Source organism: Rutilus rutilus, assembly GCF_951802725.1.
Source record: "Rutilus rutilus genome assembly, chromosome: 25".
Taxonomy (NCBI): domain Eukaryota; kingdom Metazoa; phylum Chordata; class Actinopteri; order Cypriniformes; family Leuciscidae; genus Rutilus; species Rutilus rutilus.
In genome coordinates, this window is record NC_140229.1 from 9,553,579 (window position 1) to 9,661,187 (window position 107,609).

Genomic DNA, 107,609 nt, shown 5'->3' on the forward strand with positions numbered 1-107,609 from the left:
CTGTGGAGAAGTTCAGCTTGAATTAGTAATCTTAAGTAGAGTTGTCTTTCACATGGCAAGAGACACAAGCAAACTGTGTTCTCGTGACAGAGGTGATGTATTGAGCTGTTTATGCATTGTGAATCTTCCAGAACTCAACTCTGGACTGAACTTCACACATTTGTGATAAACATCTCTGGAATTCATGTATTGTAATTAGGGCTGCCATTGATTAAAAATATCAAACTTCTTTAACACGTTAACACATTCAGCTTGTTGAAACTAAATAGGCATGTGTGTAATTATCTCACCCACACAATAAAACAGCAGATTCTATATATTTTTGAAAATGTATTTATATTTTATAAAGATTTGGATAAAAATCCGGCTTCACCATTGTCTCGATCTCCTCCGACTGTCATCTCATTAAAATCCACTGTTGCGACTAAGCCTATATTTCTTGTGACACAGTAGTCTAATTCTCGCCAGGTATTTTTAGTGAATCAAAATATATAGCTCAACCAGTGTAGTCCAATCTCTAATGAATGAGTCTAATGAGCCAGTTACTCAAGAGTTAGTTGACATGTACTGTAGGTACAGCGTTACTTATAGTCAACAGAATGTCTAAAGAGCCGAACACTGACCTCAGCCGAACAACAGCCAAAATGCATCATTTTCCTGTTATCACTGTAGAGCTGCTTTGAAACAATTCTATATTGTATAATGCGCTATATAAATAAAGGTGACTTGACTTAAAGTTGTAACATGAAACAAAAATTACCCAGTTTTAATTATAAACTTAATAAAACAGAATCATGAGATTCCCCAATGGCTTTTGTCGATATGTTCAAGTCAATATGTACAAGTTCATAGTTTAATTAAGAAATTAGTTTAATCGATCACGCCAACCTCTACAATCTCCATACTGACTGTCAAAGCAGAATTTTGAAATCTCTTACTCTCTTTCTCAACCATTTTAGAAAAGTTAAGAAGTTTCTTTTGGCACGCTGAGCTTAAGAACAGAGGAAGTAGATATACTGTAGATTCTTCCTATATTCTTCAAAATGTCTTTGGTTTGGATCAAATTGAGTGATTCAACTTTGGTAAATGTTGATAGAATTTTCATTTTTGGGTAAACTATCCCTTTAAATAAATTTGCATTTATTTAAAAAACTTATATTTCATACTTGTTGAGCTTTGAAGGTGACTATCGCTTTGTATGGAATCACCATACAACAAAATATTTTACATTTGTTAAAGTGTCACAACGCTGTGTTGCAAACACACACAAACACGATTAAGGGAAACAGGCAGTCTTTAATAAATCCACAAGTGTATCCACAAACTGAGACCAGTGCTGCGTTCCAGTCCAAAACTGTCATGCCCCTCACTCGCAAACTTCCCTCCGTCTCGTTCACTCGGATGTACGTCATTGCGAGTGCCCACTACTGGCGGAAACTGCAATGGGCTGAACTGGAACGTCCTAAGCCCTTGATCACTTGGAATCAGCTGTGGAGTTGATTTATTATTTACATTTTTTTTTTCCTTTAAGAATTTATTTAATGCAGCATCCAAATGTTTATGTGTGTTTGGGTTGTTTTAAACAAAAAATATATATAATTAATATATCATAGAGTTGTCTGTTGTGGTGGTGATTAGATGAGATCTGTGGTGACGTCACAATCGTACTGCATTGTGGGACATATAGGTGCCTGAAGTGTACATTTGAAGCAGACTCGCTCCCTCGGTCAAAATCGAGGGAACGAGGGTCTGTCCATATAAACTTCCCTCGTCCACTTCACGAAGTGGAACGCACTTCAAAATGGCGGCAGGGATTCCCCCAAGGGGAAGTGCTTAGGGAAGTTCGCAAGTGCGTGTCTAAAAGTGGACTGGAACGCAGCACAGCAATCCAATCCAACACAACGTAACCATGGTTGAGACCCGCCAGCAATGAACAGAAACAAAGGAACTTAAGTACACCGGCAAACAAGGATAATTAACACAAACAACTAACAAACTCAGCTCAGTACAGTGCAAACTGAAAAACAAAGTCCAAATGGTGTGTGACTGTGACATAAAGTATTTTTATCATGTACTGATAAACAGTTGCTCCGCTAGGGCATTTTGTGTGCATGCGAGGCAAATGCGCTGAACATCTTCTGCTGTTCACACAAAACCAAATGAATCAACGTCAAATTAACAGTAAAAAAAACCTGCAGCATTAAACATTTTTAATTAATTGCGTGATAAAGCGTTAACTTTGACGCACATATTTTAAATGCTGATTTTATTACTATTCTTGTTTATTCCTAAGTGTAGCATCTGTCTTGTCACACCTTTAGTTCTTGTTAACACGCCAGCTACACTCCACATAAACATACAGCAGAGCAGATGGTACAGCAAATTACATTCTCTACTTCCTCTGTTCTTAAGCGCAGCGTGCCAAAAGAAACTTCTGGATCAATTTCACGCATTCTAAAATGGGAGAGAAAGAGAGTAAGAGATTTAAAAATTCCGCTTTGAGAGTCAGCGTGGAGATTTTAGAGGTTGGCGAGATTGATTATGCAAATACAAACTCATTTCTTAAATAAAATGTGAACTTGCACATATTGACTCGAACATATCGACAAAAGCCATTGGGGAATCTCATGATTCTGCCTCTGTTTAAAACTGGGTCATTTTTGTTCCATGTTACCACTGCTTTCACTTTATTTTTAATATAGTATATAGTCCCCAATAGACATTCTGTTAACTACATATCAACTAACTCTCATTAGAGTATTAGTAGACTGGTAGGGTTAGGGTTAGAATAAGTTGACATGCACAAAGTTACTTATAGAATGTATTTTGGGGATACCATCACAATAAAGAATTAGCAGATATTCAGTCTAATACTCTACTGAGAGTTATAGTCAACAGAATATCTAAAGGGGACCATCAAAAAAATGTAATGATCAATTTGATCTTTCCTTCCTTCTACAAAGAAAATAAGAGTGAAATGAAGAGCAGACATATGCACTCAACTCCCATTCCTCACCATTGACAGAGATATCAATAATACAAGCGTATTGATTACAGGCCAGTGGAGATTATTAACTATGTCCCCTATTATAGCTTGTGAGGTGATGATGATTCTCTGTGGGTGGGCTACCAAGCAAAATGTAGCAGAAATGGAGACTAAACTATCGCCTTTTGGTGGACACTTGTATACCACAAGGTATACATTAACAACTTTTTTTTGCCTGCTGTATTCCATCACTCCATGTCTGCCTGTTCATTAATCTGTCTTTTACCCCGTCGAACTACATATAGGCCAATTTCTCATTTGTTACATCTCACAACCCAGTTTCTCTTTCTCCCTCACTTTTATTTTCTTTCTGCCATTCTCACATGCCTCTGATTATTCCCTCTTTTCCAATCCGTCTCTCTTTGTGTTGTCCGGCATGAGATGAATGCAGTCGCAGCAGAGGAGGAGAGTCGATTAAGGATAGGTTTATACTTTACTCTGTCTTATGAGAGAAAATAAACCAAGATAAAAGCATTCATTACTCCTCTGATTGCTCTTTCAAACTCTCTCTCTTTTTTTGTATATTAACAACTGCACTGTCAATAATAAAACCTCTCTCACTCCCTCCTTTCTCTCTCTCCTTTACTTCTCCTTGCTTGTGTGCACTATATACAATAATATATTAATGAAGATTCCACTTGCTTAAATAATTCAAGTGTTTGGATCAGTGAGTACCAGCTGTAATCATTCTCCTGATTCAAAATTTTTTTTTTTTTTTTTTTTTTTTTTGCTCAGCTAAGTGCTTGTGAATTAGTTATGCACCCCTAGTCATCCTCTTAAACGTCTATATTTCAGAAGTCTGGGATCTCAGAAACTCTCTGACATATGCTAGGCATATTTCTGTTCATTTAAGGCTCATGCATTGGAGCTTATTTGTAATCTTAGCTGCGCTTTGGAAATATAAATCTATTCTTTTGATCTGTCATTTTAATTAATATTTAAAGTTCTATTTGTTTATTTTGTCTAAATAAATTTCAAATAAAATACTAAAAACTAAAGTTTTACACATTTTACACATTACATTTATATTCAATTTGAGATTTGATGAAGATTACAGTTAACAGTGTCATTAAACGATTGTTTTTTTTTTATCTTTTGTGGTAGATGATGCTAAAAATAATCTAAATGTAAAAATAGTGGTTTGTAAGATGTTTTAATGCCTCTTATTCTCACCAAGACTGGGCTTTGATCAAAAATACTGTAAAAATAGCACTGAAATATTGTTACAATTTTAAATAACTGTTTCTATTTTAATATATTTTAAATAGCAATTTATTCTCCAAACTGCAGTGTCACATGATCCTTCAGAAATCATTCTAATATGCTGACTTGTTTAAAACAGATATATATACTGTATATTTGTGAAAACCGTGATTCAGGATTCTTTGATTAAAGTATAAAGCAGCATTCATTTGAGATGAAAACATATTTTGTAATATTATAAATGCCTTTTCTTTCATTTTTGATTAATTGAATGATTTATTGATAAATAAATAAATCAATTTCTTGAAAAATATCTTACTGAACAGTAGTGTAACCAATATAAAATTACATTTAATTATTTAGCATTACTATGTAAATGTATGATAATTTATATAAATGTATTAATTTATAATAATTTATTGGTAGTAGTTATAAGTTTAATTATTTTAATTATAAATAAATAAAACAATTATTGTCCGATAACCAATATCAAGTAGCAGAAGTTAGTAAAAACAATTGAAATTGCTTACTACACGTCCTGTGTGTGTCCATAAATTATAAAACATTAGGTTCATTCCAGTCCAAGAGGCTGTTTCAGTGAGTTTTCATAAAGGGACATATTAATATTAAGGTTGTGAGTTTTCAGCCAGAGGTGCAGCGAGTTCTTATTATGGCCAGGTGTGAACGGAAATAGAGTCTAGACTCAGAGAGGGAGAGATGATCCTAATGGGAAGTGACATTTAGTTCTGACTGCCTGTATGCATGTATGCAGATGAAGTTGATGAGTGTGTGTGAAATGTGTGCGTAAGTGGCATGCTCATGGAGCAGCGGTAGGAAAGAACCGGAATTGGAATGCGAGTTTAACGTCTCCTCGTCGCAGAATATTTCACATCTATTGACCTTCTGAAATCTGGCACCTGCTCACTCTCTCCAGACTAAACATCTTCTCAGCAATGGGCAGCTGATCTCACTTCCTCCATAAACAACCAACAGACATGGGCAGTACTTATATCATGTCTCAGAAGATACGAGTCAGATTTGGCTCATTTGTGACTTCTTTCCTGTCTTTTTGGCTCTAATCTCTGCATGTCTTGGTTTCAGTCCTCTGTGCACGTGAATCAATAATCAATGTTAGAGCATGTGATACTTTGTTTTCTGTGACTGTGCATTCCTGTGCAAATACATTTCTGTGTGTATACTGGTCACTTTGCTGCATCTAGTAAAAAGGAAAGTTGATCCATAATATAGTTTTGGCTTTTCGACTGATGTCATCCCCTTTTTTTTAACTAGTGATTCATTTATATATAAGTGTATATATATATATATATAGTCGCGATTAATCGCATCTAACATAAAACTTTTTCTTTATATATGTGTGTAGGCTATTACACACACAGATTATATAACAAAAACTTTTATGTTAGATGTGATAATCGCTACTAATTGATTTGACAGCACTAATATACAGTATATAGGTGTATATTTATATGTAGGCTATATACACTGTAAAACAATAATCATAAATTTAGTCTTTATTAAATCTTAAATTGAAAGTCCATTTTTCATACTGTAGCCTATCAGGGGTGCCCAATCCTGCTCCTGGCGATCGACTGTCCAGGGGTGCGTTTCCCGTACAACTATATAGCTCGCTGCTTAACTTACCATAGTACGATGCATCGTTGGAGAAATCAACTAGCTAGTCACGACTGTTTCCCGTAGGCTATGTCGCAAAGTATCGTTAAACCACGTTGGTTTATGACGTCTCGCACGTGGTGGACTAATAACTTATTTTAATTCATCTGTTTGAGATCGAATTAACGCTAGATTTTGTCATATAAGTTACAGACACAAACATTTTCTCAGTTATTTTGCTTTATTACCAGACTCAATATTTGGCTCGTTCTTGCATAGTAGAGCACGTTCGCACATGCGCAGTCTTCAAAAACTGTGCTTTAAATCTCTTGACAAACTAAAAGACGTAAATTACATTTTGTATGTATTCTAAATAAATAACACGGGTTGTACTGAATGTCAGCTTGCTTATTTAGCTAAAGATAAGGATTTATTCAGTCTACATCTCATGTAAACTAGAAACTATGCTTCTAACCACAGCTCGAGAGCTGTCGGTCCAACCACACAAGTTTACGATGCTGTTTGCGAACGTTCGTTGGAACGATGGTTTCGGGAAACACCAAATCGTTGAACTATGCTGATAACGACGGAACTTGCGACCATAGTTGGCTAACGATGCTTTCGGGAAACGCACCCCTGCACAGTTCATCTCCAACCCTAATCAAACACACCTGAAGCAACCAATTAAGGTCTTCAGGATCACTTGAAAATTAAAGGCAGGTGTGTTTGATTAGGGTTGGAGATGAACTGTGCAGGACAGTCGATCGGCAGGAGCAGGATTGGACACCCCTGCTGTACATGATGCCCACATTCACTTGTAGCATTTCAAATAGCTGATTTTAGGTTTTAGTGTTATGTTTTTTTTATTAATTTAGACAAAAATGCCTTGCATTTATTGGTTACTGATCATAATATGAAAATAATTATCAGCTTGACCTCAAAAGTCTCTAGGATGTTTGTACTCCAAAATTGGTCTTTGCTAAATATGATATTGGCAAGGTCCTTATTCAGGTAAGGACCCGAGCCGAGATGAAAGACAAAATTTAAGCCACTGAATCAATTTCTAGTTAGTCTACCTAATTGACTAAATTGATCTTGGATGAAGCCAAGCTCATTTCTGCTTTTCTGTTCACACATGTCTGAACATTCAATCAGCTCTATGATTTTGTCCTTTACTGTCTCTCACATCACAATTTCACAGCGGCATAACATTCTGGAACATAACCGAAGCTCACAAAGAGAAACCTCAGATAAAATTACTTGTGAAATTGATCATTTATCCATTCTGACCCATCTTTGCCCTCCCTAGATTGCACCGTCATAAAAGCAAAAAATATTGCATTCATTTAACCTTTTCACCTTTCTTCTTTACCTCCAGTTTCACTGCCATTCTTATTTGAACAGACCCTATTACACTATAAATAGCCATGTTATAGTTAGCGTTAAAAGCCGTGTCCTCCGGGAAGACATTAAAAATGGTCCTAATTATCACTCTAACGCACTTACCATGTATTCAGACAAGATTCTTTACAGCAGAGTCACACCATTCAGATGCTCAAGCAATGAGTTATATTTCTGCATCAGTTCTGCTGCAGTCTTATAGGTTATTTTAAACCAAATATTTTCAACGAATCAATTGATCTATTTAAAAAATAAATAAAAAAACAGCCGCTACATCTGAAATCAAATGCTTCCCTACTATATAGTATGCAATGGATAGTATGCCAAAAAAGTAGAATGTCCGAATACATATTCGACAAAACTGTAGGCGAAGAAGTACCCGGATGACAAACTTCCACCGAGATTTTGAAGTGTGCATTCGATGGACACTTTACTATCCCATGAGGTCACAGGAGAGGATTTATGAATGGCAGTGAAGCGACGCATTTGACTCTTGACAGTTACAACATGGCAGATATAGTACATCTGAATTTCATTCATACTTCCCAGTTTTATACTATATAGAACATTCTTTTTTAAGCAATCACAAAGTAAATTCAAATTCAAATGTATAACTTCAGACAGTAGCTATGCGATTTTGGATGTCTGATTGGATATCTGTGAATCAATGAATGAATTCAGAAATGATTTGGTCAAAATGTTTTATTCATTACAAGTACAATTGCGTAATTAATTTTTCCTTTTGTGTTTCACAGAAGAAAGAAAGCCATACAGGTTTGTAAGGACACAAGAGTGAGTAAATGATGATGCATTTGTTTTTATTTTTGTGTGAACTGTTATTTTAAGTTTAAAATAATCCACAATAATCTTTTAGCTAAATGATGTTTCATTAACAAAGTTCGGGAGGAGCACGTTCAAATAATCAATCAATCAACTGGTCATCAAACAATTACCATGTCTACCTTATCAGCATGAGAGGTATATGTTCACTCTGTCAACTGACCTAACATTCCTTGACAGTTTTCAGCATCCCTCCACCACCCCGACTCCTCACTCTTGGCTTGTTCTTTCACAGCCAGGAATACGGGGGGAGTACTCTGGGTTTGGGCCGAATACCGAGCCCGGAGCCCTCTCCTCGGACAGCACACCAAATACGCATTTATTCTATCTGACTTATTTGTAAGTGTGAACTCGTGAATTAAATGTAGCATAGGCAATTTTCGGAGTGGATAGCAATAGCGAGCTAGTTTTGAAAGCATGAGATCCCACCCTCCCTTCAGAGCGTCTCCAAAGCCATGCCTCCTTCAAAACACATGAACGCATACAGCAGAGTCTGAGATGGTGTACCTCATGTCTCAAAGCACATAACATTACAATAATAAAGAACATAAACAACTTAAAGAGCACTAACCTGTACCACCTGACTGCTGAAGATTAATTTTGGCGTTGATAGTGTTGCCACTGAAACGCCCACATTTCAGTCACGAACTGCTCCGAGTATAACGGCACAGGTTTCCATCTCTTCCAAATTACAGTAGTAATGGCGTAAACGCAGCGTAAGCTCATTGTTTTGGTTCAGGAGGAACTGTAAAAGGTGGTTGAGGTGCTCGGTGACTGACGTCTGTCTAACTCTGTATAGCATGAAACAATGACGTTGTGAGATGTTGAGAGGCAGGTAGGACATCTATTCATCGCATTCGTACCAAATGATTGGATGAACATTTTATGGTCCTACGCCTTCCATAGACAATTTATATACAAATACATTTAGACCACTTAACTTAGTTAGAGACTTTCAGCTATCATAACAAAAAAACAAAAACAAATCTATAAGTAATATAACTTAATTTTCAGGAGAATTGTTCCTTCAAGGTCGATGGGCATTTGTTGCATGCTGTCGATTATTACGGACAATAAAACAGGAAACACATTTATGGTAATGCACTTATACAGAAATCCACACTGCTTTTATTATGTTTATCGATGGTCTGTGGCACAGAATTTTATTGTGTGAAACTGCTGATAAACTGTCCTAAAGCTTTCTGAACTGAGCCGGTGTGAAGCAAACACAGAGGTCACTCAGCAGAGGCATAAATATTTTGTCAGAATAGCTGCAGGTAATGGGAATACGCACATCCCACCCACAATGATGGCTACATGGTACAATGAAAAGAAGCAAGAAGCAAAAGTAAATCCCAGCTTTTTGTGAGCAGAGTATTACAGGTAGCATGCTGCGATATCTCTCTTACACTGTTAAACCTTCACTGTTGCTGCTGTGTGTGTGTGTGAGAAAGAGATTGCATCCAGGGTTTAAAGCTCAGAGATGATATGACTTTGGTTTATGATAAAGAAGCTTTGTGATTGCAGTGTGCGCTTACCAAGTTACAACAACATTCAAATGACAGATTCGCTGGTTATGATCTATCGCAATGGTGAAATAACAATTCCACAGCCAATATTCAACTGGAACTTGGATATTATTATTTTACAATCTATTTTTATACTTTCTTTGATTGCATTCAATTCCATAATGCCTTTCATAATTCTATAGTGCCTTTATCTCTATTGACAGATTACCTGATATATGATATTCCTACATTTCTTATAAAGCACTTTAACTGCATTAATGCGTCAATATTGTAAGGGAATGGACAGTTTCTAACTTGATATGTGTGGAGTGTCATGATATCTGATATTCAAAGCTACTGGCACGTGTGTGTCAGTTAGTCATGTGCTACTGGATTTTTTGCCCAAGTATTTTCTATGTATTGTTGGTTCTTTCTGTGAATAGGGGATACATTTGTCATTTCTTTTTCTTTTTTTAACTTTAAAGCCATAAAGGACCAAATAACCTGTTCTTTATAGAGTGAGCTTTATATTATATAAGACTTAAAGCTACAATATGCAAGAATTTTTTGCCGCTAGAGGGCGCTACATTCCAAACAACAACAACGGCGTAGCTTGATGACGATATGAAGGAGCGTGGAATGATGGGAACTGACGTTTTAAACTCCACCGTGGATGTAAATCAGTCAGACGGGAATCGAAAAATCATGTTCATGGATGAGGCTAAGTTCTTTTTTTATAATGACATGCTTTTATAAATGCAAGTAGGTCAAGTGCAAATGACGAACACCTGTGTCTTATTGCTGTGATCCGCGTGGAGAGACCGCTTATAAGCCGCGTGCTGGAACGAGAGAGAGACTGAAGAGAAAATTGGACGCAGAGAAAGAAAACCGGTGGATCCGAGCTCTCATTTTTGAACTGTTTTGTGCCGTCGCGGTTGCCACGGTGAATGCGCGTTGTGCGCGACTTTTGTTTGTTTTGCTTTATTTTAATAAAGTACGAGTCCCAGTCACGCCGACCCCTGTCTTCTTCCTTCCTGACTCTTGAACCTCATCACACTTTTATTTCATTAAAATGAATTAACCGCAAGAAAAGTAAGGTTTAATACTAAATTGGTTCTCATAGATGTTACTGTATGTCTAATTCATTGTTGTGATAACGCGGCGCAGTTTTACGTGTTCTAAACAATTGTTGTAAAAGTACATTCGAACATACCCACATCATTTGCCAAAATACTGATTAATCTTTATGTATAACACATGCTATATTTATTTACATGGTCATAAACACCAGACGTGATAAACAATGTCAATAAACTAAACACAAATCTAAAGCAATAATACTTCCCTTACATAAACATAACTATTACCGAATGCTACATTTGGAAAATATAAAATTAAGCATGCTTTGTCGACAGAACCAGGGGGGTATTCCAGAAAGCTTGGTTAACTTACCATTTGGTAAATCATAACCTCTGGGTTGATTTACCCCAAACCCGCATACCATGAGTATGTCGGTTCCAAAACACCTGAGAAGAGTTAGTTTAATCAACCTCCTATTGGTAACCCAGAGTTAATGCGCGCACACCGCGAGTACATAAAGACATTTTCAATGGATCACCGATTTCAGGAGTCACCATGGAGACCCAGGGAGAAAAAAAGCGAGCTACATATTTCGGTGAAACTGAGTTGGAGGTTTTAATGCTTGCTTGTGAAGACTATAAGCACATTATAACAAAAAAAAAAAAAAAAAAAAAAAAACCAATACTTCTGCATCAGCAAAAGAAAGAGAGTTGGTTTGGCAAAAAATAACGGACTGAGTAAATGCGTGAGTTTATAAAATTATAAATGGCCTATTTCCCCCTTTCATTGTGACGCAAAAATTCTTTGGGGCATGTAGTAAAAATAGACAAGTATTTACTTGTTGGCCTCCATACATTTCTTAATATTACAGTAGTAATGCACATAATTGGCTAGTATGTTGGCTTCTTGTTTTATCAGGTGTAATCCTTCTGGAGCCAGAAGAAGTGTGAGCTAAGTCAAAATGAAACACAAAAACATTCTCCAGCAATGTAATTTAGTATTTAATGTAGCCTAATTTAGTTTTCTATGTAGCCAATAGAAAGAAGGCTGAGGCCCGTAAAACAGGTGGGGGTCCATCTCCACCTTCCCTCACCCCAGCTGCCCAGGAGCTGGCACTGTCCCTTAATAAAGGGCGACCTGTGGTCGATGGGATTCCAGGGGCAGTTCATCGGACTCAGCTACCAAGACAAGTGGCTTAGTAAAATGTAGGTGTACCATATTAATACTTATGATTTATTGATGTTTTCACTGTTTTTGTCAGTGTTTTAATAAAGAAAATCATCAACATTGTCACCATTTTAAATAGGCATTTTGAATGCACTTTACAGTCATTGATTCACTTGTGCAGTATGCATGCTGCTTTGACTGCATATGCTGTGTACTGTAATCGTATTACTAGTACTCTTAGATGTTCCTAATGTCCTTCTTTATTAGTTGTATTTGTTTAAGAATATACATTGAGTATTGAATATGCATGATTATATTATTGGTTTAATTATCTTGCAGTTGCTGATGGCCACATTGTATTATTGGATCCTCCTGCAACACCACACTCTGTCACAGTTGTATTGTCTTTAGGTTTCTGTTTGCTAGACCAAGCATTCCTTATTTTCACTGTAGGCTGACGATGAAGAGACCACTTCTGCTGTGACAGAACCAGAAAATGTGGGGAGGCCCATAGAGGTATGATGCATAGAATGCATTCCCCCTTTTTTGCATAAGAGAATAAATAAATTGTCATTGTCATTTTACAGAATATGGCAGGAGATTTTAATACAGATGAGGGTCAATCTACCTCCACACAAAATCTTAGCAGTGTAAGAAATGTTCCTTCCTCATTTAAATATTTGGTCTGTGTTTGTATTACAGACTTTCAGTCATGTTTAATTATTCTGTCTTTCTAGTTGCCTGCCAAAGAGCTGTATAAGGTCCACCTTCAAAAGCAAATCAGAAAAAGTGACATGGAGATGGACCTTATACAGCTTCAAATGGAGGAGAAAAGGCTTAACCTAAAAAAGGCCAGACTTGAATTGCTGGAGCACCAGCTTAAGGTGGGAAACAGTATGTGAACATTAATCTGTCATTTGTTGTTGAATGAAATCTAAAGAAATAAATACAAATGTATTTTGTTACAGGTAATAAAGAAACAATGAACAACACTTGACTGTTAACTGGTTTTAATTAAAGTGATTTTGGCAAATCATGTCTCGTACCACCCTGCATCTCTTTGGTCTACTGGGTTCACTGGGGGTTCCTCTTGGCCATCTTCAAGAGAAGGGGGAGCCCTCTCACCTCTCAGTGTGGCAATGTTGTGAAGAACAACACAAGCAGCTGTGATGTCACATGCCCTTTCTGGGCTGACCCTGAGCCGACGCAGGCACTGAAACCTTGCCTTCAGGATGCCTATGGTCATTTCCACCTTGACCCGTGTTCTGCTGTGGGCCAGGTTGAATTGTGCCTGTGGTCCAGGCTCAGGTTCAGGGTAGGGTGTCATCATATAGGGCAGACAAGGGTACCCTCTGTCCCCCAGCAAGTAACCATTGAAGTGTCCTATAAAGGTAGTTAAAGTGTATAATTGCATTAAAAAAAAAAACATTGTGTAAGGCAAAACATACCCTGTTGAAATTTGTGGCACAATGATGACTCCCTAAACATTCTGGCATCATGCACAGACCCTGGCCATTTGGCTTCAACATTAGGGGTTGCATCACATATTATCTAGTTAGTGGGGACCAGTAATGAGGGTGATTTAATGGTTTAAACACCCAAACATTTAGCACCCAAAAAATCTATTGTCACCTGCACATTGATGCTATGGATTGACTTCCTATTACCTAGTCTCCTTCATTGACTGAAGGAGCTTTAATGGGAATGTGGGTTCCATCAATGCACCCAATCACATTTGGGAACCCTGAAATTGAAAGTTATATAATTAGAAACATTTAAAATTATTGTGACTGTATACAGTATGAATAGATTAAGTAGTGCTATGTAACTAAAATGGTCTTTCATAGAATATCATAGAATGGACAAACCCGCCACTCTGTGGAATTCCTCTTTAATGACCCTCAGTGGTTTATGGCCAGGGAACTGCACAAAAGTTTGTAGGAACCGTTTGAGTGCAATGCATACTGTACGAACAGCCCTACACACAGTTGCCTTTCCCACATGCTCTGCATCGCCTATTGTATACAAAAAACTCCCCGTCGCAAAAAAAGTTAAATAAATGGAGTTAAATATTTAACTCCATTATCTTTGTTTAATAAATTAACGATTCTTTTGAAAAACGGTAAATATTCATTTGGATACGAAAACACATCGATACGTGGTCGTATCACCCTCACGGCGGAAAAGATTTCGTATTATCTGTGCTTCCACATCCACTGGATCGTCTTCAAAAGGGCACGCCATGCTCCGTCACCTCTCTGAAACAAACTAACCCTGGAACATAACCTGCTGCCGAGCAGGTTATCTTCAGAGAGTAAGTTCCTATGGTTACATACATACCCAGAAAGTTACCTCCGTTTTTGGAACCGAAAGTTGAGGTTATCCACTAACTTACTCTTAAACTTACCCGGGTATGTCACATAACCTGCTTTCTGGAATACCCCCCAGCTGCAATCGGTAAAGAATAATTGTGTTCCATAACGACTGCACGAAACAAGCTAACGTTTGTTGCTTGATAGACGCTACAACTACAACTTCCGCATTTGTCCAGGACTCCACGCAGTACGAGCGGAAACCGAGGGTAACGTGGATATGACGCCATTGACTGGCGACTCCCAGCTCCCCCCTGCTCTAACGCCCCGTTTCCTTGGTTAAAATCGCAATTTTCTCACGATTTAAAAATAGTTGGAAACATTTGGGATATTGTAAGTAATCAACTTAACAAAATATATAACACTGGCCTTGAGATTATGGGATATTTTAATGCAAAATTCTTGCATATTGTACCTTTAACAACATAAGTCTTTTTGGCTAAATCTTCAACCTTCCTGGCTAACAAAAAATGCGTTCTAAGAACATTTTGACAACATTAAAAACAATAAAAGAACATTATAACAATACAAATGAACAGTACAACAATAAAAATTAGGCACCTCTTTTCCCTGACACTCATTTTTTTAAGTTTCAACTTCAATTTTGCACACTATTTCTGTAAAGTGCCTGTTGTTGTTTGTTTACCAGATTTTATATGTGCTGCTGACATGGTTACTCAACCCAATACTGATGCAATCCGTGTCATTCTGATCCAGCGGTCCACTTGTTAAGTGACCGTGGGTGAATGTGCTTTCACTCCAGTTTCATGTGTGTTTCTGTGGATATATCCTACATCTCATCTGTATTCCGCAGTGGCGTTCCTGCAGGGGTTACTTCCTGCTGCAAAGGGTGAGAATGAAGCACCCTCACCTGCCTCTAACAAGCTGCATTTGAGAATAAATCACTTAAACAGCACTGAAAAGAAGGTTGGCCTTAGGGCCTGTTTTATTTATTTGGTCTCATTTGTGACTCATCTCTCTGGTTGATCACGGTGAATATTAAAGAGAGCAGCAGTTCAGGCAGAGGACAGGGAAAACGAAGAGGTAATGAACGGGTGATGAACTGGTTGATAGGAAGACCCTTGAAGGGGCACACCGAAGCATTTAATGTGTGATAAAATGCTTTGCACTGGCAAAATAGCTTTGGATGTGTTTAAGTAAATCTGTTAATGCAGGGAACGAGGTATAGGGTGTATAGGGAATGCATATGCATGCACAGACACAACATTCCATTAGAGAAAGAGACTCTGATTAATTACACCTCTTTTTCTTTTACAGAGATTCATTTAAGTTAACATGGTGGATTGCCACAAAACCTCCCTTATTTAATGTTTTAAACATATGCTTAGTGCTGGTTTCTACTGGCACATCACTGGGCATCTATCTATCTATCTATCTATCTATCTGTTTCAGTAGAACTGGTCTCGGATCAGCATTATTATATGGATAAACTCTATGTTGTGTAAGAGTAGAAGTATTAGAGGCATCAGACCTCCAGGGTTCCTGCTCATTTTTAGATTAATTGTCAAGTGCTCAGGAGGCACAATCATCCAGAAAACTCACCAAGATCAACAGAGAGAAATAATCATCTACCCAAATTAAGAACTTCCCCTCTAGGATTGCATGAAATATTGAATGCATACAGATTTATGTTATTATGTAACATTTTTTTCTGTGTGTGTGCAGTTATTTACATTCTTTAAAAGCTCGGAGGCATGATTTTTCTTCTTATACAAACAGTTGGAAATATGGGAGACACTGAATCCCTAAATCATTATGCATAATTGCAAAAATGCATAGAAATTATGTTTTGTCTCTTTCGTTGTTTTAACTTTTTAGCAAATGATCTATCATTTGCATTCATACAGCATATGTTTTTTTCTTTGCATTCTCTCTATTTAACTGCAGTGAAACTTTCCTCTTTGGACATAAATTTAGATTTAAAAACATGCACTTATTTTGTCACTGTTATTGTCACTATTCTATTGAGGGAAAAAACTGCTTTTGTCAGTAGGCTATGTCTGCTGTCAGTGGGCTTCTATTAGACCTTTCGGTGTTCTCTTTCAGTGCAAAGAGAACTATAGCCCTTCTTAAGCCTGTGGGCTATTTATTGAGAATTAAATTAAATGAGTAAAACATTTCCATTCGTTGCAATCCTTTTCAATTTGCATATGAGAGGCTAACGTATCTATGAGCCACTAGACTACTTAGAGAGAACACCCTACACATTCTTTAGGGAACGCTTGCCCCCTGGCGTTTAAATTCGGAACTATATTTCTGTTTCTATTTGTGGAAAACAATTATGTACAATTTATGGAAAGCACACTTGAAGAAAAAAAACATAAAAACGCATTTTATGAAATAGTTGTAGTGCTAACTTGTAATCTGGGACTTTTGTAAACAAGTTGCGGATAATATTTCCCTAAGCGGAACTCTTGATTCGTTCTGTTTCCACACGACCATGAATCAGTCGCAGAATAGGGAAACATGTGAAGACTTTCTGATGTTATTTTACAACAATATAACTCAGTAGTGAGGTTCTGACTAGCTTATAAGTCAGCTTGTCCCTGTTTGTTTGTTTGTTTGGGTGTGTGTAATTTAGCAGCAGTGCATTGTTTCGAGTTTAGAGAATAGCTAGAAAATCCCAAAAAGCTTTGACTGATTATTAATAATGTCTAAATCTGCGGTTCCTCTCCGAATTCTCTGTATTCATGGTTATCGACAGAATGCAAACTCCTTTAGAGAGAAGACAGGGGCTTTACGGAAACTATTAAAGAAACAAGTGGAGCTCGTGTATGTTAGTGCACCACACCAAGTTCCTGCTATTCAAAACGAAAGTGAGTATAAAACTGATAATCTGCCTAGCATTACACTACCGGTTAAACGTTTGGAATAATTAATATTTTTTGAAAGAAGTCATGCTTACTAAGGCTGCGTTTATTTGATCAAAAATACAGTAAAACAGTAGTATTGTGAAATAGGCTATTATTGCAAGTTAAAATAACTGTTTTCTATTTTATATCTTAAACTGTAATTTATTCCTGTGATGGCAAAGCTGAATTTTCAGCATCTCCAGTTTTCAGTGTCACATGATCCTTCAGAAATCATTCTAATATACTGATTTGGTGCTCAAGAAACATACCTTAAGCTATTATAATCAATGTTGAAAACAGTTGCGTTGCTTAATATTTTTGTGGAAACTTTGACACATTTCCAATCAAAAGTTTGAGTTAAGAAAGTTTTTATTGATTTTATTTTTAATTTATTAACACGTTACACCGTAAACACTTTTATTCAGCAAAGATGCATTAAATTAACAATGTTACAAAGCGATTTCTATTTCAAATAAATGCTGTTCTTTTGAGCTTTCTATTCATCATAGAATCCTGACATTCTGAATGGTTTATGCAAAAACTGATCTATTTCCTACATAAGTGTCGTTGTTGAATCTTTCTATCTTATCTTACTTCTGCAAACAGCCAATCAGGAGCCAGAGAAGATGGCCAGCAGTGGTGAAGAAGACCAGAGGGGCTGGTGGTTCTCTGATGTCCAGGCACGAGGTTTCAATGCTAAGCAGGAGTGTGAGAGCAGCCTGGGTCTGGAAGAGAGTATAGAGGCTGTGAAAACTGCAGTGAAGGATCTCGGACCTTTCGATGGCATCCTGGGCTTTAGTCAAGGTGCCGCCCTGGTGGCCATGCTGTGTGCCCTGCAAGAACAGAAAGTACAGCCTGATTTCAATTTCCGCTTTGCCATCGTGGTCGCAGGATTCCGCAGTGCCTGTTCCCAGCATCAGCGGTTCTACAAAGGACCGGTGCTAACAATCCCCTCTCTGCATGTGTTTGGACAGGATGACCGTGTAATTCCTGAGGAGATGAGCCGAGATCTGCTGCCAGCGTTTGATGGAGCTCAAATCCTCCTTCATCCTGGTGGACATTTTGTTCCGGCGAAATCCTCACACAGGCAGACATACCAAGACTTCCTTAAGAAGTTTCAGTGAGAAGATTACAGAATATGTGAGGGTTCCTGGAATAAATCAGGTCTAAATAAAATGTACTAAGTGAATTATAGCTACATTATAAAAAAGCCTTGCTCAAGGTCAGGTTTATTTATATACCCTTGAAAGCAACATGAGTGCTGCACTTAAAATGACACATCACTCTAAAATAGAAAGCATTAAGAAATGTACAATTTAGAATAATTGTAACTACAATTATAAAAGAAAAAAAGGAGAGAAAAACTAAACATCAGACAAGTATAAAACATAATGTACTTATACTAAAGGCATAATCAAGTTACGCATGAGCCAGAGAAAATAGATATTTTGGAAATTGAAAGGTTAATAAAAGAATGTTTTACACTGTTCTCAGGGAAATGGTTACTTGAATAAAGACTTTCAGAAGTATGCAGTGCTGTTTCATTTCCGTGACAGTGTCTGTTTAAAGGCTATTTTGGGGTTCAAATCAAGTTAGGCTCTGTGGCATGGTGTTTGCCACAGAAAAAAAAATTATGTAATATATATTTAATATAATGTATTTTTATTTGGAGTTTGTAAAAAATAAACAATATTGTACAGAAATGCATGTAAAATGGAAATCTATGCTGCAACTCCCTGGGGTGGTTTAACCCTGTAAAGCCTAACATATGAAATAGTCATAAAAATGGAACAGTTTATAGAATCTATGGACAAAGTATATACACACACACATACATATATATACACACACATAGTGTGATATAGGAAAATGTGTAGCTCATACTTGAGGAGAAAACACCTGTTTTATTCAGAGCCCTGAGCAAAAATGTGCCATTTGGTGCAGTTGCTGATATTTAAATGTAATTTTAATCAGTGAGATCTTTATAACAGTATAGCAGACTACTTACATAAATGCATATAAATATCAGTTGTCACTATATCTCCCAATAAAATGTTTTAGTAAGATGATATTCAAGTGCTTAGTTTTATGATCAATTCTCTGTAGATTTTATTGTGGGGAGTAAAACATAATGCAATGCAATAAAATTATGATTGAGAGATAAACAAATAAATGGTCATCAAAAGTCTGATTTTTCTTTCTTTTTTTAAAGTCATTTTTATAGGATTTTTCTAAAAATTAAAAGAAGAAGAAGTGATGTATGGATAATTAAGTTCCTTCAATCCTGTTTGGATTCAATATAAAATTTTACTAACAGTATAAAAGATATTCTTACATTTACTTCACAAAAAAATCAGAAAAGATTTCACAGCACAGTACTACAACCTGAAGGGGGATATTTTAAAATTATTAAAAATTTAAAATTATACTAAAAGGCCTTTTACTTGCTAAAAAAGAATACACAACAATCATATGACATGTAGTACATTGTTTACAACAATTTTTTTCAGCAAAGTTTTGATCATATTGATAATTCAGAGTCTTTGGAAATTTTCTTACAAAATTTGATGCAGTATAGGCTTTAGGTTTATTTTATTAGGTTTATGTGCTTTATAAATTATTCAATAGAAAAATGTGTGGTATTGGAGCTGTAAAGTCCTATTGGTAGTGGGAAAATATCTAGGTTACGACTGTAACCTCTGTTCCCTGAGAACAGGGAACTCGCACTGCGTCAACGACGTCATTGGGGAACACCCTCCACGTGAACCGGTGTCTGAAAAACTATCCAATCACAGCAATCTAATTTGACCGGCGACAGCCTATGACGTCACTACTAGTGCGACCCGGAAGTATAAAAGGGGCGCCTAGAGAACGTGTCATCCACTTTCGCCTGAAGGGACTGTTCAGCAGGCATCTCCAAGGCATGGGCCATGGCTAACGATGCAGAGGCTCATGACAAAACGTAAGAACTGGCAGTTTCAACCTGAAATGCCAAGAACACACTCCCCCTTCGGGTCACATACAGGCTGTCAGTGACATTATTCCCTACGGTCACTGCCCAAGCTATAAGCCTCAAAGAGGCCTCCAAACACGGAAAAGCCTACCAAGGCCGCTCAAGGGCTTGAAACCAACAGCTTCCATGGAAGGGGTTCCTTTAAGGGAATATGGCCGGGGCATCCGAAAGGAGTCCCATCCAGTCACTTTCCGAGGGGGACATTGAGTCAACCCTACATGCCACCAGGGAGGCTGACCTGATCAAGTCTACTGACCTAGTCTTTCCAACAACCTGTCTGTTTTCCTAAACAGAGTTTCTCACAAAAACCAATAGTTTCTTATGAAACCGGAACATAGAGACGGGCATCCTGTAGAGTAGAACTCAGCATAGCACTCTATAACCCTTGCAAACGAGGGGAGTAACTCTTCTCAATCCTGGATCTACATAGTGCTATGAAACATTGTGGAGGCTGGGCACTCTAACAAGGGACCCTAGCCTCCAGCTCTAGGGCTAATATAACATGGAGTTCTCATGAGAGTCCTTCAACCTTATAATCAGACTTAGGGTAGCTAGGAAAAAAAAAATATATATATATATTTGACCAGGCTCTGGGCTAGAATCAGGGAGCCTCAACGGGAGCCTACAACATGATGAATATTGCTAAAATCCACAAATAGTGAAGCCACCTTCAAGGAGGCCTGTGAAGGCCTTCTACTTGATAGCGATACTTGTTAGCAGAACTAGCCTCAGATATAATAGGTGTACTCACAGAAATACTGTGGGCCTGGCTTTTCCTACTTTACATTGCCAATGGAGAGTGTACTCAGCTAGAGCGCTATCGACCCTTTAAACAAGGGGAGTACAATCTTACGCTACCTGACTATCGAGGAGGCCTATAGAAAGGCCTACAGCTTCAATTATCAACAGCGTCAGCCCATGGCATGCTCAGGCTCTAAGGGAGTGTACTCAAACCCGTCCCAATGTCAAGTCGCCTTTATTTATATAGCGCTTTTTACAATACAGATTGTATCAAAGCAGCTTCACAGTAATAACATGAAAATAATACAACAAAGTTTGTTTCTAGAAGAAAATTGCGTCATCGTCCACCCTAAGTAAGGTAGATCAATAATATTGTTGAATATTAAATGTCCCCAACTAAGCAAGCCAAATGGGAGGGAGTACTAAAGTGAGCCCCAGTGGTGTAGGGCGAATAAACTAAAAAAGCTTCTAGCAGATCATCTCCAACAAACTCCTAGTACACATGCCTAAACCAGATTAGGCAGCCCTCGTGGGGATGGCACTTGAAGTTCCTATGTCTGAAGTTCCAAGCTAAAGTCTCAAACCAACTCTCAGAAGTGAGAGGAGACCTGCTTTACAAATACAAAGTGGCTATCTAGGTGGCCCGATGCGGGCCAACACTTGGTTGGTCTATCTGGAGCTTTATACAAAGCGGTGGCCTCAGGAGAAAAAAACCCAAATGGGAGGAAGCCATCTCACGCTAAACAGAATCAGTTTGAAGCTCTCATGCACGATGGCCTCACTAGAGATATCTCTATGTGATTAAGCCAACCTGTACCGCACTGGGTGACCAAGATTAGCATCCCCTACTACATAAACCTGATTACTCTAACACAAGAGGAGACCTATGAAAAGGTATACAAGCCTACCTATAAAAAAAAAGGAACTTCAGGGCCCTAATTCCTAATTCTAATATTTTCCTATTCTTTCAAACATACCACTTAAAACTTTCTAAACACTTTCTATAACAACCTTATATAAAGACCTACCAAGATCATCCTGCTGCTCATTCTAAATTCTATTCTTTGAACGAAAATAGGGGGGAGAGGAAGAAGAGAGTAGAGGGTGGATGTTATTCACCCTCAGAGGAAGGGGATCCCTCACTGACGCTGGGAGCGCCTGTGTTGGATCACCCCCCTCAGATCCCTCTTCTTCCTTGAGTCGCACCTTCTCTGCGACCTACTCCTTGTTGGAGGAGGAGCGCGAGAGGCGACGCTGAACCTCTGGCCCTGTCTCCGATCCTCGAACCGGGATGGGCCAGGCCCCCCTGGCTGTCTGGGTGTGGATTCGGATCGCAGCGGAATGCATGATTTAAATGCAGAAACCGGGGCATCGAGGAGAAAACCGACTCTCCGATGTCAGCCAGGTTCAGCTACAGATGTCTCTCCGCGGCCACCATCGCTGCCATCGACCTTCCAATCGAGGCAGCGGTTTGTCTGGTGACCCGAAGAGCCAGATCTATGGTGCGGCGCAGCTCGTCCACTGCGTCAGGGGAGAGACCCTGCCCTTTATCCAAATACTTCAGCAGGTTGGCTTGGTATGCCTGTAACACAGACATCGTGTGTGAGGCAGCCCCAGCCTGACCTGCTGCCACGTATGCCCTGCCATTCAAGCGAGATGTCATCTTGAGTGGCTTGGAAGGCAGGGACGGAGCTTTTAGTGCCGATGCCTCTCCAGCAGCGAGATCAATTGGGGGCATCGACACATACCCATGTTCACGCATCCCCTCAACATCAGTGTAGTTTGCCCGCTGCTGATGATGGATGCGTGCAGAATATGGGTTCTTCCATGCCTTCTTGATCTCAGTATGCAGATCAGGAAGGAATGGAGGGCTCACGGGAGCTGGGGAGTTATGGTCAGAAAGGAACCGCTCATCCAACCTGCCGTGAACAGGTCCTTCCTTCACGCTCCATCCAACAGCTCATCATACACGGGGCAGGAAGACTGTGAGGGTTCAGGTTGTACCTCTTCTTCACCCTCATCAGTCCTCTCCTGCTCTCTCGGGCTAGGTGCCAGCAGAGCACTTGCTGCTGGATCAGAGGATGTAAAAGATAACACATCCTCATCCAGCAGCTCACCCTCGCGAGCTTCTGACGGGCGTGAGAGAAAAACGCCTCTCTCAAACTCATCAGCGAGCTCCATCTGGGAACCCCATGATCCGAGACTCCGCAGTGCCTCAACACGAGCGGGACCCGAACCACTGGACCCAGATGCCTGTCCCTCTTCCCTCGAGAAGAGGGCCAGACGAGAGCAGAGTTTTCTAAGCGGAAAACTCTCACATTCTGCACAATCAGATCCCTCAAGAGCTGATCGTGCGTGCTCTTCGCCCAAACAGTAAACGCAAGTCGTGTGTGTCATCTGGTGTCAGAAACCTGAGACACGGATCCACACACTTCTTGAAACGCTTGTTTTCACTTGCCGTAATTCTTACCATTTTCAGGTGATTGAAAATCAGACAAAACTGTCCCTGAAGACGAAAAGAGGATGACATGTTCTCTAGGCGCCCCTTTTATACTTCCGGGTCGCACTAGTAGTGACGTCATAGGCTATCGCCGGTCAAATTCGATTGCCGTGATTGGATAGTTTTTCAGACATCAGTTCACGTGGAGGGCGTTCCCCAATAGCGTCATCGACGCAGTGCGAGTTCCCTTTCAAAAGGGAACTGTTCTGGGTGATGAACTTGAATCTTCAGTATATTCAATTGGCAGGTGCAGTAGCTCCAGTTTCCAGTGAGTGTGTGTGTGTGTGTTTCACCCTGCAGCTGTTTATTATTTTGATTCCTCTGTCAGTGTCTGTGTGTGTGTTTGTGCGCTCTCGCAATTAGATTGGGAACTCTGTGTTCTCATGTAGCTTTAAGGAAGTTTGGCGGCCCAGGATTGCATTCATGATGATTTCCAGATGTTTGTGGAAGGCACTCCTCTCTTCTCTCTCACTCTTTCCAATGTATCCAGAGCGCCTCCACACCTTCCTTGACCCGATCTCTCGCGTTTCCTTTACTTTTTTCTCACTCTCCCTGTCTCCATCCCTCTCTTATTCTTGTAAATGGCAATAAAACAGCTACACATTAGGTTGATTTGTTGTTTTAAACAGTTCACACTGCATCTACAGTACACTAGAAAAATTAAAGCCTTTTTTCAAGATTTACGCATTTCAATTAGCCTAGGCTACACTGTAAAAATAAATGCTGTTTTCAAATTTTAAGGACAATCAACTTGGATGTTTAAGTCATTTCAACTTAAATTACATTAAACTGACTTAAAAATTAGTTGAATCTTGTATAACATAAAAAAAAAAAGTTGAAAATTGCTTAACTTGTTTTAATGAGTTAACAAAATGTAAAAACAAAGAGGTTTATGGAGCCCTTAAAGGGTTGTGATGGGGGGGGGGATGAAATGTAAGGAAAACTCCAATTTCTTCCATTCATTTTTATATGATTATTTTATAATTGTTATAGTATATAGAAATATTTATATAATTTTGTTAACACATCTTTCTACCAATACCACGCCAAAATGATCATATTTTAAAGCCTTTTTATTTTATTTTTCCTCTTCATTTGTTTTTCCCCTCTTTCTGTCAGTCCCTCCCACATAATTCGTCCTTTTTTTCTGTTCTCTCCTTCTCAGTGCCACGTGTCTCTTTCTCCACTCAAACACATGGTTTTGATAAATGGAAGACAAGAGAAGAGGAGAAACACAAACTCCCTCTTGCCAGTAAGTTTTACAACAGCTCCGTGACTCCCGGCCTCAGGAATCCTGGACTTGCGCAACAGTCGTGGCCAGGGGTGAGAAAGGGAGAGTTGTGTAAGAAATGTCTGGAAAAGAAGGGTGTGAGAGGTGCATCGGGCTATATCTTGACTCTGGTGGGCTATAGTAGCAGGCAAAGGGATGCCAGCAACCTGTGTTAAAAGTAACAGGAGGTCTTCTTTTTTTTATTCTTTTTTTTTTTTTATCTGAGGAATGAGGAAGGCGTGGTTTTGAGAATGTAGGCGGAGCTACAGCGTGTTTTTATAAGAGTAGAAGGACTCATCCTGCTCCGTTAAACTATCTTTTGCGTTCTCTCATCCTGAAACCTGACTATATGGACTATATCACACTGTCTCTGAACTTTTACCTTTATTTTTCTGGAAATCTACATCTTCATGGGAGATTTTGAGGAGTGATGCGTTTGGACAAGTGGTGATTTTGGGTTTCTACTAATCACACATGTTGGAGTCATGTATGTATTGTGCTGTACAGTCACGCATGATCTCATTTCAAAGATGTTTTGTGGTAAAATGAAGCTAAAGAGTGTAATCATATTAGAAAGGTTTATGTAGCCTACAGTATGAATACATACCCGTATATGATGTATTTATGTATTTGTATATGCATATACCTATGTTTATTCATACTGTAGGTGAAATGTTGCTTTGGAGTGAATCAAAACCATTATATGTAACTTTATATAATATTTGAAGAAGACGGAAAGATACGTATGAGGTTTCCCAGAAGAGCAGAAGAAGTTAAATTCCAGGAAATGTGTTATGGTGAAGAGGTCACTGAGAAGACCCTGCTTTGCTGGTGTGGCCGGACCGACCAATCAGATCTCAGCAGTGACAGAGAGTGTGGAGGGAGTTTCCCAAGGAATGGATTATTTAACCTAAAGAACAGCTATGATGTCACTGTTATGAAGCACATGGTGCATATTTACAAGCAAAGAGCAAGACAGGATGTGTTTTTTTTCTTCTGAAAATTAAGTTTAGGGGTTGCTGTGGTTTTGTTTTGTAACTAGGATTCTTTTTTTTCTTAGCGAGTCAGGCAGTGTCTTATAACCAGGAATTCAGGAATTCATCCAGCTGAGTGTGGTTTGAGTTACTTATTTATTTTCAGCCTGATCTAAACACGGTCCTGCTGCTTCTTGGTTTTCCTGTTTATGTGGACGGTGCACACCATAAGCCAGAGGGTTGCACTTTATTTTACAGTACGTGCACTTTCAATATACTTACAGTGTACTTACCCAAGAAAGTACGGAGTAATATAAGGTAACTACATGGGTTGAAGTTAGGTTTAGGGGTAGGTTCAGGACTAGTACCTAGACTTTCACCCAGTTATTATAATTACTACAGTAAATATATGTACATGCGAAACAGGACTGTAAAATAAAGTTCTTTCTTTCTTTCTTCTGAACTTGCAGGAACTCTGTGCTATCATTGGTAAGAACTACAAGGTTTTGGTGAAGAGGATCTGAACATAACCCTTCAAATTCTTGAGGTTTGGCTGTTCCTTCTTGTGAATCTAGTTGTTACAGGGGCAAATTTGGGTCAAGTGGAGGTGGAGATGAATTAACACCTATACTTTCCATTTCTAATCATTGCTTTTAATGCATATGGCCAATTAGTGTTTGTGTTTTTAAAATGGATAGAATTTATTGTTCTTTGCTGATGATCTCTTGCAGTATTTTCTCTGTATTTCTGCTTAAATGCCTGACAGTGGCAGGATTGTCTTCTCTTAGAGGCTGAATAATTGATCATTCTTAGTGTGTGTGTGTGTGTGTGTGTGTGTGTGTGTGTGTGTGTGTACGATGCCCTTAGCCCTGAACAGTAAGAGTTTATGTGCTGAGGTTCCAATATCAGCACATGGTCTCTTACTTGTAGGGAAAAGAGTCTCTATCGACTTCTCATCACATTGTTTCAAAGTAGGTATTCGCTTTATTTTGGCAAATCAACATTTACATTTAATCTTTGAGAAACAAATGAGGAATGTCACAATATGATCATACAAGAGGCAACAATATTTAGAAATTTCAAGAGAAAGCTTGTAATACAGAAGCTAGAACAAGAACGTATGTTTTGGAAATACTTTTATTTATTGTCGCCTGGTTAATGATGAAATGTAATGATCAACCATATATATAGATATATATATAGATATATATATGGCTTAAAAAGTTGGACAACTCTGGCCAAGATTTGCATCCAGCCCAAGAACAAAATATTTAATTTAATGAACACAAAGTGGCATCATTTAAAATATTAGAAACCAAAACATGGGACATTGTCTTTGGATGCCGAGATTATATGTAATTTAATTTTCATATAAACATTTCTGAATATAATTTCTTTCTATTACTTGCATGACAATTGTTTGTTTTGTGCAACTACAGACTCTCTCCTCCAGAGGGCGACATGTGAGTTCTATTTCTTTAGCATTTGGGCCATATTCTATTGCACACCACTAAAAATTTCTGCAGATCAAAATTCATTTTGACAAGACATCCCTGTTAATTTATTATTTGTCAATTACTCACTAAATTCACCAAAACACCTGTCCTGCTGTCCCAGATGGCACTGGAACCGGTAAAAAAAAATAATGTATGGCTTTCATCAATTACACATTCAACATATTCTGTCACTCTATCCTAATTAAAACTGCTTCTCCCTGTTCCACAGGAAATTGTCTGGAAAAAAAGGAGCAATCATTGGCACTTCACATTAGAATGAATCACTTGGCCATCAGGAAACGAAGTGAATCATCAGGAAAACATTTTATATTCTGGTACAGTACATGAATCAATTACCACAGAAAACAAATCCGTTTGTATCGAAGTGTTTAATGTATGTTGTTTTCTGTCAGAAATCAAACTGTATCACATGTACAGATTTGATGCTTTTCAGCAGGCAAAGATAGAGAAAAACAGTCTTTCAATAGAGTTTCAGAAGGAGGGAAAGATATAAATAAATAAAGTGAGACTTTGACCTACTTTCCAAAATCAAATCATTCTGTAAGTTCTTCCTAGCAAATCCCTCACCATGTTACAGTTCCATGTGCGTTCTGGTCACGCACATGAAACATAATGAAGCCTGCTAGTCACAGTTATGCTTCCAGTTGTCGCTATAACACCTGCCCCTTGGCGACCATGGCTGTAGACTGTTACCACGTGCCATCGCTACAGTAACAATCTAAAGCCACGGTCACCATGGAGACAGCAGAGGGGGTGTTGGCATGGTAACTGGAAATAGTGCTCTCCTATTGGCTTGTTAGATGAAACGACAAGCCTCCATAGCACAGGACTCCCCCAATACAGGCTCAGATATACGCAACTGTTTGCCGTCACAGCCGAGTATTTCTGATGTATGTGTGCGTGCACATTTTCACAGCCTTTCCTATGAAATCCAACGGAAGTTATCCAGATGATAGGCTAAATCGGGCTAGGTCTGGTATTCAAATGCGTATTTGTGATGCTGGAGCCAGACTTCAGTAGCCATGACTGTAGACTGTTACTGTACTGTTGGACTCCATAAGCAGTAAGCAGTCTAGAGCCAAGGTCATGAAGTGCTGGCATACTGGCAAAGACTCTCATTACAGCCATGCTGGGCAAGACCTGGAAGAATTCGGCTCACTGAGGGAGAGATAGAACAGCTACTGCAAGTAAAAAGAAGTGTTACAAAAACAGGATTTATTAAACACCTAGAATATGTATAAGGTGTATAGATAAATAAAATAAAATTTACTTTTAATATCATAACTATTCTTGATGCCCATGAATGATGCATAACACGGTTTATTTCATTAGAAGGGCCATGGTTTGCCCAAGCAGAAAATTCTCGGGAACATTGATTCCCATGAGCACCGCTGCTGGGACAGTGAGGTAGATGCTGGCTTGAACCCCTTTGAAAGTCATTTTCAAATTATATTTTATTATGCATACAACACCTTATACTCGTTTATTTTAGTGCCTGCCCAATGTTAGACGGCTTAATTGTGTTCAGTTTTGAGAAAGGAGGAAGCAGCATTGACAAAACACTAACCGCTGTCCGTGGTGCTGAAACACATGTTTACTCTGCTTTATTCCATTGAACCCATTTAATATAGCAGTCCTAGGTAACAGATAAATACATGACTGATTAAGTTATTAATCCTAGATTCATTTAAAAATAAATATTTTCCATTGCACTAAACTTCAAACTATACAGTTCACCCTAAAATGAAACCTGACAACCTCAGTCACCATTCACTTTCATAGCATATTTGTACATACAAATACAGTGAACGCTGAATGATATTGTACCAAACATCTCCTTTTGAGTTCCACGTGAAAAAATAAATCAAAATAAGGGTGAGTGATTTTTCACACATAATTATCATTTTTGTATGCACTGTTCCTTTAAGAGTTCAAATACATTTTGTGTAGCCTACTTGTTTCAGCTACTCAAAATATTAGTCATTAGTGTCGTTGGCTGTGCTAATTCAATTGTTCAGTCATTAATTTACAAAGAATGAATGAGGTGTCTTCACTGAATGAAAACGGATGCCCACTCTCTACTTTAACACCCCCGCGAAAAATAAAAGGTTTGTGCTGCAGTCGTTTGTGTGTGTGTGTTTGTATCTGAGCGCGCGCTGTCTCTTTAAAGGGTTACAGTAGGTGACTACGAATCATCTGCAAAGTGCGCAAGAGTGACGCAGACCTGACTTCAACGCCTGAATACACGTCACAGAATCTGTGTAGAAAAAAAGGTGAGCGGAAACATTAGGTAGGAAGGAAATTCATAGCATTCAGTAAAGAGGGGAGGGAGGAGGGAGGTAAAAAAAAAAAAACGACTGTTGAATAGAAAAGCAAAAAATAAAAACGATGGTTAGTGGAGGTACTAGGGCATCAACCGAAGAGAAAGGGGAAGGTAGTGTTGCCACGTCCAGCTATTATACGCGACTTTGTGCTTGTTTTTTTTTTAAGGTTTAGAATGGGGTGCAATCGCGAATTTGAGCTTGACTGCTTCGTCGTTACAGTGTAAAGTGTGTCTCCATCTCTGTAAATGACGAGGCTGTTCAGATAAACGGCAGGAGAAATAGTTCCTATCCTACAAAAGTGCGTTTTTATCCAGACGTTTATTATACGGAATAATTGCCATGCTATTTAAAAGGTTTTTTTTATAAAAAAAAATTTTTTTACTAAGATCTGGCAACGCTGCGCGAGACGACAACATGCAGTTCATCTCTACCGGAAATCTCCCGGTGTCACACATTCACGAGAGAGTTTACAGCGAAGATTCGGGTGGTATTGTACATTTAGATGACTTACAGCGACATTCAGTTATAGACTTGTTCCACTAAATATACATATTAATTCCATAAATGTACATAGCATTTTTAACCTATTGTCATTCCCGAATAGTCAATATGCTAATTAAGCTCATTAATAATAAATCACGACTTCGCAAATTCATCTTCAACGATAAAAAGTTAATAATTAAAAAAAAAAACATGATTTAATTTAACTTGTGAACGCAACCTTTTCACAGCAGCACCTGCATTATTAGACTGTTCCCTTTAAAGGGTCTTCATGCTGCCCACGTGCGAAAAAAGTGAGTCACACTGCAGTAAGTTTCAGGTCGTCTGCAATATGCCGTACATCTTTTAATAAACACGCATAAAAATATTATCTGAGGGGGAAAACAACTTCTAAGACTTGTATTTGGCAACCTTCAGGTCATTTTTAAATGAACTTCCTGGCTGTCACCGTGCCATTTTCAACCAAACAGTGTCAAATCACACTTACCTTGAAATATAGGAGTCCTTGTCAAAAATGCGAATTTATGACGGCTGTCCGTTTTCTAGCACCTTGTCTGTGAGATGTTGGCGCTCCAGTAGGATGGCACGGTGTACTGCGTAATGAGAAGTTCTTTCTCGCCTGAGTGTCTCCATATGGACCACTGTCTACACTCGTCACGCTCGTCTCGTCTTCTTTTTCCTGGTAGAAACAAGCAGCTCTCAAGCGCTGTTCCATCTACCGTGCGCTTTTTATAGAGATCTGATAGTACTAGTAAGCTGGAGAGGGAGGGGGAACTCATTCACTAAAAAGCATCACCTACTCAACTACGCGCGTGCACTACGTCATTGACGGAATTTTGTCAACGGGGCTGCTATTTATAAAGACCAAGGAGAGTTCGGATTCTCACAGTTAAACGAGCACAGGACGATTATATATAGATTGTGTATGTTTGTTCCTTCTTCTGAACCTGCCAGTTAAAATCTCAAGACTGAAAATGTGGCTAAATACGTTCAGGTTCAACAAATGATGATTAAAGTGATAGTTCACACAAGAATGAAATGTGTCATAATGTAATCGCCCTCATGTTGTTTAAAGTTTCTTTCTTCTGCTGAACACAAAAGAAGATATTTTAAAGAATGTTGGTAATCAAACAGTTGCCGATAGCCATTGACTTCCATAGTATTTGTTTTTTTCCTGCTATGAAAGTTAATGGCTAACGTCGACTGTCTGGTTACCAACATTCTTCAAAATATCTTCTTTTGTGTACAACATAAGAAACGCATACAGGTTTGGAACAACATGAGGGTGAGTAAATGAAGACAGAATTTCCATTTTGGGGTGAACTGTCTCTTTAAATGCTGGTTTTGATGTAAGGGAGACCAGGAAAGGTTTTAACACCACTTGTTTAAAAGTATATCAGATTTTTTTTTAAACACAAAATTTCACTTCTGTCTTATTGAGGTGTTAATGGGTGTAAAAGGACAGAATTATCCTGAATCATCAGATTCTCGTTTAAATCAATATAACATACAACCTTTTAGTATAATTTCAGATATAAATGGATGTTAAATGACAACTATCATCTGAATAATCAGGTTCTCCTTAAAACCAATATATAACATCCACACAACCTTTTCACCTATATGTGTAAATTGGCTAGAAATATCATGACTGGCCAGGGTTGTAACACTTTCCAATGCTTACTTTACTCAAGATTGCACAAAATGTTACATATAGACCACAATACCAAAACTATGGCAAGTCTGTTATGTTTTAGATTTGTTAGTCTTTATGTATTTGTTCTACTTGTGTCCAAGTTTATTTGATCTTTTGAATACATTTTCTTTAAATCAATGGATGGGTGGAATAATTAGTATTTTGAACACGTCAATTTGATGTTGGCTATATTAAATGCATGCACACATTTTAAAATGTTTAAGTGTTACACCCAACCAGTAGTGGAACAGTCCTCCTTTATATTAATTTACCGTTTAAGGACAACAAACTATGTTTACTTATTTGATATATATGGAAATATTGAAGTTTGAAACACTTGGCACAAAAACACATACATTACAGACATTACATTCTATATATCCTAAACATTTATTCTTTAATTGTTTCTGCCCTAAATGATAGGCTACTGTACAATTAATACATTGTTAGCTAACTGCGTGATATATAACTTGGACAATGTCACCTCTGATTACAGATCACTCTAAATTCTAATGTAGACATGCATTTTCTGTAAAGCTGCTTTGAAATTATATGTATTAAAGCGCTACAAATGAATTGAATTGAACATAAAGCAACCATCAACCCTATAGAGCAGATTGAACAAAAGCATATATATAATGTCAGTTTACGTGTCTTTTTACTTTCATTCCACTTATACTGTATAATTCATGTATTTTAATGAAAATAAAATTAAAATGTTCTATATTTAAGCGCGTGAGTCGTGATTCCTCGCGCGCCTTTCACCCTTTGACTATAGCCTACCACAGAATAGCGTTTCAGTGCGGAGACTGCGGACGTCCTTTTTTTCCTGCAAGAACGGAACATCACATTCTTATTTCTTATGTTTGATGCGGCAAAGACGTCGACAGCCATTCTGCTGTTGTAATAAACTGATTTCGATCATATAGCGCGCGCAAAATGTCGACAAGCTCTCTGCGAATCGCGTCGCTAAATCATTCTCGAGTGCGTTTCGCGTTTAGATATTCAGACAGACGTCAATGGGAAAGCAGTCATAGCAGCAGAGGATTGATCAGCCTTTTGAAATCAATTCAAGTAAGTCGATTCTAAGTGCGCCGAGAGCACGCAACTGCGTACAACCGGTAGTCTACGTCCTCATGACCAATTCTGGATAGTGATTTGGGGAACCCTGAGACGTAACGCACGTGTCAGACGGGTAGCTCGTATTCTCCCTCCTGAACTGAACGTGGGATGATCAAGACAGAGGAATACACCGCGTGCCCCCGCAAAGGGTACATCCCTGAGGAAGTTTGCAGCTTTTCTAACTTTCGCTATGCTCATATCATCTTACTTAGAATATTATAGCATGAATATGTTATTTAAACAAGGATGACGTTTATCAATTCACTGCATTATCACACATAAGAACGTGTGATTGCCTCAGCGACTATTGTTTTAATAAATTAAGCAGACCTTTAAAACCATTTTGCATGGTTAGATTTAGAAATTACTTGGCCCATTTATAAACCTTTTTACTTGCAAGAACAAAACAAGTAAAGATATATCTTTGATATATGAATTTAGTTGTAAATTCATAGTAAGTAGTCACGATGAAAACCTGATATACCAACCAACAGTGAACGTGATTTCACCAAGTGCAACATCTTTGTTGATCCTGGAACAACATTCCAATCAAGTTAGGTGCTTACCAGTGTTATTCATCTATCATTTCCCTTTGACTTTAGGGATAACTTATGGGTAGGGTTAGGTTTAGGGATATATTGTTAGGAATACATTTCCAGACAGGAATGTTGAGGAACATGTCTTGGCAAAATCACAGTGAGCACCAAGCATATTTTAAAGGTATAGCGGAGGATTTTCTTTTTCCCGGTGGATCATCAAGACTATAGGTCCTCCTAAGTGTCAATCATTCTGGTGATATGTTTATGTAAGGCCGTCGTACGTGCTTGTGCACGCGATTCATACGATGGCGTTCGCTCAAAACACAGGTTGGGCTTCCCACTGATGCCTCAGTCGCTAAGTTTCTACTTGACAGGTAAAGTTTGGCATGCTTGGAGAAATCCATTTAAAATCACTGCTAGTAAAAGTTAATGTAAGCTATGATTAGCTCGTGCATGCTCTCTCGTGCACACGTTTAATAGGCGTTCCCTCTCGGGAGCAGGTAGAGTGTTGCGCATGTGCATTTTTTTCAAAAAGTGGAGAGGGCGGTTCTTTTCTAAAATTCGGGAAAATCCTCCGCTATACCTTTAATGAATCAATTCACTGAAAAAAAACGTGTGTTTAATCTTGTACATCAGTCCCACATGAATCAAATAAGTTAAACAATCATAATACGTTCATGTAACTTCAACATCATGGAATGAAGTCATTTTAAGTGACCCAATTAAGTAGTCTCTATGTGAATTTTATATGACTCCCTGACATGATTCAGGCATTCGATTTCATATATTCATTCCTCCAATTCAATTTCATGTTAGTGTCACACAGCTGAATTATAAGACTGTATTACCTTGTTAACAAACTATTAGCTAGCAATAGCGCAAATTAGCATATTAAATGTTAATCATTAAATGCTCCTTAAGCAAAGCAGTTATGAAATTAGCTGTATCAGTCCACAGCAAATGTTCCACTCTTCTCCACAATATATTAATGTGAAAACTTGCTCCAATCTGGCATTCATTAAAAAGTCTCTTGTCCTGAGAACACAGTTTGACATTTCGGTTCACATCTACCGTCATTATATTGTTGACTCTTGTCTTGTATGATACCAAATGATCATAAATATGAAATTGGAATGTTAGATTCCAAAAATTCGAAGAGAATTCTCAAAAATATCATAATAATTATTTGAACTAGGTTTTTGAAAACAAACCAACTAAAACAAAAAGACAAATGACTTGAATTGGTCTTTTGCCTTAAGCCACAGTGCACTCAAACATTTGTTAGCTCTGGGGTTTTGGAGATCTGTTTGTTTAATGAAACATGAATCTAGTTATTTTACAGAACCCTCTCTGAACTTCAACAGGGCATTTTGGGTGAACACGTGCCTTCCTTTTTGAATTCAGAGCGAAACGCACACATCACGGATCGCAGGAAGCTCACTGCCGGATTCAATTTCTTTTATTTCAGAGCAGAGGACAGAAAATAACTCTCTTAGACGCTGAGTGGGAAGAGTCTTTGGGAGGCTGCGTTTACTTCCGCTTCTATTTTCAGAGGCCCATCTCCCCATCAGAGCTCCTTTTTTGTCATCGCTGCCTACTCTTTGCATCCCTCCATCTTTTGCTTAGTTGATTCGTATTTGTTTATACTTGTTCGTATTTGATTCGTACTTTCCTCCAGCTGTGAGAAGTTTTTTTGGACTGGACGCCGTAGACTCCCTCCGTTTCTAGAACATCCTGACCTCCAAGTGTCCTCGTTTTTAAAACATACAGATGTAGGATGTATGCATGAAAATGTATGCATGCACGATTTCAAAGAAAAATTCGACAGATTTTTGGTCACATGTGTGGGCACATATTTTGCAATGCACTGTTCGTTAAAAATAACAAGAAGAGATGCTGAATTTTGTTACCTCCTCTCTCTCTCTCTCTCTCTCTCTTGATCTCTATTTCGTTGTCACTTCCGCCCACCCTTCTCATCCTGCTCTCTTCCTCCCTCTCCAATGTAATCGCCCCCACAGAAACTGTCACCTCCCTCCCTCTCTCCCTTTTCTCTCTCCCTGCTTCTCGCATCTCTCCACGTTGTCACTGTATTGTTTCTCTCCCCGCATTTGCAGATGTTCCTCAGTTTGCTATGACGCCGATAATGATATCAGAATTTTCGGAAGATTGATTCAAAAGGCGAGACTTGATGTCTGGAGACAGTAACTGCTCCCTCTATCTCTGTCTCCCTTCTCACTTTCTTTTTTTGTGTCTCTATCTCTCTGTATTCACCCCACAGAATGCACTCAGATCAATACAAAAAAATCCCACACCCCCCTCCCTTATCCTCTGCCTCCCTTCTCTTTCACACCCTCCCACCCACCACGTCTCTCTCTCTCTCTCTCTCTGACTCATGCAGAAATCCCTGCATGCCTGAGCCCAGTTTGTGTTTTCACTCTCTGATTGCAAGGCTGACTTGCATCTAATGAGGTTTGCCGGAGAGAACGAGTGAAAAAGAAGTATGAGCAAGAGGCAAGTGGGTTCTGATTGGTAAAACCCCCTCCACCAACGCATTAATTTACACACACACACACACACACACACAGATTCACACATTTCTATTCCTCCTACCACACCCACCCGTATCGCCCAGCACATCCACACACTCTCTCTGATACAGGTTCATTCATTATACATCAAAAGAACAATCTGAACCGCTGTGAATCCACAGTGTGACGAGTAACTGTCGACAAGTCATATTCCTTTAACAAGATACACATTAAAACCCTGCACTATATGCAAGAGTGAAATCTTTTGTGCGTCATCCACATTGCAGTCGGTGACAGAAGAACACAATACAGTATACCTTATACGAAATGGACAGAAACACTGTAAAAGTGTTCACTGTAAAAAGTGAAAATGTGCAGTTGATTTGCTTTACCTTGCTTGAAATGACTTTCATAGTGTAAAATAATGTAGTTAGGTTGTTTTATTAATGTGAAGTAAAGTGTGCACATAATATAGTGCACATAATATAATAACTATGTACATCATTTTTACAATACCCTTATAGACAAAATATACACATTAAACACTGAACAAGTACTACACTCTTAAAAAATAAAGGTTCCATTTTTCTTTGCATAAAGAACGTAATAATAAAAGAAAACTTAAAGGTATTGCGGAGGATTTTCTTTTTCCGGGTGGATCATCAAGACTATTGGTCCTCCTAGTTGTCAATCATTCTGGTGATATGTTTACGTAAGGCCGTCGTACGTGCTCGTCCCTAGGCAGTTTTCGCTTTCTGCGCATGCGCACTTTCAGGTGTATATGTGTGTTATGAATGTTAGTCCTTCTCTATAAAAGTATTCATGTAACCACATGGCAATAAAGAACCTTTATTTTTAAGCGTATAAACATATTGTGACAGAATGCAATATTAACAGTACTGTGGGGTTCGAAACTCAATGTTTACATAAAACTGGAAATGATGTATATATATGTGTGTGTGTGTGTGTAATTTGTGAAAGTTAGGTCTCATACTTTTGTACCCCATGTACATATATTTTGAATAATTGATTTCTTAACCAGGAACTGAATTCATTTATATTTAAGTTATGTAAAGTTGTTTCCTCCTCATTTGGCACATATTTGGGTACCTTGTAAATTAAACACACTTCCTCAGTCCTTTGCTTCATGGGAAGTCCAGCATCTCTCTCTCTCTCTCTCTCTCTCTCTCTCTCTCTCTCTCTTCCTCTCGCTCTCCTCTTCTGTTCCTCTTCCTCCCTAGAGCTGTTAATGTGAATTAAACATTAAAAAGCTTTCAGAGGCTTGAGGTTATCGGGATACATACGTCACAGGTTCTATACCCTCTCGATTTCAAACGATGTGTTTTTCCAACCCCTCTGCCTCGTTTTCCTCTTTCTTCTCGCTGCATTATCTCTGCATTGCTCATTGTTCTTTCTGCACCTTCTCCACCTCTTCATTTAATTCTCTCATATTAATCACTGTCTCTTTCCCCATGTGTCACCTGGACCACTTCATCCCTCCTTTCACCATCATCCACCTCTTCTCTCATTACTTTTAAAAAGTTGGCTTCAGCCGATCACCCACCACCCTTATACATCCCAAGGGAGAGCGGGGGAGTGAACAGGAGTGTGTGTGAGAGAGAGGGAGAGGGATGGATAAATGAGGGGGCAGGAAAAACCCCCTGGTGTTGTGAATTCACCTGCAGAAAACTCCCTGCCTTGCCCACCTCCGCTCTGCTCATCTGTATTCCGAGTCTTTTCTCTGCTCTCTCTCTCTCTCTTTCTCTCTCCCTCCTCCCGCCTCAATATCTCGTCTCCCTCCTCCTCCCTCGCCTCTTTCCCTCAGTATTACTTTACCTGCAGCATAGTGCAGCACTGAAACATCAGTGTTCCTTTACAGTTGATCCATGTTCAAATGCACTATTAGTGTACAAGCTGGTATCAAATGTAAATATATTGAGGTATATTAATATTTTGTAATTACAATTTATGCAAGTGCCATGGTATTAACTTTTTTGAACATGGCACCATTGTAATACAATATTTCCTCGCATGGTAATAATATCATGTTTTTAAACATGGTAATGAATCGGTATTCATTGGAATACCCTGCAAATTCCATTCATGGTATATGAATATGGCAATCGTTCAGCACCAAAGTATATACAGAGGTGTAACGTCCAGGTTCAAAAAGTAAAAGTCCTCCTCAGTATTTTGTTCCAATCACCTGGATTTGCTAATTAGCACAGGAGATAATAATTAGTGAAATCAGCTGGCTATGTATATGTTAAAGTATCAGAATAGTACTTTTTATAAGAAATTCACAAAAATAAGTGACTCTTCTGGGTGCAACAGCGTTATATGCGATAGCTTTAATGTCTGATTTATAGTGACTTTTAAGAAACCTTTAAGACTTTTTTTAAACAATTCACATGAATGTTTTAGAGACATTGCATATGAGTAAACATTTCTTCAGATGAAAACACACACCTTAAATTGACATCTGACTGACTTGTGATATCAGTGAGGTGTTACACCCTGTGGAGTTGACAGGAAGCACTTCCATAAATGAGGAATTCATACAAAAGGTGAATAGGCTCCTGTCTCTTTAAATGCCTGGCTGATTCCATGTTGCTAGGGAAATAGAGATGTTTACTCCAACATCAGTGTGAGCTGGCTGACTCTCCTGTGTCCTTCCACGTTTTCTCTCTCTCTCTCTCTCTCTCTCTCTCTCTCTCTCTCTCTCCCATTCTCTTTGTGCATTTTTGATTCTCATGATGCTGTTTTTCCCTCCTACTTGCCTCACAGAAAAGGACTATTTAATTTTCAATAAACTAATTAATTCTGGTATTAGTGATGGATGCATGTGCAGTTGCAGAATTGTCATGTGATTGTCAGATATGAGTAGGATAACCAAAGTGATAAAAAAAAAGAAAACTGACCTCATGAACCACATTTTAATGAAGTTGTTCAGCCACACTCGATCTCTGTCTCAACAAGTTTATTTCTGACTTCCAAACCTCCCCATGCAAGATTTTTTGTTACTTTTTAAAGTGTGTGATACATTTAGAGGTTTCATATCTGCAGTAAAACATCTGCAAATTCAAGTCGAGCAGAAGAGAAATAAAAGACAAAACTATGCAGAGAAATTTCTAATGAACGTCCTTGAGGTTGCTCCTGAAAATGCAACAACACTGACACCTTTGGCCATTTGGAGGAACTGCACTTCACATTGGTCAAAAATACCATATGGTGAGACGCACAAAACAACTAATTTCTTATACAACGGAAGGCTATATGTACTATCAATTTAGAATTTTTGCATGTTCAGTGATTTATTTTCTGTTTCGGCTCCTTAATTTGCCATGAAATTTCCTTACTTTTCTCCATTTGCACTCACATGAACAGAACACACAACCACAAAGCACATGACTCACAAGGATGACTCATAGTACCCACCTCTCTGTTCTCACTGAACCCTGTCATCCCTTGAGAGAGAGAGAGAGAGAGAGAGAGAGAGAGAGAGAGAGAGAGAGAGAGAGAGAGAGAGAGAGAGAGAGAGAGAGAGAGAGAGAGAGAGAGAGAGAGAGAGAGAGAGAGAGAGAGAGAGAGAGAGAGAGATGCTTACACTGTAAGGAGACAACAGGCTAATTAAAGTCAAGTGGAGAGCCATTTTTAGCTGTTATTGCATTTTAGAATTTGTAGGAAAATACTATTAAATGCAAAAATACAAAACAAATGAGCATTTTTACTAGTGCTCTCAGACACTGGGACCCAAATGATAATATGCATATACACAGACACACACACACACACACACAATTTGTTTTTCTGAGTGAAAATATTAGGCTACTATAATTTTAATTTAATGTAGGCTTAATAAATAGCCTATAATTACGTAAGCCTATATGATTTGTCAGGGTATGATTATTGTTGTATTAATTACTATTAAAAGTCACATTTAATAAGTGTTATTCATAATTCAGAAGTTTATAGATAACAATAATTGAAGATGTAGCCTGCCCTACACATACATAAATATTCATAAATGTGAGTTTCTTAAAACAAAGCTATTGTTTTCTGTTTTGCAAAAATATTTTTAGAATTACTGTAAATCTTTGAGTTTTACAAAAAGGAAAAGTGAAAAAAGATTTAGTTTATTTGGGAATTTTAATTCATGAGAATACCCTTATAGCCTATATACACTGCCTTTTTAATATTCGTCTCTCTCTCTCTCTCTCTCTCTCTCTCTCTCTCTCTCTCGTCAAGGCAAACCACTCCGCATTATGACGGGATAGTCTTAATTTTTAAACGCGTTTTGGTTGTATGGCTTTTTGGCCCTACAGAGTCGCCGTGTGTTTGTGTTTGTTTCTTACGAAAATGGCGGACGAGCTGGATAGAGTACGAATTTCAGCCGCGGAGCTACGAGCAGAAGCGTCGAATTTCACAACACACGGCGACAATATAAAAGGTCAGGGGCTCTATCCATGTTTATAACAATGTAAGAAAGGGAGTAGTCGAAGACAAGCCCTATTTTGACAAGTCACGTCAAACTTGGGGTTCAGTTTGCTAATATCTAGCTAGCATAACAGTTAACAACGGTCGCCACTCATGTGGGTTGAACGGCGCTTGTTTTGAAAAAACAAAACAAAAAACATTCAACATTTTTTTCCGGGTTTTTCTGCATAATTACATTGAATAGGCCCTGCTTTGTCGCTTAGCTTAAAGCACATAAATAAGAAATAATATTTTCCATTTGTTTAAAGAAGCAAGTGTAATGCTAACTATTAACTTACTGGCTATTGAAGGCGGCAACTTCTTAAATGATATATTTATTTAAAATGGAGAGTTTATAAATAAGATGGTATCCAACCCCAATTCTTTAACTTTACATTATAACTTGATTACTGCTGTCTATGTGTATGTAGTAAACGCACTGTTGGGTAAGCGTGTTTATAGTGGATGTGCAACAGGTTGTTCCTCGGGTGCAGTAGTAACAGCAATTTGGTCTTGATTTTGTGTACTAACTAAAGTATTATGTTGCTATTTATTTCTGTCTCCTATAACGCAGTCGATCACACATTTCCTAAATAATGGCTAAATTAAAAAAAAATGATGACATTAGGGGACCGGATCCCACTAGGGGGCCTCGAGATGACTTACAATGATTTAAAATGAGCCAAAACTCATTTTAAAACTAAATATCAAGATAATTCTTATTTTAATCCATTTTGTTTTTTTCTTTAAAGAATCAGGATTTCTACGGTATGAGTTATAATTAAACAAATTCTAGACTTGAAAAAAAAAAAAGTAATGCAAAGTAATAAAATCTCATAACACCTTGGGCATTTTTTAACTAATTAATTTTTTTTTGTTAACCCAAGCTCTAAAATATTTTATTGGGTAGAAATTTTGAGTAAAAAGTATATATATATATAAAAAAAAGAGGTAACCTTAATTCTTGTCCAGTAAATCATGGGACACTGGATAAGCCAGCCTTCGAATATTGTAATTGACAATGTGAGGCCTTGGAATCAAAAGGGTTAAGAACCACTGCCCTAATGTACTCTTTTGCCAATAAAATATACATTTTCTGTTTTTGTCGTCTTTTTCTCAGAATTGCAAGAGGAGGGTAAGAAACAACGGCAACGAGACAGTAAACGTCCAGACCTGCAGTTGTACAAACCTGGTTCTGGCCATCCACGCAAACATAAGGACAGCTCAGAAGGAGCTGGCTCATACCCTGTGCACCCACCAGAAGATTGTGGTTTTGGTAATGACACCAAAATGCCTGACGGCTCACCTACCAGTCCTGGATGCTCTCACATCCCTGGTATAGACAGTGGAGACTTTCCAAATGATGGTCAGCCTGAAACGAATCATAACACTAAAGGGCACGTTAGTGGCAAGAACCACCTACTTGTGTTACAAGATGGAAATGCTGTTAAAAGCATTGAAGGTGCTGGGACGCCAAGGTCTCCGAAGCAGTCACGAAAGATGCGAAAGCCAGACCGTGAGATATATCAGCCAGGGGGCCGAAGATCTCAAGGAAACAAAGAGACTGGGGCGAGCAAAGAATTAGATGGGGATCGAAGACAAGAGGAAGAAGTGGGTGGGAAATATGTTGAATCACTTACAAAGGGTGAGAAAGAGGAAAAGCGTAGAAACAGGCGTGGGAAAGATGGCAGGAAAAAGCAAGAGTCCAAAGGAAATGTAGACTCCCCCTCTGCGAATAAAAATGAGAATAATGTCGAGAATATCACTAGTAACATCAGCGAACTCCAAGTAGAGTCTGAGGAAGGTAGAGATGGAGGTGGGCAGGATGGTGCAAACCGGAGAAAACCTAGTGGGGAAGGACGAAGAAGCCAAGCAGGTGAAGAGAATGGAGGAATCGGAGAAGACAAAAAAAAGGAGAGGGGTAATGGGAAATCCAAAGCAGGAAGGGAGAAAGGTAACAACCAGGTCTTTGTCAAAAAAGAGGAAGGGGAGGGAGGGAAAGGTACAGAGGCAGCTCAGCCTGAAGGAAAAAGGCAGAGGAATGTTGGCGCAAAGGAGGTGAGCCATAACCAGAACATGAACCGTGAAAAACAAACAGGGAACAGGCCGAAAGAGAGAGGGAAACCATGTGAGAGAACAGATTCAAACCGAGTCAACGCTGCCTCAAAGCGATACTCTCAATCAGACATCCGACGACCCCGAAACCGCACGTACAGCACGAGTTCGGCCAGTAGCGGGACCAGTATGGATGGTCTGGCTGAAGCTGAGAGACTTAGAGGAGAGGGTCGGCAGTTGTCAGCACGCACTGTGGATAGAACCACTGGACAGAGGGAGTTCGTCCGAGGGAGCCTGGCCCGCCCGAGGAGACGGACAGCCCGGACCTTGTCCTCCACAGATTCGCTGGAGGAAAATGAGGCGTGGGAGCGAGGAGATAGACAAGGCAGAGTTTCTGATGAAGCCAAGAGCACCCACAGGGGTCCTGAAGGGGGCGGAAGAGGCCAAAGAGCGCCTGCGCCCAGTGGTCGAGGAGGAATTTTGAGAGTTTCTTTGGACAAGCATTCAAGTGAAGAGCAAGCGAGCCGAAAAAACCCTAGAGGTCGTGGGAGGGGAATCCTAGTGCTTCCTGCCCACACTGATCTAACTTTAACCCCTGAGCCTGGGCCTCAGCTTCGAGGAATGAGAGGAGGAATGGGTCTGGGCCGAGGAAGAGGCGGCCGTGGAGGAGGGGCAAGACGACTTTGGGACCCGAATAACCCAGATAAGAAACCAGCGCTGGTGTCAAGCCAACAGTCCAAGCATGCATCTCTCCAGCAGGCTTTGTACTTGCAGCAGGGTGGATGCGGGCCGTTGCACTTCCTGGATACTGATGACGAGACTGCAGGAAGTCCTCCTGTCCGCCAGGGAGAGTATTTTCAAAACCAGCAAGCTGCTGCGATGGCTTACTACAAATTCCAGAATTCCGACAATCCCTACTGTTATCCATTACCAGCCAATTCCCCCAACACCCCGCCACGCTATCCATACCCATATCACATTCCCTACCAAATTCCTGGCTCTAATGGGATCTATCCCACCTCTGCTATGCCACCTTTTTATGGACCCTATGGGCAAGGTGGGCCAGGTTATCCCACGGCAGCGGGAGCTAGTCTCACTCCAGAAGAGGCAGAGGTGCAGACCAGAGGAGAGCTGGGAAAGCTGCTTCGGCTGGCTGACAGTCAGGAACTCCAACTCAGTAACCTGCTGTCCCGGGAAAGACTGAGCCCAGAGGGACTGGAGAGAATGGCCCAGCTCAGGTGTGTATTGAAAGTAAAACATGGGTATTTTAAATAGGAAAACATGGGATTTGTTATATTAGAGTTCTACAATTATACATTTTATGTCATTGTCTCATAATGGATATTATCCCAGCCTGGTTAAATTTTTCCTGTCATTTTTTTCTGATGTTTATCCAGGGCTGAACTCCTGACGTTATACGAGCGGGTGATTTTGACAGACATAGAGTTCTCCGACTCTCAAAACCTAGATCAGGCCCTGTGGAAAAATGTGTTTTACCAGGTGATAGAGAGGTTTAGGCAGCTTCTGAAAGACACTGCCCCACAGATCAAAACCATGCTGATGACCATTCTGGAAGAGGTAGATATGCACAAAGTTGTCTATATCCCCCTTATGAAAGTCATAGTCATTGTCTAATTTTGTTTTCTCCCTGATGTCAAATTTACACTACCATTGAAAAGTTTGGAGTCAGTAAGATTTTTTTTTTTTTTAGCAAGGATGCATTAAATTGATCAAAGGTGACAGTAAAGATATTTATAATGTTTAAAAAAAACTTCTGAACTTTCCATAAAAATGTTAAGCAGCAAAAATGTTTTCCACATTGATGATAATAAGAAATGTTTCTTGAACAGCAAGTCATAGTAGAATGATTTTTGAAGGATCATGTGACACTGAAGACTGGGGTAATGATGCTGAAAATGTAACTTTGCCATCACAGGAATAAATTACAGCTTAAAATTTATTATAGTAGAAAACTTATTTTAAATTAAGTTATTTCACAATATTGCCTTTTGTATGATGTTTTGATCAAATACAATAAATGCAGCCTTAATGAGCATGTGACTTGAATTAAAAAAGAAAATCTTATCAATCCCAAACTTTTTAATGGTAGTAGTGTGTAAAGCATTTGAGCAGATGTTCTTATCCAGAGTGACTTTCAAAAGTGCTTAAGTTTCACATTCAGGATGATTTAATGGGCACTTGTCCTTTTGGAATAAAATTGTGAATTACTTTGTAAAAAAAAAAAAAAAATTGTATTTCTTTCTTTTTTTCATATTACATCACTCAGCAATACAATAATCAATTTGTGACTAAAAGTGAAGGTGCAATGTTTATTCTTTGCTCTAGGGGGCAGTATTCTTTGATTCACTTCTACAGAAGTTGCAGACAGTGTTTCAGTTCAAGCTGGAGGACTATATGGACTGCATGGCTATACGAGCAAGACCTCTACGCAAGACGGTACACAAATACCATAAATTACTTAGGAATATCGGCCCAGCTGTTTCCATGTCTTAAGGGGTTTGCTATAACAGGCTATATGCCTTTTATAGTTTGTTCTACTATCGTTGAATAGAAATTTATGCAAGCACATTCAACAAGTGTGAATCCACTTTACCTTGTTTCAGGTCAAGTATGCTCTGATCAGTGCCCAGCGCTGCATGATCTGTCAGGGCGATATCGCACGATATCGTGAACAGGCTAGTGACTCTGCTAACTATGGGAAGGCCCGCAGGTAAGTCTGTCATTGCTACATTAAACTTGAAGTTACTCAAAACCAAAGGTGTATTTATAGCATATTACAGTTTTTTGATATACATACATGCTCCTCTGTTTATATCATGACATATTGACTGATGATAAATTGAATTAGTGCAACGTAAATAATTTCTTATTTTTTTACCCCTTCATTTACTTATGGGAAGTCATTGGTTAAGTTGTGTTGTTGCGTTTTCACATTTCAATGTTGACAATTTGTCTTTTCTCTTGTTCAGTTGGTATCTAAAAGCTCAGCAGATTGCGCCGAAAAATGGACGACCCTACAACCAGCTGGCCCTTCTAGCAGTGTACACGGTGAGACCACCCGCATAACATTAGACAGTGTTAAAATGCGTACATTAACGTTTTAATATAAAATATTTAGATATATATTGTATCAATACATATATAAATATATTTGTACTTTTATTTAAAAATTATTTTAAATATTTAAATAATTAGTCTTAAGTTTTAAACCTTTTATTTTTTTATAATTGCTTGTATGTTATTCGCTTAAATGACTATTATTAACATGAAAGTTAAACTAATTTATTCTCCTCCCATCTCACTTTTAGAAGCGAAAGCTGGATGCTGTATACTATTACATGCGTAGTCTAGCTGCTAGTAACCCGATCCTCACAGCCAAGGAGAGCCTGATGAGTCTGTTTGAGGAAGCCAAGCGCAAGGTATGCATGTTAACACCACTCTTCCAATAGAATCAAACTTTTTGTTTCTGGGTGTCATATTTGTTAATCTCTCCCAACCTAGGCTGACCAGATTGAACGTAGACGAAAGCAGGATTCAGATGGAGGTACCCATGGTTCCAGAGGTCATGCGGGTGGGCGTCGTGGTGAGGACGCCTCCCGTGTGGAGATTTGGATACGTCCGAGTGGGAATCCGGGAACTTCTCGTCCAACAGGCAGTGAATCTGGAAAGGACTCTGAGCTGGATGGAGAGCTTGGAGCTTTGAGTGCCAGTGATGTGAGTGCTTTTGAAAACATAGTGTTATTTGTGCTGGGTTACTTTGATCACCAAAAAAATCGGAGGTTATTTTATACTAACATAAGGCCGCAATGTTTAGATTGCTGTCACTGCCCTAATCTTTCATTGCTCTCTTAAGTTTCAGAGAAATTACCAAATAAAATGCCACCGTTGCTAAAACATGTGCTGACAAATAGATAAAATTTTTATATATTTTTTAAAACATGTTTATTAAGAAAGAGTCAGACTAGCAGCCTGTTGCACTTTAGGCAAGATATATTCCTCTGAGGCACACAAATGTTTTCACAAATTTTTCAGACACAAATAGAGGCAGACGCACGCAACGACACGCGTACAAACACCCGTGCGCATAAGGAGAGCCAAAGAGGTCATGTCAACTTGTTTATCAGTTGCACAGGATGAGGCTGACTATGAGTCACTCATCAGTGGCAGAAAAGGGCATCATAGTGCCCTCATTTCGGTAACCTTGGACATTTGCCTATGTCAGCATTAAGTGCACACTTACTCTTTAACCCTTTAGAACCTGAAGCTAAAATAGGTGTTTTTCACATAATTTGATTTTTTGACTAAAATTCTAAAACAATGTGCTATCTTCATGTGCAAGGTGTCATCTTTTTCAGAAAAAGATAAGCTTTCAACAAATTACAGTTATTGACAATTATTGTGTGTGGTGAGTTTATAAATAGAATTTAAATTGACAAAAAAAAAAAAAACGAGAGTAAATTTACTGATTTTTATTTAGAAAAAAAACAGAAAAAATCATGAACGAAAGAAACTAACACTTTAAAGTTGAAAAATGAACTATAATACATATATACAAGTCTTTTTTGTGACATTGGGTTGCACAGTTTTCATTTAGGACGCTTTTTGTCATACACGCACACATACATGCACGCATTCATAGGCACGCACACATACACATGCACGCAACGCACTACTACGTAGCTTAGATACGTGAAAGAGTAACGGCCATCCGCCTCCCAAATTTCATTAAAAATCATCCCAATCCCCTCTTCTGCTGTCTAACACTTATTTCGCCATGTATTTGTTTGTTTCTTTTATTATTTTATGCAATCCAAAACACTCTAACGTCGTCGTATCTCTCTGTTCAAATCCTTCCATCCCGCGCTGCTGTCATTTGCAGACGGAAAGCATGACATTACCGTAATAAGCCGTATATTGGCAAAAAGCGCATGATGTCTACTTTCAGGAACTATTTGAATTATTTTGATAGTGCAAACTGTTGAAGAGTTACAGTGACATGAATACAGCTCGGTTGGCTGTGTCGTCGACAACACATCCGGTTTTAAAGGGTTAAAGAAATTTGACCTTTTTCCACCCCACCATTGTTCTTTTGTCAGGGTTAGCAGGTTGTTTTGAGCCCTCTGATTCTGGCTTCAGGCAATACACTGATTTAATTAAAGAAGAGCGTTTTAGGTTTATCTGCCAATCAAGGTGCCCATCCTGTGGCGAGTTGGTACATTTTCTGATCATTTTGTTTATGCATTAACTCTTGGTGACTGCGCATACCTATGGAGCTATTGGTTTCAGGGGGGAAAACCTTTTTTTTTACTACAGTGAACAATCTCTATAATTTCATCCATTTTAGCTGAAGGTAAATTACACATCTACTTACATTTTTCTGTCCTTTTCTTTACAGCTCAATAAGAGGTTTATTTTGAGTTTCCTATACACTCATGGAAAGCTCTTCACTAAAGTAGGGTAAGTCTTAAAGTCAACAGATTCATTGTAAACAGCAGTTTTTATACTGTGTTGTTTTGCTTTTAAATTGACTTTTGACTTAGAAGGTCATCTCAGTCCAATCATATTGAAATTTCAGAGTACTGATTTTTGAAGAGAACCTAGATTATGTATCATTTGCAACGGTTCCTGAGAGGAACTTTTTGGGATCAGAACAAGTTCATCTGTATCTACAGCACTGACTATAAAGCATGTTTGATTGGAAGTTCCTGCCTTAAATTATATTAGGCAACTGTTTTATTCAGAATTTTTTTAATGGACATTTTTAAAAAGACCTGTATTAATGTTTTAATTTTGCCATAAAAAAAGCCTTTGCTGCTGATATAATAATAAATAAATAAAATATCTACAGAATCTGTGACATGCTGGTAATTACCACAGAAATGAATTTTTATTTAATGTGTCGTGTTTGGTCCTCAGGATGGAGAGTTTTCCTGCTGTAGCCAGTCGAGTGTTGCAGGAGTTTCGGGCTCTCCTCCAGCACAGCCCCTCCCCCCTCGGCAGCACACGCATGCTGCAGATCATCACAATTAACATGTTCACCATCCATAACGCACAGATTAGAGGTAAAAATACAACACTAGCAGCGGCCATAGAGCCTCTCCAGTCCATTGAAAATAATCTTTCTTGCTTCCCACTTTGCTATGCCACTCAATTTTTCTCTCTTTCTTTCTCATAGCTGAAAGGCAGGGTGAATCTCGGTCTGTATTGGAGGAGCAGACCATATCCCTAGGTTTAGCTATGTTTGGTCTTCTTGTCCAGCGTTGCACTGAGCTCTTGAAGGAAACGCCTGCTGGTGAGTAATGTGTTTTTTTAGTGAATTTTTTACATTCTTAAGAGGTAAAAATCTCAGTATATGTGAGCCCTATGCTGCTTTGTCTGATAGTTTGCTTTCTCTTTTTTGTCTCCCCCAGAGTCTATCCCAGCAGAAGAGCTGGGGGAGTTTGATGAGATGGATGATGAAGAGGGGATGGTACGGGTGTCCTCCTTCCCTCCTGACCTGAGAGAGCTGCTGCCCAGCATGAAGGTCTGGTCCGACTGGATGCTCGGACACCCCGACAAGTGGAACCCTCCTCCCTGCAGTATTCAGTGAGTCTTGCTTGCAGTACATTCACAGAACTGTTGATTTGAAGCTGAGCTGGAGTAATATGGTAATGTGTGTGTTTACAGGGGGAGTCCAGATGTGTGGCAGTGTCTCGCAGATCTTTGCAACTCTTTCTCACGCGTGTACCACGGTGAGGTTCTGCTGTATAAAGCTGATGCGGATGGAGAAGGAGACGAGGAGCTCAGAGTCCTGCAGCTGGAGGAGGACAAAATGCTCTCTGGCTTTGTCCCGCTGCTCGCTGCCCCACAGGAAGCCTGCTATATAGACCAAGGAACAGATGCGGTCAGTAATGTACACGTCTATGCATACTAACACATTACATAACACTGCCAAATTGCATGCTTGGGTGGATAATATATAAAATTAGGACTCAGTAGTAGGGCTGGGCGATATAATTTTTCTCGATAAAACGATATCAAGAGTTCGATAAATGTTCGATAATGTTTATGCGCCAAAAGCGGAACGAAACTCATTTGAACAGCGCGCCACACAGACCATTTATCCGCTCAGCTCAAAGTCCAAACGGCAGCGCAGCGCGAGCTCGCTAGAGCAGATGCGTTTACTCTGATCGGTCTCGGTCACGAGATCCAGTGAGAAGCGCTTGAATTCAGTGAAGAACACAAATGTCTCAGTGATTTAAACCAGTTTAAAGGCAGATGAAACAGCGCTGACAAACAGGAGAAACACTGTGCACAACGACACTGTCAGAAGGCTTTTCCGTCTACAAATTCCCATCATTTTCCATGGATTTACTGTAACATTAGCCTATTAATATTAACTGCACCATGAAATGTGGGATATTCATATTGAATTATATTATACTATTAATGTAGACAATGTATTAAAGGACTGATGGAATATAATTACAGTATTTAATAATGTATTTAGGCTACTGTTTTTCATACAAATACCATAGAAACCATAAAGTTACATTTTGCCATGATAGTGAGGTGCTACAGGCTATGCCTGGTTTTATCTGTGGTTATCATGATCTAAATGCATGATACTGGATGACCAATGGTTAAGTTTAATAAACAGTCAGAATATTACATTTTACCAAATAAAAATTAGCACATGCAGAAACTAAGAAATTAATTGTCCAATAAAGCTATTTATTTTGTTAACGAAAAATGTCAAATGTTTGAATGTTCTACCTCAGATTTGTGAAATTCACCAGTTTGGCAAGTGTTTGTCATGTTATGTTCTGACAATAAAGAGTAGTTTAAAACCACAATTAACGCTCTTGTTTCTACAACTTTCACTTAGGAGCAAAAATCTGCCTTTAAACTTGAAAGAAATAAAGATTTGACTTTTATCGTGATAATTATCGATATCGACTGATATCAAAAAATTATCGTGATAAATTTTTTTTGGCCATATCGCCCAGCCCTACTCAGTAGATTACAATAATTTGCAATTTAACCTTTATTTATTATTATAATTATATTTTGTTTTAGTTAAAAATCTACTGTAGATTATTTTAATAAATAAATTAGCTGTAAATTTAATGTACTGCCTCCTGGGTGAAATAATGTATCAAAATTAGTGCACTTAGTAGATTCAAATAATTGCAATTTATTTTTTATTAATTCTTAATTTGCCATTTTTTCACTTTTTAATTCAAAGTTGATAAAATTGGCCTTAAAAAAAAAAAATGATGTAGTCCATTCAGTGTTATTAATGCATTCTTTTTAGGAAAGAAAATACTCTATAATAATTTAATTCTATACAAAGATTTGATTTATTAAGTCAATGAGCTGTTAAGGTCTTTCTCATCATTTACTAATAAATGTGAGTGAAAACACCTGTGCTGCCGTTCTTATTCTGATCACACAACTCAGTTATTTATTTGAGTGAAATTCATTGTTCGCTTTATGATTTTAATCACATTTAATTGAATAAATTAACTTTAGCAGCTGTAGTTTTCTCACATCTGAATGATTGTTTCTGTATCGTAGGCTATAGCAGCTGACTGTAAGAGAGTGACCGTTCTGAAATACTTCCTGGAAGCTCTGTGCGGGCAAGAAGAGCCGCTGCTGGCTTTTAAGGGAGGAAAGTACATTTCCATGGCAACACCACTTACAGCCAGCGTAAATGACGAGAACAAGATGCAAACGCAAGAACTGGTACAGCAAACCTGTCATTTCCTGGATGTGTGAAAGAGAATTTCATCTATTTTGTTTTGCTTTTCCCTGAATCATTGACAGTCTTTTTCCAGTAACCCACCCAACAGAGTGTGCGGTTAACTATCTGGGCAGAGCACTGCTAATTCCACTGTTTTCTCAGGAGGATGATGTCATTGTGGAGGAATCGTCTCTCTCTGCTTCAGAAGGGGAGATCGATGGAGAGATTGAAGGAGACGGAAGCGAGGATGATATCAGAGAGCTGAGGGCACGGCGCCACGCTCTCACACACAAGCTGGCACAGCAGCAGAAACGCAGGGACAAGATTCAGGTATCTCAAGATGCCATCTTTATCTATACACATTGTCTGCTTCTAATGTTAGTCAGTGTTTCTTGCACCAGAATAGATCAAACTAATGAATTAGAGCTGACAAAGTGTTTGTTTCTGTCCTCCAGGCTGTTCTGCAGATGGGTGGGCAGCTGGAGATTGAGATCAGGCCATTCTATCTGGTCCCTGACACAAACGGCTTCATAGATCATCTGGAGGGCCTGAGGAAGCTTCTGGCCTGTGGGACGTACGTTCTGGTTGTGCCTCTTATCGGTGAGACCCTCTTTGATCATTAAAATGCACGCAAATGTTTCACTCTTTCTTTCTGTCTAATGTTTCTCTGTTTTTGTGACAGTGATCACGGAGTTGGACGGTCTGGCTAAAGGGCAGGACAGTCGTGAGGGGATCAGTAATGGTGCCCATGCCCGACAGGTGCAGGAGAGAGCCAGAGCAGCGGTCATGTGTCTAGAGAAAGCCTTCGAGTCTAGAGATCCCTGCATCAGAGCGCTCACCAGCCGAGGAAACACACTGGAGTCCATCGCCTTCCGTAGTGAGGACACCTCTGGACAAAAGGTCTGTGTTTCTTCCTCTTTGTGAAAGCAAGGTGGCGCTAATCTACAGCGGATAATGCTTGGTTCAAACCTCAGTTCTAATCAATTTCCTCTTTCCTTATTGTTTCCTTTTCATCTAAACCACTGTAAGTTTGCCATCAAGTTGAGTGCTAAAGGTTCAGTAGTGGTTCAGCTAAATAAAAAATAAAAAAATGCTTTTGATGGTATATATGTTTATAAATATGTATTTGCTCTGAAATAGCATTTTATTTTATATTATTTTTTTATTACAGTCAGGGAATGTATAATTTTGACTAACAGCCATTTAAATTCATAGAGCCACAAAATTCGTCTTAGTTATAAAATGTTCAATGTTGATGATTTCCACATTATTAGTTTGCTGCCATTCAAGTTTGAGGTCAGTAAGATTTTTTTTTTTTATAAAGAAATTATTATTTTTATTCAGCAAGGAAACATTAAATTGATCAAAAGTGACATACATTTACATTGTCAAAAAAAATCTTTCAGATAAATAATGTTCTTTTGAACTTTTTATTAATCAAAAGTCCATCACAGGAATAAGTTACATTTAAAATATTTTAAAAGTTAATTTAAGTTCACAATATTACTGTATTTACTGTATTTTGATCAAATAAATGCAGCCTGGGTGAGCATAAGAGACTTAAAAAAAAAAAAAAAACTGACCCCAAACTTTTGATCTGTAGTGTATATGCACCAATATAACAACATAGTAATGTTTACTTAAATAATTGTTACCAGAATAATTTTTGTTGAGTTCTGCGATGTCACAAATGAATTGTTGAATTCAAGCAGTTCAAACTGATTCAAACACGGAACTGAACTTAACCCTATGATGACCCCTTAACTTTTGATGCTGAAGTTCAAATCATCAGTGCTCTTTATTTTATTTGATTTTTTTTTATTAGGTAATAAAAGCATAATTTTGATTAAGAGATTGTCCTAAAATTATGTCTTAACACTCTCATATATATAAGTCACAAGACAAGGAGAGACTGCATAATTAGTCTTCAGGGAATGTAACATTCATACACAGTTCTGTGGTTCGGAAAACGTTTTCACGTCAACCTGCAACTCTAGTGTGGAAAAAACCCTTTCATTTTAAAGTTCATAAATGCACATGGGACTATAAAGTCTATTTTAAAGCCACCCACTCATTGTGCATTTCTTTCCCCAGGGCAACAACGATGATGTCATCCTGTCCTGCTGTCTGCACTACTGTCAGGACAAAGCCAAGGACTTCATGCCTGTGGAGAGAAGTCAGTTCACTTACTTGTACTTGTTAGGGGCCGTACACACGTGGCACTTTTGCATTCCATCTGCATTTGATAGATTGTTAGTCTTTCATATTCTTATTGCGATAATAACCAGCTGAATGTACATTATCCTTCTTATTACATGACTACCTATAAATTGACTCAAAATGTTGATTTAATTTGATATTTTATTAGCTCGTTAAACACAAAGCTTTCACGAAGTACAGTTCTTAGCAAGTTCCTATAAGTTTTGTATCACTTACTACACAGCTTTTCACCACATAAATAATTACATGAGATATAGGGTTCTTCTCAATCTGAAGGCTGCATATCTCGGCTGCCACCTCATCAGGCTCCGTCAAAGAACGTCTCAATGTAAAGGATCCTTCGAAGGCAGCCATCGTTTCGCGTCCTTTTGAAGGATACATTGTGTTTTTTCAATATCGCACACTCCTATCGGAATGGCACGACTAACCAATCAGAATCAAGCATTTCAGAACGCATGTAATAAACATACTTAAACGCTTAAAAGCATCCTGTTTATAAAAGCAAGAATGTTTTCTATACAAATGCTCTTTGAATTTGTTTGTTTCCTGACTGACCAGTTTTGTGTTCTCCACCAGATGGGCCGGTGCGGTTGCGCAGGGAGGTGGTCTTGCTCACGGACGACCGCAACCTGCGAGTCAAAGCTCTCACACGCAACGTTCCGGTCCGAGACATCCCCGCGTTCCTGATCTGGGCTAAAGTAGGCTGAACCGCAGACCCGACCTACTGCTGTACAAACCAATCATCCTCCACTGAGGAATTGATGTCACAGAGAGAGGATGAAGATAAAGGGGAAAGATACTGCAAGTTTTTGTCGAACTGACAAAAAAAAAAAGAGTGGAGTAACACATCAAGCTACTTTAACAAGAAAGAATGGAGGATTTCCCCCTTAAAACGCAGCGTGCATAGACAACCGCTTACTTCGGACACGGTTGGAGAGGTTGAACGCAGCTTAGCTGATTAAGGGGGGTTAATTAAAGTGCAGAAATGCTGTAGAAGAGGAAGCAGGCGAGGTGTACGTGTGAGTAAGAGAACCCAGCATCAGCTGCTCTGCTGTTTAGAGTGTCAGCTTGTAGTGTTTGTGTGGAGTCACGCAGGCGGATGAGCTCATTCCAGCGCTTCCGTCTCTCTCTCCAAGGGCCTGTGATGAGGTGAGCGCTCCAGTAGGGGGCGGCGTGAGGCGGTCTCACGTTCCTGCTCTGTGGCCCAAGTGGCCCTGATTGCGTTTTCATTGCCTCCGGTGCATGCTTGGTTTGCTCTAAGCATGATTGGTTTAAAGCTCTTATGATTTTTTTTTTCTTGCGTATTTAAGTTTGCATTGCATTTTTGCCTTCGGTTTTGACTGTCAGGTTCTTGTTTTTCATTTAGGTCACATGGTTTTGTTGTAATACACTCTGTCCAACTGTCTGATCTTCTGTAGTTGCTGTATGGAAGCATTAAGTGTGTCAGAAATTGAATTTTGCATTGTAACATCTGTATTCCTGTGTCAAGTAAATACTGATGTAATGAATCTGTCATCACTGTAATCAGTTCTACTTTGAGGAAAATTAGGCTTTGCTGAAAATTATTCACAAGGTGTCTCTGAATAAATGGAACATGAAATCTGCAATTTTGGACAACTTGGATGAGCTGTGAAGTGGATTATTTATAAACTGCTGTCACAACCATCAAGAGAAACACAATGGATGCTGTTTAGTTGTCATCGTTGAAATTTTTGTGCAAATTATTTTCATGCCTGTATTTGAGTGGATCGTCTGTGCTGATGTTTTAGTGTGGTTATTATTTCTCTTTCCCAGAACTGAAGTATTATAGTTCTAATGGGACCTGGTATGTCATCTTGTTAGAGCCTGTTTGTTTTAATGGTCAAATATCATACTCGCATTTCTGTTCTGTGGTAACAAGAAGCCATGTTTGGCTTTAAGCAGCATCTGAATTAATCACCTCTGGTCACAAGTCTTCCTGATTTGTTTTTAATGTTGTGGATTTAATTAAAATTTCTGAGTTAATCATTTGTGTTGTCACTTCTGTATTAATGTTTTTCCAGCACAGGTAGTGAGCATTCATGTAATGTAGTTGTCAACTGTCATTCCTTTTCGCTGTCAAAATCAATCACATGCCAATGGAGTGCCAACATTTTTTTATTAATTCAATTTCATAATGCATACATTAAATTCTTGGTAAATCTGCAAAGTACAAACATTAAATTGAATTAGACGGAAAATCTGTGCAAACTGTTTAGACTTCAGAAACATCTTCAAATATAACATCATGAACCAAACTGGCCTGCAGAGTCAGTACAAAAAAGATTCTGTACAACGTTTTTTTTTTTCTGGAAACAATAATAAAACTCAGAAAATGGTCCTATATATATGTTTGGTTTTTAAATTCCAGTAATACATTACATATTCATGAGGGAGTAAGTGATTGATTAGTGAGTTCTTTGATATTAAAATGATTATTTTTGGCATACTCACAGTCCTATAAAAATGTTTATAAAGACGATCATGTCCTCGTTCAAAGACCACATGACCTCCAGCAGATGCAGCAGCCTATCAGTAATTACATTTGATGTCGCAATGGTTACGTCAGCTCAAGTTCTGCAGTAATGCTATCGAGGGGTCATAATTCATTTGGTAATTAATGGCCCCTTTAACTAGGTCATTGCTTTTCAATACTTTTTATATTAACATGCAATAACATAAATAAAAAATTCTGAAAAACTATAATAAAAAAACAATATAGCAACTGTTCACTACAAACACGATTCAATGCCTTCCATGATCAACTCTGAAATGAGTTTTATGGGTTATTTTCAAAGTATTAACACAAATATTTTTCAAGCCGAGATATGCACGTATTTCAGTCACGTAAGAGCTTCCTTGTGAGGTCACGTTTTTCCAGGAATAAATGAAGACGGTGCATCTGTAAACAGACCTCACTGAGCTCCTCCCACTTACAGAACAGCAGAAACAAAACTACGCGAACAAAAAAAACTGTACACCAAGATTACACATTCATGTGGAGTAAAAACTTCAGCTGTCTTCAAACTTAAATTAAGGAAATCTGGTCAAAACTCCACATGATACTATTTGCTAGAATTCATTTTTCCATATTTGCTGGCAAAAGTTTAACATCTTGGCCTGAGTTCCTTCTGTAATAAACAACTGAGCTGCATGTGCTACACAACCTAGAAATTAAGTGTGCTTTAATGTCACGATTCACACCATCTGCTGCAAAATCTAGCCCTCAAACAAAGGCACAAAGCTGATAGTATAATGCTGATGGGCTTGAGGTTTGAAAAAGTGTTAATGAATGGGTAGAGGACCTAAAAGTTGTTGGATACCACTGAATACTACATTAAGTTTCCCACAAATATAGTACATTAATATAAAGATCTAAAAGGAAAGTATTGCACCTTCTGAATTATCACAAAAAAAAATACATAACTAGAACTCGGTTGACGCTTCCGTGTAGTGAATTTTACTTAACGGAGGAACACTTTCTTATAAAATAATGCATTGCACTTGCATGTTAATTCAGATCAGTTAACATCTGCAGCTGACAAAAGTGCATCTTGGGTAGAAACACCTGCCAAACTTTTTTGGTCAAAAAAAAAAAAAAAGAAGTAATCCCAGAGATTAACCAGTATAAAAACATTATATATTGGACAGACAAAAACCTGAAGGTCATCGTAAGGTATTTTGATCAAATAAATGTGCATTTCGGAAAACAGAAAAAGTGTTAGTCACCGTGCAATAAAACCTGGTGAAAGAGTCGTTGAGTTCAGTCGGAGTTTGGTGCGGAGAGCTTGAGAGTCTGTGCGGATATGAACGCAGCGATGTGCTGCAGGTCATTTCCATAGAGATGAGATGATGATGCTGCTAACCTTAAGGCATTATATCTGAGGGCTATGCGGTCTTGCACACAAGGTCTTGGAACAAGACAATCCTTAAGAGAGGAAAAATAATCCTGGTGCCATTCCAAGGTCCTGTAAGGAGAGAGAAACCAAACTTGTGTAAGAATAAACAAACACTAGAAAGATCCATTCTCTGAATGTACAGAAGGAACGCAAGTATCCATTTAGCAAACACTTTGACCAACCAATCAAAAAAATCAAAAAAAAAAAAAAAGTTTCAATGGACATGTAATTGCAAAACGCGATGATGGGGACATTTTTATATACTGCGATTCCAGAACAAATTACTCTTATGAACAGGTTTATTTTTATGAATTGTTCAATAATAGAATTTTTTTTTTATATATATATAAAATAATCGTTCTAATTCGATGAGAATAGGGAAGTCCACATCACAACTGTAACAACAATGATACCAGGAAGGAACAATACCTAGGAATCACTTTCAGAACAGATTTTTTTTTTCCAGCTTATGAATGATAAAAACATTCACAACCAATCAGAATTCATCCAACCTTAAATCATTTGAGTATTTAGCACACTTATAATATACAATGTCTTTGTCTGTTGGTGTGGATGCTAATATAGTTATTGTTCACACAACATGCTTTGAGCAAGCAAGACATGCTGCTGCTGCACAAGCATACATGAATCGCCCCCATAGCCGATCTATACAGGTGGAGCTGGGGAAGGTGGAGGGTTTCTGGAAGCGTGCTGCAAACTGCTACAGCACACAATAAGCAAGAATTCAAATGTTGAGCAGCAAGCTCATTGGCTACCAATAGTGGGAACCAATCAGCTGTGCCCTATAGAGCATGATGTTCTTGCAAGCAGATTGGGTTAAGGACTTATGAGTCTGCGCCATCTATAATTTCACGAAAGAACTTTGTGTTAGGGCTGGGCGATTTAAATCGTGAGATTGTTATGCGCATCTCGTCAGTAAAGCCGGTTCCTTGATTAGTAGTAAATCGCCATCACCTGCTTTCAGATGGAGCGGCATTTACTACAAAGAGCCGTAGTTAACTGACAAGCTGAGCCATATCGCATTAATAATCGCTGGCGATACGTCCGCGATTTTAATGCGATATGGCTCAGCTTGTCAGTTAACTACGGCTCTTTGTAGTAAATGCCGCTCCATCTGAAAGCAGGTGATGGCGATTTACTACTAATCAAGGAACCGGCTTTACTGACGAGATGCGCATAACAATCTCACGATTTAAATCGCCCAGCCCTACTTTGTGTTTATCATTTTTGCTGTGCGCGAACGGACCTTTACTGCTTTGAATCAGTCTGATGAATCCTCCACTCAATGAACTCACTGAATCAGTCAGAGCGGTTACTGAATCAACATTTGACTCACTGACCTGGACTTTCAGTGATGTTTATCTAAATAGGCAAGTTTCACATACCAGAATTTTGTGAGACTTAAATCACTACATGAAATTGTATCAATACAGTTAATTTGACAGTGTTTGGTTAAAGATATATTTACAATTTTTTTTTTGTAATTACATTTGAAAAATAAACAACATTAAAGAAAACACTGATTCACAGCTACAAAAGTCTTGCCCAGATCTTAGGTGTTCACATGACAGTTTTCAACTAAAAACAGAAAACTCTTTATGTTGGGCTTAAAAAAGCAAACTTTTGAAAACGGGTTTGAAAGTGCAAGTTTTTGAAAAAGATACTGTATACATCTCAGTGTAAACTACAAAAACGCTTATTTGTGAAAACGGTGATGTCATGCAAATGTGTGTTCAGTCTATAGGCATGTAGGGTTTCTTTACAAAGTGATATCGCCAACTACTGGCCTGGCATTAATAATAAAGTGTTTTAGGCTGTTTACACGGAAACGATCTGAAGAGAAAACGCAAAAGTGGCGTTGCGTTATAACTTTTTATTCTGCGTTTAGACGAGCGTTATGGGGGGGAAATCCGCGTGCATATGGTGACGCAAAAGTGTGTCAAATTTGATGTAGCATGCACTCCAGGCGGCTAGGTGGCAATGTGAGAGAGCCACCGTGAGCAGATTAGGCCTTAGTCGTTTTCACAGATCCATGTGAACGGGGATCATTTTGACAATGTTGTTGTCTGTCCATGAAAAACGCAAAAGGAAAAAAACTTTTCTGCTTTTAGAACATTGTTTTCGTGTAACCGTACCCTTAACCACTACAACACACCACCCCAAAAACAATCCCCATTCAAACTAAAGAAAAGTCTTACCTGATTAGGACTCATTCTCCATGGTAACAGAAACAGGCTGACATACCTCTGGAAGACAATTCCACATCAATCAGTTTCATAAATGCATACATTTCCCTCACATTTTGATGTAATCGGTCAACTACATTAGGGAGCAAACTGGTGTACATTAAGGAGCAGTGTGTCTCCATATTCAGAGAAATCATTAGACTTTTAGCAATATCTAGTGATAAAAAAAAAAAAAACACACCATATTTCACAATGTTCTCTAGCAATGTAAGGGGTGTAAAAGCTCCGGCGTGACGTACCTATGTTTGCAGGACTGCCGTCTTTCTGCTCCTCAGAGTGCGTATTGTTGCCTAGGAGAAGATTCTGTGACTCATTCAGAGGTCTGGGGTTTGTCTGTCCATCAACAGTGCTGTTACCATAACAACCATTATGTGTCAGTCACAAACACTTATGGAGATTTCCACTGCTCCAAAATAAACCTCACCCTGGATTATATTTTACTATTAACAGTGACACTCTGAAGACATTTCTGGGAAAACAGACTTCTAGAATGTCTGAGTTTAAAAGAGAATGCACATGATCTAAAGGGAAAAATATGCATGGTTTAATTTGTTCTCATGACGAACTGCAGAATTATACTGCCAATTGGAATTGTAAACAAAGTAGATTGTAATTACCATTTAATGGCCTGGTGTTCAACATTGCCTTGCTCTGAGTCAACGTTGACCAAGCGAGTAGGGAATGTGTAGCCGTCGCCTGAACTAGAGAGGAAAAAACAGCTACTCATGCAACCATAACTTGCCACACAACACTGAATGGTTTCTCATGAGGGTGCTTATAATCTTACAATTAACATTAAACTAAAATGATCATTTACTTTCTTAATACACATTTCTGTATGTAATTATGAATGACTCATTGGTGCATATTATTAATAAATGTTAAATGTAAAAAATTAATAATTTTTACCTGCTGTAAATGGGTATGCACCACCATAGCTTCTGGTCCCCGAACACCTGGGAGATATTCTTACGGAAGCCCAGAGTGAAGCCATTTTTATCTGGACCATTTCTGAACACCGGTGCCCTGAACGCCTCTGAAACAAAGGATGAGAGATTAGAATGAGGTCTGTTCCTGTTCTCAACAAATGACATCCTCTTCTTTTGAACAAACTTCGGGAGGAGTATCAAACCTCATTGTAGGGCACACAAAAGTTGACCTAAACATTCTTCATAAGCACGCTCACAATCCAATTGCCCACATTCATTTATATTTGACTTTTATGAGCAAAGTTTTATTTGTTGTCTGAACATGTGACTGCATTTTCCACCAGTAAAAGATAATGATGCAAAATAGGTCACAATATGTAACTAAGAGATAGGAGGACTAGCAGGTCAAAGAGTGATAGGGAAAGCAGAATATGAACCTGGACAGGAATACGATGAGGAAGTAATTAGAAACTAAAGAAACGATAACTGTATTTACTGTATTTAGTGTTTGCAGTGAAACAAAAGAAATAAAAAAAATTGCAATGTAATAAACAACAGCTTAAGATAAGAAGCAAGTTATAATAATAATATTAATAATAATAATAATAATAATAATTTTAATGGCTAGAGATAAACTAAACTAAAAAAAAAAGATGAAAAAGAAGAAGGAAAAGAAAAAAACATGTAATAAAAAAACATTTAACCGGTTGCAGATTAAACTTTAGAGGTGAAGGATTAAGAGAAGCAGGAGGAGGAGAGGAAGAAAAAGGAGGAGGAGGAGCATGAGCAGGAGAAGAAAGATGAAGAAAGAAGATGCAGCAGCAGCAGGATGATGAGGAGGAGGAGAAATAGAAAAAGTAGGAGTAGGAGGAGAAAAAAGAAAGAGGAGAAGGAGAAGCAACAGCAAGAGGAGGAGAAGCAGAAGGAGAAAAAGAAGGAGGAGAAAGAAGAGGAAGAGAAAGAAGCAGGAGGAGGAGGAGATGAAGAAAGAAAAGGAGAAGACGCAGCAGAAGGAGAAGAGGGAGAAGTGGAAGAAGAAAAAGGAGGAGGAGGAGAAGGAGAAGGAGAAGTAAAAAAAAGGAAGAGGAAGAGAAAGAGAAAGAGAAAGAAGCAGGCAATACTAACATCTTACCTATAGTGGTTCTGTTTTTTCCCACCAGCCACAGATGATAGCTGAAGAGTGACAGGATACTGATGAAGAACATGGCCGCCACAAAGAACAGGAACAACACATGGAACTTCGCATGAGTGTCTGGCAGATGATTCTGTTGAGTCAGAAAGTAGAAAGTGAGAAAATGAAAAAAACAAAACTAAGTATCCCAATTTAGTTTGTAGATCAGCACTTCATTACACTACAAAGGTCATTGTAAGGTGCTATTCTTTGTAAAGCTGCTCTAAAAAGTGCTTTACAAATAAATTGAATTGGCAGACGATTTTTTTTAAATGTGAAGCATGACATTTTTTAGAATCAGTAAACAAAGTAAACTAAATAATAGACCCTGGTTTGGTCGGGAAAATATAGTCCCGCCCCAAACTCACACCAGTGATTGAGCCAATGTTGCTGTCAAGCTGTCTCTGAATATTAAGCTAGAATAGGGAAAAAATATTTTACCCTTAAAAAAAAATACAAAACAAATACACACATCACCTTTAAAATTGTGAGATGCCCAAAATCGTTTACTGGCATTAATGTAGTTGCAGAGTTGAAAGCCTGTTCATCTAACTACGTCAACACTAACGTCCATGTCTGGTAAGAGCTGATTGTTGTGCCTCTAAAAAGCATCTCTATAATTGAATATGCTAAACTGCACGCTTTGTAGCAACACTACTGGTTATTTTCATCAGTAAAAGAATGCAAAGCAAAATGATCCAACAGTGCAACACAAAACAAACGGCAACAGTCAAAACAGTGCAAAGCACGCGTGAGTGGTTTACCTCCGGGCAATGCTCTATAGCCCTCCGTCTGCAAAGCTTCAGACAAAGTGTTAAAAACAGACAGAATGTTAGAAGCAGACACATTTTCTTCCATCTTTCTAAGGTCCTCGCATAGCATTTAAGAATATTAAAAAAGTTTTAGTGAAAAAATAGAAATATAATATATTATACTGGTGCATTTAAATGAACACATAGTATATGCTATTGTTCAAAAGTTTGGGGTTTGTAAAAAAAAAAGAAGAAGTTTTTAAAAGAAGTCTCATGCTCAGCAAGGCTGCATTTATTTGATCAAAAATTCATTTAAAACAACAATATTGTGAAATAAGATAATCTCTCTCTTTTTAGTCACTCAAATCCAAAGCACAACCAAAACAATGTTCTTCCACAAAATGCATGCAGTTTTGTTTTTTAACAGCTAGAGGGCCGAAAGATACAGTGTACCTTTAGGGTGTTCACACTTGGTGTTCACGACCCTAAAAAGAACAGAATGCTCAAGGATATAATGAACTAAATAAATCTCAAATAATTGAATAAACCCCAACAGGTCAATTCGTTTATTTATCTTTGTGATATTACCACCTGACTGTATGTTATTGTTTCACATAATGGTTTAGGTTATCTGCAGTTCATTTTCATGCAGACAGAAAAACAGATAGATGGAGAGACACGCTGAGGTTGGCGCTCCGAAATAGCACAAGGTGAGAAGCAAGAAGTGTGAGAAATGAGAGGAATCAGATGTCTTTGTGTGAATGTGTGGACTTACTGTCCAGAACTGGATAAAGTACTGCAAAACTGTGGCGGCGATGTAGACGCAGTACAGCATAGAGTATGCCAGGAACAGCACAAAGAACTTGTAGTTGGAGAATCCAACACAGTTATTAACCCTGAAAGACACAGCAAAGAGTCATTATCTCTCTGCATAGTAACTCAAGCACAAAAGGTGACAGCTTATGTGTAGGGCTGGGTATCGTAAAAAAAAAAAAATTCTTTAAATACGATACCGATACCGATACCGGTTCCTGAACGATACTTTTTTCGATAACAATTTTATGAAAATAAAAAAATAAAATCCGTTTTAACAACATTAAATTACCTCAAAAAATTGTTTGTTTGTTTTTACATTTTTTCAGTTTGTTTAACTTTTTTTACACTCATATTTGAGTCTGAGTCACTTTTGATCTTTTCCACATATTTTCCATCTGGGTTAGGATGCTTACACACACACAAACACACACTACAGCCTCACGTGCAAGCCACGTCTTTTCGGGCAACCGTGTAAACTAGTGTTTTTCCACTATAGCCAATCATGCTGCATGCACTGACGTTTACGAGATTAACCCCTTAGGTATCGAAATTTGGTACCGAAAAACAAGACAATGTTTCGATACTCGATAGTATCGAGGCAATTTGGTCGGTGCCTAAAAAGTATCGAATTCGATACCCAGCCCTACTTATTTGACAACATAACTTAAGGTAATAAACTGATCGCAGCTCCGGATGCACGTACCATGGACAGTGGTGATCCATTTTCAGCACACATCTGGGGAAAACAAAATGGATCAAAATAAAATGTGCAAATCCAAGACATACAAGATAACTATGGCTGCATCCAAAACGGCATACTTCCCTACTATATAGCAGGCGATAAACAGTTATGTGACAAAAAAAATATGTCCAAATTCACAGTAATCATATACATTTTTTTTTTTTTTTAAGTAGGCAAAAAGTACCCGGATGACCTACTACTTCTGGCGAGATTCTGAAGTGTGCACACCATGGACACTTTACTATCCCATGAGGCCATGGGAGAGGATTTATGAATGGTGAATGTAGTACATCCAGATTACATTCATAATACACACATTCATACTACATACAACATACTCTTTTTAAGCGGTCATGAAGTAATTACGTGAAGTAATTGAGTACCAAATCAGAGTATGTGATTTCCGACGTAGACTTTGTTTTTTGGGTGGACTCACTTGTCGCAGGTAGAGCAGTGATGACATCTGTCTGGTTTGATCAGCTGACAGTGATCACAGTAACGGATAGCTGAGGAGGGAAGAGGATTTATAATTCAGAATCAATTCATCAATTCATAACTCCGAACTGTATTTCACTAGTATATAGATGTTTAGATACCAAACCATTCAAAAGTTTGAGGTCAATAAGTCAGTAGTTCTTTTTTAAAGAAATTATTTAAAGCTTTTATTTAGCAATGATGCATTAAACTGATCAAAAGTAACAGTAAACTGAATCAACTGTCACTTAGTCACACGTAAGTAACAGTTGCGCGCCCAGTCTATTCTCTGCTATATGTGTCGACCTAAAACTTTGACTTTTCACAACTTTTTGAAGTAGCGTATCACAAGCCGTTGCGATATAAATATCATGATATGTACATTTGCGTTATTTCGATATATTGTGCAGCCCTAATAAAAGACTTAAAGGTGCAGTGTGTGATTTTTAGCGGCATCTAGTGGTGAGATTTGCGAATTGCAATCGGTCAATAATTCGCGGCCTTTCCTTGAAATTTCAAACTCGAATGAGAGGCTACGGTGGCCGACGTAGGAAGCCGCGTCTTTTTCTGCTGCTTCTCATTCAAGTTAGTGATGAAACGCGTCTGTCTGTTCGCTGTCGGCTACGGTAGAAACATGACGTCACGATATGGCGACCTTCATAGAAGGGGTGGCCGCGGTTATGTACATATAAATGACTCATTCTAAGGTAATAAAAACATAACGGTTCATTAAGTAAGGTCTTTATACACCACTGAAAACATAGTTATGGATCTTATATTGCATTTCTGCCAATAGATCCTCAGAAATATCACACATTGCACCTTTAATTCAAAAACTCCAAATTTCCAATCACACTTCAGTATGCAAATAGATACAGTGGAGTACAAAAGTCTGAAATCACCAGCATTTAATATCACATTTTATCAGAATAGCAGTTTGAGTAAAAAGTTGAAGCAAACTTTAAAACTACACATTTCTAAACTTATACATTTATAAAAACAAAAAGTAACAAAATATTAGTGTTTGGAGTTGAATTAACTGCAGAACATTTTAAAGAAGTAGGACGGATTTCAATGGCGTTGTATTTTTTTAAGCTCACCCCCAGATCCTGTGCGTGTATATACGGGTAAATCTCTGGCCACTCTTTTCAGGATTTCCTGTTGGGCCTCTGGTCTCTCCTCTTTCTCATACAGCTCTTTTTCAACCTTAGGGAGACAGAACTAAGAGAGACAACAGGATGTAAGATTGTGAGTGCGAATAGACTAATATGAATCTGCATATGCAACCAAAATCAACCAGAAACTTTCAAATAACTTTTTAATACTAGTACATTTTTTATACTATTTTTGCCATCTTTATTGGCAAGATAGATACATGACAAGAGATTATTTTATTAGCACTGTCCAAATGAGCTCAGTGTGTTAGAGCATGTGTGCTAACTGCTAAACCACGCCACACACCCCACAGGCAGTAAAAAAAAATGCTAAAACATCACTTTTTTGGGCTTTCTTCCTCTTCTCTTCTCTGTCATTACATTTTGTGGTAATAAAACTACAGAGCAGCCAGAGTTTAAAGGCTCCCGCTGCTGCTGCTCCTCCTCCAGATGTGAGGAACATAACCACATACACATTACAGTATGATAAATATTTTGCTCCCCCTATGACCCAGGTGAAATGAGAGCCTGAGAGCCTGGCAATAAGGCTTCATATGCACTTTCGGTCTTGTGAACTTACAATGGCTGCCACGTCTGAGGCTGAGACTAACATGATCTAGACCAGTGCAGTGTTATTTTAGTATACTATAATATAATTTTAGTAATTCAACCTTCAAAGGCAACATATTTTCATTTTATTTTTTAGCATTATTTATTATTTTCTTTTAATAGTTTTTATTTTAGTAAGCAATAACAACACTGGACCAGTGATTCTCAACATATCTGTTCTGATTGGGTCCCAAATGAGAAGGGGGGGGAACCAATGCTAAAATGCCTAACCACCAATAAAACTAAATAAATAAAAATGGAAAAATTAATAGACGCATCTATCAAACATTATATTAAACAAAGTTTTTAATTGTTCTTGACCTCAAAGCGTTTTGCTACCAATTTCTACGATACTTTGACAGGTCCCTCATTCTCAAAATCCAGACACTGAACTACACAAAGTAAAATAAAATACAGGGCAGACTACATTAAATATTAAATATGATATACTGTTGGGCCACCACTTGATCTCTAAACTTAAAGCAAGACCTGGGCCCTGAGGCAAAACTAGTAAATAAAGGAACGAGAACAGAAAGACAAAGAGAGAATGACAGTACCTCTTTTGAGGGGATGGCAGGCTTGGAAATGATGGTCTTCCAGTAGGACCATATGAACATGAAGAAACAGAGGTGAAACACTATGAGATAAAAAACTGCGAGAGAAACAGAATGAGGGGAATTTTAGAAAAACAAACGACAATTCATATACTTACTTTATAAACCAAAAAAAACCAAATGCTGTTACTTCATAACAGAAATGGGATGTTTTGTTCATTCTGGTGTGACAAAACATGTGACTAAGAACAGTAGGAGGCCAGATTAGCCAACAGAAGAATTTGTTAACTGCTTTTGCAATATTGTGCACTTGGTTTCACTGGCGTTCCTCTTACCTTGCTCCTCTGTGTTAGTGATTGTGTCTGTAGAGAGAAAGAAGCAAAGGTCAATCGGCAATCCCATCAAGAACAACTGGCCTGATTCACAAAGCCATCTGCTGAGTGCTGGGATACTGCTAATGCTATCTCAGCTCCCAACCGCCCAGTTCCCTCCAGTTATGCCAGAGCGCCAGGCGACTGGTACTGCCATCTGGCAGAGTGCTGTCAGAGAGAGCCTTGTGTCCATCACGGATGGAGAACCCCGGTTGTCATGACGACTCAAGTGACTGACAGATGCGTGTCATGATGAAATCTTTTATTCATTAAATATTTTGCTTAAATACATGTATTTTTATTTTATTAAGTATTTCAATAAATGTTGAAATATTTATTTTAATAATCAAAAGTACTTCCAATGTCAAAGTATGTAGGAGGTTTAAATGTGCACAATATATTGAAAGTTTAATCATTTCCATTTTTTCCCACTTGGTTATGTCTCACTAGTGTTACATTGTGTTATTATTTTATTGAGCTATGATTTAATGTGAATCATACGAATGTCAATTAATCTTTTATGTGAATTTGTCACTGGTGTCATCCTGGTTTCATTTGTAAAATAAAATAAGAAACTCAACAACAGAGCAAAAGTTAATTTGAGATTTTACTTGCAACTCTCCATCATGGAGTCATCCCGTCAGATTTCTAAAAGGATTTACAAACCTTTATAGCAAAAAAGAGAGGGGAATCAATAAGGAAGGGTTTGCAATATATCACTGCACTTCACTAGAGTAATAAATGGACCGGAACACACAATGAAGTGAGTATTTTTAGAAGCTGATGGGAAAGTAATAACTGGGTGGAACCACAGAGAGTGCAGTGAAGTGGTTAACAACAGCTGTAGTTAAAGACTTAAACAGCATATATGTTTTCAGTCATTTATGTTTCACACTTTAGGCTATATCTAAAAAAAAAAGAATAATTTATTCACTTAAGGAGTTCACCCTTAAAATCCAAAAAAATATTACAGAATTAAAAAATGTTGGTTAGGCTAATTGTCCATTTAAATAGTCCTGCAGTGTGGATTTAAAGAAAATGTAAGAAACGTTAAGTCTATTTAACAATTAATGAGATAATTGTGCATATACTATAATTATACAAGACTGAAATTATGATGTAAGTTATAGCGTATATCATACCATGACACTTAAGACAAGTACCATTGTTACTGTTTGACAAACTAAACAATGTATAAGTCAGAAATCTTCCGAAACACACCTCGATCAGATTGAAGTGAGCTTTATGTTACTGAAAATTAATAATATATTCGCCATTCTTTCCTGTACGTCAGCTTGTCAAATCAAGCCTCTCAATCAGTTTAACACCTGGGCTTAACGCTCGAGCTTGAATTAACACTGTACATACAATAACTGAAATCAAACCAGTTCATTCATGGCTTTCGACGTGAATTATGCACATAAATAAACACTATACAAAGAAACCGAGCTGAATTTCGATTCATATCTGGTACCAGTCAGTTACTGTCACTTCCTTCCCTGACCACCACTGCAACAACTTTTATCTAACGTTACTGTGTGTTAACTTACATTCTACCAAGTCTACTAGGGTCGAAACTTACATATACAGAGCTCCACCACGTAAGCGTAGTAGGACCAGCACACGACCAGGTTGATAAAAATCACAGGTATCCAGGATAAGCCCCGTTGACAGCATCTTACCGCCTGAGAGGGCGCCATCTTTAATCCGACCCTCGGAAAGGGTGTCGGTGACGTCACGGCACGAGGCTCGTCCGATCGACGCGCTCGGAGAAAAACAAAGAGCTGCTTAACACCAGCAGCACATTAATTCCCCATTATCGCCCAATTAAGCGATAAGTATTTAATTTTTAAATCAATAACACAATAAACATTCAATTGTCCTCCCATATGTAGTTTTGTTGTATTATGTGACAATTCCGAGCCTTAGGAAGAACCCAAATGAAATCAGCATTCACCTTTCTGCCTTGCATTTAATCGCAGTATATTTAAATTATTTTATTTCTTCAATGACGTGAGAGTTTAAACTAGTGTTTTCAGAAAACTAATGCGCTTTTTAGTGATGAATTCAGTTTTTTATTTAATTAAAATTATTATTATTATTATTATTATTAAATATGTATCTTAATAGGCCTTCTTAAAAAATATTTTCAAAGTCAACATGCTTATGGCTGTTTAAATTTGCACGTTTATTCATTTGCTTTTATTTTTCTCACTTCACTTGGTTATTAGGCTAACATGTCATTGGTGTTACATTGTTATTTTATTCAACTATGATCTATTACTAGGCTACTTAAATTCATATTTTATGGGAATTTGTCACGTCTCATGGCACATGAATAAAAAAATATAATGATGTGCACCTTGTACGAATAAATCATTTATATTCCATAAAAAAAAAAAAAAAAAAAAAAAACTGAATTATCTATTTTGATATCATGGTGACTAGTCACCTTTATTATTATAAAGGGATAGTTCATCCAAAAATAAAAATATCACAATAATCTGAATATTTATTAATTACAAGAACCATGCAATGAACTAATTAGCATAATAAAAAAAATAAAAAAAAACAGCTCAATTCACTTACCCACATAGGCTACACACAATACCATCAAACAATGCCACTCAATCCCGGCTTAGTCCAAGCAAAACATTCCAATGTATTATTTAAAATAAGGCATTTCAGTTAATAACTCAAAAAGAATAAAATAAGTAATTATATATACAGTATTTGTAATTTTCCTGCAACTCGCCATCACGTCAGCAGAGGGAAGCAGCGCAGTAGTTTCAGCATCACTGTTGTCTGGTCTCCCATTGAGACAGTGTAGAGGTGAGAGGACTTTGCGTGGGACGCAAAAATCAATATTACAGTCTGGATGGATTTGAATCACCCAGCTAAATTTAATCTAGTTAACGAGTTAGACTGGATGTCCCAAGAGTCACCTTCATCAATGTGGTACTTTTCATTTGTGCTTAATTTGATTCATTGTCAGTTAGCTGGCTAGGTGGGCTAGATAGTAGGCCTAAGTCGGTTTATTTGTGAGTTTTATTAGATTCGTTTTCCACCCTGTGCCCTGTCCTGCAGGGGGAATTCCAACACTGATGCCAGATGTGGTTCATTTCTCAATCTCTGCACTGTAGAAAACAGGCTCCTCTGGTCCTCTCTTTCCATATCTGCTCTTCTCTTCAGGAGGTTTCAGAAGTGAGTTCGTCAGAGAACCAACAAAACAAAGAACAAATTGTCTATTCCTGCACTTACGTGTGATAAATAGATCTTGTGCTGAGCCAGATTTAGAACTCTTGTTTTTGATAAAATACTCTCTCTCTCTCTCTCTCTCTCTCTCTCTCTCTCACACACACACTGTCTCACTCTCTTTGTGCTCTGCACTTAATGTAAATATAATGAGTCCTTTTTGTAAGCCTATTAAATTTATAGTGACTTATATTCAGTACAGATTCATTTCAGATGATACAATTAAAAGCAGTCTTGAGCATCTATTGACTGTAATGTGACTGAGTGGTTTGTATCTACACACTTGGATGATATGGTTATCAGTAGTTTTTATTGATGAATCACGCTAGCACAATTAAAATATGCAATGCTTGAAATCTAAACTCACTCTGAAAAAATCCCCAAATTCTTAATCTTACCATCATATATAGCTGAACTAGCCTTCTTCCTCTGGGTGGCCTAGCTGTTAATTTTGTAAAAAATAAATATATTTTTTTAAAAAGTAGATTTGCAGCACAGCAGAAACTTGTCTTTAAAGTCGGCATTAAATGGAAATGTACCCTATTTTCTAAATGGATGTTACTGATCTTATTGTGAATTATTCATCCATGCATGTTTCATTTATGAAACATTTTCATATGTTTTTATTTTTTTGTTCTTTTTTTTAAAATAAATAATATAACTCTGCCTTGTGGTAAATTAACAGAGTTATCTCAGGTGACGTATGCCTGACTTTTAAACCATTCAACACCCCATGGATTGAACCAAGTCCCCACCCTACATTTTTGTTCGATAATCTGTTTCACTCCGATGTACATCACAATACAGAAGAAAACATCTTTAATTATTTTTGAGCCTCCTTTAATAGGTAGGAGATAGGTAGTCTCAGCACATAGTAATGTGTTGTTCTGTCTGGCGAGTCACCCCTGTTTAGTGAGCCCCAATGAAAGCACCACTTAAAGGATGAATGAATTCATTGTTTCGTTGCGATGAGGTGAAGGAAGGAGGAAAGAGGCCTGTTTTAAAAGAGAGAATACTGAGCAGATAAGGACAGAAAAGTAGATGTATACATGAATGGATGTAGAGGGGGTGTCATGCACCTACTTCAGAGGGGACACCAGTGGCGGTCCTGGGTCACTTGGTGGTGTACTCAAGACAAAAACTGAATTTTTCTCCAAACTCTTTATCGATAACAAAGTGTAATAAAAAGAAATGAAAAAGGTAAGTACATTACACAACAGTCTAGAGAGTACGAGAAAAATATTTAAACTTATTGTAAAAAGAATCAAAATACATAATTACATTAAATTACATTTTAAAAAGGAAAATAAATAACGATTATTCAATTTCATATTTGAAATAATTCAGTTACAAAATGTAGTAAAACAATGTAATTATAATTAGACTAATATAATTAGAAGAATGTATTTATGATTTTCTGAAATATATGGGCTTTCTAAACAAATTAAAACAATCATATTCAAAATCAAAATCTGATATTCTGCTGCAGAATTTTACACTTTTTTTTTTTATACCTAGAATCATGCTACCTAATCATACTTTTTTTGAATCCATAAAAAATGGATGTGCAGGAGAAGAGAGATGGGTATGGTATATACCCATCTCTATATATATACACCCACCCCCCCCCGCCCCCCAAAAAAAAGACAAACAGGGAGAGAGAATTTCTTTACAAATAAGGTCATGAAAGACAGCAAGAGCCAGAGAGACACTGATGCAGAGATGAAGATACTGGGTAGGAGAGGTGGGCCTCATGATGAGAGGAACGGTGATAAATAAAAATAGTCCTCAAGACCCCAGCAAAATAAGTGTGACAAGCAAAAGGATGGGCTACAAGAGCATGTACTGATGAGAATTCCTACGAGAATTATGTGTGTGTGGGAGAGAGATTGTGGGTGGTTGAGTGGGAGGGGCATAAGAAGAGAAGGAAGGTTATTAGAGAAAGACAGTGAATTTGAGACGACAAGAGATTGGGAAAAAGAGGGAAATTACGGGAAAATGTTTAAATCTTGACAGTTCACACCAATCACAGCCATATTCATTACAAAATTTCAATTTCAACACCCTTCCAACATGTCCTCCCTCTAATGTACAATACACAGGCTTGGAGTGGTAACATATTTCGAACAGATTGATATTTTGAGCAGATTGTTTGTAAATCTATCACAGCAGCGATGCTGTAACCAAGCCAGTTGCTGCCTGTGTTGTCCTTTGTCCCATACGCAGCAGTGATGCTGATAGAAAGAGAACACAGTCAAAAATAGGAAGGATGAATCTGCATGAGTAACTGGGATGGGAGACATGGGAACACTTGGATGAAAAGAGGGAGTGGACGGGGAGAGAGAGAGAAAGAAGGAAAGAGGGTAGGATGATGACAGCCCCTGGCTCCGCTCCATTGCTGACGAAAGCTGCTTAGACCCTCAGTTGCTATGGTGACCAGCTGGAGCAGCCAGAGGAGAGGAACAGAGAAAGAGAGGGAGAGGGAGAGGGAGGGCGGAGGCTAGAGAGGGAGGAACAGAACGAGAGAGAGAAAGAGGGAGCGCTTGAAAAAAGAGCAATAGACAGAGGGAGGGAACGAGAGTGAAGACGGAGATAGATACACATTGCTAGCAAAAACAGTCCATAGAAATATAAAGGGAAAAGGTAATTTATTTATTTATTCTTATCAGTTATATTTCATTCATCTGAGCGTGAGGTTACAAAGAGAGAAAGTGTGAGGGTAGACCGAGACGTCGAGACGAAGGAAAAGACACACTGCAGTGGAGCTGGAATATGGATGCACAGTCTGAGAGCTGTGAACCACCGCCATGTGATCCTCAGCCTCCAGGTAAAATCAGAAAAGCCTTCAAACTGTTCAGCAAGCGGAAGCCTGGGAGCGGCGTCGCTAGCATCTTCTCCATGCGTGGGAAAGGAGATGGAGGCCCTAAATCACCGCCATCAATTAGCAAAACTCTGGATGGATTAAAAGAGCCTACTGCCCCAGAAGCAGAGGCAGAGCAGGTGGATCTTGACCAGGAGGATGAGAGTCAACAGGAGGACGCTCCAATGGAGGAGTTCACGAGCGAAAACATGAATTCAGAAACCACCCCTACTCGGCATTCCATCTCCTCGCTCACCTCTGCTAAGTCTTTGAGCTTCCTCAATATGCTTCGCAAAGGCCGGCGAGGATTGACGGGAGAACGGCAGGCTCAGACCGAGTCTCAGAGGCCTGGACGCCAACGGAAGGGCCTAAAGGGATTGTTTGGTACAGTACGCTGGCGTGGTAAAGAGAAGGAGGATGAGGAGGAGGAAGAGCCTCAACCTGGCCCTCCCCTTCTTGCTTCCCGTTCCAACAGTGTTGAGATTATAAAGGAGAGTCTCACATTAACACCTGGGCCTCCGCCTCGTTCTGTGGAGGAAAAGCTTCTTAGAACACAAGAGGGACCTACGTCATCTGAGGACTCTGCAAAGGTGAGCGGGGTGAACAAACCTCCAACAAATGAACGCTTGAGCACACTGCTCGGAGATATCTCATCAATTTTGAGCTTTGATTCACTGACGGCATGTGGAGATATTGTAGCAGATGTTGAGGCAGAATGGGTCAAAGCTAGCAGTAGAATGGAGGGAGCACCTAGCACACAGAAAGTGGATAATTCTGAGACGACTTCATCTTCTACAACTTCTACAAGATCAAAGCCTAGTCCTTCTCCTACTTCTACTCTAAGCCCCACCACCTCTTTCAAACCTTCCCCTATTTCAGCAACCAAACCCACCCCTTCACCCACCACCACCAAACCTTTTCCCAGCCCTTTGACAAAACCTGCAGTCACCTCAACGTTCTCTTCAGTGACCAAAATGTCACCGTCTATGCCTACTGGCCCTATTATCCCTACCCCAACATCCAGCCCTCTCGCTAAACCCACCCCTACATCATCAGCTACGCCCATAACCCAGCCTACACCAACACCTATCCCAATACCTCAAGCCACTGCAACTTCAACTACTCCAATTATTCAACCTAAACCAACCCCTACATCTGTCTCCACTACACAGCCTGCCCCAGGCCCTTTATCAAGCCCTACAAACAAACCTATCATTTCCCTAGCTAAACCTGCCCTGTCCCCTGAATCTAGCCCTGAAATCAAACCTGCCACACCATCTAGCTCCACAACTACCCCCATGACCAAACCTATCCCAACCTCTACACTCATTCCTCTATCTCTCTCGACCACTACTTCTGAAACCTCCCCCTCCCCCTCAATTAGTTCTACCCCTGAAACTTTTGCTGTTACCAAAACTGAACCTACCCCAACCCCTGTGACTAAACCTACCCAAGTATCAACCCCTGCAACAAAACCCACTTTGGTCGTTACCCAAGAATCCAAACATACTACCTCTGCAACCAAACATACTCCTTATCCACCACCATTTGGTAAACCTACCCCAGCCCCTGCACCAACACCAAGACCAAAACTTGTAACAACATTTGGATTATCGACAAGCCGAAACACTGCTCCTATTTCCAAGCTTGAGACAAAACAACCCACAGGACAAACTTCAAAATCTAGTACCCACACTGGCACAACATCTGTAAGAAAAGCCTCCATCTCTGAAACGGCTGCTTCTGTTGCTAAACTTCCATCTGCTGTTGCCCCGTCACACTCTACATCCATGCCTGCTCCTATTCTTACCTCTGCCACCATGAAATCACCCACGGTTACTTCCACACCACACTTTCCTGTCCTGAAATCTCCTCCAGGTATTACTCCATCCTTCATTTCTTCAAAAAGAGCAGAAGATGATGTCAGCATGGATTTGAGGGAGGACCTGTTAAGACAAGAAGGAACTGACAATAGAAACTCAGCAGCTACTCAAAGCATCAGCAAGGCTGTGAAAAGGGGCCCTGCAACAAAGCCCACAACTCTAAGTAAGATCCCTGTTTGTGGTGGAGGCAGACCTGCTAAGCTGCATCATCGAGATTCCCAGCCAAATGGAGATGATGACCACTCAAATCTACCAACACCGGTACATGAAGAGGAAAGTCAGTTCACGCTCTCACGGGAAAGCAGCAGCAAAGAGGCCCTCAGCGATGTCTCCACAGAATCAGGGGCTGTCACCCCAACCCTCTCCCACAGCCAAGAGGACATTCTTGATGGCAAACTTAGTCTCCAGACACATCCAGCAGCTGGTGCAACAAGTTTAACCCGGGAGTCTAAGATCCCCATCAAACACGGATCTACTGCAACCTACCATTCTGTGCAGGGGAGGGCAGAAGCTGCACGCTCCAAGATACCAGTGTCCAAAATGCCCGTTCGTCGGACCAGCAATAAGCCTGCACCAACAGCTACAGCTGCCGTCACCCGAAAGTAACTGACATTCTAATCCTGCCTATGACAAAACCCTGAAACATTCCACTTGCAACAGTTTTCTCAAGAAATACTTTTTAATATATTCGGTCAGGCATCACTGTGCCTGGTTTACGTCTTTTTGCAGCAAATATCCTCACAGGAACAACTGGATTGTTATCATTATTTGAACTATTTTACACACCAGTGTTAATCACACAATTATTTTATCAGCTGGGTGTTTCTATTCATATCACTCTAGAACAGACTGAAGCTGGATTCAACTCTGTGTGCCACCAGGAACAGATGCACATGCACAGGCCCTGTCTAAACGATCCCCATGGCAACCAAACATGCCAATTAAATGGCAGGCACTAAAGCACAAGAGCCCTCACCTGGAATCCAAAGCCATGTAGACCTTCTCTGAAGAAACAATAAATGCATCCATCCATTATCTCTGGCATCATCCATAATGGTCTTTTGTGGTGGTTAAAAGCCTCAGAGAAGAAACAAGCAATCCAACATCGAGTCTTGTGGTTTTTGTCCAGGTCTACAACACACTAGAGGGGCCCAGTATCATCACAAAGGTGCTTTTTTCTTATCTTCCTGGACTGCCACAAAGAAAAAAATGTTTTGTTACAGAGCAATTGAGGGATCTTTGTAGCATTTGTTACTTGGCCTTCTTTTTTAGATTTTCTTGTCTGGTGTCTTTTTTCAAATTTTTCTTTTTCAAGTGAACTTTGTGGATCAATGTTAGTCTTCTTGGAGCTCCCACGTGTTGTATGCAAACAAACTGGATATCTTACCTGTACAGTTCATGCCAAGACAGGATATTCCACAGCATCTTTTGAATGTATGTAGCAGAACGCATGCCGTACTTTTTCAACCAGACGAGCCATCGCACTCCTCTTCCTCTCCCCACAGATGTCCTTTTCTCACTGTTTTTTAAACACTGTGTTAAGTCACACAGTGCCTGTCAACTGTAACAAATGTGTATGTAACATGTCATCGAAGAACCATGAGGCATATGGATCTAACTCTATGGATTTTTCTTTCTGCCTGCACTGAACTTTTGTGTGAGACTGCATTAAAGAAGTCTAAGGACAGTAGAGGTGATGTTTCACAGGCAGTTGGTGTTATAGGTAAGCGAAGACTTTCATGGATAACAGTGGTATCAAGTTTTGGATTAATAGATCCTTTTCTTTCGAAGTTGCCATCACATGCACATGTTTAATAGAGGACTATTTTTGTGTGTATGAGTGTGTATATGTGAATGAGTGGGTGTGATTATCTTAATGTCACATTATTTCCTATTTAATCAATAAAATGTGATTATACCTAGAACGGTTTCAGTGTCATGCAGGGTGCTTTATGGTATGGGAATCGATTGCATAGGACAGAATTAGGTTGTGAGAGACTGGCGGTGCAGTACATTGTCCTCTGTAGTCACATTATGTAACCATGTTACTCTTTGGTTCGAGGACAGTCAGAAGATGTGGATCCCCACAGAGCTTTCCACTATAAAGACCCAGACCCCCACCACCCCCACCTTCCTCTGAAGTGCCATGCTGCTGGGCTGAAAAACCCACTGACCTGAATAGCAAACCTCATGAATGTCAGCATTTCCTGGTCAGTGAGCTGTATGCTAAGATGCTAATACGCTATAGAAATTCCCACCACGCAACCATGCAGCTGCTGTATGCAAATGATATGTTTCTAATGGGTTGTTATGCTGTGTTTAAGAGGAACGAGGATACAGTTATTTAAAAGAGGGGATCCTCCGCCTTTATAAAACTTAATTGAGGGAATGAATGAACACTGAAATGGGGGAACAGTGGTGCACAGAGAGAGAACGAGAATGAGACGGAGAGACTGTGGTACAGATGGAGAGAGTGAACAAGGAAGGGGAGGGCAGAAAATAGCAAGCCTTTTGGTTCCATCACAGCTGTGTTTTTTGACAGTCGTGACATAACAAGAAATGCTAAAAGCAGAGTGTAAGGCATACACTACATTAATACTACAGCTCTTTGAAACTCATACTATTGAAATCAAACAACAGCAATTGATATTTGTAAGGACAGAGATTCAATCGGGTGTTGATCTCCATCACGGGGTGAACAGAGGTAGAAAGAGTTTGCAAATTTCCCATAAGGAATAAGACAAACAAAGGATGGAGAGAGACAGCACAAACAAGGCTCTGTTGTCCAAATCAGAGCCCAGGGCAGTAGGACTGTTTAACTGGAAAAACACGAGGTCTTCACCACTTCACAAGGTGATTAGCCAAAGAGCAGCTCACTGTTAATGGAAACCATCCCTTGCTTATGGATCTGACACCCCCCTGGGGTCTGAAGATGATGAAAGGCATACGCACTAAATGGTCTGTTTTTCCGTCACAGAATGTGCTGCTCCAAACTCTGCAAAACCTGAGGTCTGATTGTGAATATGAATAATGATGATGATCACGTAGCCTCAATTACAAAAACTAAAGCGAATCATTGTAAAGCGAAAATGTCAAACGCAGCCTGCAGTCTGATCTAAGGCAGAAAAAAAAAAAAAGATGTGTGCACAAGATAAATCCGGCATGAGGGTCCTATTTTGAGCCCTAGCTCAAAATAGGATGAAATTGTCTAAATCTAATGGAATATAGTCTGGCATGCTAATGCAGCCATGCTAGACAGTACCAGAGGTGATCCTCCCCTAAAGCAGATGGCACAACAAGCCATATTCATAATTACACGCAGACAAAGAATCGCATAAAGATATAATCACAAAGAATGGGATTAAAATGCGATTTCAGATTATCTGCATATGCGTTCAGTTTATGTGCATCCCAACATGAGATTAACGTCTTAATCTCTCTAAGAGATTTGTTTTGAAACATGAAACATGGTGAAAACACCATTTCCTACGTCTCAAAGCAAAGACCCAGTGGAAACGCATAGAAATATGATACCATCAGAAGATTTGAACTATGTTGCCTGATATTACATACCCTTCTGATCATATTCCTTTTACAATAATGAGCAATGTGAGCTGGGTGGATTGTCATAAACTCTCCTGATACTGTAAAATGGGCCGTAACAACAGAATGTGTCTTATTCCCTATCGGTGTATATACAAACACCCCCAGCGAAAAGATGTTCTCTGTTAGGAGATGTTTGGCTAATTATCCATGCTCCACTGAAAAAAACGTCGCTATGGCAACCTCACTAGGTCAGCCAATGGGGGACCGGGAAGAAGAGAGGTGTGGTGAGGAGGCAAGGAGTTCTAAAATGGACTCTCACGTTACATACGTAACACAATTTATCTATCCAAAATGTTTAAAGTGAACTACTGTATGTAGCATGTTTATAAAACTTGGTAGTGTATGTGACAGATGGGCCGTACTGAACATTCTAGCTGTAATGAATTTATTGAATCACACTTGATCACATGTTTCTGGGTGAACAGTCCGTGAGAAGGTGTGAGAGGCGGGATGAAAATGTGTGCATGTTTCATGTCTCATTTTGTAGCCATGTTCTACAGTTATTCATCACAAATAACAAATGACGCATACATATAAACAAACATACAGCTCAAAGCCAACGTTATCGTCATCATTTTCAAAATACAGTCAAATGAAAAGAAAAAAAAAACATCTGGTTTACTCGAACATATGATTTTATTATCGTTCACATTTTAAATGAGCTAAAAAAACATGCTTACAGTAAAAATATTGCTTTTATCTAAAAAACACTGATAAAAGCTGAATATAAAAGTATCATGATACATTTTAAATAAGTACTTTGTTATTGTGATCTATATAACGCTTTGCTGTGCTTATGCAGTAATGTACTGTATTGTCTACTGAGTGAAAGCACCTCTAAAATGCTGTTCAGTCTCAAAGTGCACATCAACACTGATCTTTTGGCTGGCAAACTACAATTTATTCATTTCACGGCCTAAATTGTTGGTGAAAATGTGGAAGTATTTGCCAGAAAGGCTGAATGACAGACATGATTGCAAGAATGACAAGACAATTTGGTCTTCAAAAATCAGTGGTTCTTAACTGGGATGATGGCATGGTAGAAAAAACCCCAATGCAAATAAAATGCAACTACTATTAAAATTGCATACCATTTGGATGGTAAAACAAATAGATTGATCCAATTTTGTCGTTGATGTCTAAGGCTGCGTGTATTAAAATCTGGTTTCTGAAACAAAACCACTTGAGAACCACTGAACTAGATGTTTTGCTTTCAGACAGCACATGTGCCTTCATTGTACCTAATACGACAACCTTGGCATTTCTTCTTGACACCGATAATCATATCATTTCTGTATTGCTAATAATACTCTAAATGAAATAATACTGATTCCTACATTAAAAAAATAAGATCAAATACACAATCATAAGTTCAGACATGCATATAGATTTGTTCAGTGGTTATAAAACGAAACTTTTAAAAATCAACATTTTCAGCTTGGGGTTCAAATGATATTCTTGCAGTGAATAAATTCTGCAATCATTTCAATATCGCTTTAAGCAAAACCATCTACGGGTCAGTTGCGGTACAACACACAATGGCATTGAGAAATCAATGAATTCAATCAAAAAGATTATGAAAATAATAATTTTGTGCTAAATTATTTAAAAGCCTTATCTATTAAATAAACCCTTTTCAATGGCATCTTATCTGATGGGTGTACGTCATTACATTCATATCATGCTGAAACACAAATTCAGCTTGTCTTTGGAGCTAAATCATTCCTTCTGGAATGTTCCTGAGCATCAGGGAGGCACAATAAGAGTGTTGCAGGGATGACGTATTTTTGTAGGCCAAAACCCAGAAATGGCATTTTAGCACTTCCGGTTCCATCGTTCCCAAGTCAGGAACGACTTTTTGTTTTTTTAATGGGTTTATGGTTAAATGCCTGAAATAAGTTCTGTGATGAACAAAAGCACTACAACATAAAATACATCAGTAATTCACTTCTTTTTTTTTTTTTTAGCTTTTATGTGTCTTGAAAAAGATTGTCCGTGACATTAAACGTCATCAGCCGAACAGGTAAACTCATCTACTCACATTGCACTGTTGTGTTTATAATTGCCCTCTTGCAAACTATTATAACTGAAAAGTTCAGGGAAAATGTTTTTACACAAAGACTGAAAGAGTTTGTGGAAGCTTAGTGATGGTGATGTTGAAGTCATGTGACTGTATGTAGTTCATTTATAGCCTACGTTTAGCTTTTGACTATTGTCGATTGTATTCACGCTTCAAATTTCATAAAAGTTGTGTTCATTTGTGAAGATCATCATGATGAACAAAACGTGTAAGAATCATTAACTTTTGATAGTCACATATCTTAAAATCCTATTGTGTTTTTGTCGAGGGAACAATGCTAACTTCCGGGTTGGCCTACAAAAATATGTCATTACTGCAGCCCTCTATAGGTCAGTACAAAAAACACTTATAATAAACAGTCTTGTAGCTAAATATATAGCTATACTCATCAGATATTGACAAATGCAAGGCACTTGGTAAAAGAGCGAATAATATAAATTGCATAGCGATATAGAGGTCAATTAACAAAAACATTTTCCAAATGTTATTTGAAATAACATTTCTAAATTCATGTTCAGTACTGTTGGATATAAAAACAGTACTGACCAATACCCTGATGTTTGTTAGAGTCTGTATGGCACACCAGGAACACTTTGGTGTTTCATTTTTTAACAAGCACGACCAGTTATTTCTTTGAGGTATATCCATGTCAAAGCTTCATTATGAGTTGGCACGTTTGTGAAGTGTGAAGACCAGTGAAGGATTTCTTATTTACAGTGCTGTTCTACGTCTCACCCCTGAAGTGAACAAAACGGGGTGAAAAATTCAAGAGTTGGTACCTTTGAAGTCCAAAAGCTGCCTCTGTAAACTCAGGACAGGACGCAGTGGGTAAAGCACCAGTTTTTCCAAACTAGGTCATGGATGACTGCAAATGCACAGTCGACGCTCTCTTCACGATCAGTCCTGATAAATGAGAATCATAAAAGTGTAACCTCTTCTGAAAGGAAGACATGGAAAATGTACCCATTACCCGGATCCTTTCAGCAGGCCGAGCTGAACTGTGAAGGTCACTTTGGGCTTGTTTTACAGATGAGCCCTGCTCACACCAGGAAGTGTGTATATCCCTCCGCTCCAGTGACGATAACATCCATCCAGATTCTCATTGCTTCTGGGGAAGGAGCCACCATGTAATAAACCCGGTCATGCGTCTTCACACTAAACGTCAGGGAGGTGTTTGGGCTCTGATGGAAAATAAGAGTGTGGATGGAACAAGATTAATGGGAGGAAAAATAATCAGTTGTAACAACGAGCACTATTTTTGCAGCTCACCTTGTGTGCGTTCTTTAGGTGGTCGTAATACACTTCCTCAATGGCTTGGAAGTAGATAACACCCTTCATTTTGGTCTCATGTTTATCTGGAGAAAAATAAAACCATCTATGTTTTTTGAAGAGAGCATGCGGTTCAACCTTTGTTTAATTGTTGTATTTTACGGTTTAATAATACAATTTAACAAAGGTTAAGCTAAACAAGTAAAACTCTGTCAAATAAAAGTGGTGGGTAACAGATATTTGTATGATAAATCTGCAATGATTTGCAGGTTAGTGCTGAACGTAGCCATTGTCTCCTGTGATGTCTGTGAAGGGCACAGCTCAGTTTTGCCCCCTTGTGGTGTAATCTAGTTTCATGGTAAATTTATTTTGCATCACTTATTATTAAGGTCATCTTTAGATAATAGTTCAAGTTTACATTTCACTGTCATCCATGGAAAAAATTAAAACATGGAATTCAAGAAATATTCTGGATTCAATATATCTGTGACCTGTTCATAATTATCACTGAAAAAATGGTTTTAAAAAAAAGGAGAAAAAAAGGCTGACAATTACAATACTTTAATGGACGATTTAAATGTTTACAGCTCAACGAACACTCTTTTTGTCTGAAAAATAAAGTGCACTACCCAAAATAAACGCTTCAAATTTCTGCATTTCTACCCTATTAGAAATGCATTACTGTAAGCACATTTTAAAACTGTTTAAAAATGAGTGACAAATAAACATTTAATATTCTATGGTAATTCACAGCGGGCCACAGACACTGTTGATAAAGCCTGACAAGTCCAAATAAAAAGTCAGTGCAATTACCAGCATAATATGCCAACGTCCTTCGATTGCGGTCAAAGACGAACCAACGCTTCTTCCATGTTTTGATTTTTCCACCCATTTTGACCAAGAACCCCCTGCAGGTCTTCTCGGTGATGGCTAGGTGAAAACAAGTTTCAGGATGGTGACCCGCTGCTTCGATGTGACCTCTCAGGTCAAATTCATCCTTTCTCACTGGGAGATAACGTGTCAAAGGACGAGACTAGAGACACAAATGGCAAAAATTAAACAAGGTGTTAAAATTGTATGAGTGTGTCTATACACACTCTCTCAGATTTGATCAGAGGCAGAGATCCACTCATTTATCAGCCACCCATATTTATAGGTTGATAATCATCAAATTAAAACCATCAGCAATAAGCTTTTAATGTGTGATTAATGTTGTGTTACTGGTTTTATTATATTGCTTTTGTTATTTTTAAGCTTTTGCTTTACTGGCTTTTGTTATTTGTATCTCTTGTAAAGCATTTGAGTACCCTGAAAAGCACACAATAAATAAAATGTATAATAATAATTATTATTATTATTATAAAAGGTACATTTATTGCGTTGTATAGGATCGACAGCATTTTACACTCATAATATAATCAATAAATATGGAAGACATAAATATTAGGACAAAAATAACCCCATTACAGATTATGCTGCAAAATACAGGCTTTGTCACAGAAACAAAATATTTCTGCATGATCAATTCTAAAATCACCTGACAGTGATGACATGGCAAAAAGTTAATTTTAGATTCTGGCTGCGTCTTATGTCATAGATTTAAAAAAACAAAAAAAAAACAGATTGAGGCTTTTATGATGCATCATCTATAATTAGAATCTATCAAAAATTGGTAAAAACCAAACAAAAAGAAGAAGTAGGTTTTAAGGTTTAGAAGTACAAAAATTACTAATGAAAATTGTTATATTAGAATATTTATTTGTATTTATTCTTGTTTATCCATTGTGTGTGTTTCTAAATCAGTGCATCCATAATCAAGAGTTTTGAATTGCATTAAATGCTGTAAGATTAATCTTCCTCTCTTCCATGTCCAGTTGTCTATGTCTCTCTCCCTGAGATTCACCTCTCTCTCCACTAGTTTCTGTCGCCGGTTTGTCTCTTCCTGCAGTCTCCTTTCCAAGTCCTCCCTCCTCCTCCTCTCGTCTTCAAGAGCCTGTCTGCGCAACTCCATCTCCCGCTCCTGCAGAGGAGAAAGAAAACACATTCTGATTTCATTAATCTGCATATTGGAATTTTTTTGATAAGCATGCACATCCAGAGAAAAGAAAGTTAAAAAAGAGACCGATGTACCCTGTGCTCCAGCAGTCGGTTCTTCTCAGCTTGAGCTTCTCTTAGCATGCGCTCCATCTCCTCTATCTTCGCCATGTTAGCTGTGCTGGCGCTGTACAGACCACACGCACACACTTTTTGTTAGACCCTGCGTTTTAAACTGATGATTTTCAGGTCTTAATAAGATTTTTCTAGTAAAAATCTAGTATAAAAATAATGTATTGTCCAATAAAATCAGAGGTGTAAACCCTTAACCTCATTTGGCAATGCGTTCCAGAGCATCTTAAGGTTCAGCTACTTGGAACGACCTTGGAATGCAATAAAAATTCCTCAGACAGGATGTGTGTTTATCTGGGCTACTTAAAGGCAGACTTCTGTCTATACAGCATCCTTATAAACAGTAATAAATACATTTAAACTCTCACAGATCACAAAATACAGATACACACATTTCTTATTTGACACAATGTTAATGCCAACAATACAATTAGAGTTACTTTATAAAGTTGCATTTAAAGTGGATGTTACTGTGTGCCAAGCGATTTTGCGAAACGCTGTTGAAAAAATATTGTGTTTGTCATTTTAGGGAGGAGCAATGAAGGCAGGGGTGTGTTTGTTTCCAGCAAGTATCTGTAACATCTAAATGCTAAAAAACTGGATGCAAAAAAATACGATTTGAATGGTCAGAAAAGACTTATCCTGATCTTCATCAAAGTCTTGGTCTCACCTTGAGATGTTGTCCGGTGAACAGGCGGAAACGCTGGTCTCCAGGCTTTCTGTACTGTCCACGCTCATTGTGTCAAAGTTGTGTCCGTTATCCAGGTAGTGGAATGGCTCCAGGAAGACGTTTGTCTCAGAAACCGTTCTGTTGGACATCTCACTCATTCTCTGCCTCTCGTCATTCAGATACATTTGACCTGCTGCAAGACCAAAGGAGAAAGAATAAAAAAATTAAAATAATAATAATAATAATAATTTAAAAGAAAAATGTATTTCTCTCGAGATTTACATTTATATTATACATTTATCAGGGTTAGGGTACATGTATAATATGAATATATTATATATAATATAATTTCCAATGAAATGTCAAATGCTTAGAACTGTCAAAAAGAAACGGCTGTGTCAATAAACTTCACAATTTGAGGTATTATTGATGTTAATATCATTATGGGGTAAGTTATATCAATATATTTGAAATATTTTATTATATTATTTAATCACTACACACATTATTTAATCAATACACACAAAGTGCACTGAAAAGGAGAGTAACAAATAATTTGATATATTATTTATGTGCATATGTTTAATTAATACAAATAAATATGCTTAACAGATTTCAGAAATAAATAAATAAAAATAAATACATACATAAATATAAATATATATATATATATATATATATATATATATATATATATATATATATATATATATATATATATATTTTTTATGCTTAAAACTTGTAGAACTGTAGACCTGTAGAAATGTCAGTGCCATGAGATGAATCAGTGTGTTACCCTTGAGCAGGCGGCGAGTGTCCAGATCACGGGAGGTGACAGACAGGGTGCGGGGGAGTACACTACCACAGCTAGAGCTTTGAGACAGCGGCATATGGGGCTACAGAATTAAGAATACAGAGCAGAAGAGACCATTTAAACCTCCCTTCCACATAAAACCATGAGCACTGAAATTTTAAATGTAAATTGCTCTTTTAAGATTGTATAAAATACTTTTCCGATGTGCCGTATCTGTTGTCTGACCTTGGGAGACAGACTGCGATTAAGGGCAGAGTTTAAGGTTCCGGAGCTCTGCCTCTCTCTTTTACGGGACATTCCACTGTCACTCAGCAGAACTCCGCCCTCTTTACTGCAATTACTCCGCCTCCTCTCCTCCAGAGAGCGAAAGTGCTGGAATATTCAAAGAAAGATAAAATAGTCTTTCAATATTGAAAAAACTTTTTTGTCATTCCTGAGCTTAGTTTCTTCTTTACTCATAGAATTGGTTTGCAATACCTCCTTCATGGACACAGGGTTAAGAGGAAACGCCTGACCACCTGTCAGCTCAGAGTACTTCCTCTCAAGAGATGAAAGGTTTTCCCGTTCCTGAAGAGGAATTAGAGACCATTAAGAAATGTGTAAACATGTATGAATAATCTTGCATTAGATAGCAAAATAATAAACCACATGTCATATACTGAATAAAGAAAGATAGCACAAGTACAATTTTCAAGAAAACATTTCACGTTTCAAATGATAAACTATACATGTATAGGTCAAAAAGCAATCTGGGCATTTTGTAGTTAGTGGAACATGTCTAAAATAGCTAAACATCATATTGTATTGTCTTTTTTGCAGATACCACTTGGTTTGATATTGTATTAAATGATTACATTCAATTACAATAATATACTGCCTGGCCAAAAAATAAATAAAATTGCTTTTTGGATTTGAATAGGCAAATGCTTAAGAGTTTATGATTTCATTTCTTAAACAACTATGTAGAAAGACAAAAATGAATGCACCTCTTGATGGAAATAACATCACAACATTTATTTATATCAAGAGCTGCCTCAGTTTTTGGTCAAGATCTTGTATTGACAATGTAAGAGTCAAGCATTCTTCATGCGCCCTCCCAATCATTCTTTCACAATTAGAGCCAAGTGCATCTTGACATTGTCATCCTGGAATGTGGCCATGACATGGTTGTGTTAAGAAATGAAAAGCTGCACACTCCATCAATTAGGGTTAGAAGAACTGTTGCCAAACATATGCTAGAAACATAATAATCACTGTATATATTGCATGTAAATATATTATACATTTCTGTGTATATATATATACACTCACCCTTTGCAGCATATAAGTGAGGTTGCTCTTCTCTTTCAAGAAGTTCTCCTTTTCCCGCTGTGCCTGCTGGGTAATCTGGGTCGACTGCTTCTTCAGGGTAAGTAACCTCTCCTTTAATGCAAACAGTTTTTGTGTACAGAGGGAAAAATACGATTATAAAAAGCTCTTTGACCACACACAAACACTCCAAGGTTAAAATCATCTACACACACCTTGCGAGTGACAACAGATCTCTGATATTCTGCAATCTCTCTGAGGAGTTGCTGCGTCTGCGTCTCCTTCTCTTCATCCTGACGGCTCTCTTTTTCCAGCTGCTGAAACTCCAAATCTTCAAAATGCTTTGTTTCCGCTTCTAAAGCTTCAGTGTCCTACCAAAAAAAGCCAACAACACTTAGCATGAGGCAATATACTGCATATTTTTTACATGATGTAAGTCCAAACTAAACTAACTGAACATTCAGCAATAATTCACAGGATTGTTCTAAACAGAAAAGTGACTAAAGGTCAAAGTCTCAGGAAATTTGGGTATGTTAAAACACAGAGAAGAAAGGCCTACCAACAAGAAAAAATGGTATTTCCAGAGCTGTTGCAGAGAGGAAAAAACACAACAGGAAGTGTTTGTGAGAGACAGACAGCAGAATAGTTGGCCGCATAGGTGGGAGCGGATACGGGGGAGACCACGGTAACTGACTGACCCTGGATAGCTGAATCTGTAGCTGCTCCTTCAGTGCTTCAGGACAGGTGTCCAACTGGGTCTTCTGCTCTGAAATCAGCTCAGCTAGCCTCTCTACTTTAACTCTCTCAGCCTCCAACAGGGCTTTGTCCTATAGCAGTGGCGACGCGTACGGATGACATACACATACAGAGCACACAGTGGTGAGATGGACACAAATATGATGGACAGAGAAATAGAGAAATTGCAAGGTTGGGTTAGAGCAAGGAAGAGGTAAACTGGGAAAAAAAAGGTAAGTAGGTGTGACATTGGTGGGTGTAATTCACTAATAATGGAGTACATGTTTTCTTAAATTTAAATTCATGAATCATGATTTCTGTGTAAAAACGTTCACACTACGTACGGTAGATAAATGAGACCCTCTTGTTTGCCTTTTTGGAGACTTCGTCCTGAGGTTTTGATATACTATTTTCAATCTTTTCAAGCTGTACAAATACATTGTCAACTGATGGTTACCCGAGTTTGATTTCTTTGAGCATTTTTCTCCATGTTCCCCAGTTTTTGGTTGAGCTGCTCCAGCATTTCTTTATCGCTCTGTAGCTGAGTGACCTCTGCCTCCTGCTCGCCATCTAAAAGAGCTCTCTCCACCTCCATCTAAGAAGAGATCAAGACAGTGTTTATTGACTTTATTTCCTCAAGAACAGTGTTCTTACTGTTAACTAGGGCTGCCCCCTAATAGTCGACTAAACATTGGTCGACCAAAATTTTATTAGTCGGTTAGTCGCAGAAAAAAAAAACTCCACAGGAAGTGGCGAAGTCACGCAGTCCGTGAGGGACGCAATGTTAACGGCGGGTCCTTGTAGCAATTACAGTACGTCAGGCAGGAAATCCAAACGTTCGCCTGACATCCATCAACCTCATATATGGCTTGTCATTAGAAACATGTAAGTAGTAGCAACTTTAGATGGCCACTTGCTCTGACGTTAACCTAGATAAATGTGCATTATTATTTAGGCACATACTATGCACATACCGTCGGCAGTACCCTTCAGGTTTATAAACAATTAAAATGTCTCCTTGCTATTTTTTCTGACACATTCATAATCATTACTTTTGCTTTGCCAGAACAGGCTATTTATCCCGACTAATGGCTTAAAATTAATGAACGACTACTAGTTGACTAGAAAAATCTTTAGTTGGGGGCAGCCTTACTGTTAACTAGAACTATTAAAAAATAATAATAATTTAAATAAATGAAAAATTTACTTAAACTTCAAACTAAAATTAGAAATGTTGCCATGGCAACTAATTGAAATCCGTTTAAAAATACTAGTTGAATTACTAATTGCTACTTATTGAAATAAGTACTAAAATTACTTAAACTGTTTAGAAAAATTAAAAACTAATAAAAATGATAATAGTATATAAAATTACTAAAACTAAGATTTAAATATATATATATATTAAAAGTTAATTCAAAATATGAATAAATACTATAATATTATGTAGAAACATAACTAAAATAACACTAAAATAATCATCTGATCTAGAGATCAGTCTGTGAGAGACATTTACAGTAATGCTTTTGGCAAATGCTTTTATTCGAAACGGCTTGCAATTTCTGGGAATCGAGCCCATGAGCTTGGAGTTGCTAGCGCCACGCTCTACTGTTTGAGCTACAGGAATGCTTAACATGTTACCTCACTTTAAAACACATAAAGCTTTTCATTTAAGCACACACACACACACACACCTCTCTGATAGACTCGTCCATCTGTGTGTCTAGATCTCGGATCTTCTGTTCAAGTTCTTCGATGTTGTTAAACACCTGAATCCTCTCCTCTTCTATACGTGTCACTTCCTGCCTCAGCTGCCTGTCTTCAGATACCTGCTTAAAAAAAATAAAAAACACACAAAAACACAAAAACATTAGAGATCAGGCATACTTTATAAGACGATTGGTTTCAGTCCTGGATGATGATTGGGCAATTCCGTGTTTGTTCAGAACTCCTGCATTGTTCATTGTTTCTTGACTGATATAACAAACAAATCACAATTACATGATGATCTGAAAAGATTAAGTTAAAAACAAATACAGACATTCAGACTTGACATGAGATTGAACTCTGAAATGAATATCCAGCTCCTCATGACAGCTCTTTATGGATAGTTAACTAGGCTGTTTCTGAGGCCACGAGTTTTTCGGTGACATTGCAGAGGAATGTAGCTCAGCAACAGATGCAAGACTACAGAGCCGCATCTGTCTGATAATGGCGTCTGATCTCCATGCATTTGACATTTACCAGAAATATCTAGCAGCGGATGGGTCAGTGCATATATTTAAATGAAAACTGTGATCAAAAATAGCAACTGTCATGAGAGTTTATTAAGAAATATTGCTTGAGAGAAGAGGATAAATGTGGGAGAAATTATATGCAGATCTGCATTCTTTCATATCTGTGTTTCTTTCCAACAATTACTGTCACATGTGTCTTGAGCACATAGACGCACACACACACACACAGCAAATCCACCCTGGAATAGAGTCATTTCCTGTTCCTCTCCTCTTGCAGGAGAGGCAATAACTGCCCCTCTCTCCTGAGAGAAAATCTATTAAACTCAAACACACCATTATGTCATAATAGGTATCCAACGGAAAAACACTTATTCCACAAAGTCCCCATCTTGAGCTGGAATTTGCACCTTATGTGCTTAAAATGCAGACGGAAACTGTGTAAGGTCAGCGTTTTAAAAGGTCAAAGTTCACTTCGTCGTGCATGCTTAGAAACAGACATCAACAGAGAGTGTGTCAGTTATAAAGACTCCACAGCATTCCCAAACGGTTTAGCATACTTTAGATCCAAGAGGACTGCATACTTTCCACTGCATCATTAGTTCAATCTGGAATATTGAATACACAGTTGTAGGCTGCTTTAGATTTGAACACACTGGTATATACAGTAAGAAGAAACATCACTGTGGCAAGAAATACCTATGTAATTTGGAGATTAAATGAATAGAAGAGTGAATATCATGAAGAAATGAATGGTCATTTTCAACCTCAAATCAAAAGCTACAGTAAAAAAATAAATAATTACTAGTAAGTTTTTTTAAAACCTGAATTTACTAAAATTACAACAAATACAATGATATATAACTACAATTTAAATAATATATCAATTTCTTTCACATTACACTGATGAGAATTAGATTAATGTGTTACATAATGAGAATTTAGTAATAAATAGATAATATACTCATTATAATATACTTAATTATCTAATTATTTTACCAAATTATCCCAGAATTAAATAAAGGAATAATAATTTACATTAATATTCTTTACTGTCAATGGTAGTAAAATCTTGTTTTTTTATTTACATTTTAAATATTTATATATATTTTTTTAATTAATTTAACAGATTAAATTTGGTACATCACAGACAACAAATTGTTAACTAAATATAATTAAAAACTAATAAATAAATGAATAAATGTATATCATTCATTTATTTCCCGTTACAGTAATTAGAATTTAAGAATTTAGTAATGGCCATAATACACTTAATTATCCTAAAAAAATAATACCACAACAAGAAAGAAAAAGAAAAAAATGGCCCTACAAATAAGATTTTTTCTTAATAATTTGGGATGACCCCCAAAAAAATTCCAAAAGTGATATTCACTGTTTGACATCAGTAATGGTAAATGTAGACGCAACATGTTAAAAAATACAAGAAAAATATTTTTTGTCTTCAGGTACATATTGTGCAGTGTCTCACCTTGCTGCGGAGATGTGGAGAGGGCGAGGGGGCTGAGCTTCGTAGGCTAGTGGTGGGTGACTGGGGCCTGGTCTCCCTGTGTCCGCTGAGTCTGCGCTGTCTCTGAGTCAGTATCTCTGTCCGACCCTTACCCAGATACCCACTGTCCAGAGACACAGCTGCAGAGTCTGAGAACACAGATTCATCATCAGACACCTGCAGCTTCTCCAGCTCTCGGTTGATCTTCTGCAGGTCCGACACAGCGGAGACACCCGAATCAGTCTCCATCTGGCACAGATCGGACCGGCCCAGCTCAGAGCACAGGGACAGGATGGTCTCAAGACGCTGGCGCTCCTAGAGTGGAACGAAAAATTAAACAGTCTTAGCCTTCATTGATGATATGGATTTGATTTATGTGAAACTGGTAATGGACAGTGTTTTGGGGTTTTAAAAATCTTAAAAACATTACGATGCTAAATTAATATTTAAGATTCTGATTCTATGTTATTTGTAATCTAATATAAAGCAAAACAAAAGCCCTTTCTACTAGTGGTCTCAGACTTTTGGATCATACACTACCTGATACATTATATTATAAACCAAACCGACTGAGCTCATTAGTCTGAAGTTAAAGTGCCACTATTTTGTTGTTTTAAAGATTCCTAATTTTGTTTTGGAGGTCTCCTACAACAGGTTTACATGCATCGAAGGTCGCAAACACTTTGATTTTCTCATAACATACATTGCATTCACATTTCTCAAAGAGTCTGAATCTGAAAACAGTCTGTCTCTCTAATCCCCTGTTCTGCTCTAATTGATCAGATGGCCCAGTCTGTTGTGATTGGTGAACCAAACTCTTCCAGGCCTCAGCTACAACTACATTGTTTGAGGGAGGGTCAAAGTAGATGTTGTTCGACGGCAGCCGATGAAGAACATAGGCTGGAATTATGCAAACTTTTTACAAACCTACGTAGGTATGTTACGAAAGTGAGACTGGAATTGCTGACAACTCTTTTCAGCAGTTCAGAATCTATTCTTTTTTTTAGGAGACAATAACTATTTGTTGTGAACTTTGGTCTTTGAACCTTTTAAGACCTTTTACATTTATAAACAGCTTATATTCGGGAAAAGATAATAGGGGCACTTTGATCTTTGAAATATTAGATTATACATAAAATGCACTGTTTATTTGATATATGATTTGTATCATTGATGGCTCTTTAGCAGTGGGTTGTGGGATTTGGCCCGGTGGAACGGAACTAATTTAGTTGCACAGACAAACAAACACCAAACATTCACTCCACACGCCCCTGTGATCAGATCAGATGGTTTGGCTACAATTGCAGTGCTTTAGCTCAGTTATCATGTGACCTTGAGGCAACATTTCAAGTTCTCATAAAGGTCTAAGTGAAAAGCAAAAACTAATTTAACGCGTGTTTACCAGCTGGTTCATACACACTCAAGGTTTTGATTTAGCTGTGAAATGTTATTTAATTAAGTCTCTAGCACATGAAAGAGTGTGAATAGCACTTATAACGCTCCAGGCCAAGAACAGATCAAAGTCCTCTTGACACTTTCATGTTAGGCTGCATAGATTAGGTCAGCCGGAACCGGGAACACTTCCCATAAATCCTGATGTACTCGTTACATCATAAGAAGAATGGCGTCTACGCTAATATTAGTCTCTCTGTTTATCCCGAGGTTTACCGCAGTCCGCTGGATCCAGGCTGTATCCAGATCTGATGAAGGACCTGCACCTGGACGCGACGACAGCGCAGTCCTGAAATGTCAACTAGGCTCTTCCCTGTGAAGGCCTCTCTCCCCTCCCTTTACCTCTCTACAGATAAAGCGTTTACACGTGGAAGCGATACAAATTCTGTATTATTAATTTTAAGGCCAGACAAGTTGTATGTTGAGGGTGGATTTGTAGGGAAGGACTACACGCCTGCACACATATATTCAAAAGCGCATACCTATAGACTGAACTCGTAATACGCATGTGCACGCCATTGGCGTTCTCACTGGTTCGTGTTTTTGAAGTTTGCGCAAAAAGAACTTAAGAGTTTTCTGTTAGAACGGTGTCGTGTTAGCGGCCCCTAAGTAAATAACTAATGATCGTTGCGACGGAAGTGAATCAATCAAACTAACATTAGCTGGACAATAAGTTTATTCTAGAGCTGCTATAAAGCCAAAACACTTTACTTTAATTTCCTATTATCATTATAAAGCTGCTTTGGAACAATCTACATTGTTAAAAGCGCTATATAAATGAAGATGACTTCACTTGACTTGACTTTACATGTCTAATCATTCTCTTAAAGGATGCAAACTGAAACCAAAAAGCTAGATTCAAGGCTGAGAATTATAGGGAACAATATTAGCAAAATAAATTCCCTCACTAAGATGTTAGGTTGCTAATCAAATATATTATATTTTAGCTAATATAATATATTAATAATAATATAAAATATAACATAATAAAAAGCATCATTTCTATTTTTATATAAAATATAAAAAATAATATAACATGAAGGGTAATTAAAATGCATTGATATTCTATATTATAAATATATAAATTATAAAATAATATAACATAAAAAAGATATTTAATTAAATAAATATTTAAAATATAATAAAATTACTACTAATAAATCCAATAATAATAAAAATAATAATATTATCATGTGATATGTGATTTAACAGAGAATTCTGAAACCTGGTTGAGACTCCCTGGTGTGTTTGTTTTGGATGAGTGCAGGTCTTCTTACCAGTCTTTCCACTTCCTGTTCTCGAAGTCTCTCATCTCTTTGTCTCTGATGATAATCTCTGAGCTCTTCTTTTCCACTGAGAGAACTGATACTGCCCCTTCTCGGCCCCATGCCAGGCCCCAGGCCTCCTTTACCAAATGACAACCGCCTTTCTCCTACTCCTAGATCCAAACATGGGGCAGATCCCACAGAGCAAAGGCTGGCTCTGCGAGAACTGCTGGTCAGGTTGGCTATCACAGTCACATCTGGTGGTTTCTCCAAGGATGGAAGGCTGCGGCGTGGTTTGGTGGTACGCCGGGGAGGCAAAGAAAGCATTGGGGCGTCTCCGCGATACAACCTGGGCAGAGAGCGACTATGTCCCCCCAGGCCATTCAGAGAGCCGGTGGAGTATTTCCTTTGGCGGAGCAATGGTTCAACAGTGGACTCCCCATCTCGTGTTAGCAGTCTGCGCCCCAAGCGAGGGCTGGAGGGCATGCTGGCTGCACCACTTGGACCTCGGCGGGATGAAGGAAGAGCATCAGTCACGTAGGAAGAAGAAGAGCCGTTCCACATAGAAAGGAGTGAGCTGGCAGTGTTGGGATTTCGTCCTTCTAAAGGGTGGCAAATCAACAGGTTGTCCTGCCATTGGTGCCGGCCACGGGTTTGGTTTGGGACTGGACTTATGGGGCGCTCTGATTGGTGGGGTGATGGTGGCATGCTCAGGCTGCTGGAGGGTGTGTAAGGGGCGGGAACTCGAATAGAAAGGGGTGGACGGTCCTGTAGATAGGAAGAAGCTGAGTGGGGACTGGGAGGGGGGGACAAAGTGAGGTAACCGCGGTCTGAAGTAGCCTTTAAGCTGGCCTCCAGAGCGGACTTCCTGCGCTGCAAGCTCTCCATCAACTCCTGAAGCTCTGCCTTGGAGCGTGTGCCACGAACACAGGATCCAACCAATGTGCCGCCATTGGAATGAAACTTTGTTGTGTCTGGTGAAAAAAAAAAAGAGAAGGTAATTTATGCCTGTGCATCAAGTGTGCTGCACAAGTCCTGAAAAGTGAAGCCAAAATGTTTTGATCGCCCCCTGGTGGCTGGACCAAGTATAGGTCATAAACCCCACCCTCTTCATGTAATCTAATGGGACGTGAGACAAACTAAACAAATAAATGGTTTCCAAAGATGGTTTCTGTCATTTTAGGTAGTTTTTAATCACGCTGATGTAAGTTCAAGTGTTATTTTATTATTCTTTTTTTATAAGTTTGGTTTTAGTTAGTTATTTGATGCTATAAAAACAGGAGTGTGACATCATGATTGCCAGCTGAGATTGTCTCTGAGCGAAGTAGTCACTGATTTTCGGGAGGAGATTGGAACTTTAACTTTAATTTCACAACTGTTTATTTCCCACCGACATGAGCTGTTCTGCAGTAAACTGTACTAACAGATTCTGCAGGAGTGTGGGCGGGGCCTTGATACCACGGATCCACTTCACGCTCACTATTGCGCAGACTCGGGTCCTGAATCAGCGTCATTGGGACATTGGCGGCTTCACTTTTCTACAATGGAGGAGAGTGAAGGTGCGTTGTCCATCTTTTTTTACAGTCTATGCTGTGCAAATTCAAACATGGTGCCTACTGAAGGATCGAGATAGATTTCAATCGTTCATTCATGGCAAACTTAATTTGTCATTGACCTCTCAAATCTCTTAAAATTTACTTAAATTTCAGTCTGTTTCTTTAAAAAAAAGCCATCGTATGGCTTTAGAAGACTCTCAGACACAAAGGAAATTTTTATTCCTCATGATATGACCCCTTTAAGGTTTAATATACACAAAGTCTTTACCTATAAATCCCTCTGATATCAAGTGGTGGAAAACCAAAGCCAAATGAAACATCTGGAGGCATGCAAATTTTAATGGAGACTGAAATTACATCAGGGAAATGAAAGAGCAGTTTTGCATTTAACTGGAACCATCAAGAGTTGTAACATGACAAATCCTTGATGCGATCTTGTTTTAATACAAAAGCTCAATGTTTGGAAAGGTTGTCATAGACACGAGCACAAACAAGTTTGCAAAATCTGACAAAATAAACAGAGAAATCAGACGTGTGTTCTGGCTAATTTTTGGGTTTTGCTGAAGTTCAAGGGGCACATGTGCTCAGCTGACTACAGCTTTCTCATACAAATCTCAGCCCACACAAATATGGATGCCTTGGGTTTTAGGGGGGAAAGCGTTGCCTAAAAATGGAAGAACCACAGCCAGAATGGGTTTGTACTTTCTGGCACGTGAGCAGAGGAAAGGGACCGGGTTAGAACTCCTCCGCAACCGGAGTGTGATTTGTGGGAGCAGTGGTGGTCTTCGTCGGGGAACACACAACATGCGTGTGGACCACCTGTACTCCAGAATGTTTATCTCTGTTCTGGGTTGTAAATCATTTTAGCTAAGTGGTTGACCTGGAGCCATATGAATGGGATTTCACGTTGTCATTTACTTACAAGGTAACATGGTCATTTGTACAGCTGCAGCTACATCGTGGTAAGATGAGTGTTTGTATAAACTCAAGGTCTCTCAGCCAACACAAAGCCCACAGAGTAAGAGACAGAAAGAGAAAAGAAGAGAAGAAAAGCAGAGGTGGCGCTTTCCATGAATACATTACACTTTTTTTTTTGTTAAGATCCATTAGATAAACCATTATGTAACATAAAATTAAGCCTGCATGAAATGTAGCAAGTTTTAAATATATAATATGTCTGCATTTCCCCCTAAATAATGATTTTGGACTGTCCTACCTCCAAAGTCTTGATCTTCTTAAATGTATACAACTAAAATTATACAATGTCAAAATCACTTGTCGAATCATTCAATTTATTGTAATAAACAGACTATTTTTAACATACACCATTTTTATATTATTACCGAAAATATTCCTGAATTCACTTATCAAGCTCACCAAGTTATTGTAAAAAGAATCTGATCAAACAAATACAACAAGCATTCTTTAATGTATAACTATTATCAAACTATTTTGTCCTTAATTAGCTTAGCTGCTTCTGAACGAATTTAGGTGAAATTTGAAACTTTGTTACTCATTACAACATTTTTTTAAATATAATAATAAAATATACATTTAGTGCTAGAATTACAAATGTACACAAATCTGGGTTTTAAACTATTTAGACATATCCCAAACCTCATTTAAAATGAATAGAAAATAATCTATAATATTTAGTTTGACCTTTGAAGTTGGCTATCAATCATTTTTAGACGTTTAAGCAACTCCTTTTACTGGCATTTAGTTTAGAAATTCCTAACTATTAAACGCTTAAGGCCCTATTTTGTATCCTATTCGTGGAAAATTACAAGTAATGTTTAAAAGTGATTGGAAAGAAGGAAATAACATTCATTGAGACTGATGAGCATATTTACATGTTTAACAAACAAGCAAACAAACACAAAATAGCGCAGAAGAGCAGAACAGATGGCACTGAACTGCACTCTTCCTGTGTATAAAACAGTCTGCGGCATGATAATGGAGGGGATCAATTAGGCTGCAAGCAAGTGACTCCGTTTATGAAAAGAGCAGATTGGATCAAAGCCGAAGAGCTGATCGGGGGGGGGGGGGGGGGGGGGGGGGGGGCTGGCAGGGGTGCGGGATCGGGGGTTTTGGGGGGAAGGTGGAAGAAAATGTCACTCACCCGTGCTGAGGGACAGTGCGGGTCCTGCAGTCTTTTCTGGCAGCATGTTCTTCATGTGATTTGCCTCTTCTGGGTGGTTGAAAAAGATTTACCCAGACAAAGAGTACACCCTGAGGAGAAACCACACCACACACACATAGTCATTTTAACATAAAAATATTGTGCTTGCACTGGTGAGGAAATTAAGCTGTAATAAATCATTACCTCAGACGTACAAGCCCACAAGTATGATACACATTCACAGTTGTTTTAAAAGTTATGATGACCAAATAAAGTTACATAAAATGACAAAGAGCTATGGTATTTTGAAGACAAAACTCTTTCCCCTCTCATGATATGAATTCGGCTCAATAAGACAGAAAGAGAAAGAGAGACACGGTCTCTTGATTAAGTGAAAAAACAGATCCAGAAAGAGCTCAGATTTCAGATCCAGTTTGAAGTTTCTTCTAAAGCAAAGTCCACAGAGTCTTTCAGAAGACTTAAATCCACAAGACTGGTTTTCCCCTTAAGTCTGGTGGCACATCCTCTCTCTCCCCTTCTTTTTCCTTTTCTTTCCCTCTCTCTTTACTTTACTACTGATTTTATCTCCAGACGTGGGCTTAAACTGACAAAACCTCCTGGTGGCGATGTCCTCAATTGGAAAAAATTCTATTCATAAATAAAGCAAAAAAGTTTTTAAATTCTGACAAGTAAAAAAAAATGCAAATTAGGTGTAGGGTTTGTCTCTAGTAATTATAATTAGCCTACATAAAAACAAAAGAAGTGTGAAAAGTAAGAAAAATATTTTTAAAAATCCACAGATTTGGGAGTGTTTTGGGAAATGTCTGACTGATCATACAAGCACTAGCTATGTTTCCATCCAAAGTTATGAATTTAACTTAGCCGCAAAATTGAAATATCACATAAAACATTTGCAAATAAAGCAGTGCTTTCATTCCACGTGTTCCAGAGTACAAAATCGTCACTTCCTGGGAAACTGGTGCAAAATATCTGTAATAAAAATGGACGTTTTCGTACATCATAATTGACTTGCGTCTCATGACAGACTTTGGCTCAGTCATTTCAGATTGATTAATCTAACATTTGAGATGTTGTGCGATGAAATTGGTCTGCTGGTTAGTCCAGTTATCCAATCACATCCACGGTTGAGGATTTTTTTTCTTGCGCATCAAGGGATTTATTCGGTAAATGTGTTTGCATCAGTTTAAGCACGCCTCAATTGGGTGCATACGTTTTTTTTATGTGTATTTTTAGAATTTATGCGAATCATAGCATTTACATTCAGCGAATTTTAATGCGATATCCCAAAATGCGCATAAAAATAGGTGGATGGAATATAGCTCTCTCCAGTAACCACATGTCAGGGGCGTTTCCTCCGAAGATATACGATTGGCCTATTACGCTGTTCACGAGATAATTCCCATCTCTAATTTTTGTGCACGTTCCGCATTCGCAAATCGTTCTGAATGAATAAATGATGAGCAAATGTGAAAGATAGCACACGCACATCTACAAGATGTCTGTTAAAGATCACTTCATCTGGAAATCATCTGCTGTTTACTAACATCTGATAGACGTCATTAAGATGTCAATTTTACATACATTCTAAATCATAAACATCTTAAAGACATTTTCTAAACGTCTATTTGACATCTGAGAGGAAACGTCCTAAAGACGTATTGCAGATGAGCAAACACTCTAAAAAATACATCTTCCAGATGTAAACACGCACATCAAATAAACGTCTCCGTGATGTATGTGTGCGATTAGATAATTCCATAAGTAAGTAGACAACTCAGACACTTAATATCGCTGCTTTATTATGTCACGTCACATCCAAACTTGAAATGACTTGAAAAAGTGATTTGTGAGGTTTTTTTAGTGAGCAATCAGTTGGGTGAAATTAAAGGTACATCTCTATGTCTGTGACTATCATGATGACGCCTCCAGTGTTCACCGAGTTTTTAATCACTGATGATCCTAAATTAAGTAGACCATTAAAAAGAACAGCTGAAAATTCATTAAATAAAAATATCCATGAAATATTTTAAAAAATTATGCGTTCTTATATTTATTATTTTGGAACGGATGTAAAAATTTTATGTGGATTTATACTTTTTAATAAATAGATCAAAAATCAAAATCATATAAATCAAAATAAGAGTTGTTTTGTAAAGTGCCCCTATTATGCTATTTTAAAGGTTCCTAATTGTTTTAGAGGTCTCCTACAGTAGATTTACATCCATCAAAGGTCAAAAAACATATTTTCTCATAATATACATTGCACATCACCTCATTTCTCGAAGAGTTTGAAAACGGTCTGTTCTAAGATTCAGGGCCCTATCTTGCACCCAGCGCAATTGACTTAGTACACTGACGCATGTATCATTCCTATTTTGCACCCGCGCACAGCGGACTTTTCCCTCCACAGACGCACGTCGATAAACTTGGGAATGAACTTGCGCTCCCGGGGGCTGTTCAGCGCAAAGAGGAGGCGTGTTCCGGCGCAAACGTTCCCTGATGCTATTTTGCAGGTTTAGAAAACAATTCCGCCACTTTTTTGTGAACCGCTCCTGGCGCGCGTCTGGCAAATCCGCCGTTATAATAGCAATCCGCCATGGAACAAACGCGCCTGCTCCTAAAGGGAATGTGAGATGTCGCTCTGATTGATTTAGCCTATTTCACGTTACGCCCAAACCACACCTATGAATAATGAAGCTACTTCAGACCAACCCATTTTAGATTTGCGTCGGGCGCAAGAGTCATTTATCCCACCGGTATAATAGCAACAGCGCCCAAGAACCGCCCACAAAGTTACTTGCGTTTCGCGCTTGATACTTGCGTTTCAGATCGTTAAAATAGGGCCCTCAGTCTCTCTAAACCCCTCCTTTTCCGTGAGCCTACTCTGCTCTGATTGGTCAGACGGCCCAGTTTGTTGTGATTGGTCTATCAATTACAAATTTGTTACAATGTTACATAGGTGCCGTGCACTTTGATCTCTAAAACTTTGCAGACCTTTTACATTCATAAACAGCCAGCTATATTTACACACTGCATAAAAGGTAATCTTCGAAAAAAGCATAATAGGGGCACTTTAACCTGAAAAATGTGTCAACATTAGTGTAACTGGACCATGAATTTATATTTAAATTAAAAAAACATTAAGACTTTGCCTCCTCATTTCAGAACACCACTGCAAGCTTCTGCCACATGTATAATAATCAATGCGCAAAAGACATGCTGTAAGCACACAGGCTTTTCCTGAAACACACTGCATGAACACTCAAACTTCCCATCAGACTCTCCTGAGAAGCCCACTCCTGCAGTCTGTGGCTGCCTATGAGGAGTCTGCGAAGGAAGTGGGGGATCGTTTTACGCTGTCAGCGACACAATCCTTCACCCTGAGTTCACCATCGCCAGCCACCTGAGAAAGCTTTGGCTTTCCTCTAAACCAACAAAGGGCTGAGTTGATTGTCTTATCCAGACAGAGGCAGAGCACTGGAAAATTTTCTTCATCTTGCCCCATTTGTCAATAATTATGTGAACTGTGACGTTGCATGGCAGTTGTTTCATTGTTATTGAAACAATGCTGTTACTTGGAACGAGGTGATGAGGTACTTCAGCTGCAATGTTATGATATGTGGTTATAGCTCAGGCTCTCTCAAATGTGCCAAATTCTCAGGTCTGTTGCGATGTCTCTCTCACACTCTCTCCATCACCGGCTGACACCAACTCTCAAACATATAGAAACCCTCCCTTCCCTCCCAGCCTAAAGCACATCATTTGATGAGCATAGTCTTGGACTGAAGGAGTGTACAATTACATACTATATGTCTCCATAACGGTATCATGTGTAGTGCAATTACTGCTCTCTAAAGTTTAACAGCTTGCTTTAGTTTATGATCTTGGGAACAGACTCCAAAAACCTGACTTTCACTAAACTCTGGAATTTCCAGATTCAGGTCTGCCCTGTACAAACCACATTCATTCTGTGTGATGATTTGCAGCACTTGTCAGCCTTTCAGCACAAAGACCCTGCCAAAGTGATGACGGAACAGAACAAAAAGTGCCATGCTTAAAGATTTGATTAATTTTAGGGCTATCTGCACCAATATTCCAGCAAAGCAGACCCTAAGAAATGTCCATGTTAACCATAGTTTCCATCAAATGCATTAGTAACTATACTTCCTATACTACAGTTCTACCACACATTGAGGGGATATCTGTATCTGTGTGTGTGTGTGTGTGTGTGTGTGTGTGTGTGTGTGTGAGAGAGTGAGTGAGTGAGTGAGAGAGAGAGAGAGAGAGAGAGAGAGAGAGAGAGAGAGAGAGAGAGAGAGAGAGAGAGAGAGAGAGAGAGAGATTAAAAGAATGTGGATGCACATGAAACAGAAAAACACATCTGAACAAGTTAGGAGAGTATTAACACTGAGGCAGCCTATTGCACTCACCGCTAATCGCTTTAATATACTGGGATTAAGCGAGTTAAATATCAACGATCTGCTCGCTTGCGCCGCAAAGCAAACAACCACGCACGCGACTCTGTTTAAACGCCATTCACTGGCGTCACGCCGTGTTTGTCAGTCTAAAGTTCTATAAACATGCCTTTAACCTACTTTACTGCAGAACAAAACCAGCACACGACGGCTCAGAACTTCTCTGTCAATCCCTACCCGACTTTAGTCCACAAAATTAATTTCCCAACAATAACTCTTTTGAAACTATGCAAAACGCCTAACTTAATCGTATCAACGTAGTTACGCTCTTCACTAAAGCTCCAATTGATTTTTCTTGAGCTCTGTTTGCAGTTGAAGGATTAAAACTAACCTTTATTTAGTGTCCCATTGACGAAGCATCAGGAGGAGAATGATGCGCGGTCGGTCCTCTCTGTCCCCGACCAGTTTAGCATGACAAAAGAGGACAGACGCGATGCTGAGTGAGTGCGGCAAGACCTTGGCCGTGTCTGCGGACACGCCTCCTCTCAGCGGGGACGCGCTCTGGAACTATGGAACTCTGGCTTTTTGGTTGATCGAGAACGCGCTATAATGGAACTCTGACTTTTGGCTGATCAGACAGTGACTCACAGTCGCTCACACACTAATTGACGTAGTTCATGGGATACTTCACTTGCATTTAACGTTTCTGACTAACAGAGGTTGTGTGATCTACCTCCTACAAGTCTGATCATGCCGATTCAACAAATATCCTCTGTTGTAACTCAATTTTCTGTTTACTTACTGTAATGTATGAGTCGACATAGGCCTATCTTAAAGGTCTGGTAACAATTACCATACCAATCCGTTCACAGCGAGCTATACATTTGCTAGCCAACAAAAACATAATCACTTGATTCTTTAACCATCTTTTTTTTTTTTTTCATTGAATGTGCCCTGTAATTTAGGTCCTACAGATGGTTTCATAAACACACATACACATACATGTACATATACACACACACACACACTAAATTCACACACAAATGTCCCCACAAGGATAGTAATATCAGTCATTTTTGACCTTGTGGGATCTTTTCTTTGGTCCCTGTGAGGAAAAAAGCTTATAAATCATACTAAATTATGTTTTTTGAAAATGAAAAAATTCAGAAAGTTTTCTGTGAAGGTTAGGTTTAGGTGTAGGAGCTAGTAAATGGCATTAGCTTAGTATAATAACCAGTACGACTATGGAATGTCCTCATAACGATAGGAATACCAGTGTGTGTGGCCTGGTAAACCCTACATTATGGGGACAAAATGTCCCCACAAAGATAGCAATATCCAAAATCCTTGTCCTTGTGGGGACATTTGAGGAAAACAGCTTATAAATCATACTAAGTAATGTTTTTTGAAAATATAAAAATGCAGAAAGGTTTCTGTGGTGGGGTAGGGTTAGTGTAAGGCGATAGAATGTACAGTTTGTACAGTATAAAAATCCTTATGTCTATGGAAAGTTCCCATAAAACATGAAAACACAGTGTGTGTAATAATTATATATAATTAACTTTGTATTAAACCTATAACATACTTTTAAATAATAATTGAAACATGTTCAAGTTCTTAGCCAAAAGTAGTTTTAAAAAAAAGTGCAAAGTAGAATTTCCCTTATTTGAAGACTCTATACATTTTCTGTAAAAGGGAAGTTTTGGCCAATCCAGAACAAGCATTTGTGTGTGTGTGTTTCACTGGTTGCAAATCTTCTGCTTGACCTTGCATTAAATCCATGAAGAGAGTGCATTGGCATATTTTCCATTGTAAATTTCCTTCAGTGTAACGGCGTACAGCTGAGAGGAGGGTGGGGGGAAGAGTAGGAAAGACGGTCCCCTCCTCCTGCTGCCCAGCGGGCACTCTGTTCCCCATCACTCTCAGAGCTCCAGTTGCATCATGGGGAGGGGGCGCTGGAGTGCTGCCCAGCAACTCTGATTACTTCCAGACCTCGGCTACACATTTCAACACACTTAAACACAGACATCCCCATATTCATGCACTCATACTACAGCACATGAACGCATGCGGATAAACACAATTATAAACATTCATTCTGAATACACTTATAGTTAAACTAGATATATACCAGATGCAGTTTTGTATTTTTTTTTTTCTCACTTGTTAGCCACGCACGGAGACAGTACAAAAAAAACTAACAGATATCACACACTGGCCTGTTGGACATGCATGAAACAGCAAGTAAGCTTAGGAATGTCTTAATCTATCTGTCTCTAATGTGTATGCATGGGAATTGCAAAACTTGCGAGTCTCATTATCTATTTATGATTGTCTACATCTTATGACGTCTCCGAGTGCTCTAAATATTTACCTGAGTACTTTAGGAAACCTAGTCCCACAGTTAGTTACTGACACTTAAGAAAAATAAAGTGAGACGAAGAGGATAAGAGATTGAGAGGGAGGAGAAGGGGTGTGTGAGTGTGACTAATCAACTATTAAACACTGAAACATTCTCTGGAAATCTGGAGTCACACAGAAAAGTGTGATCTCATATCACTCTGATCAGCAAACGCAGGAAGAAAAAGAGACGGCAAAAGAGAATGAAAAAGAGAGTTTATTTGTAGACTCTGCTAAACATATGACAGAAAATCAAAGAACAAAGAATGCAAGAGGGAGAGAGATGTTAACTGTGGTGTGTCAGGCATGAGTGGTATATCACTGGACAGGAAGTGATTCATTGCTGTCGTTTGTTTTGGTTTCTCTCTTAGGCCGCAAGCAAGCATGGTTAGATCCCAGGCTAGAACTCGGGTCCTCCAAAAAACGGTGGTGCTATATGTCAGCACACTGCCCACAAGGCTAAAGATGCTGATTCTATTCTGTGTGTGGATGGAGCTTAACCAGCATCAGTTTAAAAATGTATTCCTTGGCGTTTTTGTCTTTTATGATGATAAGAGAGTATAATAATAATAATAATAATAATACATTTTATTTATAATGCGCTTTTCTGAAACCCAAAGCGCTACAAACAATAAAAACAAGTAAAGTACAAAGTACAGGAGTAAAAATAATCATTACAGTGCAACCCAATAAAATACTAGTCATGACAGTTCAAGTAAGCAATTTTAAAAAGATGTGTTTTTAACAACTTCTTGAAACTGGCTAATGTAGGAGCGTCTCTAACAGTAAGAGGAAGTGCGTTCCATAACCTGGGTGCCGCAACAGAGAAAGCTCTCTCCCCCATAGATTTTAATCTACAGGGAGGCTGCTGAAGAGTAAGAGAATCCGTAGACCGAAGGGAACGAGAAGGCGCATACAGGCTGACTAAGTCACAGATATAAGAAGGAGCGATTTCATGCATAGCTTTGTACGTTAGTGTAAGAGTTTTAAAAGCAATACGTGACTGGACAGGTAGCCAATGCAAACTATAAAGCACACCTGTAATGTGCTGATGTGGTGAAGTGTATGTAAGCACACGTGCTGCTGAATTCTGAATGTACTGCAGGCGTTTTATAGATTTAGCAGGTAAACCAACAAAAAGTGCATTACAATAATCAATCCTGGATGTAACAAATGCATGAATAAGCCTTTCAGCGTCAGGTAGAGTAAGACAGGGCCTAATTCTTGCAATATTTCTTAGATGATGGAATGCAGATTTAGTAATACTCTTAATATGAGAGTCTAGTGTTAAGTGGGCGTCAAAAATCACACCAAGGTTACGAGCACAAGAAGATGGAGATAAGACACTATCATCGATGATCAAGTTAAAATGTCTCCCTTTTTGGGTAGCCGCAGGTGTGCCAATGAGTAAAATCTCTGTCTTAGAGGAGTTCAATTTTAAAAAATTATGATGCATCCATGTTTTTATTTCCTGCACACATTCCGAGAGAATTTTGGAGGTGACAGTAGGATCAGATTTAGAGCTAATATAGATTTGAGTATCATCAGCATAAAAATGATACCCCAGACCATATTTCCTGATTATTTGCCCCAATGGAAGCATATAGACACTGAACAATGTGGGACCCAGAACAGATCCCTGAGGAACGCCAAAACGGACTTGTCCAGTATCGGATTTGTTGTTTCCCAAGACAACAAACTGGGAACGATCAGTGAAATATGATTTGAACCAATTTAGTACAGTACCAGTAATACCAAGCCAGCTCTCCAGCCTATTTAACAGGATAGAATGGCACACTGTGTCGAAAGCTGCACTCAGATCTAACAGGACCAAGATGGTAGAGGCTCCAGAGTCAGCTGAGACAAGCAGGTCATTCATAACACGAACCAGGGCTGTCTCTGTGCTGTGTCCCTTTCTAAACCCCGACTGAAAAGGTTCGAAAAGCTTGTTGGATGACAAGTGTAATTGAAGTTGTGCCACAACAACACGTTCTAAAACCTTAGAAAGAAAGGGGAGATTTGAGATAGGCCTATAGTTTGATAGGTCTGACTTATCACATCCAGGCTTTTTAAGGACTGGTGTAATAGCTGCGACCTTTAGGGCTTTAGGGACAATACCAGTTGTAAGAGAAGTGTTCACAATAGTACAAATAAGGGGACTAATTGAAGAAAGACACCCCTTAAGAACAGATGTTGGGATAGGGTCAAGGGTACTTGTAGTAGTATTCATTGCCATCACCAATTTTGAAATACAATCAATAGTGACTATGTTAAAATTGGAGAAAGCAGATTTAGGAAAATTAACTGGGTAGATCTCAGGAATTGCAAAGCAAGGTAGCAGGCTGATAGACTTGTAGATAGTTACAATTTTTTCCGTAAAAAACATAAGAAATTTGTTACACTCCTGCACAGAAGAACAGATTGATTGCTTAATTGGTGCAAGCATTTTGTTGATCGTCTTAAACAACTTGTTGGGATTTGCAGCACCGTCCCTAATAATAGACGAGTAGTACTCTGTTCTTGCTGTTTTAAGTGCTTCAGCATATTGACATAAAAAATCATCATACATTAGCTTATGGACAGTTAAACCTGATTTCTTGTATTGGCGTTCAAGCTGTCTGCTTTTCATCTTAAGAGCCCTAAGCTCAGTGGTATACCAAGGAGATGATTTAGCAAATGAAACAACACGTTCTCTCCTAGGGGCTAGTATGTCCAAAGCAGAAGACAAAATAGAATTATAGTGATCAACAGTTTCAACAGTAGAGTGCTCTGATATCATACAAGAAAGACTGTCAAAATTAATATTCTTGACATTCCTAAAACTAATGACCCTCTTTTGAGCATTTCTTAAAGATGGGACATTTAAGTTAAAAGTGAGAAGCCTATGATCG

General features: G+C 38.6%; 5 protein-coding genes and 1 long non-coding RNA gene across 13 annotated transcripts; 4 read left to right on the forward strand and 2 right to left on the reverse strand.

Moving 5' to 3' along the window:
• The first annotated feature begins 11,056 nt into the window (after positions 1-11,056).
• On the forward strand, positions 11,057-12,763 carry LOC311285452. Its single transcript, XR_014626356.1, has 4 exons — positions 11,057-11,915; positions 12,217-12,393; positions 12,465-12,527; positions 12,615-12,763. It is a non-coding gene; the product is annotated as an uncharacterized lncRNA (long non-coding RNA).
• A 3,939-nt stretch (positions 12,764-16,702) lies between these two features.
• On the forward strand, positions 16,703-18,648 carry ovca2 (OVCA2 serine hydrolase domain containing). Its single transcript, XM_084401234.1, has 2 exons — positions 16,703-17,086; positions 17,729-18,648. The coding sequence occupies exons 1-2, from the start codon at positions 16,921-16,923 to the stop codon at positions 18,244-18,246; spliced, it is 684 nt and encodes a 227-aa protein (XP_084257360.1). The 5' UTR covers positions 16,703-16,920; the 3' UTR covers positions 18,247-18,648.
• Positions 18,649-40,152: 21,504 nt separating this feature from the next.
• smg6 (SMG6 nonsense mediated mRNA decay factor) lies at positions 40,153-55,348 on the forward strand (the record flags this gene model as incomplete). The annotated part of the gene is made up of 19 exons (XM_084400965.1): positions 40,153-40,297; positions 41,444-43,616; positions 43,776-43,956; positions 44,725-44,835; positions 45,003-45,109; positions 45,369-45,447; positions 45,708-45,818; positions 45,901-46,113; positions 47,795-47,856; positions 48,316-48,461; positions 48,575-48,691; positions 48,810-48,984; positions 49,066-49,282; positions 50,959-51,126; positions 51,287-51,454; positions 51,580-51,724; positions 51,807-52,024; positions 53,219-53,300; positions 53,921-55,348. The coding sequence occupies 19 exons, from the start codon at positions 40,153-40,155 to the stop codon at positions 54,049-54,051; spliced, it is 4,749 nt and encodes a 1,582-aa protein (XP_084257091.1). The 3' UTR covers positions 54,052-55,348.
• A 114-nt stretch (positions 55,349-55,462) lies between these two features.
• Positions 55,463-68,819, reverse strand: zdhhc20a (zDHHC palmitoyltransferase 20a). Its single transcript, XM_084400968.1, has 13 exons — positions 68,683-68,819; positions 67,065-67,091; positions 66,733-66,827; positions 65,513-65,633; positions 64,375-64,444; positions 63,900-63,932; positions 63,156-63,276; positions 61,590-61,722; positions 60,438-60,564; positions 60,146-60,229; positions 59,768-59,877; positions 59,481-59,528; positions 55,463-57,330 (listed from the first exon to the last, which is right to left on the reverse strand). Exons 1-12 carry the CDS (start codon positions 68,798-68,800, stop codon positions 59,485-59,487), a joined length of 1,083 nt encoding a protein of 360 aa, XP_084257094.1. The 5' UTR covers positions 68,801-68,819; the 3' UTR covers positions 55,463-57,330; positions 59,481-59,484.
• A 3,818-nt stretch (positions 68,820-72,637) lies between these two features.
• On the forward strand, positions 72,638-77,023 carry LOC311285645 (uncharacterized protein). Its single transcript, XM_084401389.1, has one exon. The coding sequence runs from the start codon at positions 73,128-73,130 to the stop codon at positions 75,702-75,704; it is 2,577 nt and encodes an 858-aa protein (XP_084257515.1). The 5' UTR covers positions 72,638-73,127; the 3' UTR covers positions 75,705-77,023.
• Positions 77,024-80,572: 3,549 nt separating this feature from the next.
• phldb2a (pleckstrin homology-like domain, family B, member 2a) lies at positions 80,573-102,861 on the reverse strand. Of its 8 annotated transcripts, none has more exons than XM_084399743.1 (18): positions 102,710-102,861; positions 97,883-97,992; positions 94,217-95,178; positions 91,470-91,802; positions 89,441-89,575; positions 88,204-88,341; positions 87,710-87,838; positions 87,227-87,382; positions 87,015-87,125; positions 86,181-86,270; positions 85,929-86,075; positions 85,686-85,785; positions 84,890-85,082; positions 84,184-84,274; positions 83,957-84,073; positions 82,867-83,086; positions 82,054-82,139; positions 80,573-81,965 (listed from the first exon to the last, which is right to left on the reverse strand). In XM_084399743.1, exons 2-18 carry the CDS (start codon positions 97,935-97,937, stop codon positions 81,825-81,827), a joined length of 3,204 nt encoding a protein of 1,067 aa, XP_084255869.1. In that variant the 5' UTR covers positions 97,938-97,992; positions 102,710-102,861; the 3' UTR covers positions 80,573-81,824. The 8 variants fall into 8 exon arrangements, with proteins under 8 accessions (XP_084255869.1, XP_084255867.1, XP_084255868.1 ...); XM_084399741.1 differs by having other exon boundaries at positions 85,899-86,075; positions 102,710-102,847; XM_084399742.1 differs by having other exon boundaries at positions 89,441-89,578; positions 102,710-102,847.
• Positions 102,862-107,609: the final 4,748 nt, after the last annotated feature.

Excerpts from the sequence above, each read along its gene's own strand:
- ovca2 (XM_084401234.1), top strand. The coding sequence starts at position 16,921 with ATGTCTAAATCTGCGGTTCCTCTCCGAATTCTCTGTATTCATGGTTAT. Across the intron at positions 17,087-17,728 it reads TCCTGCTATTCAAAACGAAA|CCAATCAGGAGCCAGAGAAG; the intron begins GTGAGTATAAAA and ends TTCTGCAAACAG.
- phldb2a (XM_084399740.1), bottom strand. The coding sequence starts at position 97,937 with ATGAAGAACATGCTGCCAGAAAAGACTGCAGGACCCGCACTGTCCCTC. Across the intron at positions 89,579-91,469 it reads CTCCACATCTCCGCAGCAAG|CAGGTATCTGAAGACAGGCA; the intron begins GTGAGACACTGC and ends ATTTTTTTTAAG. Across the intron at positions 84,275-84,889 it reads TCACCGGACAACATCTCAAG|CGCCAGCACAGCTAACATGG; the intron begins GTGAGACCAAGA and ends TGGTCTGTACAG.
- zdhhc20a (XM_084400968.1), bottom strand. The coding sequence starts at position 68,800 with ATGGCGCCCTCTCAGGCGGTAAGATGCTGTCAACGGGGCTTATCCTGG. Across the intron at positions 60,230-60,437 it reads TGCATACCCATTTACAGCAG|TTCAGGCGACGGCTACACAT; the intron begins GTAAAAATTATT and ends TTTCCTCTCTAG. Across the intron at positions 59,878-60,145 it reads GAACACCAGGCCATTAAATG|CACTGTTGATGGACAGACAA; the intron begins GTAATTACAATC and ends TTATGGTAACAG.
- LOC311285645 (XM_084401389.1), top strand. The coding sequence starts at position 73,128 with ATGGATGCACAGTCTGAGAGCTGTGAACCACCGCCATGTGATCCTCAG.